Raw genomic sequence first — 144,179 nt, forward strand, 5'->3', positions numbered from 1 at the left:
AAAATAATTTCCTTTCAAGTTGAACTGGAGATTTTGTTTGACCAAAAACATGTTGTTTTGATTGTGAAGATTTTAAAATCTGTTTAAAAATAAAATTGAAGGAAAAGGAAATTATAAAGAAAAAGTAATTTCAAAATTTTAAAAATGAAATGTTTTCGTTTCAAAAGTATAAGAATGAAATGTTTCAACCTGTCTGGATTCCCCCCTTCCCCCCCAACTTCAATAGTTCAGTAAAACTGACATGAATTTGAAAAATGTTTTGGTGTCACTTAGTCTGCATTTTTCACCAAAAAAAGTTTTGGACAAAAAATTTTGTCTAATTGTAATTGTCATAACCCTCAATAGGCTAGGAGTTATGTGTGTGGGGAAGGAAGGTGGAAGGAATGGGAGTAAAGTGTATTTTATTGTAATAGAATTATTAATGTTGCCACATAATTTGATCCCATTCATTAATGGAGTATGCAGGGCCCTAACTGTATCTAGTCTAGGCTCAGGTGAGCAATTTCACTCAGAAAAGTAGTTCCATTGAACACAATGTGACTACTTGTGTGTAGGGCACTTATGTGTTTTTAAAATTGGTGCCGCAGACTATAAACTCCTCAGGGAAAGGACTGTGGCCCAGAACTTAGGTGTACCTAATCTGTGTTTGTGGCTCCCCTATTCTGGGGCTAGTTCTACATCTGCATAGTCATCAGGGATGCTCTAAACTGCAATCGACTATGGCTCCAATCAGCCATTATTCCAACTGAGAATCCCTGAACTGTAGTGTTTCTCTGGCCTCACTCCTTTCCTCGCGGTCACATCTTTTACATCAGGGGCCAAGAGTGGGTGGTGCAGGAGCCAGCTATGCCACCTATACATTCCCTTAGAATGGTGGCATCAACTGGCCAGTTTAGCCAATTTTCCCCCTCAGATCAGTGAAAGGCAGCCAAAGTCAGATTTGGCCATATGTCTTTATTCCATTCTAATGACATTCCACCACATGCTATGAGAGCACATCTCCTGCAGTGAAATATAACAGCAACAAGGCTAATGAAATTACCTCTCTAAACCCCCTGTTTAGTCAGGTCACAAGTGAATAATTGACAAGATGCTCATTCAGTCACATGTGCACAACAAAGAACATGGTATATAAGTAAGGCTAAATCCTTAACTGGAGTAAATCACTGGAGCACTCCTTGACTTTCATGGAGCTGTGCTCATTTGCACCAGCTGAGGGCCTGGCCTGTAAAGTGAAAGACCTAGAGAGTCATTTCCCACAGAGTGGGTTGTGTCCTAAAACAGAGATTGTTTGGCTACAACTTAATGTGGGGAAGGATTCCTGATTTTATGTCGCTGTTAAAAATCAAGAGAAAAAGTATAACCCATTGATTCAGGTTGCTTAGAGATTAAATTTAAAAAACCAAACTCTTCCACATTTAACACACTGATTCAGATTTTTAGTGGTGTCAATCAACATAGCTCCATTTACTTGAGTGGAGCTGCACTTATTTCCACCAGATGAAGATCCAGCCAATTTGCCTATGAAAAAATAGCTGAATAAATAAAAAGCATAGATCTTATACCATACAAATAGATATTATTTAAATAATTCATAATAGCTAGGGGGATAGAAATAAATACAACGCAAAACTGTTCCCCTTTAAAATGCTTGCTAGAACACAACTGTGTTTTGCTTTTTAAGGCCAGCCTCACTCATGTGTTCTTGCTACATATTCTTCAAGAACTTATAAAAATACATGATTCTTTAAGGTCTAACTTATTTATGAGGTGGAGCTGGCATAGTCCCATACATCTAAACATTGCTCTCATCTACTAGGGCTGACTCAAATGTGGTGATGTAGCAAAGAAATTGCACTTCATTTATTAAGTCAGAGACTAGTTCTGTTTTGTTAAACATTCAGCTTCTGTAATAATGGCTTACTGTTAAGTAGCTCAGCTCTCTTTAGCACTTTAGTAAAAGTGCAGGTAGGTTTCAGGTTGGATCACACATGTTGGCCTTGCACCTGAAATATGTGGCATTCTCTTGAGGTCTAGTAAACAATGTGCTTATCAAATGCAAAGTGGTTAGTTTTCAGAGTAACAGCCGTGTTAGTCTGTATTCACAAAAAGAAAAGGAGTACTTGTGGCACCTTAGAGACTAACCAATTTATTTGAGCATAAGCTTTCGTGAGCTACAGCTCACTTCATAGAATCATAGAATCATAGAATATCAGGGTTGGAAGGGACCTCAGGAGGTCATCTAGTCCAACCCCCGCTCAAAAGCAGGACCCATACCCAATTAAATCATCCCAGCCAGGGCTTTGTCAAGCCTGACCTTAAAAACTTCTGAGGAAGGAGATTCCACCACCTCCATAGGCAACGCATTCCAGTGTTTCACCACCCTCCTAGTGAAAAAGTTTTTCCTAAAATCCAACCTGAACCTCCCCCACTGCAACTTGAGACCATTACTCCTTGTCCTGTCCTCTTCCACCACTGAGAATAGTCTAGAACCATCCTCTCTGGAACTACCTCTCAGGTAGTTGAAAGCAGCTATCAAATCCCCCCTCATTCTTCTCTTCTGCAGACTAAACAATCCCAGTTCCCTCAGCCTCCCCTCATAAGTCATGTGTTCCAGACCCATAATCATTTTTGTTGCCCTTCGCTGGACTCTCTCCAATTTATCCACATCCTTCTTGTAGTGTGGGGCCCAAAACTGGACACAGTACTCCAGATGAGGCCTCACCAATGTCGAATAGAGGGGGATGATCACGTCCCTCGATCTGCTCGCTATGCCCCTACTTATACATCCCAAAATGCCATTGGCCTTCTTGGCAACAAGGGCACACTGCTGGCTCATATCCAGCTTCTCGTCCACTGTCACCCCTAGGTCCTTTTCCGCAGAACTGCTGCCTAGCCATTCGGTCCCTAGTCTGTAGCTGTGCATTGGGTTCTTCCGTCCTAAGTGCAGGACCCTGCACTTATCCTTATTGAACCTCATCAGATTTCTTTTGGCCCAATCCTCCAATTTGTCTAGGTGCCTCTGTATCCTATCCCTGCCCTCCAGCGTATCTACCACTCCTCCCAGTTTAGTATCATCCGCAAATTTGCTGAGAGTGCAATCCACACCATCCTCCAGATCATTTATGAAGATATTGAACAAAACCGGCCCCAGGACCAACCCCTGGGACACTCCACTTGACATCGGCTGCCAACTAGACATGGAGCCATTGATCACTACCCGTTGAGCCCGACAATCTAGCCAACTTTCTACCCACCTTATGGTGCATTCATCCAGCCCATACTTCCTTAACTTGCTGACAAGAAGTTGCATACTGTTGCATACTGTGGAAGAAGCTGACAAGAAGTTGCATCGGTTGCATACTGTGGAAAATACAGAAGATGTTTTTATACACATAGACCATGAAAAAAGGGTGTTTATCACTACAAAAGGTTTTCTCTCCCCCCACCCCACTCTCCTGCTGGTAATAGCTTATCTAAAGTGATCACTCTCCTTACAATGTGTATGATAATCAAGGTGGGCCATTTTCCAGCACAAATCCAGGTTTTCTCCCCCTCCCCCTGCCAAAACCCACTCTCCTGTTGGTAATAGCTTATCTAAAGTGATCACTCTCGTTACAATGTGTATGATAATCAAGGTGGGCCATTTCCAGCACAAATCCAGGGTTTAACAAGAATGTCTGAGGAACGGGGAGGGGGGGGAGAGAGGAATGAAATAGGTTACTTTTTATAATGAATCAACCATTCCCAGTCTCTATTCAAGCCTAAGTTAATTGTATCCAATTTGCAAATTAATTCCAATTCAGCAGTCTCTCGCTGGAGTCTGTTTTCGAAGTTTTTTTGTTGAAGGATAGTCACTTTGAGATCAGAAATCGAGTGACCAGAGAGATTGAAGTGTTCTCCGACTAGTTTATGAATGTTATAATTCTTGACATCTGATTTGTGTCCATTTATTGTTTTACGTAGAGACTGTCCAGTTTGCCCAATGTACATGGCAGAGGGGCATTGCTGGCACATGATGGCATTATCACATTGGTAGATGTGCAGGTGAACGAGCCTCTGATAGTGTGGCTGATGTTATTAGGCTCTGTGATGGTGTCCCCTGAATAGATATGGGGGCACAGTTGGCAACGGGCTTTGTTGCAAGGATAGGTTCCTGAGTTAGTGGTTCTGTTGTGTGGTATGTGGTTGCTGGTGAGTATTCGCTTCAGGTTGGGGGGCTGTTAGTGGTTTCCTGAATAGTAAAATGGAGGGAGGTCTGAGGCCAGGAATAGAGCAATCAAGCTAAGTTCTCACCCTTCTACAGAGAGAAATTGTTCAGCAAAAAAGAAAGTGATAATCTGTACTTGCTGCCATATATAGTAGAAAGAAAAGGAGTACTTGTGGCACCTTAGAGACTAACCAATTTATTTGAGCATAAGGTTTAGTGAGCTACAATTTATGGTCAAATAAATTGGTTAGACTCTAAGGTGCCACAAGTACTCCTTTTCTTTTTGAGAATACCGACTAACACAGCTGTTACTCTGAAACCTGTCATATATAGTAGGTAAGACAGAAGCCATCTGCTAGGAAAACAAAGTATTTATTTTACAAGCAAAAGGAAGTGGTGACAACATTTTGTGAATTTCACTTAAAACATTTCTATTTTGTTTTGGACAATTTTTTGCTGAAAAGTTTTGGCTGAAGTTTTGCTTTTCCATGAAATATAGCTACATAGCTATTTGCATGTTGGAAATCTGTATGAATTCACGTTTTTTGCATTTTCACTGCAGAAGTTAAAAACAAGTCCATTTTCACTCCAAGATCCAGTTTTGAGCAAATAAACTGCTGAATCTGGCAAATAAAAAAGAAGAAAAGAAAATTCCCTTACTTGTAAAGACATAATTTTAAAAAAAATCTTTAAATTCGAAATACTTCATATTTCCTTGTGAATGTTTAACACACCTCTAATTGCACTATACGTTCCAGTGATGGCTTCCCAAGTGCATGGGCTTGACTTCCATTAGAGCCAAGGGCAGAGTTTAAAGGCATTAGGGATAAGCCTACACCAGGATATCCAATCAGATTTAACAAGTGGTTCCAGAACTATATGTGGCATCCACGTTCACCAAGTGACTCTTGGGTGCTAGAGGTATGACTGGTGATCTTCTTGCTCAGTCTGGTCTCAGGATGAGTGAATTCTGATTACATGAGATTGCACTGAATAGATGAACAAGAGTAGCTGTGATCCTGTCCCATCCTTTCAAGCAGTCAGAAAAGTAAAGATGAAAGAGAAACTCTTTCTCTCCACAATGCACAAGTCAAGGTACAGGTGTTTCTTTGTTTTCTTGTGACAAGATGCCCCCACTTCTCACACAGGTACATTTTTTTAAACAAATAAAAGTGCTACAATAGAGTTCTGTGCAACCAAAGGCCCAAGTTCAAAGGTAATGTGTGAGGTGGTGTAACTTTGACTCCCATTACATGTGCATTCCTTTCCTCTCAGTTATAGTCCCTTTGTCCTTATATTCAGTCTAGCAATGTGTAAAGAAGACAAAGTTGGTGTTACATACAAACCAAGGCACACAAAGAGGACATAAGGATATGATATAAGTTAAAGTGTGGGGATTACTTTAACTTATGCCTTCTCCTAGCTCCCCGTCATGTTATCTGCAGAGATAGGGCTCTGGATCAGTTCTCTGTTTGGGAGAAATCTGGCTACTGTAAAATTAAAATGAAGGATCTTGAGACCATTAAGCCAGCACTGCTAAGTGTGATAAGAGTCTTACAATCATCTTCTTCCGGTCTCCTTTTTTTTTTTTTTTTTTTTAATTTTCTGATGTATATAGCCACAAGTTACAGAAGCAACATATTTTAAAGATAAGAGGTGAAATCCTAGTCCCACTGAAACCAGTGGCAAAATGCCTATTAACTTGAATTGGACTCTTCATCCAAGCATTTCTCGTAGGTTATCAGAGATACTCTATTAGAAGATGTACTATGAAAACAAAACAAAAAACAAAAAAACCCATCTCACTGTCACAGCTTCCACATATGATGCTTCTGAACTTGGGGTATCTCTGTTCTTGTTCTGAGAATGCTTCTTTCGTCATTACACTGAACAAGCTCACAGTGGCTTTGAGAAATTACGACCAAATGTATTGCTTATAGTTAAGATTAATTAATTACTGTAAAGACATAAGATACCTTGTTCCACTAGCTCACTTTCATTCCTCCAAAACTCACTGCCAGGCATCTCTTTCTTTGCCTGCCTCCGAACTGCTCCAGTGTGTGATCACACAAGAGCATCTGGGAAAGAGAACAGACCATTCTAGTTTTGCCAGCAGGTGGCTCTTGGAAGGATGAAACAATATTCCTTTTTAAAATGGTGTAACATCCCCTGAAAGAAAAATATTTTTACTCGTAGAGGGCAGCTATTTTTAAATGTGCATAGTATTATACAGATATTGTTACTGTCCTATGAAATAACAGAGAAGCTGAAGTACAGCTGGGCTCTGAACACATGCACACACACCAACACAGAGCTACAGTGTTAACTTCATGAAGTTACACTTTTCCCTTGGTTCCTCAAAGTGGTTTTATCACTGTATTAAAATAGAACTCCCTAGTGGAATGTTCAGCTTTAGGAGACTGGCAATGAGCAGTGCAACCTTTCATCACTAGCAGTGAGGCTCTACAAGTGCAACGCAGAACTTGTAGCCCAGAGGGAGTGGGGAAAGGTGGATTTAAGCCGCCTTTGTGCCTTCCTAATTCTGGTTTGCTCCAGAGGCCGAAGTGGCCCCCAGTATAATTTAGACAGCTCTGAGGCCCTGTCTAATTTGTGGTGGCCTCTCCTCTCCCAGCTGCTCCCTCATTCCTATCAACGTGTTGACAGATGCTGAGCTGGTATAGCTCCATTGATTTCACACTAGCGCATCTTAAAAATAACTGAGAATTATAGCATCTGGTAGTTTCATAACTTATGTGCTGGTGGACTCAGTCAAGTTCCTAGAAGACAGAACTGAATTTTACCAAAGTCACCATAAGATTGGAACCAGTTGCTACAGAGCCATCTTTACAATATATGGCAGCCCAAGAAAGACCAGGCCCTCAAGTGTCCAATATGGGGGATCTAACCCTTGATTTACCCTTTCTCTGGTTCCACTACAGTAGAGGAAGATGTGCTATTTCTAGTGACAGTACCACATTGTGTACAAGGTATGGTACTATACCGGTGATACTTGCCTCAGAGTTTTCTTTCACCAAACAGAGCTTACTTCCTTTAATTATTAAAAAGGTTTTGGCAGGGCAATATTAACTTTATGGTTCTATAATATGCTTTTCTTCTTAGCATCTAACAGATACATCCCTGTAGAAGAAGCATTTGTAAAAAAAATGACCATCAGTGGTGTTTTCCTTAGAAATATGTGTGGTTTAGAATACAGCATCACATAGCACTCGAAGGTTAGCAGAGTTCAGCATAAAGATGATAAACACACTTCTGATTCAATAGGACTTTGTCCTTAGAGAGGTAATTTCAAACTTGATTCAAAGTTCCCTGGCTTTTATTTACCTCTTCCCACTCTCAGTAGTATCCTGATCAATAGAAGCATGTCTAACTTATTTCAGCCTTTTCTGCTCCCTTTCTCTATGTTCTATAATAATATTCTGTGGTTTGTTCCTCTGTGATTACTAGAGATGAAAGGTTAAAAATATTTTACTCTCCACATACACACACACATTCTCAGAGTTAATTAAGAGCTCCTGTTTGTATTCTGTTCCTCAGGCAGCTGGACTGGAAGACATATCATTTAAAAAAGGTTACTCATTTGGGGTGAAATTCACCCCATGTAGAGAGTGAACCCGTGGCCTAAGGGCTTACGGGGGATGAGAATGGTCCTTGGGCTGGTTGTCCGCACAGGGTGAATTTCACCATTTGTTTCCAAAAAGATGGACATATTCTCCTGAGTTTCTATTGTAAGCTCTTTGGGGGCAGTGACTGTCTTTTTTTGTTCTGCTTTTGTATAGCACCTAGCACAATGGAGTCTTGAACCATGACTGAGGCTCCCACATGCTATTGCAATTCAAATAAGTAATAAATATATTGCTTTCTGGCCTACATGAAGAGTGGCATTTTTTTATTCTCAGAAGAAGAGGCCATACTTTCCACATTTCTTGTCAGAGAATAAAGTACTGTAATGGTGGTAAGTAAGGGTTCAGTTGTGGAAAATATGGGGCCTCATAATGAAGTTTGCAAATTTGCCCATGCTGAAGCAGTCGCACACATGGGCCATATTGTGGTGACAGTGACAGAGTCAGATTTGCACCTCTCATTATAATGGGTGTATGTTTCCTGTTTAAATTTACGAAATTTATATTTATTCTGACTGTGTCATCTTGCTCATGTCCATGTGTGTTTTTGTGAACAGGTTGTCAAAATGCTTTCTTTTGTTTTTAAAATATTGGAAGTGGAATAAGAGACTTTTAAAAGCATTGTTTCATCTTCAGTTTAGCGAACATGAAGGTTCATTAGAAGACTAAACCATGATTTGATAAGCGATCATGAGATATGGATTGGCAGGAAATGGCATGGCATTTTTGACATTGGGATGCAATACTGCCAAACTGCTTTGCAATCCCTTTTTCTCAAATTCTCTCTCTCAAATGAGAACATAAAATGTCAATACCAGGTCAGACCAATGGTCCATTTAGCCCAGTATCCTGTTTTTCAAAAGTAGCCAGTGCCAGATGCTTCAAAGGGAATAAACAGAACAGAGCAATTATCAAGTGATCCATCCGCTGTCGTCTAGTCCCAGCATTAGACACCCAGAGCATGGGGTTGTGTCCCTGACCATCTTGGCTAATAGCCATTGATAGACCTATCTTCTATGAACTTATCTAATTCTTTTTTGAACACAGTTATGCTGTTGGCCTTCACAACATCCCAGGCAACAAGTTCCACAGATTGACTGTGCATTGTGTGAAGAAGTCCTTCCTTTTTGTTTTAAACCTTCTTCCTTTTAATTTCATCAGGTGACCCCTAGTTCTTGTGTTATGTGAAGGAGTAAATAATAACACTTCCCTGTGCACTTTCTCCATACCTTTCACGATTTTATAGACCTCTAACATATCCCCTACTTAGTGATCTCTTTCCTAAATTCTCAGTCTTTTTAATCTCTCCTCAAATGGAAGTTGTTTGTATCTTATAGAGATGATATGTATATATAGATATGTTTCTTTCTCTAGATACAACACATACACATATGTATATTCAGTTATCCCAAATTACATGCTCCAGAATGATTTAGTCCAAATTATTTTCGCAAGGTAAAATACACAGAACAAGAAAGGATGTTTTATTCTCCTTAGGCCAACAGCACATCTTGTCCTGGTTTCTGAAATTCCCTGCCATGTCTTCATCCCCATTGCTGGTATATCTGTTTTTCAAAACTGGGTTTTAAAAATAATCTGGAAGCATTGTGACAGCCAGGTTAGGTCAGCAACTGCCACAGCTACTGAGGGAGAGAATGGAGCAGGCACATTTATGACAGCTTGACATTTCAGATAATGGAGGTCACTCCAAGTTGTTGTCCCCCTGAGATGAGTGAAATTCTGCAGGTGAATGTGGGAGAGAACTGGCACCATTCAATTGTCAATTTGTGGGAAGTAAAGCAGGTGGTTCTGGATTTGAACAGGAGAAAAATTCTTCTAATTACTGTAGCCCAAATTCTGCTTGCCTTCCTCATGTGAATAGGCCCATTGGCATAAGTGACACTACTTGTGAGTGTAAGGGAAGCAGGATTTGACTCTCTATGATAAAGTTCTATATTCTGACTGAACTGGAATTATGGATATTAGAGTATCATTATGGAATACTATAATCAAGAAAACCATAAACATGGACTGTTAAGAATTAGGAGGAAACATGGTCCTGTGTTTAGAGACTAAGACAGGGAGTTTGGCATTCTTGGTTATATTCTTAGATATACCTTGAGCAAACCCTGAAGCCTCTCTGTATCTCAGTTTCCCCATCTGTAAAATGGGGATAACAACATGCAATGTGATAATAAGGGTATAGTGAGTCTTGGTTCATTGATATTTGAAAAGTGCTTTGAGAACTGGGGTCAGAAGTGCTGTAGAAATGCAGAATAATTATTACTTGTGCAGCCATTTTAATGTAGATGTGAAAAGTTCTGTTTTATGAAGGTAAAATCACTGCATAAATTTGTTACTTGCTTTTCAAATACAAAGGAAAATAATATAATTGAACTGTGTTTTCCTTTTAATTTATGTTTTGTACTTTTCCCCCTCAAAAGCATTTTAATTACAATGTCAAGAACTAGCCAACCTACTGGTATTTAAGCATGAACTGTCATATTTCTTACATGACTATTTCTGCAGTACCAGAGTGGCAACGGCAATCAAGTAAAATTCAATTTTCTGCAGAGCTGAGGGTTTGTCTACTTGTGCTGCACGGGTTCAGTTGTGCTGTTGTAGTGTTAGTGAAGACGCTACCTACGCCGATGGGAGAGCTTCTCCCATTGGCGTAGGAACTCCACCTCTGCAAGAGGTGGTAACTGTGTCGACGGGAGAAACCCTGTGTACATAGCACTGTGTACACCAGGACTTCAGTTTGTCGAACTGCTTCGCTCAGAGGGCTCGATTTTCCACACCCCTGAGCAATGCAGATATACTGCCGTAAATTTGTAGTGTAGACCAACGATCAGAAAAATTAACTCCATATTCACTTTCTGACTGGATATCTTTTCTGGAGACAGCCTAATGTGCTAAGCTAGAAAACTGCTCCTCAGCAGCTCCTGATGTGACCCCGGTAGCCGTGGCCCACCCACTTAGCATCCAGGCCCACCCAAATCTGAGCAGGGTTGTAGGGCTACCACAGCCATCCAGAGCATCACTTGGGCACCTGAAATCCAAGATGTAGCTATGCACTTGCCCCTCAGAAAGCTACGCTCCAGCAGCTCTGCCTTGCCATTTTCTGAGCTGCCCCATGTGCGTGCTCAGCAGGTGAAGCCGTGTGCCTGGAGGCACGAGGGCTAGGAAGAGGGTGTGGTGTCCTGGGAGAAGCTGGGCTAGCACAGTCTGTCATTGCCCGTCCACCTGAAAGCGGGGGCCCCCACCCAAATTTCCACTCCTAGCTATGCCACTGCCACATAGAACATGTTATAAAGAAGCAGGAAACAAAAAAGGGGGAAAAATAAAATAAGGATGACTTTTTTAAGTTACATGAAGCATTTGCAACTTGTGTTAAACTGAACTGGGTAGAAATGGATCTGTGCCTATTAGGAGTCAATTTGAGCAGGTTCACTGGCTGGTTCCCTGAAGTTTTGAGAATACCTTTCAGCACATTTTAAAAATGATTTGGAACAGGTCAGCATAGAAATTTTGGGCCTTAGAGTGCTTGGCTTTCAAAATTTGGAATAAAAACTCAGATGGTTTCAGATTACATCTGGAGGGATTAGACTAGTCATCCCTTTATATATTCAAAGACAAAACATTTAAGCAATGTCATTAGATGTTTTAAGCATTGTAAATAATGAAACTACAGGAAAGTGAACCCTTTTATTTAACTTGCCACTTCCCTTGTGCTTGCTTTTGAGAGGGAGAGTAGTCTGGCAACTAGAGGGGAGTGAATGGGAGCCAAGACTCCTGAGTTCTGTTTCCAGGAGGCTAAAATGTCAGGTCCCTACTCTGCCTACTGGGCAACACGCCTTCTCATGGCAAGGCTTTATGAGCACATGCAGATGTACACATTACATGTTAGGTTTCAGAGTAGCAGCCGTGTTAGTCTGTATTCGGAAAAAGAAAAGGAGGACTTGTGGCACCTTAGAGACTAACAAATTTATTTGATCATAAGCTTTCGTGAGCTACAGCTCACTTCATTCGATGCATTCAGTGGACATTTACATGTTAGAGGTCTGTCTCGACTAGTTACTTTTCCCCTCCTCCACAAGGGCATGAAGGTAAAATTTCAGGGGTTCTGCACCTGCTTACACAGCCTCCATAGCTCTGCCAGGGGAAAGAGGCACTAGGGTTCTTTTATTGCTGGACTATGGTGGAACTCTTAAGGACGTACCAACAAAAAGGATAGCAGCTGACTGTTCTGAAACAGAGATGTTAGTCAGGAAAGAAGTAGTGGGATCCATCCAGATAGGGTTCCTCTTCTACCCAATGGAGGAGGATAGCAGTACATCCCAAGGCTCCTGAATACCCCATTTCTCACACACACTTATTTGTGGGGAGTTCGTTTTTCATTAACCTGCCCTGGTTGCCCCTTTCTACTTAGGCAGCCTCTCTATAGGGGTTACTGCATCCCTCTTTGTGTGACATCATGTCACTGACATGCTTAGGGAAAGAGAGTAACCAGGGGTTTAAATGGTAGAGAAGAGTGGAGAGCTGAGGAGAGACAATCTGAATGATCTTGTAAACTGGAGTAATTAGAAAATGGGATGAAATTTAATAGTGAAAAGTCATGCATTTAGGGACTAACAACACGAATTTTTGCTATAAGCGGGGGACATATCAGCTGGAAGTGACAGGAGGAGGAGAAAGACCTGGGTGTATTGATTGGTCACAGAATGACTATGAGTTGCCAATATGGTGAGGCCATGAAAAAGGCTAATGCAGTCCTTGGATGCTTCTGACAAGGTAGGGACAGGGAGATAGGGAAGTGTTAGTACAATTATACAGGACACTGGTGAGACCTCATCTAGAATACTGTGTGCAGTTTGGGTCTTCTATGTTTAAGGAAGATTAATTCAAACTGGAACAGGTGCAGAGATGGGCTACTAGGATGATCCAAGGAATGGACACCAACCTTATCAGAGGAGACTCAAAGAGTTTAGCTTGTTTAGCCTAACCAAAAGAAGGCTGAGGGAAGATATGATTGCTCTCTATAAATATGTCAAAGGGATAAATACTAGGGAGAGAGAGAGAGGAGTTATTTAAGTTAAGCACCAATGTGGACACAAGAACAAATGGATATAAACTGGCCATCAACAAGTTTAGGCTTGAAATTTCTAACCATCAGTGGAGTGAAGTTCTGGAACAGCCTTCTAAGGGGAGCAGTGGGGGCAAAAAACCTAAGTAGCTTCAAGACTGAGCTTGATAAATGTATGAAAGGGATGGTATGAGGAGACTGTCTACAATGTCATGTAGCTGATCTGCAACTGCTAGCAGCAAATACCTCCAATGGCTGGCAGTGGGACAGTAGATGGGGAGGGTTCTGAGTTACTCGAGAGAATTCTTTACCACATGTCTGGCTGGTGGGACTTGCTCACATGCTCAGTGTCTAACTAATTGCAATGTTTAGAGTTGGGAAGGAACTTTCCCCCAGGTCAGGTTGGAAGAGACGCTGGGGTTTTTGTTTTTGCCTTTCTGTGCAGCATAGGGCATGGATCACTTGCAGGTTTAAACTACTGTAAATGGTGGATTCTCTGTAACTTGAAGTCTTCAAATCATGACTGGAGGATTTCAGTAACACAGCCAGAGGTTATGGGTCTATTACAAGAGTGGGTGGGTGAGGTTCTGTCACCTACAATGTGAAGGAGGTCAGACTATATTATCATGATGGTCCCTTCTGACCTTAAAGTCTATGAGTCTAATGGATTTGGATGAGTTTCATGCCTCCCCAACACATTCTGAGGGTCCTGCTGCAGAGTTTACATGGAGCCCACCTGTGACCCCTTCCTAGCAGACTGACTCTTCTGATCCCAGGATCATTCAGGTTCTTGTGGAGCTGTCATCTATGGTGGTAATGGGTCAGTGAATATAGAACACAACCAGAATTTGTCTCTTTGGTAATAAGCACTTTCAGCAAAATGCATTTACATCTTGGTTTAATTCAATGATGGGTTAGGTCAAGATCTGCTTCATTGTTCATTGCACATAAGAGCAAACAGTTTTCAGGAGTCTCAGTTCCAGGTAAGCAAGATGTTTTACGGGAAAAGGCTGAGAATGGCAGGGATAAATCACAGGATGCAGGGAATTTTACTTCTCTTGTCTTCTAAGGCCACTCATATATCATATCACTTCACATTGCTAGATTAATGATCAGGCATGTCAGGACTTTGTTCTGGGGCTACATTCAGCAAAATCACAAGCTTTTCAATACCATAAAAGTATGAGAAATTAAATATGACCAAGATATTTAGGATGGTCTGGGAAGTAGGGGAAGGAGTGAAGATTAAAATGAATAAAACAACATTCCTATTCCAAAACAACAAAAACCCCATCTGAATATCTGCTATATGTGTGTCAATAATATGTTTTCTCTCTTTCCAACATTAAGCTATTTTTGTGCCTTCTTCAATCTGTTACTAAGATTCGTGTCTTACTCTTAAAGTAAATATTTATTGAAGGGCTTTTTTAATACACATTTTCTTCCAAAAGCTGCGTATAGCTGACATACAGTATGTGTGGATGAATGGTGATAAGGAAACACAGTTGCTAAATAAAGAAGTTCTTACTTACACAAGCAGATAATGATGATGGTACAACTGTAGTACACAGCTCTACACTCTTTCTTTGGCAGCGTTCCTGCACAGGATCCATGTGTATTTAGAGGTGGGTCTGAGCTATAAGACTGAGATGTAGACTCATATATTCTCAAATGTCTGTATCGTTTGGATTCACAGTTACAGTACCTTAGTTCATGACCCTGCAGATCTGTGTCTCAGCCCATGCATCAGATTTTGTTTCTACTTCACTGTATTTGCTCTACAATAACATCGGCCGTATCATTTCCCATTCTTTCCTCCTTTCATTTCCATCTTCCTGCCTTCTTCCCTGCTCTCCCTTATATATGGAATAAATTCCTAATCCCAGTATACCAACCCCTTTTCTTCTGCACATTTAAGTCTACCAATAAAATCTCACTTTTTCTGCAAAGTTAAACACTCTTATCAGTCAAAAGCCAGTTCCACTCCAACACTATACAACAAGAGAAGAAGGTTGGATATAATAATATATTCCCTATGTTAATACATTCCTTTGAGTCCTCTGTTGCTTCTTGTCTTATCTCTGTCTGTCTTTTTGGCCCTAGTATTACAATCAGATCTGTGCTGAGGAACCCGTGCATGATTTCAATGGGATTCCATATAAGTGTAAGGGTCTGGCCGCACAGACCTGATTGCAGGAGCTGAACTTTTGCTGGTAAGATTCTTGGATATACAACTCAATAGGAGACCCCAGGTTGATATCAACCAACTGATGATTACAGTAATTTATGTGACTGGGGGTTTGATTATGCCAAGGAGTTTATCTTTTCCATTTCACTGTAGCAGTGACTCTCGATTTGAAAAATATTGCTACTAAGAAAAAAGAGCACCAGGAGTTCTGAACCTGATACCTTGGTGGTTTTCTTTGGGCAAAGAGGGAGTTCTTTACACATGCTTAGACACATGGAAGAGGTTAGGGGGTATTGTGTGTGTGTGTGTGTCTGTTATATTCTCCTTCTTGCATTTGAAATTGCAAATTGTATCAGTATAAAAAATTAGGGTGCCGTTACCAATAGCTTATTTCTGCATTTTTTAAAAAAAGCCTCTTGTACTCTTTTCCCCTTTTATATTTTCCTTTCTATGTTTCTGTCCTTTACGTGGAATAATTCTTCTGACAAATGGGGGGAGGGAAATGGAAGGTTTACCGAGAAGGGACAAGATCAATTAAACAAGATCAGAGATTATCACACCTTAATTTAGCCACTCTCGATTATTTTAGGGCCAATATTAATTGCTGCTTATAGGCTTTTGTACTTCTTAACTATGCTTTCCACTAGAAGGACTCCAAAACCTTTTGATGCTGTTCTCATAACACAATTAAATGTACGGACATTGTGCTTAAAAACTTACTTCTGTTTTAAAAGAGTCTGCCAGCTTTTGAGATACTTCCTGTGCTTAAAGAGGGATACACTGGTAGAATCAGTAAGATCACTCACTGTTAAAAACTTTCTAAGTGCACCCACTGTTTGCTAGGTTTTCAGTTATTTCATCTGCTAATGTAGGAATGTTATTACAAAGACTTTTACTTTGAATTTTTACTGTGAAATTACAAAATGAGAGAGAAATATTATGTGTGATTTGTTACAGGATTCTTCTTAGTCTAAAAATATTGAAATATCGTGTGTTTATTTGGAGGGTAGGGAATCAGATTAGAATGTGACATATGTTGCTCTTGCTCAAAGAAACCAATACTCTATAAAGTCAGAAGTTTACACATTTAGGCCTGATCCAAAGCCCATTTGAAGTCAGTGGGAGTCTTTCCACTGACATCAGTAGACTTTGGATCCGGCTTATGTTGTATATTTTGGATTGTAATAGATTTTTATATTTTGGGGGAAAAGAGAACTTAATTGTTTTTGTAAATAAATATAAACTTATTGATTTCTGGAGTCTGTAAACTGTGTCTGTGACACATTGATATTCTAGAAGCCTATGTGATTAAACTGGAAAATTGGAAGTAAGAGCTGCACTGCAGCTCAAAATGCCAAAGGTCTGGTGCCAAGCTGTACAAGGTCAAGAGGTGGTAATTAACCTCACTTTCCTGGTGGTAGTACTGGAGTTCATTGGAAATTCCCTTAGTCATAAAAATAAAAATAAATCCAAGCCTGAAGGGAAAGCTAAACTGAATTCTTCTTAAATCTCAAGGTTTCTAGAGTTGGACTTGGTGCAGAAAGTTGACTGATTAGGAGGAACAGCAAAGAATCAGTCACAGATCTTTTGCATAGAGATTTTTGTCCAATTTTCACTGTGCTGTACTGTCTCTAATGTGAAGCAAATCATGCAGTTGATTCATTGCCCTTTTCAGTTCAGCAACAATACTAGATTCGGTTTCTCTTTCTATGTAGCCGACTGAGATCTATGGGCTTGATGAAACTTTCTTGACTTGGTCCAGGTTCTCTTTTAGGCATGTTGGAACCAGAACTGAAGGACACCCTTAGCTACAAATGAAATAACCCAACCTGAATGAATCAAGATGAGAGGAAATAATTTAAAATATAGAATTATAAGTAGAACTGGTGGGAAAACTGTCAGTGGAACCATTTTCCATCAGAAAATACAGTTCTGTCAAAATAGAAATGCTTAATGAACCTGTGTTGCTTTTGGTTAAATTTCCTTAAAACAACAGAAGATTTTTTCAATGTCACATTGAAATTTTTTGACTGAAACATTTCAATTTTTCACTTGGGAAATTACTTTTCATTTTGAATTTTTGTAAAAAAATCATATTATATATTTTAATATAGTACAAAACTTTAAAAGTCAGAATTGAAACATTTCAGTTTTATTAAAATGAAACTTTTTGGCCCACTGAAATGGAATTTTTTTTTTTTCAGAATTTTCCTTGGCAGAAAATCTTGAAATGTGTGGGTTTTGTACCAATTCAAAATGAAGCCAAGTTTTGAAATCTTGAAATCCTTCATGAAATGGAAGAGTCGTTCTCTGGCCAGCTCTGGTCATAAGAACACAGAACTCAAACTTGTAGCCTCCAACTGATACAGCCACATCTGTACTAAAATTTCATAGTGCCAGATCCACATATGGTATAAATTGGCATAGCTCCATTGACTAAAATGAGCTATACTTATTTACAACAGCTGAGGATCTGGCCAATATTTTTAAAAATACAGTATCAGTGCTGGGTATAGAACAGGTTTCCAGCCAATGGAAGCTGCATTAATAAAAGATCCCCTATTAATGTGTTGAGATAAAGAAGGCAAACATTCAATATAGATGTCACTCTTAACCAACCTGGTAATTCATCAAATTGAGGACAGACCCAAAATACCAACAGGCTCTTCATAAAAGCCTAGACATGGTGAATGGCAAATCATCATTGTAGATACCTGAATTTGAGTTTAGTGCTTAAAAGAAATCTTGCATCTCTAACATGAAGACCCTGAAAGAGAACTTTCCAGCAGTGAAAGTCAGCTATTAAAGTTTGCAGTATAAAAAAGGGCACTCTAGTACAGTAAAGATAAAAATATAACAGTGGGTGCTTAATTTAGACCCCCCTGAAATTCCCTGAATAACCCATTTCCTGTCTTCTATCCAGCCTACTAAATGAGGCGTGCTCAGTAATTACTGAATTATTCCTTTCAGCAGGGAGAGGGAAACATCAGTTCTAGGCTTTTGTTATTTTACATTCACCCACATTATCATTACTAGCTGTACCTAATAGGCTGATAAATGGAGTGTTGCTACCGTCAGTGACTAAATGGCACTTAATGTTCCATTTTGAAGTTCAAGAAATCAGAAGTAGGTGGAGGGGCATTTGATGGCCATTTGTTCAGTGACACAGTCTTATAATCAAGGAAATGTATGATGAAGGTTCAGTTACACAGAAGAGCCTATCAGAAAATGTTGCTTTGAAATCATACAATGTATGTAATAGCTGTAGGCACAAAAACCCTTAACCTTATTATCACAGCCTCTAAAAACAGTATTAAAAATAAAGCCTATTTCCCTACCTCTTGTCCCTGTAATATTATCTTGGTTTATTTAACGGAAATGTAAAGGCTGATAGGTAGAGTGGGTTTACTTTATTGCAGTATGTAATGGACCACGTTCCCTGCTGGTATAAATTGGTGAGGCTCTCTTGACTTCAGAGTGGAGCTGCATGAATTTACAGCAGTAGGGAATATGCCCCTATAATTAGAAATATTTTCAAACACATCTAATGGTTGTAATGGATTAAGTACACCTTGTGACACACCTGTGGAGAACTAGGATGGTCAATCTGCAGTTTAGTAGTGCTGAGACGCATACAATAAAAAATCCTCTCATTACCTTGTGTCCACTGTCCTTAAGTATCTTCTGTCTTTGTATAAACCACTCAAGGGTCAGCCCAGCCTTTGTGCCTCTTATGGTTATAATCACACATAACTCTGCCGACATGAGCCATGAAACAGTGTGTCTTTGGTCAGTTGGTTCATATTGTTTCATCAGTGTTGTTTCATGAGGGGAAGAAAACAAAAATAGGAAAAAAATAAAAACATCAGTGGAGATCAAAATGAGAAAAAAAGCAAATTCTCTTTTGACTGAAGAGAAGGATAGAAGAGAAGTGTAATGAAATGGCTTATAAATCTCCTCTTCCGTTGTTACCTGTGACTGCTTGTCATCACCTCTGCAACAATCACTGTGTACAGTGCTGCTTTAATTCCACCATTTCTGAAATCCTCAACCTCATATCTCTTCTGACATTTTGATTACTGTCTTTTTGGGCCCCTGAACTCCGCAGACTCCCACATGTGCAGAACACGGATGACTAGCTTCTCATGGAGATAGAATCCAGTTGCAAAGTTTAGATCTGTTTTCAATACTCTACACAATGGGATTTCAGATCTAGGGGCTTGATTCCAACTTTTTATAAAGACAGGGAACATTTGAAAGACTGAGATCTGGATTTAGGTCTGGGTTTTGAAAATCTGATTATGTAAAGTTGTTTGAATCCGGATTTTTGATTCAGGCCTTTCTCTCCTTCTCCTATGTAGAAGGAAATTAGACTACATTGTTTCATTAGTATTAAGTAATGTGGCAGGCAGGCAGGGTTTTATAAAGAGATCTTTATTAAATATGCTGAATGGCCGGTGTTAGACAGTGAGGTTCTGTGGTTTAAGAGACAGCAGCTTGGCCTTTGCTTGCTTTTCTGAGCCCTGGTGCCACACTGAATTAGACCTCTTCTTTCTCCAGTCCCATTCATTATAATATACACGTCACCCTATCAATAGACAGCTCCACATTCATTTCATGGTCCAGTTCAAAATCATCCACTTTGTTACTGACATCTTCTCTCTCCTTATGCCTCCCTGCTCCATCCAGTCCTTTAAAGTAGCCTTTTCTTTGTCCCACCACACCTATCGCACCACTGTGGCTGAGCAATCCTCCTCCTCTGCAGTTCCTGCCATCTGCACATTTCTTCTAGTCTCATTGACTCTGCAACTCATTTCATTTCCCTTCTGGTTAGCAAGGTGATGACCTGCCAGAAGTGACATTTCAGTGCCATTAGGAAAGTGGGGGTCAGGGAAGCAGGTTCTCTGGGTGCTTGGGGAAAGTGTGATGTGGAAGGCAGGTAGGGAGTACATATTGGGTCCCACCTTGTACTAGGGCAAGTATAGCCTTAGCCGCTCAAACATCAATAGCACCCAAACGATAGTACACCTGGCATGCTACCGGAGCCTGTGTCAAGACAGTACCACAGTTCTCCAGCCCCCATCAGGGCCTCAACATCAACATCTTATTCATTTGATGGATAGGCATCAACATCCTATTCATTTCTTTTTGTCTCTCTTGATACCTTTCATGTCATCTCCTTTATATGAAACATTCTCCCAGTACATTAGCCACCTTTGCCCTCCTCTTCCTCCCCCACATGCATTCAAATCTGTCCTGATCCACACTCCTTCCAGAAGGTCCACAAACAGAAAAAAGAAAAATAAACAATGATCATTTAACGAAGGGGAGAAGATTCCTCAGGTTCTTCCCATGAGTGTTGTCTTATTTGTACATCTTTTAAACTCTTGATATTTGTCTTGTATAATGCTGAGCATACTGTCAATATTTACCAAAAAATACTAACTAACAATAATCCCAAACATACCTAAACTATGGGAAGAAGAGACTCTTTGTGAATCTCTATAAAAGAAGTCTTCAAATTAATGAGGGGAATGAACACAGTTGATGATTTCATACTTATTTTGTTGACAAGAAAACTAGTGGCCTTAATTTTTCCCAGTGATTTTAATTTTTTAGTGCTGAAATTCTGGGCCCACTAAAGTCAATGGCAAAACTCCCACTGAGTTCAGTAAGGTCAAGGTGTCACCCTTGATATGTACTAACCTTTTACTACTTGATGTATCTTCATCAACCCCACAATTTCTTCCTATGCTATCATAATAATTACCATAAGGAATAACTCAGACAGTGTCTGTATAAAGTTTTTAATATATGGAAAAAGAAGGGTGTTTTGTTTTAATTGAAGTCAATGGGAGTTGTGAGATTCCTCAGCAACTTACAGGGTTTAGCCACCTAATAGTATTTGCAGTAAGTAAGCACACTAATTAAATAACAAAATAATAATGACAAAATGATCATCAAGGACTCAAATAAATAATTAATTAGAGAACTTAAGAAAATCCTCTCTCAACCTTCTCCAACCCATTCCTTTGGGAAAAAAACCTGCTTCCTACTTCAGATATGTTTCCTGATACTCTCTCTGTCTTTGCATCTGCTTGAATAGTGGTTATGTTATTTGACAGTTTATAAATTTGACTTTCCACACTCAGTTCACTTTGTGTTCTCTTAAAAGCCCTTAGAACTATTAGGAAGCAGGACTTTCTCATGAGCCTCTGCCTCTGCTCCTGCCACACCCATTTATCCCTGAATTTGCCAGAGCAACTTCAGCCTTGGGCAATTGGAAGTATGAAAATCTTGATAAAAGCACTGCTCCTGCTCCCCATTGATGGGGTTTTGATTTTTAGTCTGGTGAAAAAAGGATCAGGCCTGAGGTCTATCAGTTCGTTTTACTTCGGGTCACATTGGGAGCAGAAAAACTTGCACTGGCTTTTGGAAAGGAATGTAAGCATCTGTAAATAATGTTACCAAATCCCAAGCTTCTTGCTGAGTTTTAACTCTGTCCTCACTTATGCAAGAAATCCAGCCAAGACAACGAGAGCTCTTCCTGCTTCCAAATGGGTAAGAAATACAATAGACATTTTTCTTTGGGTATTTATTATTGTTTATTGCTATTATTACTTAATATTCAAAATGCAGGCATGCCCAAAGGTCCGAATCAGGATCAAGTGCATGTTTGGTAGGCTCGGCACAAACACGTAAAAGCTACCAGAAGAAGGATAATGCCTCTGGGTACTCCCACTGTTGTGGATCCCCTTAGTGATGCTGTCCCTCCTAAAGAGCCCCAATTCAGCAAGGTACTTAAGCACATCTATAACTTTAAGTGCCTGAGTGGTCCCTCACATGCCTAACAAGTAGATCCATTGCAGTCCATGAGACTAATCATGTGCTTAATTTAGGCACATGCTAAGTACCTTGCTGAATTGAAGCCAAAGCGAGCAGTGGCTTAAACAGCCAAAATATAGTCCAAACATCAGCAAAGCAAGAAGGCTCTTTTATAGTTCATTATCGATTCTGTTAAGGTTTATTATTTACCACCTAAGTAATATCCATCAGTGAAAATAATTTTTTAAAATAAATACATAATGAGAATGGAGCTGCAGCACTTAGAAAGGAAAGAGCTCTTTGAGTCACTGTTCAATTTGTCTTTCGTGAGTTATGAATCTTTCTTCCACTGATGGTAGAAACATTCCTACCTGGTTATATAGCCTCATTATGTATTTCTCCCCATATTTATGCATTTAACTTTCCACTTTTTGTGTCAATGATGATAAAACAAATGTTTATAAAAGCACAGGATCTAAGAATATTTTCTTGGCCTTTCATAAGTAGTTTGCAGAGTATGAGTTCAGTAGACTGATTGCTGTGATCATCAGCTATACAATATACAGTGTGTAACAGCTCTTTCTGCTCTTATCTGTAATGTTATTTTGTGGATAGGATTGTTGTAATCAGGATTGCCAGCACATAGCTGATTTCAAAGTTTTCCTTTCTCTCCTCTCATGTGTTACTTCATGTCACATTATCTCATCTAACAAGCCAGCATAATGTCTGATAACACTGTGTGTATTTAACTTATGGAAAAGCTTTTATCCTGGGCTGGAAAGCTGCTATCAACTTTGATACTATATGACTCCAAATTTGGGGCAGATGGAAGACTCTGAAACCAGTGAGAAGAAGGAAATCCTTAACACTTATAAAAAGAAAAGGAGGACTTGTGGCACCTTAGAGACTAACCAATTTATTTGAGCATAAGCTTTCGTGAGCTACAGCTCACTTCATCAGATGCTGTAGCTCACGAAAGCTTATGCTCAAATAAATTGGTTAGTCTCTAAGGTGCCACAAGTCCTCCTTTTCTTTTTGCGAATACAGACTAACACGGCTGTGACTCTGAAACCTGTCATTAACACTTATAAGCAGCCTCTGTGCTATTTGTTTCAAAAAAGAGCATACTGTACAGCTAAGGAGGAAATCATTATACTGATCTGAATAATGGAAGATTCAGAGGCATATATCCGGTACTGTGAAATCTTCAAATGGTTGAAGGGGGAAAATAAGTATTGTAGATTAAAGCATTGCGTGCAATGTGCTGAATTACCTGTGGGAGATCTGAGTACCTTCAAACAGAACCCACTTATCTCCCTAGAAACCCAGAGGAAAATATTGCATAGCAGGAATGTTAAAATGTAAAGAACATAAGTCTTTTTTTTAAAAAAAAAAAACCATAGAAGTAAGAAAAGAATAGAGTTAGTAACCAACAAACCGCAACAAAAACACAACCATTTTAACCTCAGGTCTTTGTAAACTGCAGCGTTTTGAATTTCCCAGTTGTGTCCACATGCTGCTTTCTCATGAGGATAGGTAAAAAATAAAATCCACAAGGCTATGCTATTTCAAATTATACCGCACATCATGAGGCGATGTACCATCGTGTTAAATATGTGTTGTGCCATGACACATTCTTACCCAGGACAGACTTTTTATTATTATTATGCTTTTCTGTTGCATGTGGACTTTCAAGCAGTCAGATTCACATCTCCAACCCCTTTTCATACAGTCTGTTCAGTACCTTTAACTAGATTTCTTTGAGAACAGCACTTGCCTTGTCTCCCATTGTAGCCCCTAACCATGGAGTATTAGTTTTACGGTTAATAACCATATGTGTATGTATTTTGTGACACGGTTGCTCAGGCAAAATGGTATTTTAATCAACCTTGAATAACAGAGGACAAAAGCAGAATCCATTGGGGCCTTTGACTTACAACCTTTCGGAAAGTGACTTTGCCTTATTTCCTTCAAAGTTTCTAAGCAAAGGAAAGGAAAACAGCAGGATTTTTCAGCCACACACTCGTTCATTGGCAAAGGAATACATGAAGGTCATTGGAAAGCTCAAATGGAAGGAATTCTTCTCGAGTGAAGCATCTGATTCTGTAGGAGTTTTGTCCTTGGTTGGTTTAAATGTGATGCTGCAGAGTGAGGCGAAGAGTTCAAAGCAAGACAGAGACAAAGCTGACTAAAATAGAACATCTGCAACCTCTCCTTAAGGGATTTGCTAATATTTATCTGCCTCTCTCTCTCTCTTTTGTTGTTGTCGTTTTTAATGAAAATAGTGATGTCTGTTGAGGAAAATCTATACAAGCAGATTCACATCCTTTGGGTATGCGGGGGCTTTGTTCTTTACACAGGCACCTTCAGGAGAAATCCGAATAGAATTCCAAATGCTAAGCATTTAAGTGATTATTTGAATTGTCCTCAATATCATAAGATATTTCCATAGCTTTCTTGAAGAATTGTTACACTAGCACCACAGGAAATAGCCTAAAAGGGAAATGTTACTTTGTAATACAAGAGATATTGTCTGGTATGGCTGTACTTTAAAATAAATAAATAAGCAATACTTAAAAGAAGTGAAATGATTCCAATCTGAACAAAATGTCATGGTTGTTCCCAGAAGTATCACAACATAGGACCATGGGAATGCAAGATAAAACTCTGCTGAAAATGGGTACGTCCCTTGATAGCTTTCTTCAGCTATGGCAGGAAAAACAAAGACATTTCTTGCTGTGCAATAGTAGTGTATACTGGGCAGGAATAAAGGAATACATTTAGGGAAGTCACACTGACATAATAATATAATGCAAATTTCCATTTGCTCTAGTGAAACCGTGAAAACCCTCCTGATCTACAGCAGTTTTCGTAATTCTTTTAATGGTGCTTATTGCCAGTTTGCCTGCTTTTTGATATGTAAAAGAGTGTTTTGATAGGATATTGTGATTGAAAATATATGAGCTTAGAGAATATGACCTATGGTCAGGATCTTATACCGGGGACATCTTTGGGGTGGGGGAAGGGGGGAAGTTCTGTAATAAAAGGTGGTGCAGTTTGAAATGTCTGATTCCACTTAATGGTTGTGAAGAGTAAAGTATTTCAGTAGAGAAGGAGCAGTAAGTGAACAAACTAGTAAATTCAGGTCAAACATTGTGCGATGAGCCATAATTTTTGGAATGGGTACAGTGATACCAATCTTCAGAAGAAACAACAGGACCTTTAGAATCTTTTTAATTTGTGATCATGCTACCTGCAATCCAAATGAAGTAAAGAAATCTGGCCTTTGGGCTATGAGCCCCACACTGAACTGATATAAAAACTGAAATGAAAATGAACTGAAATAAAAACATGGAACCAAACATGTCAAAACTTCAGGACAGTTTGAATCTAAATCTAGATTTGAATCCAGATCTGAGATTCGCAGTTAGTGTCTCGGTAAATTCAACCAAGTCAAAATATGGATTTGATTCTTCCACCAAATTTTGGGACAGTTTAAATCTGAATCAAAACTTTGTAGTTTAGGCTCAAACCTAAATAATAGAGAGGTGTTACGAGCTAGAGGTCTATGATCCAGGAACATCTGAATTCTAACGGCAGCTCTAGTACTAACTCCTTCTATGACCTTGGGCAAGTAACCTGACCTCTCCGGCTACCCCATCTTTTAAATTGGGATAATGATTTCTACCTTCCTTGCAGGAGGGGTTTGTGAGAATTAATCATTTAATGCTTGTAAAGTGCTTTGAGGATGAAAAATGCTAAGTGCTAAGTATTATTATTACTGTATATATCATGGATAAGTTCTTGAAATAAAGTCACATTGTCCTTTTTCCCCTGTTCTGGCAGACAATCAGAGTAGCAGTGATGGGAGAAAGAGCCAAGAAGTGCAGAAAGGGGAAAGCTGTGAGGCAGAGCAAGCACTGTGGGTTGAAGTGCATTTTCTTGGTGCTGCTAAGAGAACAAGAGGCTGGGGAGCAGCAGAGATAGAGGGAAAAGAGAGAATATTTATATTCTCACAAGAGGAGGAACTGATAGACGGATCCTTGAATCCTTCTCAAACTGATCCTCTGAGAAAGAGTAAAGACTAATGGCACAGTTGAGAAGATGGGTCCAGGTAAAAGGTTGAGGGACAGGTTCCTTGTAGACAGTTGAAGCCTGGCTGAATAAGGAGGCATGTTGAACCTGAGGGAAACCAGACTAATGAGAAGTTGCTGAGCTGGTACCAAGAGTTTAGACCTTTGTTGTGAGGACTAGACCTCCACCAGAGGGCAATATCTATGCACATCAGAAGCATCTGGCCTTACCACAATTGATCAGCCAAGGCATTGCTGGAATTTAACTATATATTTTAGATAATTTTATTACCCGCACTACTATAATACCCACATCATCCCCATTTTTCAGATGAGGAAGTGAGGCACAGGATGCCTAAATGACTTGCCCAAGGTCACACACAGGTCTGTGGCAGAACCAACACTTCTGAGTCCCAGGCTAGCACCCTAACAGCACCGATCCCCATCCATGGGCCCGGCCAAGAAGTCAAAGGCCAATAGGGGATGGTCTCCTACTTCCCACAAGGGGAAGGACAGGGCTATCTCTTACTTATTCATTTGTACAGTCTAGCTGTCTTGAAGGCTAATGTAGTGCCAATCTTTAAAAAAGGGAAGAAGGAGGATCCTGGGAACTACAGGCCAGTCAGCCTCACCTCAGTCCCCGGAAAAATCATGGAGCAGGTCCTCAAGGAATCTATCCTGAAGCACTTACACGAGAGGAAAGTGATCAGGAACAGTCAGCATAGATTCACCAAGGGAAAGTCATGCCTGACTAATCTAATCACCTTCTGTGATGAGATTACTGGTTCTGTGGATGAAGGGAAAGCAGTGGATGTATTGTTTCTTGACTTTAGCAAAGCTTTTGACATGGTCTCCCACAGTATTCTTGTCAGCAAGTTAAAGAAGTATGGGGTGGATGAATGCACTATAAGGTGGGTACAAAGTTGGCTAGATTGTCAGGCTCAACGGGTAGTGATCAATGGCTCCATGTCTAGTTGGCAGCCGGTATCAAGTGGAGTGCCCCAAGGGTCGGTCCAGGGGCCGGTTTTGTTCAATATCTTCATAAATGATCTGGAGGATGGTGTGGATTGCACTCTCAGCAAATTTGCGGATGATACTAAACTAGGAGAAGTGGTAAATATGGTGGCAGGTAGGGATAGGATACGGAGGGACCTAGACAAATTGGAGGATTGGGCCAAAAGAAATCTGATGAGGTTGAACAAGGATAAGTGCAGGGTCCTGCACTTAGGACAGAAGAATCCCATGCACCACTACAGACTAGGGACCGAATGGCTAGGCAGCAGTTCTGCGGAAAAGGACATAGGGGTGACAGTGGACGAGAAGCTGGATATGAGTCAACAGTGTGCCCTTGTTGCCAAGAAGGCCAATGGCATTTTGGGATGTATAAGTAGGGGCATAGCCAGCAGATCGAGGGACGTGATCGTTCTCCTCTATTCGACATTGGTGAGGCCTCATCTGGAGTACAGTGTCCAGTTTTGGGCCCCACACTACAAGAAGGATGTGGATAAATTGGAGAGAATCCAGCGAAGGGCAACAAAAATGATTAGGTGTCTGGAACACATGACTTATGAGGAGAGGCTGAGGTAACTGGGATTGTTTAGTCTGCAGAAGAGAAGAATGAGGGGGGATTTGATAGCTGCTTTCAACTACCTGAGAGGTGGTTCCAAAGAGGATGGTTCTAGACTATTCTCAGTGGTAGAAGATGACAGGACAAGGAGTAATGGTCTCATGTTGCAGTGGGGGAGGTTTAGGTTGGATATTAGGAAAAACTTTTTCACTGGAATGCGTTACCTAGAGAGGTGGTAGAATCTCCTTCCTTAGAAGTTTTTAAGGTCAGGCTTGACAAAGCCCTGGCTGGGATGATTTAATTGGGGATTGGTCCTGCTTTGAGCAGGGGCTTGGACTAGATGACCTCCTAAGGTCCCTTCCAATCCTGATATTCTATGATTCTATGATTCTATGAACCATGCCTGGGGCTTCTAAGTGCTACCATAGTACAAAATAATAAATAAAAGGTCCTGAATCTGATCTCATTTACACCACTTTTATCTCACTTATGACACTTTTAAGACAACAGCATTACTCCACTAGCATTGCTTAGAATCAAATCCAAGGTTTCTATCCCAAATAGCTTAGAGTCTACAGGACCATCTGCTCTGCAGAAAGAGACTGTTTCTCACTGCAGTAAGGGTACAATAAATTGCTGCAACAAATCTTCAGGAATCTGAACAAGTCAATTTCAAACTGCAGGCTTCATGTAGAACCCAAGAGAAAAGTGTGATAGGAAAACCTTAACAAATGAGAAGGTTTGGTTTAAAATGGTAGGAAAATGTTAGGGAAAATATTGTGTTCCTCTTGCAGCATCCCTACTAAGAAAAATATTGCCTTTCTCTTCACCTAAATATATATAGTTCCATTAAGGTAGTACAGTAAGTTAGCAGAGAGGGTTTATGTGAGTATGATTTAGGGTTAATGAGATTTCGTCAGGGTTTTTTAAATTGATCGTTTTGGGTTAATAGAAAAATCAATGTTTTAAACTTACCGTTTCTTAAGACGTCCGTTACCATTCAAAGACTTATTACATCTTCGCTCTTAGGTACACTGCAAACTCTTACAGGCCATTGCAAAAGCAAACACATCTAATTTATGGGCACTCTCAATTGTAATAATGTCTTGCTCGCATTCCATTTAATTTTAAAAAGACATTTAAGCATTTTTGTCCTCCAACTACACCAGGGCCATCCAAACATTGCTCATCCCTGGGTCACATTAGCAACCCTTCAGCAGCTGAAAGCTGCTCCTGTAAATGAGTGGGGCAATCTGAATGACTCAGCAACCAGAAGCGTGCTAACTCAGGGCTTGATTCTGCACGTCTTACCCTCATTGACTGGGAAGGAAGGGCTGCAGACTCAAGCCTGCACTGAGGCAATCTGAACTTCATATAAACGCTTCTCCTTTGGCTGTTGGCAGCATATCGAGAAATCTTGTGTATTTTCATGTCATGTTAACACATTATGAAGAAACTGTTCAAAGTTGGGTGACTAAAGTTACGTTCCTAAACCCATAGTGAGGCACCTAAATCAGTAGTCTGACGCTGAGGGCTGCTGCATGTTCAGCAGCTCCATTTGATTCCAAGTTTCACAGTTTTGCACTCTGCTGCCATAAATGATCAAAGAGGGGTTCCTTTTGGGACTTATAGGTCAAGATTTTTTTTAAAAAATCCCTAAAGTTAGTGTTCTTAGTGTGCATTTAGGCACCTGGGTAAGTGCTTTAATTTTTGAAGGTCCTGAGCACACAGCAGCTCTCATTAACTTTGTAAAATCAGGCTTCTTATTTAGGTGTCTAAGTGCAAACACAGACGCCCAAGTTTCAGCACTGCTGTTTAAAAATCTTGGCTGCATTCTGTAGAGTCCTCATGTCTGTCTGATCAATGAACCTGCATATAGGCCACAAAGTGCAGTAATAACTAGGACATATTTTACAGGTACTATATTACAATATGGGATTTTTGCAATATGTGAGGGATCCTCGGATTTCAACCATGCATTTGGGGAAGAATACACCCATCAGAAACTAAGATATTAGTTAAAAGAAAAGGAGTACTTGAGGCACCTTAGAGACTAACAAAATTTGTTATTTTGTTATTTGTTAGTCTCTAAGGTGCCACAAGTCCTCCTTTTCTTTTTGCGAATACAGACTAACACGGCTGTTACTCTGAAACCTAAGATATTAGTGAACGTTTGTGTGGCACTTTGAAAAAGTCCACCACTGTGTAAGTATTTATTACTGCTATGTGCCTAGGCTGCAAAGTTTGAATCTGGAACGTCCCTTGAGTTCTGGCTGTTCACTTCTGGAGGCTTGGTTTGGCACATTGTATCTTCTTCTTCTTCTTGTTAACAATAAATAATGATATCTAGCTCTCCGAGAGTGCTTTTCAACCCAATCACGTCACAATGTTAGGATCCACGTCCCAGTCAGATCTTATATCTCTTAAGACTGGAGGTGCTCACCGCCACAGTATTTGATTTAGGTCTATTTCTAATTATAAATGAAAATTTAATCACGGTGAACTGAGATTTTCAGAAGTGCTGAGTGCTGGCTTAACTGCTGCAATGAAGCCAACCACATTTTAGTATTAAATTCAATGGCAGCAAAGTGAGGCCAACATTGAGGATTTTTAATTATCAAACCCTTGAACTGCAGCTAAGGCAGAAGACTAGAAAACATAAAAATACAGTTCCCTATTATCAATTTCTACCCTACTACTATACTATAGGAAATTCACTAATATAATGTAGATACTCCATTTGGATTGCAGTTTAACATTTCCAAGGCAGATCTTGTATATGTCTTAACTTAATTACATAGAAATTCCCAAAACAGAAAACCTTGGTGTCATAAATCAATTGAAGTTGTTGAGTGACAGCAATGTATTTAGCTATCTCATCGTTTACAGAACCCAAGTGCTTAAAAGCAAGGACACGAAGACTAAAGTACATCATAAATCTTACTCTGTCCATGTAAAAACAAATGATTTTTATCAAATAATGCATATTTCATCACACAAAACCCACCTTCACTCTGTGCTGGCTTCTCTGGAATACAGGGAAACATGCCTACTTCTATATCCGTCTGTGGGATGCAGTTTACTCCCCCTGTATATTGGACCTACACCTCAAGCTAGAGCATAGGGTGAGGTGGACCCATAGCCTGCCTCCTCTCTGCTTCTCCCTGATCCCTTTGGGATGCTGTTTTCCCCAGTAGATTAGATGTGAAGCTGGCCTTGCTCTTGTCGGAGCACAAGGACTGAAATTCTTCCTGGTCCTTAGGTGGGGGCTCTCTATTCTGTCCCTGTGTTCTGTGAACACACAATCATGAGTTATACATTATCTTGCCCAATAATAGCCCTAATAAAACAAGTGCATGATTGTTTACAAAGATATTTTACCTTAACCCACTCGTAATAACAAAAGGACTCTGCAAGAAGCCTGCTAGCCACCACCGACAATCGTTAGTCTGAGCTTTTTTAGTAACAGTTCACCAAAAACTGCACTCCATATTTAGTCTTATTGGCCCCAGTCTTGCTCCCACTGAATTCAATGGCCAAACTCTCGTGGGAACAAAACTGGGGAAATTGAATTCAGTGGGATTTTTACCAGAGTGAAGACTGGGTGAGAACTGTAGACTTGGCTCAGAATGTCTGCAGGAAATTTACAGAAAAAGTTAAGCAGATACTTCTGATGAAAATCTGACTGCATATTATACCAGAAATGTCACCCAGACATGCAGTCACTTGGCATCAGATGCTGCACACCAAATAAAAATACAAGTGTTTTTGTGCAGTGGCTTGCTCAATGGGGTCTTGGTCCATGGCACTCCTAAGCACTATGATAATACAAGCAAATAATAATAACAAAAATTTGCAGAAAGTGAGGTATCAGCTGCCTCGCAACAAGTGCTTGTTGATTTCAGGCTGCCTCCAGAAGTATGCCTTTCTGCTAGACAGCAGAAGCAGCACAGTCTAGGTAGATAGGATCTATTTCTTAACATTTATGATCCTCAGTTGCAGGGCAGCTCTGTTCTTCTCCCCAGAATTTGGTATCAAATGGCAGAAACAAAGGTCCCATTTGCTTTCTTTTTAGCACACCAAATTCTGTCACCCTTACTCATAGTGAGTAGTACCTTTACTCCATTGGTATTCCATTTGTGGAATAAGGTCCTGCTGTTTGCTAGAATCCTGCCCTACATCAAGGAATTAAGAGCCGTACTCAGCATAAGTAAAAAAGGTACAGAATCAGTCCCCAGTGTACTATCTTCTGTGTATCACATTCAGACTAGGTTATGAATGTATTTGTAACATCAAGGATAATTCAGTTACATGAAATTGAATCAGTTGTCTGCGAGATTACAAACTTTGTAATGACTTAATGATCTCTTTATATCTCTGATTAATATATATGAGATTTTTGTCATCAAAATTGAACCAAACTTCATTTAAATTATATAAGTAAAATAAAACAAATTCTTCTTTCTATGATCATGTAGTAATCACCTCTATAGTTTCATATGATGGTAAAATGCAAGAAGTAGAAAGAGAAGCCGTAGAAGAGAGAAAATTCTGGGAGAAGATATTAGGCAGAAGTCATCAGATTGTAACTTGAATATATTCTTTAAAATCTGATCTCAAGCAAATTTCTGCGGACATAATACAAGGAAATGACCAGATATTAATTGGGACTCATTGGTATGGAAGCTTCCGTTATGTGTCAACTTTGTGGCCTCATTGCTGAAAAAGTGGACACTAATGGCTTGACAAAGATTGAGTGGATAAATGAGCATATGATTGTATGTAAAACAGATTGTGTATCTGAAGAAGGAAATATACTACTAAGAAGGTGGTAGTGCTGAGCAAAAATCAAACCTGGTATGAGTTGAACCGTAACAGAAGTCTCTGGACTAGATCTTTGGATGACCTAAAGTCTGGAGTAAGTTTCACGATGAGTGTAAATTGGTCAGAAAGTGGATGTAAGTGGCAGAGTAACATTATTTACCCTTACGCAGCTTTAGGTGGAGGTCACTTTCTCACTTCAGCAGAGTTGGTCCAGACTTACATCACTGTAAATAAGGATTAAATATGGTCTCATGATCCACTCACTGACTTAAATCCTGTTTATAGTGGAATCAATGTTGCTGAAGAGATGTAAATTGAGGGCAGAATTTGGCTCAGTCACTTTGCTTGGGAACCAAAGCTATCCATTCGTGTTGAACAGCAAAATAAGGCTTTAGTTCAACTGATGTGAAAATGCACAACTCATTCCTCTTTTGGATAAAGAGTATGACATTGTCGCATGATTAAAAATTGGACCCCTATCATTTCACACAATTCCTACAATCAAATAATAGCGTGTTCTCAAAGAACTACTGGACACAGCAGCTCTGTTCTTCTTCTCAGCTGCTCCACTGCTCCTGCTTTCTGCCAGTGCTCTGATACTTTGGACTGAATGACTCAGTAAAATAGGAAATCAGCAGGTATCCTTTGTTCACCATTGAACAAACTGTTCCTGGCAAACTGGGGCATTTGTAGAATAATGTAGCTGAATACACAATGGAGCTTCGTGGCTCAGAATATTACTGATGAGGTTTCATTCAATATAGATAGACACATAAATCAAAACACGAAGGCAGCTAGACAATTTATCCTAGAATATGTCTATAATTCTTTTTTAAAAGTGAGTTGTGCTTCTGTCAATGATTGATTTTTCAGCATTGTTTTTGTCTTGAAGAAAAATTATCACAGTCCACCCTTTTGCTGGGAACAGGTCAGTAATACATGTAACTGTAGAAAGCCTTGATTTTTAGTGAAGTTTGCTGGTTCACTTAAGTCTTGTTAATGTTCAGGGGGTTTTTTTGTTTGTTTTTTTTAAGATCCTAGAGTTTCCCTCAGTCTCTTTCAACTCTCACATATTATACCCACTGTTTCCAGGACTGCTGGAAGATGAGCAGTGATGTGCTGTGATCTCTGTATTTTGCTCACCTGTTTCTATCAAGCTGTTCTGTTTTGGCAAACAGACAACTTTTGGCAAGGAAGAGCAACAAGAACCTGACCAGTTTAAAAAAAAAAAGAGAGAGGGAGAAGGAGAGAGAGATTAAAACATATAAAATGTACGTCTCTCTTGTTCCACATAATTGATACTTCAGTGTGTTCATCAACAGGCTAGTGTGACTTGCAGTGCTGAAAAGGGGAGATATCCCTGTCAGCAAGTTTTTGAAGTGGCTATGTACAGTACTGTAAGCAAACAGCATTACAGAGAATGAGGATTTTCCTCCACACAAGCATATTAGGAGACCTGTGTCTTGGTCAACAGCTGATAATTGCTCACTGCCAACAATCACTGTCCAGTGAAGTTGGAATTTGCCATCAGAGTAAAAAGTCTGGGGAGCTCTATGAAGATACTGAAAATCTTCACTTGGAGATCTCTCAGGTAGCATTGATCTCAATTGGATACTTCGTACTGGGAGACTTACTCAGTAGGGATTGTTGAATATGAAGACCATCAGCTAGACTCAGGTATCCACTTATTCCCTATATTAATCAAACTGGAAAATATTCAGATATCAGATTGCCAAGAGTGCATGTCAAAATCTATCTATCGTAGGGCTTGGGGCTATGGCCCATCGTTACTGTGTCTGAACACTTCCCACGTTAATTAGATTTCCATTGCAAGGTCCCTGGTGGATGTGAATTCATGGAGTCTTCAGCTCTTTTCCATTCCCATTTTTAGAAAACTCTGCTTTGAGATAGGGCTTTTTTCTTTTTCTTTCTCCTTTTTTTAATTTTGGGATTAGGGTGGGGTGGGAGGAGAAATACCTTTAGTATATGCCACTTTGTTTTGAAGAAAAAGCTTTATCAAAGAGGAAGTTCTTGCAGTGTCATCTGTCAGACTCTTGATTAGTCTGATTTCTTGTTTGTTTTGTTTTCTTTTTATTTATTTAGGAAGTATTAATAGGTTTACAAATGGTTTGCTGTCAGAAAAAAAAATCATTACCTCAGCGTGCTTTTGTTTAAAGAGACATTGCGCAAGAATTAAGTCATAATTTAACAGTGTGTTAGCATATTGCAGAGTGAGTATAATTACATGGCATTTCTAGTGTTTTTATTAAATAGAGGGAAATCTCTTATTACATGTGTTTAACAGTCCAGGCATGTCTATCAAGTATTAATATTCAAAAAACTTGACACTATGCAGGGTTTTTTGCAGGTGAATGTACTTTGTCTGAGTATTGAATACAATATAACTAAATATCTAAATATCTTTTTGTCCTCTATCTGTTTTACCACCCATATTTTTTCTGAACCATCCAAATGATTCTTGGTTAATCCTCCAGTCCTGGTGTTTCCTAGCAGAAATGGGCACACAAAAGAAAATTAATTCTTCATTTCTCGTCTGCTAGTAGATGCATGGTCACTGGTAGCCTCTCATTGGAAAAGGACAAATAATCCAATTATAGAGGAATTGTCTGATTTCTCTCAAACGTTGATTCCACAGTCAGGCCCCTCCCTCATCCAAGAACAAGGCTGGGAGAGAGATGAACAAGTTAAAGGGATATTTCCAAGTTTCATTAAAGCACTTCAGCTAATCCGTGGCTGGATTTAAACTTTCATTCATGCAACCAATGTGTCTCAGATGCGGCAGGACTAACAAATGCACTTTCATCATCACTATTGGTGTTTAAAGGCCCATTAATCTCATTCCAAAATTGGTATTCTGTATTTCTGTGGTGCATTTTGGGGATGTCATGCCTCATGTTGAGCTAAGTGGATTTGTAAGTGGCTTGCATTTTGTTTGTTTTGGACTGAAATAAGTGCTCGCTGTTCTGTAGAATTTAAGTTTCCATTAGGGGACTGGGGTCTCATGGTTGTAATTGACAGATAACCTTGTTAATGTGAGTAGATAGGCCAAATTTGTCCCTGGTGCAAGTCTTTGACTTCAGAGGAGTTAGACCAAAAACAAAATTAGACCCGTTAGTTGCAAGATAGATGTGAATTTCCTGCATTCTTCTCAGGTAGTTCACTCTGGAGTCTAATGCTTACATATTTTGATGCTGACCATTTTAGCAGAAACATGCAGCTGGACTTAAATAAGGGTTTTGTATTGTGGGTAGAGCTTAAATAAAGTACCATTACTTTTATTTCCAGAGTGATCCCTGCTGTTGCATTTGTTATGTCAAGATCATTCAGGCATTACAGAATCTTCACAGAATACTTCCCCTAATTTGTTGTTGCATGTGTGATTTCAATTAAATAAAATCTTGATGATAATTAAGGAACTATGAACTTCCTTGATTAGAGAGCATTAGGAATTAAGTGTTGCCTTTATGCTTCCTAAGAAGGAAAGACAAATCAATCATCATAAACTTACTTACACTATATACTAGTAACTTCTTTGAGCCATCTTCTGGTCTTAGTTGTACTATTGCAAATAGGAAGCAACTCCAATAAATCCAATTGGGTTACTATGAATTTACACTGGTAAGAGCAGTGAGAGCAGCATTTGCTGGGGTTTTTAATAGCCATTGTATTGGATTTAACATTGATGAAGCAGAAGTGATGTTAAATGTATGCAGTAAATGTTACCTGCATTGATTCCCTTAGACCAGTCATTTTGACTAGACTTTGCTCTGTTCAAATGCTTGCTGTGGTAGCATATGACTTTTCCCATTGATTGGGCACATTACAAATATTTTACAATAGTTCAAACTGCTATTTGGATGTCAATAAAAATTCATGGAGCAAGACTCAACGACCAACTCAAGAGTAGATTTGAACAAAACGCTCTGTAATATGTTTTAATGGCATTGAGGGGAGATTTCCAAAGGCACAAAGGGGTGTTAAGGGTTCAACTACCATTAAAAGTCAATGATAGTTAGCCACCTCTGCGCCTTTGTAAATCTCCCCTCGACATTCTAACAAGTAACAGCGACATCAGGAATGATGAATTCAGAAGTAGATCATGTGTCCAGTCAAGGCCTATCTCCCTTTCTGCCTAGCATTCACAACTTGTTACATGATCCCCTTTTATGTGCTTGATTAATTGCATTTTAAATACGTTCAAAATTACAGCTTCCTTTTCTTTATTCATTAATGTTCCTAAATCACTTTGTGATCCTTGGATGGATGAAAGTGCTACATAAGTATTATCTCCATTTTGTCATCCTCTCTGGCAGCCTGAAAAAGGCCAGGATTTGTCGGGGCAAGAAGAATGAGCAACCTTCTCACCTCAAGACGTTCTCTCTCTAAGTTAGAGCTGAGACACCTTGGTGTAAACAGTATGAGGAGATTTGCAGTGCCCTGGCCTGTGCTGTACTTATTCTGTCGTAAAATAGAAGACTTCTGTATCCAGAGCTGTCTTTCATGAATATGAATACCTCAGTTCAGCATGGTACTTAAGCACATGCTTAACTCTAAGCTCACTTGACTTCAGTGGGTCTACTTACATTCTTAATTTTAGACACAAGCTTAAATACTGTGCTGAATCAGAGCCTAAATTCGGTACTATCCTTCCCATAATAGTAAAGGGCTAAACAGTAACTGTACAATCTTCCCTGGGTAATGGGCAACGCATAGCTGCACCATCCCTGGAGCAGAATCGTGCCAAGGACTAGTGTGATTGAATAGTTCTAGGCCTTTCAAGCATTGAAACTTAATTTCAGTCACATTTTTTCATATCTCTCTCACTTTAACATCCATATTAAATAATATTACTTCAGTAGATGTTTTATTTGAGAAAAAGTTATTCTGAAAATATAAGCAAATTATTCCTGTTAAAGGAGAAGCAACATATAGACGGCAAATTTATTTCTTGTGTAACCCAGACAGATCCAGGCTGAGTCACATGAATTTTCCTATGTTTGCAGATTTTGGCATTAAGTAGATAAAAGGATTGTTTGAACTCTATGGCCCTTTATTTTATCATCTCTCTCTCTCTCTCTCTCTTTTTTTTTTTTTTAACATACTGAACTCAATAGCCCTCTGTTTCCTTCTGAGAATTGGGAACTTTTCTATCAGTGGCCCAATCCATTACGTTTCACAACAGTATATATATTTTCTATAGTCCCAATCACCTTTTTTGCAGAATGGAATTATTATTTCAAAACTGTAAATGTCAAAATCATACCTTTCCAATTTAGAAATTGATAAATTTCAGAACTGGAATTTTTCAATTTTGAAAAAACAAACAAACAAACAAAAAAACCTCACACAGCTCTAACAATGATTGCCAAATAGTGGAAAAATTCCTCAATTTATTTCTTGATATTCTTTAATTTTTGTTTATTTAGATTTAACACGATAAAAAGATGCCTAGCCAAGTCTCTAAGTGCCCTAACACATTAATTAATGATATAGTACAGTGAAACCTGAGCAACATTAAAATAATAATTCCAACAAGAACTCGGCCAGCCAGACACCTACAGAATTATTTTCAACAATCATCGTTATGGGAAGTATACTCCTAGCCTTCTCAGAAAATATTACAAAATTGTCAACACTTGACTTATATATTGAAAACAAATAGCCAATGAAAATCCTTAGGCTCCCATCCCATACTGGGAGATACTAGTATACACCCCTGCCCCCATATGGCTCAGTGATCTACACAAGTAGAATCTAATGCCAAGTCAGCAACATGGTGCCGAGTCTTACAACCTTTAAGTATGTACACAGTTTTGTTCACAAGAATAAAACTATGCACATGCTTAAGTGTTTGCAGGATTGGAGGATTAGTTTGTATAATTCATGCTATGCAGTGCAGTACCACTATTGATTAGAGATATTAGGCAATTACTACCTCACAGGTAAGAGCATCATGCTGGATCTGCTTATAGTTATAAAATGATTCGTCATTGAGATAAAGTGTAAAAAATAATATAGTGAATGAGCTGTTTAAAATTAAAAGAGAAGAGAACCAAAATATTAATGGAAAGATAAAACAGGGATGAGTGCTATATAATCTGGCCTTTTTTCAATGACATTTGACAAGTTCTTCTAAATCAGAATATGACCCATATATTTTAATGCTCTCAAGGTCAAGCTGACCAGTGCTGGTTATGCAATTTAAAAAATGCCCAGGGCCAGTTTTAAATCATACACCAATTTTTTTCCAAGTTTTCAAAAATTTCCAAAGATATGCATGTATCTGACCAGTCAGAGCCTCATGTTCTCATGCCCTTTTAGGCATGCTACCCAAGATGCATGCCAAATCTTAGGGTTCAGAAAGCTGACTAAATGATTTGAGGAAGGGGAGCTCTCATGTATTTACCTTTTTACATTTCAACGACATGAAAACATGAGTAATGGCTTCAAGTTGCAGTGGGGGAGGTTTAGATTGGATATTAGGAAAAACTTTTTCACTAAGAGGGTGGTGAAACACTGGAATGCGTTGCCTAGGGAGGTGGTGGAATCTCCTTCCTTGGAAGTTTTTAAGGTCAGGCTTGACAAAGCCCTGGCTGGGATGATTTAACTGGGAATTGGTCCTGCTTCGAGCAGGGGGTTGGACTAGATGACCTTCAGGGGTCCCTTCCAACCCTGATATTCTATGATTCTATGATTCTATGATTCTATGAGGTTTGTGGAGTCCTGTGTGTTTTGTATTCACAGTTGTAATATTCTAGTAGACTTCTGGGGGAGTCAAGGTTTGGTTTGAAAAAAGTACAGAACCAAACACAGCAGAGTGTAAATTTGGACAAACTGAAATTCACAAAAAAATAATTCTGTGTAATCTCTCTCTCTCACACTTAAAGCTGTCTGTTCCAGTCAGCCCTTCTTTGCTTGTTAATATAAGTAGCATCTTTCTTCCCAGACAGTTTTTGCTCACTCTCTCTGTGTGTTCCTTTGACCTCTTTGGCTAACCTTTTTTTTTAGTCTGTCCTTGTTTGCTGCTCTCTTTATTTGGCAGGATGTCAGAAAAGCTCAATCTTTATTTATCTCTTTTGGGGGGGAGGTCACACTTTGCTATGGCTTTGATTGCTTGTGTATATGCCAGATGAAAGACTATCAAGAAATAAAACAAAGATCTGTTATTATGCTACCTTTGAACAAAGAGGTACCAACATATTTCTAATGAGAAAAAAATTTGTGGCTTCCTTGATCAGATAGAAAAAACTGATTGCAGTCTAAAGTTTCCACTGACCTTGAATAACTCAGTGACTGGGGAGTAAGGAAGGGAATATGAAAAAAATGAGGCTTACACTCAGAGCTGATTAGATCAGAACTTCAAACGTGTCTTGGACACTAGCATCCAAATTTATTTTCTGCTGTTGCTGATTTGTTTTCTGTTTGTTGTTTATTTCGCACAGTCTTTGTATTGTGACCCTGAATACCGTAACATCCTTAATGATCCTGCATCTTAGGATATTAGCACTACAAGACAATTCTGCTATTCTCACCAATCAAAAGTAGATTTAAACATTCAAATTTACACATTTGCGTACCCTTCGAGAAATATCCCTCATGCTTCGTGCAAAATCGTCAAGTTGTCATGAAGTTCAGTAAACAACCATGTGCAGTGAGAGTTTCTACTTGGAATCCCACCCTCCATCCTCACTACAGTTAAAGACAAGCATGTCTGATGTCAGAAACTGTGCAAATTCTTTTGGACTTGGCTAATAACAAGCCTACAGCATAAGAATGAGAAAGCAATTAATCTGTTGCTCGAATGAAAACAAAAGAGACAGTTGAAAAGGAAAATGTGACTTCCCAGCTTGTGTTTTCATTATTCATGTGTTCTTTTGGTATTAATAATAAATTGCAGTACAGTGTAAAACAAAACATTTCATAGGGTGCCTTATTACCAAGTATCCCCAGGTGCCTTAGAATAACATCAAAAAGGAACCAATGGACAGTAACTCATCCATAAGATACCTTTACACATGTTCTTTTAAATGAGAAAAGGTGTGGTCCCATCAGTTTTAAAAAGTCATGTATTTAGGGCTATCATTATCCCTTTCTTTTCTGTTTTGCTTTTTTCTGTGCATGTTTACTGTTAACAGGGGGCTGAGTGCCAGATGGGAAAAGCCCGTGCTCTCTCCAAAATCCAGTCTGGGCATCTGTACAGGAAGTGGAATCCGACTAAGAGTGTTTGCAGATTCTTACAGGAACATTTTTAATGAGGCGTCTATGATGATGTGCTGGGTATCTGTACATTTTGGGGAATAACACCTTGTTTCTCATTGTTTGTAAGTTGAGCATTAGCAGACATTACAGAGTGAGTTTCATACAGGAAAAAGAGCTCACCATTTGGAGCCTGAAAGCCCTCAGTCACTGCTGAGGAATGCAAGCAGGGTGATGGGAGAGATGGAACAAGAAATCTTCCCATTTTGCACTCCAGCACAAAGGACTGGGTGTAATTCAACTGGGGAACATGGGCACAGGTCCCAGCTAGTGCCATTGCAGAGCTAGCCAACCAAATAGGCAGAGAAGAGGAGCCATAAACCCTGTTACAAGAGTCCTATATAAATCTCTGTATATCTAAAGAAACCTGTCTTTTGGGCATTTTAGAATATGTTCATACTTTTGTGGGTTCAATAAAGGGGCAAATGGCTTCCCGAGTCTTAAACTCCACCCACACATTTCGACAAGCAGGATTGTGGGGAGAACCTGGATCAGTGCTGACAACTCTCAAAAATTTCATGTTAAGTCTTACGGTATTTGATTTTCATATTAAAGCCCCAGCTCCTGGAGTCAGGCGGTTATGTGAGATGCTCAGCTTTCGTTAAAAGGGGGGTGGGGGTGGGGAGCTTCTAGTTTATTTCATGGTTGCAGAAAAAAAGCTTAAAAACATGACCTGAGTGCACTCTAAAATCTCAGAGACCAGAAGGGAAATTGAAAGAGCCCCAAGCATGTTGTTTTGTTCAAATCTCATTTTAAGTCAGACTCATGATTTCTGAAACATGGAGTTGACAATTATGTATCCTATTTTCATTGCAACGGTGCTGCAGCATCCCCTGTTTTATCCAAATTCTTCTTGAAGATCATGCTGAAATATGACCTTTACAGTATGCCACTGGGCTAACTACCCTACTCTGTGGTGCTGCTATTCTAGCAACAAGAGACAAGGAACCTTTCATGACAACTGCAAGTGATTAGGACCTTGGTTTTTCATATCACCTCTGGCCACCCATAGCCATTGACTCTACAGTAACTCAAAGAAAATAAGCGTCACAGAGCCTAACACATAAGTGGAGACCATTTCTGAACAAAATGTTTTCAAGGAGTGCATGAGGCATCAGCAAGTTATTAATAGACTTAGGATAGAATCCCATGATGCTATGTCCTTTCTGATTGGATGAAGCAGATAGAGAACATAAAGAGCTCTTTGTAGAGCACAGACATTTACTTATATAATTATTTACCTGGATATTTTGATGAACCTTGGAACGAGATCAAATGTTTTAGCAAGCGTTTCTCAACTAACCAATACACACTAGTAAAAAAAATGCCTTAGACGCGATATATCAATCTCATTTACTACTTTTTTTAGTCTGTGTACGACAATGGACACTTCAGTTAAATGATTCATAAAAGTCTCCTAATGACAAGTGTGAAGGCTGACATTGTCGGTTTGAACGTGGTTAAGATCCCTGGATTGTACTTCATGCATTTTCCCACCCAGCATTTCAAATGCTGATGAGATACCAAGAGAGGACATACTGTATAACTGAATATAGCAATGAATTAGTCAGAATGAAGGGAGACAAGAGAATTTTTCTCATATATTGATGCCTACTAGTTCTTTTATCGCTAAGGACCTGTCAGTCATTTTTATTACAACCCCTATTTCAGGGGCTTATAATACTAACACCTCACTCTTGGTAAAACCTTTTTCTTTTTAATTTAACATAGACTATTTGACAATTTAAACTTTAGGCATGTAAAAGCAAAACAGAAGTTTTGGGACCAGCTACCGTTTTGTACTCCTATAAACTGAAAATCTGGCTTGCTTATAAAATTCCAAGGCCATCAGACTACACGGTGGACCAGACAAATTGCAATTTAAAAATAAAATATCTCATCTGGTTTATGATAAGAGAAGGAGGTAAGGGAGAGAGTGTTCTCTATTGGTTACAGCAAAAGGACAAGAAGTCAAGACTACCAGGATTCTCCTCCCAAACCTGCTGACTTTCTGTGTGACCTCAGGTGGGTGATGTAACTTCTGTCCTTCACAGTATTCATCTGTAAAATGGATATAATACTTTCCAGTGGCACCTTCCCAGGAATCTTAAGTTCTTTGTGGTTTCCTGGGGAAAAGCACTATAGAAAGGTGGAAGGTTATATATTAAATATCATTTTGAATTTTCTATTTTATTATACATCTGATTGTTAGATTTTAGCTCTGCATCATTTTACACAAAAGTGGCCAGACTGAGTCTGACCAATGGTCCATCTAGTCCAATATCCTGTCTTCTGACAGTGGCCAATGCCAGATGCTTTGGAAGGAATGAACAGAGCACATCATCCGCAAGTGATCCATCCCATGTCGCCCATTCCCAGCTTTTGGCAAACAGAAGCTAGGGACACTTCAGAGCATGGTTTTGCATCCCTGTCCATCCTGGCTAATAGTCATTGATGGACCTATCCTCCATTAACTTATCTAGTTCTTTTCTGAATGCTGTTAGAGTCCTGGCCTTCACAACATCCTCTGGCAAAGAGTTCCACAGGTTGACTATGCATTGTGTGGAGAAATACTTCCTTTTGTTTGTTTGGAACCTACTGTTTATTAATTTCATTTGATGACCCCTAGTTCTTGTGTTATGAGAAGGAGTAAATAATACTTCCTTATTTACTTTCTCCACACCAGACATGATTTTATAGACCTCTGTCATATCCCCCTTAGTCGTTTATTTTGCAAGCTGAAAAATCCCAGTCTTATTAATCTCTCCTCATATGGAAGCTGTTCCATACCCCTAATCATTGTTGTTGCCTTTTTCTGTGCCTTTTCCAACTCCAGTACGTCTTTTTCTGCATGCAGCATAGAAGATGTTGGCATAGCATGGATTTATGTAGAGGCAATATGACCTATTCCCTCTTATTGTCTACCCCTTCCATAATGATTGCCAACATTCTGTTGCCTTTTTTGACTACTGCCACACATTGAGTGGATGTTTTCAGAGAATGATGCACAACGACTCCGAGGTCTCTTTCTTGAGTGGTAACAGCTGATTTAGACCTCATCATTCTATACGTATAGTTGGGATTTTGTTTAATAAGGTAATGATATAGGAATGCCAAAAATGTTGGAACTAGAAGGAGGTTTTGATATACCTTTCAAATAGCTATGTGTTTAAAATGGAGGCTGAAAAGTAACAGACATTTTCATTTGAGCACAAGTACTGCACAGTGGTAACATATGTTAATGGCATTATCAGCAGTTAACACCATGCCATTTCTGTAATGAAGACTCCCTAAAACAGGCAACCTTGTTTAGAGTCAGTTGTAAATTGATTCAGAGCAGGTTGTTTCATGTCAACTTTGTCTATGATCTTCTCCTGTACTTACATATTTCACCTCAAGTTCCAGAAAACAAGGGTTATTGTTTTCTATGGAAATGATTCACAATAATATAGTCCATCAAGAGATCTCACAAGAAACCTGGATACATGTGATGAATAGCCATATTTGAATAGGTGATGTTTAGTTTGGTATTAAACTTCTAAATCTATATAATTTCTATATTAATATATTGTACTATTGGCCTTAGGCAACCAGCTCACAAGTTTTGCTTAGCTAATTTGTTCAGCCATTCCTTCCATAAGATGGTGGATGGGGAGTTGCTTAGTTGAAAAAAACATCAGCAATGATTCTGCATACAATTTTGGAAAGTGATGCTTAGAGAGATGGCTTCGAATCCATTTACATTCTGCCAGGCTGGAATGGGTAAAGCACGTGAATCAGAAGAAAACGCTTTTGAGAAGGTGACATAATGGATAATCTGTTGCCTTGTTTATGAAATGGATAGGCTTTGGGGGAAGACAAAGAGAGTGTGTTTTCCATTACTAGAGAAACACCCTGGACCAGACATACTTCCTTGAGCCATGCTGGACTTGAGAGACTGCTATAGGTAATATACAAACTTTGTTCCGACCTAGCAGAGCTTTTTACAGTGCCCAACTAAATGTGTTTATAGTCAGCTATCTTTTATTTTCTGAGTTTCCCTTCATAATGCAGTAATTTGTCAATAAAGTTGGCTTTTATTTAAGACAAGCTGAGCTGAATGGCCTTTAAGTTGGGGAGACTGAGTAAGCGACAGCTATTGTTGGGGTAGCTTGGAAAGAAAGAAGCTGGCTTCTTATCTCAGATAATGCTGAATCAGAGTGAGGTAACAGCCTGAATTGAAGGTTAGGGGGTGTAATTCCACCAAAGCAGTGCCAAACAAGACCTTGGCAAGCTGTGGACACAAGTGGAGCCAAATGCCCTGGATGGTGTCAGGCTAGTTACAATGCAAAATGAACAGGGGTTGCCATGTTATGTTTGTTATTCTGAAGCCTTTCTTTCCCATGAAAACAAGAGACTGTTGCACAAATTGCCTAATGAGGAGGATGACTATACATTCCCTTCTGCATTTCAATGGGCTTCCAATGTAGATTAGTTATCTAAACACCACTGTTCTCTCAACAGCAAATGAGCGGGGAGAAGGATAAATGTGAAAAGTTCAGATCTTTATTGAGGCTCTGCATTTAATCCAAAAATTTAGGCTGAAGACAAAGAACCAAGAGACAATTTTCTATTGAGCAGGAAAAGACAATAGCCCATTACTAATTACTGCCATTCAAAACAGTATTGCTTTATCCGACAACCTTTTTGCAGCAAAAAGGCTGCTCCTTGATTTTCTGTTAGCCTGCTGGTGGATCAACTTTTCAATGTTATTATTATAGAAATCATTTACATTTCATATTATAACCCTAGCTGAAGGTAGGTTTCATTTTGTAGTCTTACAGCCTCCATCCTAACTGGAGTATTACCAGTGCTCCATGCAAACGATTTGACTCTGCCTTTCAGCTTCTTTCACAGCTCCAGCAACCCTCTCCTCCCCACACAGGACTCAAGCAGTGCTCTCCTTTGAAGTGTTTACTCTCACACCACAAGTGAGTAACACCCTGTTATTTTCTTCAGGCCCCTTTGATTCATTGTTTGGTTCTGCTGAAAACCAAAAACTGTCTATTTTCACTTCACTGTAGGTGTTGTTTTGAGCCTGCTGTGCCACAAGTAAAAATTAAAGACTACACTCAGCCTTTAACTCTGCGGTACTACGTGACAGTATAACTACAAAAGGGCCCAAATCCCTGCAGCACACTGTGAGCTAAATTGGTGATTTGGAGTTCCCCTTTAATGTTAAGCACCAAAATTCGAAAAGTGACTACAGACTATGTTGTGTGTGTTTCTCGGAACAGCTTCTTAATTTCTGCATCACTGATTCAACACATTTTTTATCAATTATTCCTTTCCTTTAAGTCAATAACACAATGAAATAGTTGAAATAATTCAATAGCATGGAACCACTTTACCTTGAGTGGCACTAATTACACTATGACTACTGATTAATTGAGGAGTCCCTTGCTGTCTTTGCATAGTTGCATGGCCTTATACATTATCTCCTAGAGCTTGTTCCAAGTGATCAGTTATTTCACATTGAGTCATCCCATTGCAAGATTTAATATGAACAAATGTATGTGTAATTTCCCACTGTCACTATGTTGAAATGATTGTGTAATTCGGTGTAACTGCATAAAAATGACAATATAGCTGCTTCCCAATTACATAACTGTTACAGGGTAGTCAGTTTTTAGTGTAAAATGTAATTGATTCCTAATTATTCCACTTTGGGAGAAAGATCACAGTCCATAACTTCATTGCAGTGATAAGAAATAACTCTTCAAAAGCAAAGATTCAGCAGCATGTACGTGTCTTGGCTTTCCATTTGTTGAATGTCCCTGTTTCCTGAGCATCACTGCAAGATGTGGAATCGTGTCGTCTCTCTGCATTATATTGGCAACAGGGTGCCCACCAGAAAAAAGTCTAAGGGACAACTACTTTATGTGCTTGTTGTGCATTTAGTTATTGTCCCCAGCTGCCCTAGAAGCAATTAGAAGACAAAGCAATGCCATCCAGGCAACAGGCTTTTCCAGGGAAATAATATAAAATGAAAACAAATAGGAGGCTTTTCCAGCTGGATTTCAACTTTAATAATAATAATTTCAGTCAACAAGCAAAAGAAGGAATATCCATGCTCCCTGCTTCAGATCTTGCACCCCATCAATCAATCCTCTAGGTGTCTCTAGCCTTTAAGCCCTCTCCTTCTGTCTCATCAACAGTAGCTTTTGGAATCATATCCACCACATGGGGCTTGATTTCCTACTGTGTCTGAGCTCCGGCTGCTCTGACAGAGTGGAGTGGGTGATGGAAGGGATCCAGTTGCAGCTTCCAGATTCAGGGCCACCCTGCCCTGTTAGGAACCTTACACCTGCAGAGCCTTTAAACCAGTGGAGGATCAGATGAAATAGAGCTCTGCAGGAGGAAGCAGAGCTACCTGTCCACTAGTGTGATGTTAGTGGAGCAGGAGTGTTTTCCTGCAGGAGGAAATGCTCTCCTGGCCTTCTCCAACCATGTTAAGACACATGTGGGTTGCAAACTGGCCTTGACAGAGTGCAGAACCCAGCCTTATGGGCACAATTAAAGCTCCTTTTGAAATCAATAGGAATCTTGCCATTAACTTCAAGAGATGTCGGATTGGGCCTAAAGCCTCATATTCTTTCCTTTTCGTTCCTTTCACAGTTACTAAAATGAACTCATTTTTCCCTTGTCTATGCTTGCACTAAAGTGTGGTCACACTGGTTCAGCTCCACCCTTTGCTGTCACCCACTGTCACCCATTATGAGCACTCATTGTCAGCAATGGATATATTTTCTGTGTAAAAAAGACCCAAACTTTTGCAGCTGTAGGTCCTCTGAGTAGCTAGGTACCCCATCCCGGACTATTAACTCTGTGTGTCAGAAAAGCAATAACGTAAGAAGGGGCCCAATCCTTAAAGCACTCAATAATGGTTACTAATGGGTAGTAATGAGGCTACTCATAGGGACTGGTTGTATGCATAAGGGTTTGCAGGATTGGGCCCTAAGGCACCAGTAATTCCTATCCTCACCTTTGCCTGACCACCTGATGTTCAGAGTCTATTTTCCCTTCACCACAATCTCATCATAATGCAGGCATGATGGCTGTGTTTTGATAGTATATAACACTATATGAAATCCCTTACTACCATAAGTGTGATGTGAAAACAGGTGCATTTACAGTGTTGTGTATATATTTCTGATTTTTAACTATTAAGTTTCTCTGCACTGCTACCGGCAGAGACTGGCAGCCATTTTCTGTTCATCACCTGCAGACTGTTAGAGAAAACACACACTCACGTGAGTTGTTCTGTCATTGAGACTTTCCTTTATTCATGTTTTGTTAAGCTAAACTAAGTCACTCTTCCAAAGGTGTCTGTTTGCACTTTGTGTATGCAGAAAGGTAACAGTCATTGTTGAGTTTGGTGAGACACTATAACTTCATCACACAGCACCCAGGGGCAATGTTCCTCTATCGTCACAAAAGTGAATATAGAATCAGTATTTTTAGTGCCTTTAAAAAAAAAAGACACTGAAGTTGATTTCAGGTGTGTTCTGGTTGTGCAAGGTCATTACGTTAATTCTACAACCAGAAAGAAATAATAGTAAAGTGAGAGGAGAAAACTCCGCCATTCCCCTAAAACAGGTCTTAACATTGAAACTTTATTTTCAGGGACATGACCTTCCATTTCCACGGAAAAAGCTGACAGAGTTGTTGAATCTGATTATCCTTTTGGTGCTTGGGGGAGAAAGACCAGAGTAGGAGACATACTCCAACTCCTAACTTTGTGTTGCTTCCCTCTTGCTTATCAAAGCCAGGCCTTGATCTTCTTCTGCTGGTGCCCTCACATGTTTACAGTCTTACTCCTGAGTCCTACCTGTTCCTTTTGCTGCTTCTTCCTGGATCCAAGAGCTGACCCTAATTGCTCTCAAACATATAGTAGCAATAACAGTAGTAAATGTACTGCTTGTCATAGCACGGGCAGTGATAATGTTGTAGGGTGACCAACCCTCCAGGATTGTAATGGAGTCTCCAGGAATTACAGATTCATCTTAATTAAAGATTCTGTCCTGTGATGAAACCTCGAGGAATATGTTCAGCCAAAATTGGCAACCCTATAACGTTGGCTTCCCTTGAAGGACACCCCGGGTACCTCAAACCTCATCTGGAAAAACATCTCTCTAGAGAGGAGAGATGAGTTGTTTGTTTCACCCCCATTCAATCTCTAGCCTCACTGTGAAACTGCCAGGGATTACCAGTTGTGATCATGACGTGTGGATTCTCATCTATTCAGCATTGGACTGAGATCACCAGTTATCACAGGGCACCCAAGGGCTACCAGATAGTAACGACTTTTGGTCAGCATTATTTTCCTGGTCTGGATTGGACCAGGTGGTTATTCCCTCAAGCTATCCAGTCTTCCAACCTCAAGTTCTGGTGGGCCTTCTCCAACCTCCCCCAGCTATGACGTATAGAAAGGAACAACAAGATTATTATTGTAAAGTTCTAAATTCCTACTTTAAGATAAAGAAGTTAAAGTGAACTAGGTACCTTTTAGTTTACACATGGGGCAGTTAGATGGCAACACTATGATGCACTCTGCAGTTTGCACCTCCATAGTCTTCACTGCAGTACAGTGTACCATAGTCTTAGCTGCACTACTCTGTAGTTTAAATACAGTTTATTGTCTAGATGCAGGAACCACTGGGTAAAATTCTATGGCCTGTCGTACGCAGGTCGTCAGACTAGGGTAGCCAAACTGTGGCTTGAGAGACGCTTGCGGCTCTTTTACAGTTAAAGTGTGGCTTGCAACGCCCCCCATACCCCCCACCATTCTCCACCTATCAGACTGCTGGGGGAAAGGAAGAGGGAAGCTCAGGACCTCTGCTTTTCAGCAGGGTGGTGGCGTGGGGGCTTCTGCCCAGTAAGTGGGTGGTCTCGGGGCTTCAGCCCTCTGCTTTTCATGCCTGCTGGGGCTTGGGGCTTCAGCAGGAGCAGTGCTAAAACCCTCAGTCCAGGCAGGCACCTCCCAAAGGGGTGATGCCCCAATTCCCAGCAGGTGTGCCCGGCTCTTGAACTTCTGAGGATTGTTGTATGTGGCTTGATGGGTCAGTAAGTTTGGACACCCCTGGACTAGATGATTGTAATGGGTCCTACTGGTCTTAACATTTATGAACCATGTATAGGATGATGAATTATGTTTATTCCAGAGCATAATGAATGCGAAGTGGATGTAAAATGCCACTGTTGGGATCTGGTAGGGTTTTACAGCGACTTTGCACTCATGTTTCACTGGGGTAAATGAATTGCTCCTTCTATTTTCATAAATTTTGAGAAATTAAAAAAGATAAACATTCCAGATATTACAGTGACAAGGAAGACATTTTATTCGCCATGGATCACTGTCCATCCTCTGGCCCACATACTGTACACAATGAGCACAGAAACAAGTCAATAATTGGACATTAAAATGCCGAGAGTGTATCTCACTTGAGATATTGTCCACAAATTTGAGGCCAGGCTTTAAAATAATCCCTTTTCGGTTTCCAACAATGTGGAGAGCTTGTAAAATCTGAAGCAGTAATGAGCTGTTCCTACTCAGCTGTCTGCTGCTCCACTACTCCAATTCCCATCTGCTGGCAGTTAAAAGCCTCCCTCAAAGTTCCTGCATCTGATGTACATACTGTTCTCTAAAAGAAAAGGAGGACTTGTGGCACCTTAGAGACTAACCAATTTATTTGAGCATGAGCTTTCGTGAGCTACAGCTCATTTCATCGGATGCATACCGTGGAAACTGCAGAAGACATTATATACACAGAGACCATGAACCAATACCTCCTCCCACCCCACTCTCCTGCTGGTAATAGCTTATCTAAAGTGATCATCAAGTTGGGCCATTTCCAGCACAAATCCAGGTTTTCTCACCCTCCGCCCCCCCCCCACCCCCCCGCACACACAAACTCACTCTCCTGCTGGTAATAGCCCATCCAAAGTGACCACTCTCTTTAAAATCTGTATGATAATCAAGGTGGGCCATTTCCAGCACAAATCCAGGTTTTCTCACCCCCCCACCCCCCTCCAAAAACCACACACACAAACTCACTCTCCTGCTGGTAACAGCTTATCCAAAGTGACCACTCTCCTCACAATGTGTATGAAAATCAAGGTGGGCCATTTCCAGCACAAATACAGGTTTTCTCACCCCCCCACCCCCCCCCCCCTTTTTTTTTTTTTTTCAAAAAAACACACACACAAAAACTCACTCTCCTGCTGGTAATAGCTTATCCAAAGCGACCACTCTCCCTACAATGTGCATGATAATCAAGGTGGGCCATTTCCAGCACAAATACAGGTTTTCTCACCCCCCACCCCCATACACACACAAACTCACTCTCCTGCTGGTAATAGCTCATCCAAAGTGACCACTCTCCCTACAATGTGCATGATAATCAAGGTGGGCCATTTCCAGCACAAATCCAGGTTTTCTCACCCCCCCCCACACACACAAACTCACTCTCCTGCTGGCAATAGCTCATCCAAACTGACCACTCTCCTTACAATGTGCATGATAATCAAGGTGGGCCACTTCCAGCATAAATCCAAGTTTAACCAGAACGTCGGGGGGAGGGGTGGTAGAAAAAAACAAGGGGAAATAGGCTACCTTGCATAGTGACTTAGCCACTCCCAGTCTCTATTTAAGCCTAAATTAATAGTATCCAATTTGCAAATGAATTCCAATTCAGCAGTTTCTCGCTGGAGTCTGGATTTGACGTTTTTTTGTTGTAAGATAGCGACCTTCATGTCTGTGATTGCGTGACCAGAGAGACTGAAGTGTTCTCCGACTGGTTTATGAATGTTATAATTCTTGACATCTGATTTGTGTCCATTTATTCTTTTACGTAGAGACTGTCCAGTTTGACCAATGTACATGGCAGAGGGGCATTGCTGGCACATGATGGTATATATCACATTGGTGGATGTGCAGGTGAATGAGCCTCTGATAGTGTGGCTGATGTTATTAGGCCTTTGATGGTGTCCCCTGAATAGATATGTGGGCACAGTTGGCAACGGCTTTGTTGCAAAGATAGGTTCCTGGGTTAGTGGATTTATGCTGGAAATGGCCCACCTTGATTATCATGCACATTGTAAGGAGAGTGGTCAGTTTGGATGAGCTATTGCCAGCAGGAGAGTGAGTGTGTGTGTGTGTGGGGGGGGGTGAGAAAACCTGGATTTGTGCTGGAAATGGCCCACCTTGATTATCATGCACATTGTAGGGAGAGTGGTCACTTTGGATGAGCTATTACCAGCAGGAGAGTGAGTTTGTGTGTGTATGGGGGTGGGGGGGTGAGAAAACCTGGATTTGTGCTGGAAATGGCCCACCTTGATTATCATGCACATTGTAGGGAGAGTGGTCGCTTTGGATAAGCTGTTACCAGCAGGAGAGTGAGTTTGTGTGTGTGGTTTTTGGAGGGGGGTGGGGGGGTGAGAAAACCTGGATTTGTGCTGGAAATGGCCCACCTTGATTATCATACAGATTTTAAAGAGAGTGTTCACTTTGGATGGGCTGTTACCAGCAGGAGAGTGAGTTTGTGTGTGCGGGGGGGTGGGGGGGGGCGGAGGGTGAGAAAACCTGGATTTGTGCTGGAAATGGCCCAACTTGATGATCACTTTAGATAAGCTATTACCAGCAGGAGAGTGGGGTGGGAGGAGGTATTGTTTCATGGTCTCTGTGTATATAATGTCTTCTGCAGTTTCCACAGTATGCATCTGATGAAGTGAGCTGTAGCTCACGAAAGCTCATGCTCAAATAAATTGGTTAGTCTCTAAGGTGCCACAAGTACTCCTTTTCTTTTTGCGAATACAGACTAACACGGCTGTTACTCTGAAACCTGTCATACTGTTCTCTGTGACACATGAGATGTAGGGCATGCTCAGCAACCAGCTTAAGTGCTTTTACAGTATCATTTATTTGACAGCTGAAACTGGAAGGGTTCTGTGCAGCTCTCACTAAGAGGCATAGGTTCCTAGCATTCAGACAGAACTGCTACCCAGGGAGAGAGAAAGTCAGCTAGCCACATGGAGTCATTTTTATCTTTTTAGCTTCCAATCATTACAGTCTTCCAATCATTACAAGATAGTGACAGGGCATTGGCAAAGGACAACATTATTTATCTGACTCTTGTCCCATGGATTATCCAAACAGTGCATTGATGTATTTGTATTGTCATAGCACCTAGGAGCCCCAAAACGCCATTGTACCCAGCAATGTGCAAACACAAACCAAAGAGACCTTTCCTCCCCCCTAAAGTTCACAATTTAAGTATAATAGAAGAGAGAACAGATGGATGCAGACAGACAGGGGGCTACACGGAAACAATGAGACAATATTGGTCAGCATGTTAGGCAGTGGTCACAGCACTCCAGCTCTCCCTGCTTTTGGTTACATTCCTAATGTAGTGATCTATTGTGCTTTCAACCATCCACAAAGAAGCACAAGACAAAAAGTGCTTGGAAAGCTCAGTCATGGCTTAAAACAAGAGCTGAAGTTAGTGACCACTATCCTAACAAGTGAATGCAGAACTGAGACAGGAAACACAAGGTGATGGCGAATCAGCCCTGTGGTCAACAAAAATCTTAATTATGAACCTCACTCTTTGATTTAAGAACCTCCCCGTAAGCAAGGAGCAAACATACATTTGTATACTTTCATATTTTAAATTAACTGTCATCCACTGACAAGGTTCTAGCCACAGGAAGCTAGGGACACATTCCAGTAAATACCTTCTTCTTTTCTCTGAGGGAACGCTTAATCATAGCATGATCTGCTTCATTGTCAGTCTTCTTGTTTTGTCTTTTTGTGGACTGTCAATCAACTCAGAAGCACACTGAAAGCTAAGATGCAGGTCTCTGAAGGTGATGTCTCAATATCAGTTCTCTAGAGCTGTGCCCTGCACTGAGGGAAAATGTCAAAGGGTGGACTTCCATTGTGCATTCACACAGTGAAATCCCGCCCTGTGCAGAGGACCCACACAGTCTGCCCATGTAAGCCCTCAAAATACAGCTAAAGCAGGATTTGAGTGCTGCATGGGCATTGTGCTGCCCTCTGTGTTGGATGAATTACACCTTCATTTTGCAGGGGTAAATTACTGTTGATAGTGCACATGTTGGTGGGCACAGGAATGCAGGAACAGTTTTGCACACACAAGAGGAGACTAGGTCGAGAGTAGATGGAACATTTGTAGCGGTGCTAATTCCTTGATTTATCTCATTCAGGATAGTATCTATCCCCGGTTCTGTGGTAGGACAGGTGGCCAGTTCAGGTAATCTTTGATTCAGTTACTGCATTTAGCTCATAAATCTTGATCCTAGTCGCTCGTTATTGGTACTATTATTTTGGCTTACTGATGTATTTTAGAGGGAGTCATTCAGAACTTGCTGAAGACAGCAGATGAGGCCGTGGGAGTGGTAATTCTTTTCTAGCTATGTTTCTTCTTTTGGTTTAGCCAACTTGTCTATGGCATATAGGACATTTGTCTAGATGTAGTATGTAGAGATTGCATTTCATTATTGCAAGCTGCCAATACAACCTGTCATGTCATTCAGAAGTTTTTTTCATGTTCTCTGTCTCAATGAAGTCTCATCCCTCCAGCACTTTGCTATAGGTTACTGATCTGAAAATTGCACCAGTAACTACATAGTATTGCCTTCCAAATCTTTCTGATCTTGAGCAGGGCAGACAAATACGTAAATAAACTCAAGCCAGACCCCACCTTGCCAGATTATATAGGCTAGATCCAAATCTGTGGGCAAATCACTCGTTGCAGCCTCAAAATGAGGGGCACAAATGTGGCTTTAAACCACCTGGCATCCCCTCAGTTCTGGGGCTCCCCTGATGCTGACCTGGTTCCCAGAAGGATTATGCCAGTTGCCAAAAGACTCAAGGGGCCGTTCTGGCATCTGGGGATCAGCTAGCTGTTAGCGAGTCCCAGCCATGCCCCTTTTGCTAACAGCCAGGTGATGGATACAAGGAGTTATAGCAGTTCTATGCCATCTAAGGATCCCCCTTTGCTGGAAGAGGCTTCCAGTGGCTGGCTGATTAACCTTAGGATAACTTTGAACCAGTGGGGCAGGCCAAAACTGTCCCAGTGTACTACAGAATGGGGTTGTATAGGTACAGTATATATAGTGATCTATTTGAAGAACAAACTGTGGTGTATGCCAGCCATTTAAGATGAGCTAGAGGAAGGACATAGACACAGAGGGTATGTCTACACCACATTCAAAACCTGCGGCTTGCCTGTGCCAGTTGACTTGGGCTTGCTGATCTTGGGATAAGGGGCTGTTTAACGGCAGTGTAGGTGTTAAGGTTCGGGCTGGAGTCCAGGCTCTAGGACCCTGCAAGTTGGGAGGGTCCCAGAGCTCAGGTGGTAGCCTGAGCCCAAAATCTACACAGCAATGAAACAGTCCTGCAGCCCAAGTCCCGTGAGCCCCTGAACCAGATGTGGGTGTCTGATTGCAGTGTAGACATACTCTAAGAGAGAAGTCTCCAATCCGTTTTTTCCCCCTTTTTCTGTTGTCTGATTTTCCAGCTCCTTCTCATGAATCAGTATCGTGCTCCAATGGTGCTGAATGCTGATGAACCAGGACTTGGCACAATCCCAGCGAGTAATCTCCAGGCATTAATTTGTGTTCTGTACACCTGACCTGAATTTTTTGCAGGTAATTTGCAGGTCAGGGAACATATCAGAAGCAAGCAATTTTAGAAGGTACCAATAAATACAAGCGAATAATGGTTATTTTGACTCTGGCTTCCTTCAGTCTCTTTCTCTCTCTCTCCTGTCATTAGTGTTTCGTTACTATTACAGTACTTTGCATATAATTACCAAGAGCTTTAGGTTATAATTACATTGCCATTTAGTACATTTGTAATGAGGAAAGAATGAAAAAAGCAGTGAATTAAATATGTAATGACTGTTGATTTTTGTGCCTTTTGCTTTCTTAACTCCTTCATTAATATTTTGCAATGTTTATGAGGCGCTACCTGGGAAAATAACCCATGCATTTACTTAAACATGTCACAACTGAGCTAGGAACTGAGAGAAGAGAGCAAGGTGAACAGATAGTAGTCAGGATTTTTTTTTAAACATGCTGTTTAAATAACAAAATTTTGCAAGTGTATATTTCACACGGGACATACAGAAGTCTTCAGGATTGGACCAACTCTGCACCCATTGAAGTAAATGGTAAAACTCCCATTGACTTCAGTGAGGGCAGAGCTCAGCCAACACTAAGCACTAATGAAAGTGCCATAGTATATTTTATGCTAAACTTTCCAAGTATTTTACGAACCATGAATGGCCTGAGTCCTTGCCCCAGCCATAGCAGGGCGCACAGATCCTGAAATAGTGTCCAACCCTCAGCTGTCTCCCGCAGCTTGGAGATCAGTATGGTTTCCCTCCAGGGACCACTTCAGCCTTTGCTCTCTACTGCCCTTTCTTTAGAGATCGACTCTCACATCCCTTGAATGTCAGAGGGAATTAATTAGCCACATCTGCCAAAAACTCAGCATAACTTTAGCAGCTCCTAGCAAGGTTGTAACAACCGATAAAAGAGTAAATCCATCGCAAGGCCCTGCTACCCTGGGACACAAACAGTAATTAATGAAAACATCTCTCACACACACTAGTGAAACTGGCATTGCTATCTTTTTTCTTCTTAATAGATGGAGGCACTGAAAGTTTAAGTGACCCGTCCAAGATGTCACAGCATGTTAGTGTCAAAGACTGCAATGAACCCAGGAGTCTTGACTCAAAACTCCAGCAGGAAGACTGTCCTATGATTTGAGCAAGGGTCTGCAGATACTATGAGTAGAGCTGTGCAAATTGATTTTTCAGTTAGCCAGCCATACCAAAAGTTGGGGAGGGGGGTGGGAAATTCCTGTGGGGTCAACCAAAACCAAATTGTTAGCAAACCAAAAAAAAATTCAAAACATTTTTTTTAGTTTGAGCTTTTTGAGCATTGTTTTTAATAAAATTGAAGTAAATTTCAAAATGAAAAGTAATTACAAATCAAAATGTTTCATTTGTCATAAGAAAACATTTTGAGGTTTTCAGAAGCGTTTTTTTCCCCCTACCAAAACAATTCAGCCAAATTCAACCCAAATTTGCAAAATGTTTTGGTCAACCTGAATCTGCCTTTTTTGACAAAAAATAATTTTGCCCAACTCTAACCATACATGTGAGAGCTGTGGGTAGAATGGAAGAACCCCTTCATTCTTAATCCATTTTACCATGCTGCCTCTCATGCTGGTGACCTGCCCCTGCTTACAGCCAGAGATCACACCCACTGTTCAACAAGGCAACCAGTTCAGCTGCAGACTGAGAAAGAGCTTGCTGTGACATCAGTGCTAGCCAGGGCAGCACTGCTCCAAAATCAGCATCCTGATCTGGGATCCTTTGAAAAATCAAGGGTCCGAACCATGAGTATGTTTTTCAACAGTCAAAAGGCCTGTTTTAGGTGGCTGTAGATAAGTAACCTGTGAGCATTAAGAAAAAAAAAAACATGACCAGCTTTCAGCCCTTGCAATTTGATCATCAGATTGGTTTTCTTTTTTCAAGGTTAGCTTTGCAAGGAGGCGCAGGGGAACTCAGAGTCTCCTTCACATTCCTAGGTCCTCCCTGGCTGTAGGATTCATGGTGCCAAGGAGGGTGCTGAATACCTATAAAGCACCTCATCCCCACACCACTCCCATACAGATATCAAACTTAGTCTCCAGGACATAAGGTATGAATGATTCCATGAGTCTGTAACAATAAATACTTTGTTTTATAGTGACAGGTTTCAGAGTAGCAGCCGTGTTAGTCTGTATCCGCAAAAAGAACAGGAGTACTTGTGACACCTTCGAGACTAACCAATTTATTAGAGCATAGAGAGGCCAGAGAGTTTGAAGTGTTGAAAAACCCGTAGGAGAACAATTCAACCTCTCTGGCCACTCAGTAAAAGACTTAAGGGTGGCAATTTTGCAACAGAAAAGCTTCAAAAACAGTCTCCAAGGAGAAAATGCTGAGCTTGAATTAATATGCAAACTAGATACCATTAACTTGGGTTTGAATTGAGACTGGGAGTGGCTGGGTCATTACACATTTTGAATCTATTTCCCTATGTTAAGTTTCAGAGTAACAGCCGTGTTAGTCTGTATTCGCAAAAAGAAAAAGGAGTCCTTGTGGCACCTTAGAGACTAACCAATTTATTTGAGCATGAGCTTTCGTGAGCTACAGCTCACTTCATCAGATGCAGTATGCAGTATGCATCTGATGAAGTGAGCTGTAGCTCACGAAAGCTCATGCTCAAATAAATTGGTTAGTCTCTAAGGTGCCACAAGGACTCCTTTTCTTTTTCCCTATGTTAAGTATCCTCACACCTTCTTGTCAACTGTCTAAATGGGCCATCTTGATTATCACTACAAAAGTTTTTTTTTCTCCTGCTGATAATAGCTGATCTTAATTAATTAGCCTGTTACAGTTTGTATGGCAACTTCCACCTTTTCTCTGTATATATATATATATCTTCTTACTGTATGTTCCATTCTATGCATCCGATGAAGTGGGCTGTAACCCACGAAAGCTTATGCTCTAATAAATATGTTCGTCCAAAGGTGCCACAAGTACTCCTGTTCTTTTTGTTTTATAATAGATTTCTTCAGATAAACAATAATGTCTCAAGGTCTATTTTAGTCCCAGGTCTATGTATCTATTTCTGATCTGTGGTTAGTGAGAACTGGCAGTAAACTGTTACTGAAGCATGTGAAGAAGCATTGTAAAGCTAAAATATCTCCACTCAGTTGAGAACATCAGCTATAAACTCTCAATGCCTTACATGTGTGTGTGAAATATACTTTTCCTGACAATTCATTGAGCTTGTAGTTATCAATAAACATGATGCATATGTAGTAAAATGACTGGTGGTGTAACATATTTCAAGTTGATATGAGGGGTTAGGATTTGACAAAGAGAGGCTGATATTTCTGAAGATTGAACTTTCTAGAAATTTTTGTCTATAGATAAGACGGTCAGACTTGTCCATACAGTATAATCCTAGATTCTGTGAGTTATCTTTGAGTGATTTATAAGTAGCAAGCAATTGCGGCAGAGACAAGAGTCATTCTGCTGTTTAGGAAGCAACTTTGACGGTAACCACATAACTAATTACTAATGGCTAATTCAGAGATGATCATTTGAACATACAGCAGCTTGAAGTTGTCGTATTAAGTACTTTGCATTTTAGGGTTCTGAGCCTGCAACCCTTTGCATGGCCCACAACAAGAGCTGCTAAACTGCTGCACTCCCACATAAGTGTGAGCAGTAGGGTCCACTGACATTTTTCAAATATCAACATTTCAATGACATTTCTTTTTTAAAAATTTGAAAAAAGAATACAATTAAAGAAACTCACATATTTTGCCTTTTTTCCCCTAACCATCTCTAAAGAACAGAGAATACACGTATGCATCAATATAGTTAAGCACTAGTTCTAGTCCTCGGTCCTGAGTGAAAGTGTCAATACCCTTGTGACAAAAAAGCTGATATGTGCAAAAATAAATAAATAAATTAACATCTTTTTTTTTTTTAAGTTGCAAAGTTGCGCACTGACGTACAGAAGTGCCAGTGTTAAACTCACCTGTGGAGCTTCTCAATGAAACAGTTGCAAGAATGTTTTATTGTGCATCAAACAATGTATTTTTCCCTAACTCTGAAATTTAAAAAAAAAAAAAAAAAAGTCAGCTAGAGGCAGACACAAAGGCATGGGAAATTTGAGCCCAAATGCCTCAAGTTTGGCAATGTTATAAGCAACTGAAAAAAAAACCTTATAATGACAAATCTTATTATGGCATCTAAAAGCCTATGATCCAGACTTTTAATGGTATTTAGGCATTGCTGCGCTCAGCATTGTAATGCCTAACTGATTTAGGAGTCTAAATCTCATTTTCAAAAAGGATTTAGGCACCTAGGAGCCAAAATCCCATTGACAGCTGGCACCTAAATACTTTTAAAAATCTGGGCCTAAGTTTCTTTTGAAAATAGGACTTAGGTTTCTAAGTCACTCTACAGGTTTCAGAGTGGTAGCTGGGTAAGTCTGTATCAGCAAAAAGAACGAGGAGCACTTGTGGCACCTTAGAGACTAACATTTATTTGAGCATAAGCTTTCGTGGGCTAAAACCCACTTCATCGGATGTATGGAGTGGAACATACAGTCGGAAAATACACATTTTTTCATGTTTGTGTATATATTTATTGCCATACACACTATAATGAGAGTGATCAATTAAGGTGAGCTATTATCAGCAGGAGAAAAAAACCTTTTGTAGTGATAATCAGGATGGCCCATTTCCAACAGTTGACAAGAAGGTGGGAGTAACAGTGGGGATGGGGGGGGGGAATAAGCATGGGGAAATTGTTTTACTTTGTGTAATGACCCATCCACTCACTCTAAGCATTTTTGAAAGTGTTTACTCATTACCTATAGGCTTCACTACTAATTGTGGCTATAAATATAATATAATAACATTTTAGTGATGATGTGCTGGTAATGAGAGTACTATAACCTGCATTTCTCCACAGAGATGCACTGGACCTAACCATGTTCAGTTTTCACTCAGTCCTTATTCAGGTAAAGGTTATTATTTAACGTAATAGGAGTTTTACCCAAGGAAAGACTGAATAAAAAGGGAGTAAGGATTTTAGGATTTCTTCCCTACCCCATGACACTTCTTTGTAGTCATCACAAAGCCAATAGGAAAAATTGGATTGACCCAGTTGGATTTCCATAGAAAACTTTTACACTTGTTTAAATCTCAAAGGAAGAATCATACCAACTTAAAATGACCATCTTACTTTACTTTCTTAATTCTATTAAAATAAAATTACATACCCCCTCTGAAAATTGATATTAGAGATTAGGTTAAACTCACAAAAGTCAGATGAGTATATGGAGCTATAGAGGTTTAAGAATATTATTTAATCATATGTTGCTTCAGGTATACTGTAAAAGCTTTCAAGAGCTAAATATAGAGTAAGAAAATGTAAATCTGAATAGCCTGGTTCAGATTCACGGGGTGGGATTTTCAGAAGTGCCTTAGTAATTTAGGATCACATGTATTGGATTTTCAATTGAACTCATGCTGCTAAGTCACTTATGCGTGTTTAAAACCCTATCAACAATGCTGTTAATGAAATAAAATATGACGTATACAACAGTGGACTGCTTTAGAAAAATGCTGATTCAATATCTGCTCCTAGAAAATATACTGCCCGCCTTATTGTAGTTAATATTTTAACTTTCATTTAATTATTTCCTCTGCAAACAAAATCAATGTTCAGATTAGCAACATTCTAGTGCTAGTTGAAACAAGAATGAGTTTTTGTCCTCAGAATTCAGTACAAAACTTGATGTTTGTAAAATAGAAGTTTGAGGGGTTTGGCAAAGGGTAGAGTCGGGGGCAGATATTTCATGTCACCAAAGCTCTCTTGAATTTATACCACATTGGCATTAGTTAGTGACTGAAATATTTTGTTGGACTCATGGATTTACCTTTTGAAAATCCCAGGTATATTTTACACTTGTATCATGGAAAACATTTCCCACCAATACACAATAATTAGAACTCACCTCTGTGTAAAGGACTAGCATAAGTCCAAGGAACTGCTTAAGTCCCATTTAAATTCTAATTTCATCTATAGTAAAATAAGCTGTTTTCATTTTTTGTAGTGTTTTGTTGTTGTTGTTGCTGTGGGGTGTTTTTCTCCTCCGTTTTTTTTTTTTTTTTGGCAAGAAAGACATAATCAGACCCAAGTTTTTATTGTACTGCAATCATTACCTGAAAACAAACTTGGCAAAAACCTTTGTTTGTGATCACTGTATGTCAAATTACAGACATACGATGTGAGTTCTCATTTTTCAAACTTTTACATATAAGGTTTAAAATTCTTTGACAGCAGCAATATCCTTCAAGCATGATCTTCGTAAACAAGTCTTCAGAAAGCTCTGAGGTATAAAGAACCTTTGATAGATAAATGAATAACATCAGAACTAATGCTCTGCTTAATGGATGTACAACTTTACCGGCATCCATTAATTTGTGTATGAATGCACCATAAGTGTAGGTGGACTTCCAGTCAATTATACTTCAGCTAAGCATGACGCAAAGAGCACACAGCAAAACAGCCTTCTCGAAGAAGCAGTAATGGAAAACAACAGGACAGATAATCATGAGGAATTATTGCACTGGCTCATAAATCCACACCAATGCTGACAAGAATTCAACTCTGAAAATGACAAATCTCTTTCTCGTGTGATGGTGGGTTTTGGGATGCTCGGCTAATGGACTCATTTTGCTAAGCCTTTATCTGTACCACTGCTTGATGTGGGTTTTATTTATTTATTTATTGTTTTCACTTAACCTACCTGGTGACATTTCTTTGGCTTTAATCCAAGTGACAAAAGTTACTCTCTAAACTCTCGCCCTATAGTGAAATTTTTAATCAACATTTTTCTTTAAACATTGTTTTATATTTATAGTAAATTACAAAGAACAAGGGTAAACAGTAAGTGCCAAATTCTGCTCTGGGTTACACTCCATGCAGAAGCACCAGTCATGTATTTGATCAGGATGTTTAAATTGGTTCAAATAAAATAAGAAGTGACCTCAATGAAACCCAAACCACCTCTGAAGTTTTAAAAAGTCTTATTAATGGTCTGTTTGCTTTTTTAAAATTCATGCTTAATTTAACTCTGAACTTTCTGGCTTTGACCAGGATTAGAAATAGAAATGACAAGAGATGCTTTTTTCCAGCTGGTCAGAACTTGGTACCTAGGTACATAGTAATTGCTATACTGGATCTGCAAAATGATCTGTCTACTACAGTGCCCTATCAGGTACAGTGTCAAGTATAAGACACTGCAGAAGAAGTTGCAAGAAACCCCTTAATGGCCAGTTATATAATATTCTGGCCCTACAGGAAGTTTCTTCCCAACACCAGGTATTTAGCAATTGGTTTATGCCCAGAAGTAGGAGGGTTTTCCACTTCTTAATTTTCATCTTGTCTTTTGCATCTTATTATCCGTATAAACTTCTAAACCTGTCTTGAATCCTACTCAGTTATTGGTGCCAATAGTATCTCGTGGCAGAGAATTTCACAATTATGTTGTGTAAAAAAAAGTATTTCCTTTTATTTTTAAATCTGTTCCCTTTCATTTTCCTTGGCAACCCCATTGCTTTATTACAAGAAGGGTACACAAGTGCACCCAACTGACCTTCTTTATAGTGTTCTTTACATCTCCTTTGTAACATTCGTTATACCCTGATAGTGTCCCCCTCATTCACTTCCTCTTAGCTCAACTAAACAATCCGAAGAAGTGGGTTTTTTACCCATGAAAGCTTATGCCCAAATAAATCTGTAAGTCTTTAAGTTGCCACCGGACTCCTCGTTGTTTTTGTGGATACTGACTAACACGGCTACCCCTCTAATCCTAAATTTGTCACTCTCTCCTCATATGGAAGTCTTTCCATGCCTCTGATCTTTCCATGCACTTCTCTAGACCTTCTCCATGTCTGATTTATCCATTTTAAATTGGGTGACAATAACTGAATATGGTATTAAAGGTGAGAGAGTACCTTGATACCCCATCTTTTTAATTAATGTCTACAGTGAATTCATAATCCATCAATGTGACTAATTTGTGTCAGTTGTTCCTTCCCATGTTTATTACCCCGCTTTTATCAACAGTGCATTTAATTTGTCGCTGTGCTGCCTAGCTGTGTTAGATCCCTCTGGAGCTCCTCAGTCTGCTCTGGCTTTGATTACTCTAAATTATTTTGTATCATCTGCAAATTTTGCCACTTCATTTTTGAATCTATTAATAAATATTAAAAGTGTATAAATAATGTTTTTTTTTGGTTCATTGTCTGAACCAAAAAAAGTAAAAAAAAAATCAATTTTTTGTCATACAAAACACTGTGTTCAACCCAAAATGAAATATTTTGTTGTTCTCAAGGTTTTTTACCTTCTTAAAATTGAAGTAACATTTGAACCAAAAAGTCATTTCAAGCTGCAAAGTCAAAATGTTTCATTTTAAAATGTTGAAATGGAACAATGAGTATATCAGAATTTATATTTTTTTTATCAATTTAATGACACACATTTGTTAAATGTTCCAGTCAGCCCAAGTCTGCATTTTTCAGCAAAAGAAAAAAGTTGTGGCCAAAACCTCTCTGCCATAATATATATATTTAAAAAAAAAAAATCTGTCCAAGAATGGATATTTGGGCCACTCCACTATTAATCACTTTCCCTGCTGAAAATTTAACATCTATTTTTACTCTTTTCTGTCTTTTAACTAAAACTAGAGATTTCCTGAACGACTGATATTTTCAGCCTAATTTCTAAATATGTTAAGATAAGCATCTGAAATTTCAGACATTTATCCCACTTCAGACCTTTTTATTCATTGCCATCAAAGAATTGTCCAACAAGAAGTAATTGTCCTGCATGGTGGTGATTATAGTCCCAGCCACTCCCAATACAGTGGTCAATATTCAAAGTTTAGTGGGCCAACTGCAGGTGTATACATTTGTGAGCAACTGTGGATGTATACTATGGTGGATCAATATTATAACAAAAGAAGGTCTTCCATAGCTCCTCTTTCTAAACTGCTGTGACCCAGATTTTCAGAACTGCATACTCATGATTTCTGCAGGCAATTTCTGTGATTGTCTGTGGCACAGATTTTTAAGGTTATATAGGTGTTGCTCTTTTTAGGATTGCAAGACCTAAGGGATTTAAATGGCTAATTCTCATTTTCAAAAGTGACTTAGGCACTTAGGAGCCTAAGTACCGTTGACTTTCAGTGAGACTTGGCCCTGGTCTACACTAGGACTTTAGGTCAAAATTAGCAGCGTTAAATCAATGTAAACCTGCACCCGTCCACACGATGAAGCCCTTTTTTTTGACTTAAAGGGCTCTTAAAATCAGTTTCCTTACTCCACCCCAACAAGTGGATTAGCGCTTAAATCAGCCTTGCCGGGTCAAATTTGGGGTACTGTGGACACAATTCGAGGGTATTGGCCTCCGGGAGCTATCCCAGAGTGCTCCATTGTGACCGCTCTGGACAGCACTCTCAACTCAGATGCACTGGCCAGGTAGACAGGAAAAGAACCGCAAACTTTTGAATCTCATTTCCGGAGACTGCGGGAACTGTGGGATAGCTACCCACAGTGCAACACTCCAGAAGTCGACGCTAGCCTCGGTACTGTGGAAGCACTCTGCCGAGTCAATGCACTTAATGCACTTAGAGCATTTTCTGTGGGGACACACACACTCGAATATATAAAACCGATTTCTAAAAAACCGACTTCTATAAATTCGACCTAATTTTGTAGTGTAGACATACCCTTAGGATCCTAAGTGCTTAAGTCACTTTTGAAAATAGGACATGGCTAACTAAGGGCTTGTCTACACAGTGTGTTAGTCTGCACTAGAAGGATGTACATTCTACTGCACAGTGGTGTGTTGTGCACAATAGACCAGCCTGGGCCCTGCTGGCATGCACTAAAAGTTCCCTTATGCATATTAATATAATCTTGTTTTAAACAGTCCTACATTAATGCACACTAGGGAACTTTTAGTGCATGTCAGCAGGGTCCACGTGGGTCAGTTAGTGAATGACATGCTAGTGCGCACTAGAACTTGCACCAATCTAGTGTGGGCTAATGCACCATATAGACAAGCCCTTAGTCATTTAGGCCTTGCAATGCTGAGTGGAGCAACACCTAATGTCTTTTTAAAAAGCTGGGCCTACATGTTTAAAAGGTCAAGTTGATGCCCTTTAAAATTCTGCACTTCTATATGCATCTCTTCTAGAACACCGGCAATAGGCAGATTCTATATAGCCATCAACTTTTTAAAAGTCCGTGGATATTTGTCACTCTTCTGGCTGGTAAAAAGCTTTGCTAATGTAGGTATTGTGTAAGCGCTTGCTTTTTAAAACAGTGATCAATAAAAGGCATTAAGTACAACATTCTGCCCTCAGTTATACCTGTCTAATCCCACTCCTTATTTACCCCATTATCTCTTTCCTTAATATAAGTGAGGTTGCCGGGGTGAAACTGAGTGGTAGTCTGGGCCTCACAGACCTTCATTTAGACAAATCTGATTAATCATGGGCCTATGTGTGCATTTATGACTGAGCAATTAGCCCTTTGTGAAATTACACAACTTTTTTTTTTTAATTTTCTTAAGCGCATTAAAAATGCAGTGTTGAAAATTGTTACACAGAGTGATGTTCAGTTATATTATAATAAATACCACAGGACAAATCCTGCAGTTCTTACTCACTTTTAATTCAGTCCTTGTTGAATCAATGCTCTTATTATCTTCAGAGTGAATATTGTCTGAGAAAGTAGTAAAGAGAAAAGGGAAAACTTCAGGTTTTATTCCTATATATTGGCACCACTTTGGTGTCAATGGAACTTTTCTGATTTACACCAGCCAAGGGTCTAATAGTAAATATTTTCTTGCTGCTACTGGTTCTAAAACTTTGTGGTATTAGTTTTCTTCCCTCATGACTCCTGCTCCAAACCATTTATTCAATACCAAGGTCCAAAACCTGCTCCTGCAAAAAGGAGACACCAGGACTACATTGCTCACAAGCATATAACAATTAGTCTCTCCAGAAGATACAAAACAGTGCACTCGAATGCATGAGAAATTGGAGAAATGATTGTATATAAGCCACCAGGAAAGAGGTGAGTATTTGTGAAAATTATTTGATAAGCTGGATTTCAAAAAATATTTTGAGGCTGAAGTGTGAACTGTCTTGTTTCAAGGATCTGGTAAGGGGTCTGTCAGAAGAGACTGGTAATGCATGCATGCTACACCTTGCATTTGTTGCTCACTTTTGCATCGAGTGAGGTAAGATGATATCAAAAGGAATCTGGGAAGGTAGACAGCTCAGTTGTTATACTGCAACCTCATTTCTGTTACATTTGCATACAAATTGATCTGGAAATCCATCAGCTGACTTTGTTAATGAGGTCAAGAAAAACATGCAGAGTTAATCAAGCCCAGCTATAGCTGTCGTTGGTTAACTGTCTCCAGAGAAGGAAACTCAGGAACACCATTTTTTTCTGTGCTTGCCAAAACACCTTCCCACAGTAGAAGTATCAGAATTAAATTTCATTTAAGAGCTCCCTCCTTTTGCACCCATGCATGTCATTTTAATTGAACTTATAGACTTGACTGGCATATAATGGAATTTACTCTGACAGTTTAACAATAATAAATTATTGCTCAAAATCTGGTAAAGAAACCTGTGGCTTAGCAAAGAAGAATATTGAGGAATTGGGGAAGAGGAAGGAGGAAATTTCATAAGCTATATAGTTACCTCCCAGTCACCACCACCACACTAACATTTTATCCATTTATTCTTGTCATTTTTGCCTGTCTATTGATACTTAATTATTCCAGGCATGATGCCCATCATATTCCAAGCTACAGCTATTCATCAGGTGGCTCAATCTTTTCCAGTCTTCCTGTTAGACACTGGAATGTACTTTATTACTTTTACAACTCCTCTGACTTTTTCCTTCCACTTCGCTACTACTTTGACATTCATTGTAGAAATAAGATTTATCCACCTAAATCCATGAAGGATATTAGGGGAAATTAATTTTAACTTTGAATATGGTTTTCCCTCACAGATTAGTTGATATTGCTATTTGTGACCCTGTGCACTGAACAAGAGCCATCATGAGAGATGTTTAAGTTCATAACATTTCAGAGCAAAGCTCTTGGTATATAGTATACAGTAGTGACAAGCAATAGAACATTGTTTTCACTAACATTTGTGGGCCATGTTCTGTATTCTTTACTTCACAAGCACGAGGATCCAGTCCTGCTCTGGAATGGTGACAGTGGTCAGTTAAAATTTTAAAAAGCAACCAAGTCCCATTTTGAAAGTGTCAGGAGCTAATTTTCATTGAAAGTGAATGAGGTGTTGGTTCCTAAATCACTTAGTTTAAGTGCTTTGGAAAATCCTACCCACTGAATTCAGGGATTGTAGGATTGAGCCCTGAGAAAAGACGATGGTGAAATGAATGACAAAACTCCCATTGGTTTTATTATTTGTATTACAATAGTAGCTAGGAGCACTAATCAAGGACCAGAACCCCATTGTGCTGGGCACTGTACAAAGACAAAACAAAAAGATGGTAAGGAACTTACAGTCTAAGTGTAAGACAAGAAACAACAGATGGAGATGGGTAGATGCGGGGTGTCCAAGGAACCAATGAGATAATATTGATCAGCATGATAGCCAGTGGTCTCAGCACACAAGTATCCTAGCCATTGTCAAGTTGGTTGGTTGCTTTTTGTTCTATGTAGGCATTACAGCAGAGGAGAATATTAAGAAGGATAATGAGATGGCTTTGCGGATGTTTACAGGGAGCTCCTCCCAAGTGTGAGGGGCAACATGGGAGAAAGCACAGAGGTGCTTCTTTGAAGATTAAACAAAAGGCAATGGAGGCTGGTGTCATGCAGCAATGGGAGGCAGGAGCTAACATTTCGATGGCGAATGAGAGATAACAGTCCTTGAAAGTGAATACAAGCAACTTATGTTTCATGTTATAAAGGAGGGGGAGCCAGTAGAGGGATGCAAAGAGAGGGGCGACAGGCTAGGAGAATGATCTTCGCAGCAGCATTCTGAATGGATATGATTGCCTTTGTCTAGGCCAGAGAAAAGGATGCTGCAGTAATGGAGACCTGATATGAGAACAGATTAGACAAGAGTTCTAGCTGTGTGGATGGACTCATCTTAGAGAGGTCATGCAGAAAGAATCTGCAAGATTTAGACATAAAATGGATGTGAGGACCTGAGTCAGGATGACACCCAAGTTATGGGTCTGACTGATAGGCAAGATGACGATGTTGTCCACAATGATTGAGAAAGGAAGTGGCGAGAGCAGTTGTGAGAGGGGAAGAAATTAAGTGTTCTGTTTTAATGATGTTGAGCTTCATCTGATGGCTAAATATCCACAAGATGTCAGCGAGACAGGCCAAGATTTGGCTTGAGACAGAAGGACTCAGGTCTGGAGCAGAGAAGTAAATCTGAGTTGTCAACACAAAGATGGTAGATGAATTTGTTTCATGAGAAGAGGCCTTTGCCCTTCAGGCCTGGGGAATGGCATACTCTTCTAGTGGAGTTTAGATTGTAATTAGTTGACAAAGACAGTATCCTAAATTTAAATTAGGGTACAGAGCACTATGTAAACTCAAAATGCAAAGAGATGAGAATGCATGAAAAAGAAGACAATAGAAGGCCTGATTTGCCTCATATATTGGTATAAAACAAAAGTAACTCCACTGAAGTCAATGGAGTTACACTAGTGTATATATCTGTTGTGAGAGGAAAATCAGGACCCATCGACTTCTTCAAAAGAACACACATTTCAGCATAGTAGGTACAAAGATATAATTTCTTTGTTTCATATGTCATAATTAGAAACAAAAGTCTCTGATAATGTGATAAGTGGTCCGAACGGGGGTTGCAGGTAATCATGTCTAACTAATTATCTACTGTATAATCAAAAAACACAAGAGAAATAGACACCTGCATAATACAGGCCTGTAGAACAGATGTGCCCCTATTAATAGACATGATATTAAAACTCTGCAGTGACATGGAATGTTATCCTCTGATAGTGAGGACTGCCCTCACTAACCTTCAGTTCCTATGCAAGTATTAGCAAGAAAAATGCAGAAGTGCTATGATTTGTCCCTTCTTTGCATTATTCTGCAACCATGGACATTTAGCTCTCAAAGGTTTTCAGGGTAAAACACTGTGTTCGCTCTTCCCTGGTGGAATTTTACAGAATATATCATTTCTAAAGATGCAACAAAAAGAACAGTCGATAGAAATATTTTGTTGGTAGAGAAATCCACTATGTTAAAGTATTCTGTGTTCATTAGAAATGTTACAGATGTACTGTGCTGATAATTATGGATGTAATAAATAATGTAATGTGGACATTTTTTTTAAGATACAAAATACAGACTTTGAACTACATGACTATGGTTGTAATAAAAATGAGCTACTTAGAAATAGACAATGGGGAACAATAAATTAATGCATTTATTCATGAGGATAATATTTTAGATTTTAATAATTCTTTGCAACATCCACATGTTTCACAATAGATGCACAATAAGACATTAAACCTCCATAGACTTGGGTACTATTTAACTTTACACAAGTGAATCATCCTGTTGGCTTCAATGGTTTTACTCACATGCTTCAAGTTAAGCATGTGCATAAATCTTTGCAACATTGGGGTCCTAAATGTTAAATGCCATCCATAGCTATTAGAAATACATTTAAAATATTCTCCTAGTTTTTAAATGCTTGCTGGAATGATTATTTTTTAAATAAATCATAAACTGAAATCAAACAAACAAACCTCCTCCATTGTCTTTCCTCCCCGTCAGTTATGAATAATAGTTAATTCTTTATGAGACATACATACATTTCTAATCTTCATGGTTGTAAAGAAAAGCTTGACATTGTGACCAGAATATAACCAGTGTTGAGACATCTGCCTGAGTTTGCAGACAGATTGAAACAATAGCTGTAATAAGTGGGAGCTGCCTCATGCATTTCGAAAGGAGAGTTAACTCCAAGTCCCGACTGCTCTGTGAGGGCCGCATTAACACCACCTTAAGAGAGGCCTTCATGTGTTGCAGAAGGTGAAGAGTGCAGTGGGCTCAGCCCAGGAAATGCACCTGGATGCTGGGGTAACTAATGTCAAGGATACCCTGCTGCTGTTCCTGCTCGAGAAAGTGGTGGAGGAAAGGCGAATCCTGACACCATCCCAGTTGTTCTCAGGGACCCTGCTACTTAGTGGGGAGAATGGAACTCCCTGCCATCACCATTGCAAATGAGGGGTGGAGGCCCAGGGATCCTTGCGTCAAGGTGTGGCTATGTCCCTGGATTGCCTTAACCTAGTCCAGTACTTCTCATCCTTTCACTATTCATAGCAGGAAAATAACCTGTCCCCCTGTAGCCCGGCCACCACCCTCTCTGCTATTGCTCTGGGAAAACATGCTGCATAATGTTCTCTAATCTTCAGTAAAACAGCCTGCCCCGCAGGTATTCACAGGGATTCTCTTCAAGTGGCTTTTTGTTCTCTCCTTACCAGCGTACGGGGTACGGTGAGTCCAGCTAGAGTAAACACTGATCTGGTGAGACTATCAATTGAATTACTAGTTAAACGTTGTCCAGTGGAAACCTTCTGCAGCAAAGTTATGCTATTACAACACACGTTTGACAGTGCCAGGCTACTACAATGAATCCCAAAGGTGACTGAGGTTTAGACTTTTTCCTTGTCTAAAACAGCTTACACTGTGCTAAGCAAAGATTCGTTTAAAGGTCAAACTGAATGTGATGCTATGTATTGTAGCAGATGGTTTATAAAAGCTCATTAATGTGTGTGTGTGTGTGTGTGTGTGTGTGTGTGTGTGTGTGTGTGTTGCATACTTTGTAGTATGCTGGTGGCTGCATTAAGGACCTATAGATTTAACAGAAGATAGTAAAAATGCATCATATAATTTCTACACAGCTACCATAGACTAATGTCTCCTCTTCTAAGTAGAAGAGAAAAGTATAGTCATCTCATATATTACTGTGTCGTAAACACCAGCAAATGCTGACTTTTTAAATGATCACCATTCTCGGCCCCGAAACACAGATTAGATTTAGGTTTTTTGTATATATTTGAATATATTTGTATTCATCACACAGAGTATATATATATATATATATATATATATATATATATATGTGTCTGTGTGTTTAATCTATGTGTTTAGGGGCACTCATAGCAATTTGCAGCTGGCAAATTACAACATGCTCCACGAAGCTCAGCTGTGCAAGCAGGTTTGTTGGGGATGGAATCAAGGGCCTGCCCCTCCCTGATCACCTGTTGTGGAGATGAGGAATAGCAGGTGCACAGTGCCTGCTTACACCTGCATACTCAGAACACAGGTCAGGGAGCCCAAGCAAGGATACAAGTGGGGTTCTTCCTCCCCTTATGCTTCTGCATGGCACGGCCAAAACCACTATCTAGCCCAGAGAGTTTAGCAACATACATTTTTTTGTGGCCTGTGTTTCACTGTGTTTGTTGCTATTGCCCTCCTGGTCACATACACTCACATAGATTTGTCGTCTGGCTCACCTTCATCATCATTGTGTTTCACATTACAATTGACACAACTGTGATGAAAATCCAGGGTGACGCTTTCCCAGGGTGTGAGCCATACTTAGCATGTACCATCTGTATTATCCTTGTGATTCATTTTGTTCCAATCCATTTTTAACCTGGAAGAATGAACAGTATGTCCTAACTGTGGGCCCTCTCCAGCTGTAAGGATCTTTGCCTACCTGCATCATGGAAAATCCTTATCAGAAGGTTAGTCCATTCAACAAATGTCTCAGCTGACAGAAGTAGCCCTTTCTTTCAGGTAAAGGAGTGGAGCTAATAAACTCCACAGGAAAAGGTGTAATTCAGGTTGATGAGCTCTCTCTCAGCACTGGTATGATGCTCCTCATTCTAGGAGACACCAGCAGTATCAAAACGTTTTATTTACGAGGCAGTGTGGCTTTATAGATGGGATTCAAGAGATCTGGGTTCTATTCCTAAATCTTTTACTCGCCTGCTGGGTGACCTTCACCACTCTGAGACTCAATTTCCCGATCTGTAAAATGGAGATAATGATATCAATCTCCTTTATAAAGCATTTTCAGATCTACTGATGCAGAGTCCTATATAAAAGCTAAGTGCTATTATTATGATGTAGTTCCCCCTATCCACATAATACACCAACAAAAACAATTATGTACATAAATCTCCCTATGCTACCAGAGCTAAGAGCTTCAGCCCTTAAAAGACAATGTATTCTCGATAACTGGAGAGAGGGCGTCGGGGAGGCAGTCTTTGGTTTATATTTGTTCTTGGGTAATGCATTTCAGGCAGTTCTACTTTGCACTGTAGCTGTCTAAATGCCTGTCAGATTTACTACCCCATTCTTATAAAACTTATGTCATAGGGCTGTCTTAAGCATGCTCCTTCTAATGTATTCACTAATGCTATATGTGGCTTGGGGAGGCAGGCAGAGCTGAAGGAGACTCAGGGAGCTTGTCTTGTTTAGCCTAACTAAAAGAAGGTTGAGGGGAGATATGATTGCTCTCCATAAATATATTAAAGGGATAAATACCGGAGAGGGAGAGGAATTATTTAAGCTCAGTACCAATGTGGACACAAGAACAAATGGATATAAACTGGCCACCAGGAAATTTAGACTAGAAATTAGACGAAGGTTTCTAACCATCAGAGGAGTGAAGTTTTGGAACAGCCTTCCAAGGGAAGCAGTGGGGGCAAAAGATCTATCTGGCTTTAAGATTAAACTCGATAAGTTTATGGAAGAGATGGTATGATGGGATAACATGGTTTTGGTAATTAAATATTCATGGTAAATAGGCCCAATGGCCTGTGATGGAATATTAGATGGGGTGGGGTGGGATCTGAGTTACTCAGGAAAGAATTTTCTATAGTATCTGGCTGATGAATCTTGCCCATATGTTCAGGGTTTAGCTGATCGCCATATTTGGGGTCGGGAAGGAATTTTCCTCCAGGGCAGATTGGAAAAGGCCCTAGAGGTTTTTCGCCTTCCTCTGTAGCATGGGGCATGGGTCACTTGCTAGAGGATTCTCTGCTCCTTGAAGTCTTTAAACCACGATTTGAGGACTTCAATAGCTCAGACATAGGTGAGAGGTTTTTTGCAGGAGTGGTGGGTGAAATTCTGTGGCCTGCGTTGTGCAGGAGGTCAGACTAGATGATCATAATGGTCCTTTCTGACCTAAATATCTATGAATCTATGAAGTTGGAGCAGAAAGTTTAGCCAACCAGGTTCTATAGATATAGATGATGGAATTTGGGAGAATTTTCTACGTCAAGAATCATAGTTTTGCTGTGTAGACCTGTGCAAATCCTTGGGCTCTTGTCAGTATTTATTTGCATGCATACACAAAACTTATGTTTGAAAGGATTCTTTGTGGTCAGATTTCATTGTGAACCTACAGGCAAGGTTTGGATTCTAAACAGGAAATTGAATTAGTAGCCATAATATAAAATACCGGATGACTTTCTCTACGTTAATTTTCCCAAGCAAACTAGAAGAAGCACCCACAAAGTGACATTGTGGATCTTAATGGTGAATAGTTAGAAATTTGGCTGACAAACAAAATTCATGCAAACCACTGGTTCATTAAATATAGGTTTAAATTGAATCAGGGCCGATTTTGAGTGCCTTTTGGTCATATGCTTTTATTGGGCAACACAGCACAGGTTTTCAGTTACATGAGGGTAATTTAATATAGTAAATTGTTTTAAATAGGATACCTTGGTAAATGACCTTTCATACCAATGAAGGAGTCATCCCAAGAGATATGATTGCAGTTGTAATGCTGCTCCAGGGAGATGCAGAGCTGCAGGAAGCATGTCCTATGACCATCCCCGTGGAGTTGCTGAGAGGCCTTGTTGATCAGTCTAAAATGTCTGAGGCATAGTGTAAGCCATAGCAGGATATATACTAAGCTAAATCATAGACAAAACTAGAGCCAGCGACACTTCAATACCACTGTAATTGGTAGATTGGACAGAAAAACCAAGCATGGCAGCAGCAATCCAGTGAGGTTTGTTAATATGGAAGAATCAAGCCAGTAGGAAGAAACAGGGAGAGATGAAGGGCAATCGAATAAAAAAATAAGGTTCTTGCTGAAATTTCAGCGGGATTCAAAGGGAGGCATTGCAAACTGTTAACAGTTTCCTATTCAGGCTGACTGCACGCCTGCTAAGTGGTTCTGGTATCCTGAATGGGGAATTCCCCTTCAGAGGTGGCCATGTAGACACACATCACTGCAACAACCCATGCCCTGCCTCTAAGACAGAGACATGGGATCCATCCCTTGGGCCCTTGAGGATGATATTAGTTGATAATTATCCCATGTGTACAGTGCCTCCCTGACACTGGAGAATGCAGATTGTCACTACTTACTGCTAGTCACCCACCACGGAGATGCATAAAGATGCATCATGTGCCAGCAATGCCCCTCTGCCATGTGCATTGGCCAAACCGGACAGTCTCTACGTAAAAGAATAAATGGACACAGATCAGATGTCAAGAATTATAACATTCAAAAACCAGTTGGAGAACACTTCAATCTCTCTGGTCACTCGATTACAGACCTAAACGTCGCAATTCTTCAACAAAAAAACTTCAAAAACAGACTCCAATGAGAGACTGCTGAATTGGAATTAATTTTCAAAATGGACACCATTAACTTAGGCTTGAATAAAGACTGGGAGTAGATGTGTCATTACACAAAGTAAAACTATTTCCCCATGTTTATTCCCCTCTCCCCCCACCCCCACTGTTCCTCACACGTTGTTGTCAACTGCTGGAAATGGCCCACCTTGATTATCACTACAAAAGGTTGTGTTTTTTTTTTCTCTCCTGCTGGTAATAGCTCACCTTACCTGAGCTATTACCAGCAGTGTGTAATGGTAACACTTGTTACAGTGTTACAGTGTGTATGGTAACACTCATTGTTTCATGTTCTCTGTGTACATAAAATCTCCCTACTGTATTTTCCACTGCATGCATCCGATGAAGTGAGCTGTAGCTCACAAAAGCTTATGTTCAGATAACTTTGTTAGTCTCTAAGGTGCCACAAGTACTCCTTTTCTTTTTGCGGATACACACTAAGATGGCTGCTACTCTGAAACCTGTCATAAAGAGACCAAGCATCCCTCAAATCAGTGGTTCCCAAACTTGTTCCACCGCTTGTGCAGGGAAAGTCCCTGGCAGGCCGGGCCGGTTTGTTTACCTGCCACATCCTCAGGTTCGGCCGATCGCGGCTCCCACTGGCCGCGGTTCACTGCTCCAGGCCAATGGGAGCTGCTGGAAGCAGCGCGGGCCAAGGGACATACTGGCTGCCGCTTCCAGCAGCTCCCATTGGCCTGGAGCAGCGAACCGCAGCCAGTGGAAGCCGCGATCAGCCGAACCTGTGGACGCGGCAGGTAAACAAACTGGCCCGGCCCGCCAGGGGCTTTCCCTGCACAAGCGGTGTAACAATTTGTGGTTTGGGAACCACAGCCTTAAATAATGCAAATATCTAACTGCTCTTCTGTCAGCCAGAACACAAGCAAAGCCCATCAGGCAAAGAATCATTGGGGTGTGGGGGAGGTCAAGCTGCACAACAACCCCCTCACCCCAAATCCCCAAGAAGTAAAACGCTTTCTTTGGGAGGACACCAGTTCTGGTACCTGGCTACTTCCCCTCCTCTCATCTTCTGCACAGAAGAGAGAGAAGTAGGATGTGTGGAGTGTTCAGGAACTCACTGACATAAAACTTTCACGTTCACCAATAATAGTTCTGTATTTGTAAACGGCATTATTGTGATTGCATGTGCAAAATAGGTAACTGTGTCAGAAACTAAGTAGTGAGGAAATAGCCATTTGCTTGTGTATTTTCTCAGTTTCCGTGTGCAGTTGCAGTAGGTCTATGTGAAAATGGGGATAAACTTTTTAACCTGCATTTTTTGTGTGTAGACCTTACACCTCCATTTTTTAAAAAAGATTGATCCAAAGTGACCTGCCAACGGTTGCACAAGCAACACAGAATTAAAAAAGTCTTAGGAATTTTAGAGCAATATAGCAATCTGTATTGCCCACTTCTAGAAAGTCCTATCAGTTCTTAGATCTCCAGATTAAACTCAACTCAAAATACTGCAGGAGCAGACTATTATCTCTGTTATATCAGTGTCAGAAGCATGCTAGGTGCTGTATAAACATATAGGAAGACAGAGTCCCTACTTCTCACAATTTAGACTAGAAAATTTTGCTTAATTGTCATCTCCTTTTACACTTCGCCCAAGCACTTCTCACCTGTAAAAGTACAATAGCATAAGTGGAATCCATTTCAGCCCATACTTAGATGTTGTGCATGCATTTTGAAACTCTTTAACCCTTTCATTTCTGGATTGAAATTTGTGCAAAGCACCAAAGTATGTAGCAAATAAATGACAGCATACACTTTCACTGCAACAAATCAAATCACACACCGTGAGACATGTAATATGCCCTTCTGTGATACAGGAATGAACCTGTTAAAAGAACCAATACAATTCTCAAGGCGGAAAAGGTACATTGCAATAGGCTTGCCACAAGAATTGAATGCACCTGTTAAAAATAAATCTAATAGAGATCTCATTAAAAAAAAAACCCTGCTAAATGAGGATCTTTTTAGTGCACCAAAGTTATGTCATTCCCAAGTTTCATTTGCTTTTGCAGTTTTCCGTAAGTAACATTTGGATTACTTGTTACTACAAAGTTTTTCAAATAGAAATAGAACAGATATTCACCACTAGCAGCCCTGTACTTTTATGACTTTATTTTCTTCATTATTTCAATCTCATCATTTCAATCTAAATACTGGTTCACTTGTTGTTCTAGGTTATTATTCCTATCAAAAATAGAGGTTACTCCTCTCATTTCCACTTGCACTAGAGAAAGAAGTCACTGACTAATTGTACTTTTACATTGGTGATGTTAGTGTAGTTTCTGATTATTTATATTATTTATAAATATAAATACTATAAAAGATTAAACCACTGTCATAACTGATTACACTAAAGGGTATTGGATGAAATGGAAGCAATACAACAAAAAGGGTAGTTTCTGCTTGGAGGCACTATTCTTAGTATCATATATGGGTCTCATGGTGTTCCTAATGTTTTACCTTTTGGGGTCAGAGCAATGACAGCAATTGTCCATAGAACTAATATCTGTAGGCACTTTCTAATTTCAATATACATAGATTTAAAATGTTGCAGTATCATCTGTGCGCATAGGAAGACCTTGCACTTTACCTGAAGGCAAAAAATTAAATCATTGCATGAATCTTTCATGACATTGTTTATTTTAACATTTCAATATGGAATGTCATCATAAGGTGCAGCTGATGGCCTCATATCTTTAAAGAGACAGAACAGAAAACACACACCCTCCCCCAAATCCTGTGTTTTATGAAAATAACACACTAATTGTAATGGTAGTATGCCATTAACCCCAAATGGGAGGATAATGTCTACTTATCTATCACCGGAGTGCATTACAGTGATTCCCACTTAATTAGATATCTATATCCAAATTATACTTTGAGATGAAAACCATGGTTATATATCATACAACCTGAGTTCTATGGTTGAGCGCTCCATAAATCAATGTCCGTAGCATAACAGATATGTGATTAAAGACAACTGTGCTGCTGAAACAGGATTTTTCCCCATAATGGACCTGATCCTGTAGCCTAACTCAGACAGAATTCCCATTGACTTGAATGGGCGGGACTTTTTAAGTTTGTTTAAACTTACGTTTATTTTTAAAAAGTATCAGTGATATAAAGGGGATCATGCATATTTTGCGCAGAAGAAACTTACACAATGAAATGAGGGAAATGATAACAAAAGATGTGAAATCAGTGAAATTCCAAGGGATATGCTTCCCCTCCTCCCCCATTAAAATAAATGTGGTGGAGTATATAGGGCCTGATTCTCTTCTCACACTGGTGTAAACTTTATTGAACCCAGTCTAAAATGGGCCTGAGAGTCACGCCATAATACATAAATTTTGTCCTTATCTCACTACATATCTCTTAGCCATCGTAGATTGACTGATATTGCTCTGCTTTGCCATGCAGACATAGTCTCACTGAAGGACCAAATTGTCAGAACCAGCGCACAGTCTGAATTAGCACCCTGAGTCCTGGAGATTCTGTAGATGCTCCAGGTTGGTTAGGGATGTAGGGGTGGGAAAAAGCCCCTCCCATGACAGCAGTGCAGTGGCGGAGCTGGTCTGTGATCTGCACTGCAGCCTCAGAGCATTAGTAGCGCCTGTAGTGTACATGAACCCAGCCCTTGCATGGAGGATGGCAGGTGTAGGCATAGTGATGGATTTGGAAACCCTGCCCTCCGACCACTCCACACTAGAGAAATTATTCTTTCTTCAAACCCTCAGCATGAGTTCCTCAATCCTGCCCCGACTTTGCGTAGTGAAACTATGCAACTCTGTGTGTGTGTGTGTGTGTGTTACCTAAAGTGAAGTTCATGTTTTTTCAGTCTGCATCATTCATTGGGGGTTTTAAACACAGAACTCACAGGATGCAGCCAAGTAACCCTCCTCAGAACATGTAAGTGGGGCAATACTCCTTCCTGCTTCTCCTTATTTACTTGAGCAGTGTGGTAATTTCACAACAATGTTATGCCTTGCAATTTAAAGTACTCAGCATTCAATGAGTGTTTTGCAACACTTGGGGTGTTCTGAATTTCCTAGGATCTTTGGGACTAAAGTTGGTTGAAAAAAATTGAAAAAAACTACTACTTTCTGTGGAAAAATGCCAGTTTGTCACAATGAATATGTTTTGTGGGAAAGTATTGGTTTTAACAAAAAAAAAAGTCATTGGGAAGGAGGAGCATATGCGTGACTGTGATGGAGTGCTCTACTCAAGGCTGTAATGATGCCTCCTCCTGACCAGGCTGGGGATTGTCTCTGGGAGGTAGACGCCCCATCCTGCGATGGCACACCATCTTTCTGTCTTTCACTCTCAGTCCACAGCCCCTCTCTCGCTCCAGGAGATGCTGCCACCTCTTTGTGACTCGGCCCTCTGTCCAGGTCACTCAGCATTCCCCCTTTCTGGGATATAGTCCTTCAAAAGCTCTGACATGTTCACAGTGATTTAAGTAGTCTTCCAGTTCACTGCTCCACCAGTGCCACTTCCCCAGTGTCAGGTAGGGGAACCCGGGCCTACCTTCTGCTGTGGGTTCCAGGCCAGGGATTCTACAACACACAGCCAAGATCCGGTAAGACCCCAGCCTTGCTCCTTGGCCTTCTTCCTACCCCTTCTCTTCTTCATCCTGCTCTCTTCAGGATATGCCCTTCCCTCTAGGCAAGGCTCCCAGGGTCCTATTCTTTCCCTGGGTTCCCTCCTCTTCCTGGGTTTATACTAGCCCAGCCCAACTCTGTTCAGGTGAGTTTCCTCCTAATTAGGGCTTTCTTCCCACCCTTAATTCCCCCAATTTGCAGTCTAATTAGCTGATTGGGCCCGCCTGGTCTACCTCAGCCATCTCAGAACCCATATAGGGAGTACACTGCACCACAGTGGCTAATAACCCAGTAGATAGGGCATTCACCTCGAATGTGGAAATTCAGTTCAAGTACATCCTGTGTCTCATTCACTGGGCTCTTGGCTATTCTGGGGTTGGTGTCTCTAGTGTTTTTTAAAGCCCAGTCACACCATACAACAAAAACGAAAGGTTTCTGTTTTGTTCAATGAAAACAAGTGTTGAAACCTAGGAATTTTTTGCAAAATAGAACTGTTGTTTTCCAGCCAACCCTACTTGGGACTCTTTTAATTTGTGACATGTTCTGATCTTTCAAGTGGAGTAGAAAATGTGCACGATGTTGGTGGTGTAGCTTGCACAGAAGAGCCTGGGTACATTTTTCAGAAGTGCCTATTGAGATGATGCCACTTTTAAAAGTGACTCAAGCACATATGAGACAAAATTACCTTTGAAATTGGGACATAGGCTCATAAATCACTTGGGCTGTTTTGAAAATGTTACCCTATATCCCACTTATTCACCACTCAAAAGCAGTGGACAAATGTAAGGAATCCAGAAGTGCATCTGTTAAAGATGACCCCAGGAAACTGACATGCTATAGTGACCATCTTCTTCCACTGACCCAATCCAAACCCACTGATGTCCATTAAAAGAGTTCCATTTGCTCACTGAGCTTTGGAACAAGTTAATTGTGCTTCACTTGGATTTCCCATACAAATCAGTGGGAGTTTCTGAAAGACCAATAGCAGGATATGTGGAACTAATACATCCTATGCTCTAAAGAGTTCTAACCCTGTGATCACTGCCTGTACAGAGAGAGAGAGAAAACTGTGGTTATTTGTTCTTCTTCATATCACTGGGAACAACGTAGTTTACACAATTATTCCACAGTGAAACCTTTTGTACAGTGTGTGCTTTAAAGCAAAATCATTAAAATTAGTGAAGTGTAGCCATTTCCAGGAAATTTCATGTATATGTTGGATCCTGTCCTGATACTTTGAACAGGAACCATCTTTATGTCCAATTCAACAATGATAGAACATGTGTGTAATGGCAAATAATGAGCTGCTGCCAAATATAACATTTGCTATATAACAGATAGATTGTACGTATTTTAAAAGCAATCTGCTTGTATGACCAGGATCTTCTATCAGTAGATTTCTGTTTATACCTTGACCTGTAGGTGTCATGAAGTGGAAAGAGACACAAATGATTTGACTGGTATATATATTTTATTTGATCTATATTGTGAATTGGCAGTTAGAGTTGCAGTTTTGAGGAATTTAGCTTGGGATTTTCAAAAGCAAATGAAGGAATTAGGAACCTAATTCTCACAGATGTTGGACCTGATTCTCCTCTCACCAACACTACTGCAAATCAGGAGTAACTGAAGTGAAGCCAGTGGAGTTATACCTTTGTAGACCAGGTGTAAATAAGAATCAGGCGCATCATGTCTAATGACATGAGTATTTCTGATTCCAGCACCCGGAAGTGTAATTTGATAAGAAAACATAGTTGGGCTTTGGCCATGTTGAGCTCAATCCCCAGCTGTTGGAACTGTGCTTAGTGCTGGACTCTTGATGGGGAAAGGAAAGGTGATGGTAAGCCATATTTTTGCTCCTCTAATTGTGAGACTACCTGGGGGCCACAATGGCCTCTGCAAAATTTAGAGTAGCCTATGGGCTGCTCTAAGAGTGGCAGGAAAGCTTACTTGGGGATTGCTTTATTGGCTGTGGATTGTTGTACCATAATATAATCTAGTTCTGTACCCTCTCACCCTGACCACAGCCTAGAACAACGCGGTCAGTAGGGGCTGGGGGCATGGCATAGAACTGGCTAAAATGGCTTTATGACAGCTGAGGATTCCCCTAGTTCACAATAGCTTTCTGGATGCTTTGCACTGCCTGCTGCAGAGCCAGAGCAGTGCAAATGACGTGGAAAAGGGTCCAAGTATCTGGCTTGGGGGTTTTTTTTGTGCACTATGTTAATATTCAAAGTGAAGGTCCATGTTGCCCCAAAGATTGCCCTACACTCTTGTGGCACTGTTGCATTATCCCGTGGTGAGGGTCTAATTACCTTGTACTATAACTATATAGTGTAACTAGTCTATGTAGTACTCATATAACTTATTTTGGTTATATATCTTGAATACCAAATAAATCACAGACAGGTTTGGAAGGAACTGTATTCCAACTGCCAAATTAATAAATCCAGATACTTTAAATTTGATTTGGTGTAAGCAAGTGATCCTTATTAAATGCTGTTCCTAATGAGCTATATTTTTACCTTACAGCTGTTCCTTGAACTTGTGCAAATAGAGAAAAACTTTGTAACAAATTGTCTCTGCTTTTGTTTATGATATGGTATGACATTGCCTTTTGCAATTCACCACTTTTGAAGCAAAAATGAAATTGGTGTGTATATCTTTCATGAAATATGCACTGACTATGAGCTTTCAGATGCTGCTAAACTGAAGATACCATACCTCCAAAATATAGCATCATTGGTTTTGTTTTAAATCTTGCATCTTTCCATTTATAGTTTGAAATTGCTGGGTTTACATTCCTAAGACTTCCCCATTTTTAACAGCTATAGTTCTAGTGAGAATGCACTAAATATAATTTGTCTGTCCCTTCTGATACCATAGCAACTGAGATCATCTAAGTGCCTTGACATCAATGGGAGGTGGCTGGCAACAAGGCATGCTCAATTAAATTACTTATTGCCTTGATTTTTGAGATGAAATTTGGTGACCTTCACGACAGATACTCTGCTAGTTGCCCTGAAAGGTATTTTAGAAGTTCTGTCTTCATAGGATCATAGAAGATTAGGGTTGGAAGAGACCTCAGGAAGTCAACTAGTCCAACCCCCTGCTCAAAGCAGGACCAACCCCAACTAAATCATCCCAGCCGGGGCTTTGTCAAGCCGGGCCTTAAAAACCTCTAAGGATGGAGATTCCACCACCTCCCCAGGTAACCCCTTCCAGTGCTTCATCACCCTCCTAGTGAAATAGTTTTTTCCTAATATCCAACCTAGACCTCCCCCCATTGCAACTTGAGACCATTGCTCCTTGTTCAGTCGTCTGCCACCACTGACAACAGCCTAGCTCCATCCTCTTTGGAACCCCCCTTCAGGTAGTTGAAGGCTGTTATCAAATCCCCCCACCCCTTCTCTTTTGTGAACTAAATAAGCCCAGTTCCCTCAGCCTCTCCTCGTAAGTCATGTGCCCCAGCCCCCTAATCATTTTCATTGCCCTCTGCTGAACTGTCTCCAATTTGTCCAGTTGTCTTGTAGGATTTAAGTACTATTGACCAGATTTTATCAGTGCATTTTGTATTTGTTTAGCTGTTTTCTCTGCACCGTAGCACAAGTGTGAAAGGCATATCCAAAATGTAAATTCATTAAATAATACAGATTATTTGAGCTGGTAGGAGCGGGAGGAGAGGATTTTGAAGGCCAAAATACTCTAATAACAGCAGGAAGAACATCAGAAATAATAGAAGCAGAGTTGTGTGTAAGTGCTTAGCCGAAAGGAAGATTAGTATATAATATGGAAAAGCTAAACAGACTGTTTCTAACTCTGAAGTCACAAATCCCATATGAACTCTGCCCACCTGTAAAATTTATAAAGGACCTGTGAGCTAGTAGGCAAAGGCTTACAATTTCAACCTTCCAGAAATTCAGTTGAAGGACCAGACTCTCATGAAAATAGGCATGGCTCCATCCATTTCAATGGAATTGTGCTGCTTTATAGCAGCTGATGTCTGGCCCTAAGTATTTGTTTCCTATCTTGGTACAGTTTAGCACAGCATAAACAATAGCCATAGGACAGCTCCTGAATTTTCACGCATCCAATTTAACATGCCCAAACTCTTTTAATTTGGTCTGTGTGTACTGTAGGTAATTAAAGGTTATAAACCTTGTTATCCTTTTATTTTAAGGACTCCATAGAATCATAGAATCGTAGGACTGGAAGGGATCTCGAGAGATCATCTAGTCCAGTCTCCTTCACTCATGGCAGGACTAAGATTAGACCATCCCTGACAGATGTTTATGTAACCTGCTCTTAAAAATCTCCAATGGTGGATATTCCACAACCTCCCTCGGGAATTTATTCCAATGCTTAACTACCCTGAAAGGAAGTTTTTCCTAATGTCCAATCTAAACCACCCTTGCTGCAATTTATGCCCATTGCTTCTAGTCCTATCCTCAAAGATTAAGGAGAACAAATTTTCTCCCTCCTCCTTGTAACAACCTTTTATGTACTTTGAAAACTGCTATGTCCCCTCTCAATCTTCACTTCCCCAGACTAAACAAACACAGGTTTTTTCAGTCTTCTCTCATAGGTCATGTTTTCTAGACCTGTAATCACTTTTGTTGCTCTTCTCTGGACTTTCTCCAATTTGTCTACATCTTTCCTGAGATGTGGTGCCCCGAACTGGACACAATATTCCAACTGAGGCCTACTCAGCAGTGCAGTGGAGTGGAAGAATCACTTCTCATCTTTTGCTTACAACACTCCTTCTTATACATCCCAGAATGATGTTTGCATTTTTTGCAACAGTGTTACAAAACAACAACACACTCATAATTAGCTTGTGATCCACAATGACCCCCAGATCCCTTTCTGAAGTACTCCTTCCTAGGCAGTCATGTCCCATTCCGTATGTGTGCAACTGATTGTTCCTTCCGAAGTGGAGTACTTTGCATATGTCCTTACTGAATTTTATCCTACTTACGTCATCCTATATTTCTCCAGTTTGTCCAGACCATGTAGCTGGAGAGCCAACTGAGGCACTGGTTTATAAATTCCATAACAAATTATTACAATTTCAGTTCTTAGAAATGTCAGAGAATTATTTTGTGACCCACCTTCACATACTATCAAGGTCAATGTTTTAAAACCACAAGATTGTAGCTATTTCTCAAAGTGCCCTAGGTAGGGCCCTATCTTTTTATGAGGACCAATGACTTATAAAATCCATCATACTGGACCCAGAAATATACTATGTCATGTGATTTATGATCCCAGATTACGCTTCCAGCCATTTACACTAGATTAATTGATTAAAATAGCTTTTAAGAGCTGGCCATATAATGAGATGGAAGTATCTTGTAATGGTCAAAGTATCAGATTGAAATTTGTATAGGAGAAAATGCCATAATGAGGGTTATGGAGGTGGTGGGGAGGCGCTAACCAAGAATATATGCACTAGAAAGAGAGTTTTTTAGTATTTTGTATAAAAATGTTAAGGTGTAAACATTGTGATTCTGGATTTCAAAAGGAAGGCTATAAGCTGCCTTTCCTTTGTAAACTAATTGTATGGCTTTCTTTTCCTTCTTAAAGCTTGGAGGCATTTGGGTACACTTTAAGGGTACTGAAAAGTAGAAGGAGTTGAAGTCAGGATGTTAATAAGGTTTGATCATAAAAAAAGGAGAAATATAATAACGTTTTGAATTTGAATAACATGATAGCTAACAGCAATGGAAAGAAACATCAATTCAGAGAGAAGGAAAGCGGCTAAAATCACATTATGGCATATGAATCACGGAATACCAGGGGGAGCAAAATGAGTGAGTAAGGGGGGGAAAGGACTGGGCACATTATAAAGAACCTGCCACAGAACAAGTTGTCTATTCCTATCGCTTTTCTAACCACTTCATGTCACTCAGATCTGCCAGAATAGAAAAACAACTCAGTAGAAATGAGGACTTTTAAGAACCATAGGGCTGGACTGGGACTTTGCCACCAGTCCTGAGTATACAGAGAAATGTGGAGCAGTACTGGGAAAGATTTCCACTGTGCTTCCACCTTGCTCCTGGGGAGTTGTAGGAAGGGAGTCATTTGTTGCTACTCCATATTAACTGCAAATATATCCCCTCCACCCTGGTTCAGCTTTTCGGGATGGCATACTTAGGTGGTAGAGCCAAGGTTCCTCGCACATGTCATCTGTCCCTGCTCATGCCTCATGTACCTGCTCAGTAGAAGGAGAGTAACAGCTGCTGTGGCCCATCTACCACTGTGCAGCTGGATTTGAGGTTTGGGTAGCCTATGCAGGCACATAAAGGGATTCTCACTCCTGCTTACTGCCCTACACTAGCATGTAGTCCAAAGGATAATCAAGCCCATAGGAATCAGAGCTGGACAAGCCCTATTAGGTCATCTAGTCCATTTCGCTGGCAGTGCAAAATAGTTTGCTGCAATATATTTTCTAGTTACTTTCCCAATCTAGTTTGAAGTGTCCCAATCAACCATTTCCCCAAAACCCCTGTTGATCTGATTAGCTGTGAAAACTCAGAGAGCTGAGAATGCCCCGGCAGTGGAGTTTGTTCATATTTTAAAAACACCGAGGGCAACGAAAGCTGCTGGGTGCTCAGCAATTCTGAAAATCTGTCTTCTTCTCTTAGGTGCCTAAATGGGAGTTGAGTTCTTTTGAAAATCTGTCTCTTCAGTCTCTCAAATCCATACTGTCTCTATTTGCAAATGTGCAGCCAGTACTCTGTGTATCTTCCTTAGCATATTCTGGGACTCTAGTCTTTTTGTTGTTTTGTTGTTCAGAGGAAGCATGCGTTTTGACCTGAAAAGTTAATAAAGTTACACAAATAGTAGCAGGAGTAAGCAAAATAATTTGAGGTTTTTCAACAGATTCTAATTGAAGGTAAATATTTACTTGAGTCTGTTTTTCTATTAACTGACTATTCTGTGAGGATATTTTACTTTTAACCCCTTCGTGCCTAACTTTTGTTTTCTCTCTTTGGAATGATTAGAAATGAAGGGGAGAGTAGTTGGGTAGTTGTTCTGAAGGAGGATGGTTGGTTGTAGGAGTTGGGAGGAAGGTGGGGAAGAAGGGCCTTGTCACAAGCAACTCCTCTCCTCTTGTAGGGCAATAGAGGTAGCCGCAGGACTCTTCTTTCTCACATGGGTGTGAGAGGGCAGTGGGCCCCTTTAAGAGCATTGTAAACCCTTTGGAATGGCCCCAGCATGCTACTAAAGGGGCTTATTAAAATCAAGGGGTTAACCTGGAGTGCAAGTCTTGCAGGGTATGTGCATTGGGTGGTAGAGAGGAACTTGGCTCAATCCTTTTATTCTCTCAATTAGTGTGTTAAAAATAGTGTTTGTCTTAATGTTATTAATGTTGTTAATTCACGCATTGTCCTCCAATCTCTATGCGGGAAGTTAGTCTCCCATAATCACATAATTCCCAGTAGAATTTATTTAATTAAAATCATTGAGGAAGTCTCTATCCATATCCAAATCGGAACTTGGGGTTCTGTAACACACCTGAAGCACTAGCCCAGGGGAACCTCTAGTAGCTTTCTTTCCCACAGCAATGTTGGTCCAAACACGCTGTCTTATCTATTCCATCCCTTCTAATTTCTTTACAGTCTATCTCATCATTAATATGCAATGCTACTTCACCACCTTTGCCTGTATTTCTGTCTTTCCTGAACAGCAGCTCCCTTTCAATACCTGTACTCCAGTCACAGCTACTGTTCCACCATGTTTCTGTTATCCGTATAATATCTGTTTTCACCTCCCACACTAGTAGTTCTAGTTCCTTCATTCTGTTACCCAGGCTTCTTGCCTTGGTGTACAAATAGCTTAATTGTTGCTGCTTGGCTTCACCCACTTTCCTAATCCAATTGAGTCCAGTCGTTCTACTCTCAGTATTGCCTTCCTGACTGTTAGCTTCATTGGTATCGACACTATCTTTCCTTTTAATGTCCATTCTCCTATCCATTGCTGCATCCTTTCTTACTGGATTTTCTTCCCTCTCAATGTTAAAATCAGGTGTGGAGATTATATGAGCATCTCCCTTGAGTTTCTAGCTTAAAGCTCCTTTAATCAGTTGTGTTGTGCCAACCTCCATCTCAAAAGTCTATTTCCCTCCCTTCTCAGGTGGAGTCCATCCCATGAGAATAGTTTTCTGTCCATGAGTGTCTCCTAGGGGTCAACCATCCCAAAGCCCTCATAGCACCACCGAGCCATCTGTTGAAGCAGTGCCCCTGTGGAACAGACAGTGTAGCATCCTGTAGGTAAAGACTGTATCATAACGCATACACAAAAGAAAGCTGAATTAATGAATTTCCTAACTTTTGAGTGCTTGACTTTGCAACCTTAAAGTTCTTTTTATATCATTTCCCATACATAAATATGTAGGCTTTTAAAGAAAAACTGGGGGGGGGGAAACAAATTCTATCATGTGGAATCATATTTACATCCCCCTTCCCTCTGCATATAAATACACAACACAGTCTCTACCTTAAGCTAAAGGCATAACTAGTTTCAGTAGCACTCTTATCTTCCATGTGATAAAGACTAGCCACTAGAGAGGGATGTGACATGCACACTGCTGGTGCCTATTTGCTAGACAACAGAAGAATGTTAGGAATTAAGAGGCATGGGTTCTATTTCTTATTCGGGACAGGAGTGGAGTGTGGTCTTGTGGTTATGGACAACACAGCCAAGCAAATACATCTGGCACATTCATATTGGAAGTTAGGGAGGCTGAGTGGATGCTGGAAGTCTTATGCTGCCAATATGAAAACATCCTCAGAACTTCTGAATATTATAGATGACAATTTCCTAATTAAAATGTGGTGTGTCCAACTCAAGGGAATTCTATATTAAACCTCAACTGGATAGATAAAGAGGAATAGAGTACAGAACTATAAATTACTGTTAGCTTCGATACATGACTTGATCATATTTGTAATGTGCAAACTGAATAAAGTCCATACTGGTAAAATTTCTCTCTCTCTCGATAGATAAACACACACACACACACACACACACACGGTGTTTTAAAAGGACCATTTTCACAAAGCTGGAAACAATAATGAGCTAAAACAGTTGAGAGAAAGAATTCAAACAGAAAAATGTGACTGATAATTAGGGATTGTTTAAGAACATTTTAATAGATGCCCCAAAATCCATAATAAAGAAAGAAGGTCATACTGGTTAAAAAAAAACAACCTGATTTAGAGGAGATGCAACTGATTTCATATAAAAAAATAATAAGACAATATATAACAATGGAAAAGGGAAATTTCTGATAATATAAATCAGAAGCATGGAATTATAGAAAAGCAATAAAGGAAACAAAAGGGCATAAGGAGAAATATATGATCGGCAAAGTTAAAAACAATAAGGAGTTTTTTAGAATGTATTAGGAACAAAAAGAATGTTAGCAATGGTATCGGTCCATTACTAGAAATGGTAGAATTGTCAATAATAATGCAGAAAATATAGAAGTGTTCAATAAATATTTCTGTTCTGTCTTTGGAAAATGAGAGATGATGTAGTTGCATCACATGATGATGATGAAACACTTTCTATTCCAGGTGTAACTCAGGAGGATGTTAAACAACAGCTACTAAAACTAGATATTTTAAAATCAGCAAGTCCAGATAACTTGCATCCAGCAGTTCTAAAAGAGGTGGCTGAGGAGTTCTCTGGAATACGAATTGGTTTTCAATAAGTCTTGGAACACTGGGGAAATTTCAGAAGACTGGATGCCTCCTAGAGGGATCTCTGCAGACATAACGTATCTTTGAGACATCCTGCTAAACGAAGTAGTAGCATGGAGATTTCGGAGTTCAGTCTCAGCTTGCTGTCAGCACAATTGCTGCTGTATCTAGCTAGGATCAGAGCCTCAAAAAGGAACAAAACTCCTTTGAGGACACAGAACAGGAAACATTTTCCTGACTAGAAGCCAGGACAGAGAGCTCCAGAGACATAAGAGCTGCCCTGTTTATGTTATTCTCTGTGGTTTGGTTTGAAATTTCCAGCTTGCTAAGCTTCATGAAGGCCAGAGATGCTACTGGTGTGTATGATTTGTATCAGGAAAGAAAAAACAAAAAACAAAACAAGCAAGTTTAAAAAAAAAAAAAAGCCCAAGAACTGTAAATTAACCTAAAACCCAAGCAGGGTTTTGCTAACTAATTTAGGATTTCTACTGAGTTTCTATCCAGCAGTGTGGAATCTGGTCTCACCACAAACCCCAAGACATTTTTTATAAGAGTAGGAGCTTTCCCAAAGAAACTTACAAATAAAGTCATCATCTCAACTTCCCCCCACCTCCAGCCCAGAATATTTTCCTTAAGCAGGGAGAGAGTGCCTCAGCTCCTCATGTAAGTGCAGGGCTGCAACCTAGATATGTCTGCTTGAGCTGGAAATTATACCTTCCAGCTCCAGTGTGGACATACACTCAGTGTGTGAGTAATCCAGTTGAAGTCAAGGTGACTGCTCATGGGTTTAAAGTCAGCACCATACTGAATACTGGTGGAATCTCCATCCTTAGAGGTTTTTAAGGCCAAGCTTGACAAAGCCCTGGCTGGGATGATTTAGTTGGGGTTGGTCCAGCTTTGAGCAGGGGGTTGGACTAGATGACTTCCCGAGGTCTCTTCCAACCCTAATCTTCTATGATTCTATGAATAGGGGCCTGATCTCTGGTCCTTTATGTTCATCATGATTTCCAGAGAAGGGGTCTACAAACACAGGCCCAGGTTCAGACATGCTGAGTAACACTTGACTCCACAAACATTCCCATTGACTTCAGTGGGACTATTTGAGATGCAAGGTACTACCCAACATGAGTAAGGGTGTCAGAATTGGGCTAACAATATTTAATAAGCATATAAATTTCAAACTGAGATGTTTAGCTCTTACAGCACTGAAATATTAAATTTGGAATCAATCAATCTCCCTGTCCGTAAGTACAGTTCATAATAACATTGAAATCACAAGCCACATGATATTGCTTTTCAGTTTCACACCATTATTAGTCATTAAGGGATAATAGTAACTGCTCACTGGTTTATGAGACAATAATCCTATCCCCAAAGGGATAAACTACAAGGCCAAAGGGAACCAGATTATCAGCAAGAAAAACAGAGGACATTGTTCTCACTATTACACAAAGAAATAATTAAGTCTAATATTTTTGAAGGCTGTTCCTTACGTTTTAAGATCACTTCCACCCTGTTAAGAAGAAAAAATGCCCATTTTTGCTGTTGATTTGCTCTAGCTGCTGGTGCTTTCAGAGCTGAATAACCATATTAAGCTTCAAGGTAAAATTTGATTTGTTTAATAAATTGCTTACCTGGGAAGTCTGGAATCCTCTTTACTAGGGAACTTATTTTTCAAAAATCTAGTACATCTCGGAGCATAAAATGGTGATTTAGCTTCTAAAACTGTGGCTGAACTAGAACCAAATCAAAAGCAAGACTAATTTTCTTCATGCTGATGTAGGCATGGCTTTTACAACCTGAAGATTTCAAACTCAATTTTCAAATTGCTTTTAGTTATTTTGATTTCGATGAAGTCACTTAAAATTAATGATTTACATGAAGTCAAGAGAAAATGTATGGGGGAGCTTTGATGTTCTCTCCACTCATCATTAACTAAGCAAATGCTCTATCAGTGTTAGTGACAAAATCAGCCTAGAGGCTACCAAACTCAGCATTATTTAACAAAGAAATTAGAAAGGCAAGTAAAAGAGGACCTGAGTACATGCTGCTCAAAATAAACTGAATTCTTCCCAAAGAATGTCTTGCTGCAATGAGAAAACTTAATATAATCTACAATGATGGAAAATCACACTGAGTAAATGAAAAAGACAAAGGAACATATTCCCTTCCAGATGGACATGCAGAAGTGAAAACAAAGGTCACAAACGAAACCATGCATGCTAATGAGAAATAAATCCCCAGTAATCACAACAAACATTTTCTCCTGCTACTAGAGTAACCAATACCTCACAACTGACACTTTGTAACCAACGTACACTAACATATTGGAAGCCTTCTGCTTATTCAGGGCACAAAAGCTATTTGAGCGGCTACAAGAAAGCATCCCTTGTTTACGTAGCTGAATGGATCTGCCTGAGTTATTGTCCTCCAGTCACTATGGGCATATTTGTGGCTGTGGGTTCTAATGCAAAGTTCTCCCCCATTGGCATGCACAAATACATTTACAAACAAGTAAATATTTGAACACACAAATGGGTATCTGTTGCCTCCAAGCTGAGAATAGGGAATTACATTGGTATGAAATGTTGGGGGCTGGGTCATCCTCCACCCGTAAGGAGGTCTTCATCACTAGATGAAATAAATGCTTTACTTACAAAAATGCTTGGAGGCAATTACAAAGCCAGGGCACATTACTTCCAAGCCTGGGGAAAGTGTGCAACTGAAGGAAGAACCCCAGTCAGAAAGAGGTGGAGCCCTCAAGGAATGTTTTATATTCTGGCATTGGGGGGTCCTCCTTGACATGGCCAAGGGAAGTATAGACATAGTAGTTAGAAGAAATTGTAGCTTGATGGAGAAACAACGCTCTCTGTCTGAAACCAGCAGCAAAACTCTACCTAGGACAACTAGCACTCAAGTCAACCCAATTTAAGGCATATTATGCCCAGTTTGAACTGATTAGTTGGCTGAACCAATGAACTGAATGAAGTTGACAGGGCTTTCTTCCTCTTTGCAGATCTCATGGGAGCAATGTTACCAGGCTTATTGAACTTACTGGCAGGAGACCAGGGCAGTTTTACATGGCTGTAGCCACCAAGTCAGCTTGGCATGACAAATCATTAGAGTGCAGTGATCTCAGTTGTATCTTGGAGTTTAGAAAGCAAAGGAGTCACTCTCAGAATTAGTAGTAGACATCATTCAGGTGGTCAGACAAGCAAACTCCAATGTCCCTTGCTGGAGTCCAGAAGGAAAAAAGCTGAGACCACTTTTTGGAGGCTAAAGAATCCAACAAGGTACAAAGACATCTTCAGCTACATCACCCCAGCAGCTGCAGATCCTACTGCAGAATTTAGGCTGAAGGAGGAGCCACTTAGCAGCTCCACTGTCATTCCAGAGCCTGGGAAGATGGATGTCTTCCTCCTTATACCACCCTAATGCTGTATGACTCAGGCTGTGTGTGCAGGGAAGAGAATTAGGTCCTGAATGAATAACCACAGAGCACTGCTCTCTGCCAAGATTGTACACATGTTAGTCAGGACCCTGCTGCTGTTATATAATTCATTCAGTTGCAAGGCCTTTGTCTGTTGCTTTAACTACCTGATTTCTACCTGCTTGGTGTTTTAGTTTATTTGTATTTTATTTTAATCTCAGTTTTATAAATACTTGTAATACCAGGCCAGGCAGCTGTAGAAAATGTGAATTAATGTAATCTATCTCCTTATCCACTCTGTACTATAGTAAATATTCATGTAGAGTCAATTATAGAAGTAGAGGGGAAAGAATTAAATCCTAATGAAAGTTAATCAAAGAGAAGAACTTCCTTCAGGCTGGCCATGCATGTCTGTAGTTTGTCTGTCATTTATAATGCTGCAGCCTCTGGTTCATAGTCAAGCTGTAATTCTGCCAGTTAATGTATCCAATTAACCCCACTAATGAGCTAATCAACAGTGTAAAATCTGTGTAAAATCATTGAGGGTGTATGATGAATGGGAAATGCACTGAACTCTCCCTGTATAAAAAGTGCTTTATTGCACTTGTTAAAGTGGCACTGTCTTCTTCCTCTCTAAAGGGTAATTTATCGCTAGGGTCCATAACAGTGCCATGCCCTGATAAGGGAGAGGTGGCAATAAACCCATCATAAAATGATTACTCAGGAATGTAGAGCAATTAAAATGTCTCTGTGTATCAGAGTCATAGGCTGGAGAGCAAAAGTGGTGTTCTGTTGGTGCATGGGTGCTAATAAAAGACCAGCAGTCACTTGAAGGTGATCCACAACTTGAGAAGCAATTATCTATCTAATAAAATATTTCCAGTTTCCATATAAATATGCTGTGCCATTGTTGACAGTGATTTAGCGGCATCTCACTCTTGGGGACACAATACCTAGAATCATTTGGGGCCAGATTCTGCTACCCTTACTCATACTGAGTAGTATCTTACTACATTGGTAATGCAATTGATTTTAGTGAGGCTACTTGCAGAGCACAGGGCACAACGTGAGTAAGGGTGGCAGAATCTGGGCCCTTGTTTAAATACAAAATTCTGCACCTTTTACTTCTCTAAAATAACTGGATAGCAAAGGCCTTTTTCAGAAAAAGGCACCAGTCATTAATTGACTGTTTTGGTTATCTTATTTGTATCTGCTTCCCTAGTCCTTCCTTTCGAGAGATACAGTTCAGAGGACAGCAACAAAAATGGTAACAGATTTGGAAATTGGACCTCTCAAGAAAGATTGAGAAGGAACCATTTTCCAGCTGGAGAAAAGAGTAATGAGAGGAAGATGTGAAAACTGTCTACAATGACATAAAAGGGTGATAAGGAGAGGAGAAGGATGAATTATTCTCCTTAATCTATAAGGGCAGAACAAGAAATAATGGGGCTATGCTACAGGAGGGAATATTTTGATTAAATATTAGGAAAAACATGTAACTATTAGTACAGTAAAGAAATAGAACAAAGTACCCAGGGAGGTTGAGAAATCACCTTCAATAGAAGTATGAAAGTTAGAGCCAAAAATCAGGGATTATTTATAGATAGTGAAATTTGCTCTAACCTGATGCGGGGAATGGATTAGGTGACCCACTAGAGATCTCTTTTAATCTTAATTATTCTATGGATAAAATCAAAACCATTACTTTTTCTCCATGAAAAGTACAGTCAAACTACTAACAAAATTTCCCTTCAGATTAATTTCAGCTCATACAAGGTGGACTGATTACATTAATAAAATGAAGAAAAAACAAAGATTTAGGGACACCTGAAGTTTTAGCTCTACAAATCCCATTACAAGTAATGGCAACTATACTGCTATAGACAGAGCTGAAAACTTACTCTTTACCACTCCGTTTTTAACAAGTAAAGGTAAAATGAGTCTTTGGAACAAGGATTATACAAAATGTACAGTAATCAAGATTTAGACAGGACGATACTTGTCAAACTCTTTCTGCAAAGAAAGCTAAACTACCCCTTAATTATGGTCTGTGGGTTGTCATAGAGCTAGAGTTTAAGGTCGGAAGGGATGGCTAGATCTGGACTCCAAAGTCAGGGTCTTGTACTACTCTTATACACAGCAGTTCTCCTCCCACTGGTAAAAATGGTACATGGCACGAACACTGGGGATAGAATGTGTCCCTTGTGCATGGGCATAATTATGTAGAATGACAGGGGGACATCTCCCCAAAACTTTGATTGCGGGAACAACATTACATTTCTCCCTCCTTCAGGTTTTCAGCTGCACGCTTGGAGGGGAAGGAGGTTGCAAAGTGAGTGACAGGGTGGGGTCTCTGAGGCTGCTTAAAGCAGCGCTTAGCACACTCTCCCCATCCACCAGCTGTTGAGCTGATCATGCAAGGGAGGAGGCAGCTGCAGCCTCCTTGATACTAGAGGCCACTGATCTCCAAAGTCACAGCTCTTTCCCTGCCTGCCCTACCCCTTCTCAAACTGAAGAGCAAGTTGGCTGAGTGGTTACATAAGGCTCTCCAAAAACAGTAGTAACTCCAGGTCCTCCTTTCCACTCACTCCCTGCCCCCAGTTTAAGGAAGTTCAGGTCTGAGGTAATGGACTGGAGCTAGGTAGGTAGAGAGAGACTTCTTGGAGGGGATGCAGGCTTAAAAGGGACTTTAGTGTGGGGCTCAGGACTAAGGTGAGATCCTGTGAATGGGAACTATGAGGAAAGACAGACTCAAGGAAAGTCACAGTCTTCTGGGAATAGGAATATGCTATTCCCACAGAAAGGTTGGGGACCACTGCTCTATATGCTTTGAGTTATACTCATTTGGAAGCTTTTCATCGCAGCCATAAGCTCTGGAAATGATCATATCAGAGTGGTATCAGAAATACCACAATATCCTTTCTACTTAGAATAGGAAATATTGTTATATGGTAATCACTGGCAAATTTTGACTTTTCATGGCAGCCATTGTATAATGGGAAATAGGTTTCATGTCAGGTGGGCAAAATAATCCCTAACAAGACTTCCTAATGAATATAATAGATAAAATCAGGAAATACTTCTGTACATGATTCTGGACTCAAACAACCAAACTTTGGCGAAGATTACTCTTGATCCAGCCTGGACTCATGAAATCACTTGCTTGCAAAGTTTGCTCAGACACCAGACAAACACAATATTAAACTACTTGCTTAGAGCCCAATTCAGCCCTTCGTTACAATGGGAGCCATATCAACAGAATGGAGGGCAGAAATAGGTTCTTAGTCATATTGAGAGAAAAAGCTAGAGGTCTCTCTTCTTCTGAATTGGACTCTGGGGGACAAATTCTGCTCTCATTGATACAGCTGCAACGGCACTGAGTTGAATGGGGTTCCACCCATATGATTAAGAGCAGAGTAGCACCCTAGAAGTTCCTCTGATGCTTTACAAAAACAATCTGATCTGTGAAGTAGAGTGTTGTGACCACAATTTCAAAGTGGATCAGAGTCAAAGATGGAGAAATGTTTGCTGCGTTGCCAAATGAAGCAAATCCATAAGACACTGTGGAGTCTGTGTTCCTTTTCATTTACAGTAAGTTTGACTTTCTGCCAGGATGTTTATAGGAACTGTCACTCTGCTGAATGAAAATAAAGCTGTTACCCATATTTTTCAAAGTGATTGTTTATGACTTTATATTTTGTAGAAGTTTTAAGTGTATTTTCCTCTAGTATGTTATTTTTTCCTCCATAATTCTTAGTTTATACAATGCTTTCACTACAACCATCACTAGTAAGAGTTCAGCAAACAAGCCACAGCCTTCTCCATTGGTGAAGATACAAATACTAGGCTCAATAAAGGAGGATAAATATATTGATTTATATACGTTTTAATTTTCTATCTTCCTGTGGCCAACAAATCTCCTCCTAGCTGAGTAAAAAATAGGCCCAAAGTAAAACTCTGGATCTGATTTTCTGTTTCCCTGCATCTTGCATAGTCATTTATGTCAGGACAAAGTGTGTATAAACTGTGATTAAATTACTATCTATTGTGCAGGGCACTAAAGAATCACCCCACAACCCCCAACCCTCAGCATAGTATTTCTATAATGGTCAGAACCAAACCCCATATCCAAATACTCCTGAATCGTGGGATTCAATAGCTAGACCAAATCAGAATTTTCTCTAACTTCAAGTTCCTTAAATTAAGTGGAATTGGATTATTTCTGCACACTTTCAACAGTATATCCAGGGCCTGATTCTGCTTCACTGGAGTTTTCTCCTTTAACTGAGTGCAGAATTTGACACTCAGAATCCCATCTCTATTTCTGAGATGACACAATTTGATTCAGGCATATGTGCATCCAAAATTATCCCCAAAGTTTTTCCTTAAAGGGAAAGAAAAGTGTTTATACTACAATTGTAGCCATGCTGCAAAATGTGTATGTTTCCAGAGTTGAGCCTCCTTGCCACATCTCAGGATTTGGCCTAAGCTTTGGGGGTGTTCTGACAGTGTTTTGGGTCATCCCTCGAAAGGATTGTGGGTCAGACACAAAATTCAGATCCTAATTGATCCCATTTGGAATTCCAAATGCCACCCCACAAAGTTCAAGATGATCATTCTCTTTAGGTTTGTTTACGCCTTTCACTAAGTCCTAATTAAATGTACTTTTATGTAGGTGCGTGGGAAATTTTGATCTAGATTAAAGTAATTGTGTAATGGCAGTATTTTTCCCTTTATTTTCCTCTAACTGTGAGATCCTTTTAGTTAGATGCTAGTGTGCCAATCAACCAAACGGGGCGGGGGGGGAGGGAGAGAAGTTAAACAGTATGAAATTATACGTAAGTTATTAATGACTCTCTAATAGGAGAAAGGGGCCTAACAGAGAGAGTGAATTAAATGACTATAATTATCACAAAGGGATACATAACTTGGAATTTATTTCAGCACGCTTCTGATAATTTGTAATTAGAGTCCACTTTTAACTTTGCGAGAACGCATATTTTTCCTCATTAACAGTATTTCTTGGTGAATGAAACTTCCCTTATTTCAAGTTCATACAACGATGCCAACACTACATTATGAACACAATTTTTACTAAAATTCTAGTAACTGTTTCCATTGAACTACAGTTCCTCAAGTGCACCACAGAATGTCTGTGTTTATTTGTAGACCTTTATCCCTCCCTGAAGACCATCATTTTGTCTAATTTCCAAGAACTGGTTTCACAAGCCTTATTTTGTACAAATATTATTACAGTAGTGTGTAGTATGTGAATACATGGGGTGCCTATGGTCACACAGCTTAAAATGTTTTAAAGGAAATCATATTATTATGAATTGCTAACTCTTCTCAGACAGAATATACCAGATATATAGTATACCTGTAAAAGCACATGCTGGCCCTTTAAAGACTAGGCCCATGTGTATCATGGCTTTGTTCCTGGTTTCAGTCCTAGACATTGAAATTCTGGGAGCTGTAGACTCTTGGGCTTATGGGAGCCATAGGCCTCATAGCAAGGAGTGCTTGGAAGGGAGGCTATAATGTAAGAGATTCCTTTTGCTCATTGCAGTGAAAGACAATGTGGCTGGGTTGGTTTCTCCAGTTCAAGGACCTAGGAAAAGCCTGCAAGGGGCTTTTGAAGAAGTCCATGAAAAATGTCCCACAAGAAGCTTAAACAAGATGGCTGGACAAGGTATCCTGAGGAAGGGGCATTATTTTGGCTGAAAAGCCGAGCCCCCTGAGAGGGGAATTAAGGGACTGACACAGTGAAGAAAGAACCCTTGATGGAAGAGAAGTGGAGAGAATTGAGGATCAGACCTGATACCTATTTCATTTTGAAGAACCCCAAGGCTGCAGATTATAGAAGAAAGGCAAGGGCATACATTTGCTGTTGGTTCTGATGTACCTGAGGTGGGTGTTGCTGTTATGCCCTGGTGGGAGGAGGGGAATTAAGCTTGATAGGCTCTTGATGGAAAGCTGTGACCCGGGAGAAAAGCATGAGTGAAAGTTGTGGACTTCCATTTGGGCTTTTGCTTTATTTTGGATTTTTGTTATACCCCAGTTTAGATGGAGGTGTAAACTCTCTTGCAAGAAATAGGGAAACTGAGACATACATGAATCCATGTGATTAGAGACTAGAGCACTGTTATGAACCTGATCGACTTCTCTCCTGTAACTTCAGGACACTGGCAGTTGTCGGGATTTTTACTGCAAGCTTACCTACAAAGTTAATAAAATGGGTTATAAATGTCTTTAAAATAAGAAATTAAATATTAAAGATTCCTATTCCTGGTTAAATTAGAAAGTCATGGTATAATGGATTGGAAAATACATTTTTTGCATTTTATATTTAGAATCTTTTTCAAGCCTAATCTGTCTGACCGCATTCAGTTAACAGCAATGGAAGTCTACCTATGTTTCTTAATATTTCCATGCTCTTTGCTGTCCTGAATTATAGATGCTCTTTCCAGTAAAATCAGTCCTTCATATATTTCTTTTAAAATTTATTTTTGTAGGATTTGTTTTTAAAAGGCAGATTAATATAAAAGAAAAACAGAAACAACCAAATAGTAACACAGTTAATGGGGCTGTTATAAGAGGTGTATTATAGCATCAAATTACCAACCATAGTTCATTATTAAAACTTACTAAATTCAGAATGTAATTTCTCATTATTCAAATGTAAGAATATATGTATTTATAGTCAACACAGTGTTTTCACTTTCCATGACCAATAGATGCCTATAAGATGCTGCTTCCTGAGGCAAGAACTTAAAATTCTCATCAAAATCAAGGAAAATTTCATGTTCTTCAGAATCACCCTTGATTTAACAAGAAGGGAAATTACCATTGTAGCTTTTACTTTGGAAAAATTCTCTTGAAAATTTGCAAAAAGAAAAGGAGTCCTTGTGGCATCTTAGAGACTAACCAAAAATATTCTGTCTGTATCTGTGCAAGTTTTTTCATGCAGTTGATAGATTTCCACTCCATACGGCTAAATGCAGTGCCTTGCATAATGACAGGTTTCAGAGTAACAGCCGTGTTAGTCTGTATTCGCAAAAAGAAAGTCCACAAGGACTCCTTTTCTTTTTGCGAATACAGACTAACACGGCTGTTACTCTGAAATCTTGAAAATTTAACCTCCTGATATGAAGTGTTCTGGTAAGGTTGAGCCACATCAAAATATCTTTATCCTGAATCATTTTTTGTGTTTCCTCACTATTCTCAAAGCAATCACAATCTTTGTCTGAGCCAAACTATCAGAAGGCTTCTACATCCTTTGGCTTCTTTATCTGGTAGGCAGGCACAATAACTTTTCAGTGCAAATCATTCAGAACTTATATTCAGGGCTTCTTTCCCAAGTACAGAAGGCAAAACAGAAACTGCATCAGGTCTGTTGGTTCACATTTGTAAAAGGAGTGAATCTGTTGGTATTCCTTCGAGTGACAGGAAAGCTTGCCCTTTACAGCCATTTTGTTAGTCCAGTTAGTCTAGGATTCATTACTTCAGCAGATTATTAACTATATCATATATCTATATGTTGCCTTAGATTGAGCTATAAACTAATTTGACTGAATCATAAACTCATAAGTAACACTGCTTAATACTGTTATATTAATATCAGAAACTAGACAGCATGTTATAGGCTGGTAGCACCACCTTTTATTAAGGTTGCCTGACAATTCCCATTATAAGACCCTCTTTTCAGCTGCTTATAACTTTGCCAAACTTGAACCATTTGGGCTGAAATTTACTATGCCAGGTGTCTGTCTCAGCGTGTTTTTGTTTTGGTTTGGTTTGAAAATTTCAGCCAAAAGAGGGAAAGAAGATAGTCAAAAATACATTGCTTTGCCATGTTAAAAAATGCTGATGTCCTATTCCAGAGGTTCTCAAACTAGGGGGTCAGGACCTCTCAGGGGGTCACAAGGTTATTACAAGGGGGGGTCACGAGCTGTCAGCCTCCACCCCAAACCGCACTTTGCCTCCAGCATTTATAATGGTGTTAAATATATTTTAAAAGTGTTTTTAATTGATACGGGGGGGTCGCACTCAGAGGCTTGCTATGTGAAAGGGGTCACCAGTACAAAAGTTTGAGAACCGCTGTCTTATTCTTTGAAAAGCGCTAGCTCCCCTATGCTTTGGAACAGTGACTTTAAATTGGCAGAGGAATGGCCTTTCTGTCAGAAATATGCATTTTGCCATGCCCAGGAAAAGCTGCCAAAATCTGCAGCTAAAAATTCCAATCATTCCATCTGCACTGGGTGTGTTATAGTCTGGACATGAGCAGGACTTTCCCTGCAATTGAAGCTCTGGGCTGCTGTGTGCCTGTGGTGGGTCAGATTCCCACCCCAATCAGGAAGGAGTTAAAGAGCTCTTCTGTACACAACCAGCCCCAACCCAGTGTCTATCAAGTAGAGGGGGCAGGGAAGGGGTGGGAAGAGGCGGGGCAGGGCCGGGGCCTCCTGGAAGGGATGGAGTGGGGGAGGGGCAGCGTGGGGTGGTGTCCGTGATGCAGCCCTCGGGCCAATGCACTAGCCCTCATGTGGCCTTCGTGCTCATTTGAATTTGAGACCCCTGGTCAAGCCCAAAGATGGGAACCATTGTGGGCAGATGAAAAGAGTTAATGGGGGAGGACACAGATTGCACAAGAGGTCAGGGTGAAGAGGAAGAACTGCAGAAGAGACTTACTAGGGAAAGAGATTGGGACAAAGAGCTGGGGAGTAGGGAGGAGATTAGACAAGGACACCATGGAGGTAATCTGGGCCTGGGAGCCAGTGGGGATGGGGAATATAGGTTGGAGGGCACAGTTGGCTGGATGCGGGGAGTGGGGGGAAAGACAGACTGAATGGAGCTGGGAGAGAACTGGAACTGAACAGGCAAGGAGGGTGGTGACACGGAATGAGTGGGCTGGGAAACACTTCAGCAGAAGGGGTCAATTTGGGGTGGGGTGGGGAATAAGCAGAAAAGTTTTTGCCCACTAAAACACACTCAGAACCTGGAATGGAGCCCAGGATTCCTGAGTCTCCTCATTTCTCTGCTGTCAGCAAATAGCTGTGGAACCCAATGGCAAAGTGTCCTATCCACCCCCCTGCCACACCCTGCAAGACAGTCCGCTCTTGCTATCAGTTACTTGAGCTCAAGTGGCAGAGGTCTGAGTGGTGGATCTAATGGTTCCAACCCTACTGATGACCCATGTGGGTGTCAATATGCTGCATGATGGAATTTCTGGGAGCATTTTTGTCTCCTTTTTAATAAAAAAAATGTAGGCAATTATACACAAAATTATGTTAAAGGAACTTCATTAAGTCTAGCACTCAAAAGTGAAGAGTTGCCAGAATTAAGGTTACCTGTGCAGCCTTAATTTGGTTTCCTTTCATATATGCAGTATGATACAGTCTTTAATTACATGCTCACATGCTATTTTGTTCTACAGTGCCTTAAGACACGTAAGGAAAAGCTATAACAGGTTTAACAGATCCTGGTTTTCATAATGCAAAGAAAGGTTTCTAAATATTATGATGATCACTGTCATGAAAGGAAATGTTGTACAGTCTTTGTGGTTCATTAATCCATAAATAAATTAAAGAGGATTTCTGGAAAGAATCCCAAAATTCAGACAAAAGTGTGTTATGAATTGTATGTGCTCTACTTAATGTAATCTTTTATCTCTCCTGAGGTCTATTATTTTTACAACTTAAAATGACTCATTAACATTTATCTCTACTACCTACCAGGAATCCTATATAACAGACACAAATAAGGCTACATTTCTGGCATAATAAATATGAAACTTCATTTTTACCATTTGGTTGTGTGTGTCTAGAATTTATAGTGACAAAGAACCTTAATCTTTTTGGAAAAATAGCAATAAAATCTGTAGTGACAGTGTGAGAAATAATGTGATTTGGATTGGTAAAATGATTATTGGAACTATATATTTGTTTAATCTAGACTTCTAAGGAAAAGGTTATTTTGTGATACATGTTTTACTGATTTTTCATAAAGAAACAGGCAATGGAAAGTACAAACAGTAAATAACTTACTGCTTATATATGTTTCTAAGTACCAGACGCCTGATGGGATCTCCAACAACATTATGCAATTTTACATCGTGTCAAAGATGCAAGATCAGACAATACTACACCCACATGACATGTTAGGGTAGGAGTAACTGTAATAGCATAGAAGATATCCATGAATAGGGGAAAGGGGGAAAGGACAGATTAGGTGGAATGGAGGTCTGGCATTCTTTGAAACATCTCAGCATTTTCTTATCCCACTATATCTGGAAACGGGGCCCAAATGTCTCTGAATTCATGTAATTGCTGGAAAATGTTATTTTAATTTACTACAATCAGTTCTTCATGCAGAACAGATTCTTTCCTCTCCTTGGCACAAATACAGCCTCTACTTCCCTCTCTTTTCTCGCATTCAAATCCCTGTGTTGTAGATATAATCATTCCAGCTGAGGAAGACTGGATTGGACTCCATTTAGAATTCATAAAAGTCATTCTTAAATGGCTGAGAGGTTAATTGTTCAATGATGTGAAGCATTTTCTCTCCTGGGAATGAAACATGTTGCCTTCATTTGTTCTCAGCATCTGATATTCTGGGAAGTGAGAGACCAGGGACTCAAAAAAACAAAAAACAAAAAAAACCCAACCCCAACCTAGATCCTCTTTTGGCATGGGACATCACTACATGTGGGGTACTGGGCTGACCAGTTTACCACATTCTTGATCTTCAAGTCATATATTTGTTTTGCTGAATGTTTTAATAGTGAACTTGGTGTAAACAAAAGGTGACTGAAGAATTTATTTTATCCACAAAATTTGTACAGCACGGATAGCAGCAGAGCTGGCTTCTTACCAACATGCTTCAACCCTGAGTTTTAAGGTCTGGGATGGAGATTTACAGTACTCCATGTCCATTTAATCTGTGTCCTATCTAGTATGACTGCTATTAAGGCAGTAGCTTTTGTGGAGTGAAGATTGCATCATTTTGGTGGGGGTGGGTGGGTTGTTTTTTTACTTGAATCCTTCACCTCCTTGAACTGTACTGAGATTACCAACTCATAGACCACCAGCCACAGAGTAACTTTGTTGATCATACAAGATAAATGTTTGTGTGTCAGACTCAGTATTTCCATATTGTTCAACACAGTCTCCTTCAGTGTGTAGCGTACAAGTCAAGGTTTAATGTTATGTGTGGTTGTGGTCATTATTCAGACAATTCTGATATTTGTAACACTACAGTCACCATATCTCTCTGTATTGAGACTGTTGTATATTCTTGGGCAAGTCAAGAAGCTCACTTTAGATTTTCATAGATCAAGCCTGAAAATTAAAATCCACTGTATAAAATGGATGTAAACTGCTACCCTACCAAAAAGTCAGTGTTTTTACACTCACTTTGCATAGGTATAAATGATTTCATAAGGTGCAAGGCAATGAAGGATCAGGATGTAAGAATATATCGCTGGCATCTGCTCCATGCACTGAGAAAGACAGACATGTAAATTCATTCCATCATAACAGCAGGGATAGGGGAAAATGCAAATATATGTGGAGAAAGGGATTCTTTGTGTCTTTTTTTTTTTTTTGAATAAAGGTGGATCTTTACTTTTGTGTTAGGTGTGTATATCTAACACTCATTTACCTCACGTGCCTTGTCTCCCTAACTCTTCTCCACCACATTCCTCTTTCATATCAGAAGAGCCCACTTGCTGACAATTACGACTCTATATGTGTTAGGTAAAAGTCTTATTGCATAATTTTTTCATGTACCTTGGATAAAAATTGACCCCTCATTGTGTTTAAGTAGGTCCAACACAGAGTTCTGAGAATCTAAAGTCTAGTGACATACAGTGTGTGCTGGCAAGGCAAGTTTTTCTGTTGCACCTTAGATAGGAAAAACAATAAGGAGTCCTTGTGGCACCTTAGAGACTAACAAATTTATTTGGCATAAGCTTTCGTGGGCTAGAACCCACTTCATCAGATGCATGGAGTGAAAATACAGGAGCAGGTATAAATACATGAAAGGATGGGGGGTTGCTTTACCAAGTGCGAGGTCAGTTTAACGAGTTAAATCAATTAACATCAGGATACCAAGGGAGGACAAATAACTTTTGAAGTGGTAAGAGAGTGGCCCATTACAGTTGACAAGAAGGTGTTAGAAACAGTAGGGAGAAATTAGTATTGGGGAAATTAAGTTTAAATTTTGTAATGACCCAACCACTCCCAGTCTCTATTCAGGCCTAATCTGATGGTGTCCAGTTTGCAAATTAATTCCAATTCTGCAGCTTCACATTGGAGTCTGTTTTTGAAGATTTTTTTGTTGAAGAATTCCCACTTTTAGGTCTGTTATTGAGTGACCAGGGAGGTTGAAGTGTCCTCCTACTGGTTTTTGAATGTTATGATTCCTGATGTTAGATTTGTGCCTATTTATTCTTTTGCGTAGAGACTGTCCGGTTTGGCCAATGTACATGGCAGGGGGCCATTGCTGGCACACATCACATTGGTATCCTGCTGTTAACTGATTTAACTCATTAGAGTGACCTCACACTTGGTAAAGCAACCCCCCCATGCTTTCATGTATTTATACCTGCTCCTGTATTTTCACTCCATGCATCCGATGAAGTGGGTTCTAGCCCACGAAAGCTTATGCCCAAATACATTTGTTAGTCTCTAAGGTGCCACAAGGACTCCTCGTTGTTTTTGCTGATTCAGACTAACACAGCTACCACTCTGAAACCCTAGATAGGGTATCACATTGATGGTTTCAGTAGCACACATATTCATGCATTTTCAAATGTGCACTGCATTCAGATACTCCAGAACAAGGGTGGCCAACCTGTGGCTCCAGAGCCACATGCGGCTCTTCAGAAGTCAATATGCTGCTCCTTGTATAGGCACTGACTCCGGGGCTGGAGCTACAGATGCCAACTTTCCAGTGTGCTGGAGGGTGCTCACTGCTCAACCCCTGGCGCTGCCACGGGCTCTGCCCCCACTCCACCCCTTCCTGCCCTCTCCCCTGAGCCTGCAGTGCCCTCTCTCCTTCCCCCTCCCCACCAGAGCCTCCTGCACGCCACAAAACAGCTGATCGGGAGGTGCGGAGAAGGAGTGGGAGGTGCTGATCAGTGGGGCTACCAGTGGGTGGGAGGCCCTGGGAGCTGGGTGCAGGAGCTGATGGGGGGCTGCTGACGTATTACTGTGGCTCTTTGACAATGTATATTGGTAAATTCTGGCTCCTTCTCAGGCTCAGGTTGGCCACCCCTGCTCCAGAAAGTAACAAGAATTTTCAAAATATCATAACTTCCCCATACATGTTAAAGAATATTACTTATTAGCTTAAAATATGCACAAACTCATTTTCTACAAGAGGGTATGTGATAACCGATGAAAATGTTGACATAATAAAATAAGTAAAAAAAATAATTGGTTAACTTAAAGTACTGTAGGATAATCAACATAATGAATATTCATAGCTCCCTGATATTTCGATAACATCTTTGAGCTAACTCACTGCTCTGCTCATTTTAATATATATACACACATTTTTATATCGTAAGATGAATATGTTAATTAGACCGTCTCATCAGTTTAAACTAAAGAGAGACAACTAATGCCAAAAACCTTCCACAATAAATTCAGACAGCATTTACCTCATCATCATCTCCAGAAGGAGGAGCAGTATGATTTTATAGTGACTTGCATGAGCAATAACATATATACCCACTGTCAGGTACAGTGGTTTTTTTCTGCAAGTTTTTTTCTGGAAAACAAGGACTTCTGTTTTTAACAAGGTGCATGTTCTAAATGAGTGTTCAGATCTGAACAATAAAGCACAGTAGGTTGTGATGTTCTTCTGTAATTGTATTCATAGGGTGAATTCAACCAGCTCAGAACTGTAACTACCTCACAAATGTCTCTGTTCTCAAGCACCTGACGGTGGATTTAAAATGTTTGTATTTAAAAATAAGAGATTAAATCTTTTTTAGGGTGGGATTTTCAAAAGTGCCTAAAAGTTTATGAGCAAAAGTCAATGGGACTTGTGCTCCCAAATCCTTTGGTGCTATTGATCTTAATGAATGTATAACTGTGTTACAGAATATACTGTTCCCTTTAAATTACAATTTTAAAAATATTGTTTTTTCTGGAATTCTTGGATGTAAATCATCAATTCCTGAGGCACTAAAGAGTAACAATTTATCTGTTTTAAAAGAGGAACTGCAAGATAATCCTTCTTTCTCTGACAGTGCCTCATTATTATCCAGGATGAAGGGGGAAGCAGTTCTGGGGTAAGACCCCAATATTCTCATGTGCAAAGGAAGAATTTAGCTTCTCAGCCAGTGCTGCTCCTGAATCTCCTAGCCAATGTATTCCTTTCTTGCCTCCTTTATGATCTCTCCAAGACCCAACTCTCCAGATTTCATTTTTTTCCAAATTTGGTGGCTCATCTTCTTTCACACCTGAAAATGGGGCACATCTCCTCATCCTCTGCACTACTTCAGAATGCAAAAGAAAATGTCAACCCCCTATTCTTCAAAGTTTTCCGTGGATATGCTCTTTGTTTGTTTCCCCCATGTCTGACTTTCATCATTTCCTGTTTTCCAGCCCATTCTATACCTGCATCAAATGTACTAACATCATTCTGTGCTCTCTCATTGATACTCTTTAGGGAGTAGCTAGATCAATTTCCCATGCTCCTTCCACTATCTGTGGCAGCATTTTATACCTAATTGACTCCCTGACTCTTTTCAAAACCCATCCTTTCTGCTTGGCCCATGACTCTTCACACTCTCTACAATAAAAGTGTCTAATTCTAGGGGAGTGGATGATTCAGGAGATTGGTAATGGGTTACAGAATAGAGCCTTTTAATTCTAGGTCACTAGTTCAAACCCAGCCTAGAGCAACAGTGACTGAAATTTGTTAACATGTGATGGCTGTTTAGTTGTTCTTTAGTCTCTTCAGGTACTTTGGTATGTCTTGTCCTTCCCCAGTACATCTGCCCAGTTGAGTAGTTAACACCTATACTGTAGGTCATAAATGCTGTATTTCAAGATTACCTTCTTATAGTGAAGTGAAATTTAACGGATGGCTTGTTTACTGTGGTATAAATAAAGTTGCAACCCACTCACCCTGGTGTAGGCATAGTTCTACCAGTATAAAAGTTTTTATACTGGTATAGCTTATTCTGGTTTGGGAAGCAAAATAACTTATAACAGTATAAGGGCTGGCTACATGCTTTGAAAGCAGAATAATTATTCCCCATGTAGACAATCCTTAATGCACTTTTATACTGGTAGAACTGTGTCCACACTAGGGCTTATAGCAATATAACTACACCAGTAAAAATAACCCCCCAGCCAACATTATTATACCAATAAAATTCCTTTAGTATAGTGTCTAGACTAGTTTGTGGTCCTGTTTTAATTGGAGTTAATCTGATTGTTTATTAATTTGAGTTAATTTGAATTAAAACAGGAACACATACTCTAGTCTAGACCTACCATACAAGAGGAGTGAGGCTTCAATTATAAACCAAATTATGCAGTCCTGATTACTCAGATTCCACTACAAATCTGAATAAAGACTTCAGGATTTGGTCCCATTTATAGTTTCTCCAAATCCAAGTTCACCATAAATGGGTTCCACTGTATGGTATTTGTAATCTAGCTTTTGTGCACTGTACTCCACTTTGAAACACTGCAATACTTTTCTATGAGTGATACTATAAACTAATATAAAGTGTTACATTCAAGGCCATAGTGCCTTTAACGTTTAATTGAGGAGCTTTTATGCTCTTAATTTAGCTTGTCAGAGAAACAATGAAAGTTAAAATCTGTGCTCCTTGAAAACTAGAAGCTGTACTAACAATTTCATTTGCTCTTGCATGAGACTGGCTACAATTTTGTGCATGTTCTGCTTCAATAATGTCTCATGGACAAAATATTACATCTGAAAATTGGTGAGTCACTCATTTTCCCTTTCCATATTTGACTTTTTCTGAGAGGCTTTTTAAAACATGGGTTCCATGATCAAATGATTATCCGTCTAATGTTAAGGCAACGGGGTTACTTATGTCTTACCCATGTGATCACTGTTCTGTAGCTGCAAGCTATCAAGCCATAACTGCCATTCAGATCATTTAATTTTCAAGCCTTGTTTCACAATGAACTTCAGTGGGTATTGAAACAAGACTACATCAAAAGTAGTTGGAAAACAGACAGCTTTACGGTAGTACATCACGCTTCTGTTTCTATTCCAACCCACCTTTCAAATACAGGAAGCAATTCCACTTCCTAAATTTCTTGCTTCCGAATCTTTCGGAAAGTCAAGTTGAGCATGGGATTGGGCATACGATCGTACTTCACCCCATGGTAAGCATGATCAGTTTGTTTCTAGAGAAAATAGTGGGAACTGGGAGCCTCTTCTAAAGCACTTCTATATCTGCAGGGAGAAAAAAAATAGAATCCAATTCCTTTGCTTCTGGTGGTAAATTCAACTCACAAATTACCCTCATCAATTGAAATTAAATATTCAGATTCCCAATTAGTGCCAAAAAAATTGACCAGCTTTGGCTGGACCACATATAATCACCACCTCATTGTCCCACACCACTGGCAGGACTGGATGAAGATGAAATAGAACTATTAGAAAAAAAGGACAAAAGGAAGCCAGTGACCTCTAATGGATGTACTTTATGAGACACGGTTCAGTAATGCTGCACCTTTGCAGACAAATGGAACACTGTTGTGTTAGGCCCATATGCTGCCTTAGACCCTCCCGCTGTGCCCAGTTATTGATGACATTCGTAACCTGAAGGTACCATCCTTGCTACTTTCTGCAACTGACACAGAAGTATAGTGTGAATGCTAGTCAGTTCGGGGGTGTACTGTGCAGAGAATGACACGGATGGGACAAAATAGGAATGAGCAAAGTTTCTTTCTAAATATTAGGTCTGGGTTTTAAGCTTGATAATGACCAATAAAACTATGTTTTCCCCACAAGTATACTCAGATTTTCATGACAGAATGTGCTTTGATGTTTACATTCTATCCCAGAATTGCTTCTTGATCGGAGCTTTTTTAGTTTGCTTAATCCTGGTTTTAAAACTGAAAACATCACCAATTTCATACACAGTATTCAGTATGCTTTGCTGTACAAAATTCAGTGCTCCTGCCACAAAGCTAAGCATGGACATAAACAGGAAGAGAAAATCATTTTGCAGAACATGCCCTCCAAGCAGCTTTGGGACTTCAGACTTTCTCACCCCACACTCCCAGAGAAGAGCTTTGGCCTTACTTGATTCTTTACTTGCAGGGTTTTCTCTTGGTAGGATCAGTGGATTCTATATCTTCAGCAACAAAGGGCAGATTTTAAAAGTACAAGGAAAGTGCCTCAGCAGGATGAATAGCAAAATTAGAATTAAACATCCTACGAGATATTATAGGGATAACAGAAACATGGTGGAGTAGTAGTCATGACTGGACTACAGGTATTGAAGGGTATGTGCTGTTTAGGAAAGACAGAAATAAAGGTAAAGGCGGTGGAGTAGCATTGTATATCAATGATGAGGTAGAATGTAAAGAAATAAGAAGTGATGGAATGGATAAGTCAGAGTCCGTCTGGGCAAAAATCACATTGGGGAAGAAAACTACTAGAGCCCCCCTATGATAGTGCTTGGGGTGTGCTATAGACCACCGGGATCTAATTTGGATATGGATGGAGCCCTCTTTAATGTTTCTAATGAAGTAAATATTAAGGAAAACTGTGTGATCATGGGAGACCTTTAACTTTCCAGATATAGACTGGAGGACAAGTGCTAGTAATAATAATAGGGCTCAGAATTTCCTAGATGCGATAGCAGATGGATTCCTTCATCAAGTAGTTGCTGAACTGACAAGAGGGGATGCCATTTTAGATTTGGTTTGGATGAGTAGTGAGGACCTCATGGAAGAAATGGTTGTAGGGGACAACCTTGGTTCAAGTGATCATGAGCTAATTCAGTTCAAACTGAGTGGAAGGATTAACAAAAATAAATCTGCAACTAGGGTTTTTTATTTCAAAAGGGCTGACTTTCAAAAATTAAGGAAATTAGTTAGGGAAGTGGATTGGACTGAAGAACTTATGGATCTAAAGGCGAAGGAGGCCTGGGATTACTTCAAGCCAAAGCTGCAGAAGCTATCGGAAGCCTGCATCCCAACAAAGGGGAAAAAATTCATAGGCAGGAGTTGTAGACCAAGCTGGATGAGCAAGCATCTCAGAGAGGTGATTAAGAAAAAGCAGAAAGCATATAGGGAGTGGAAGATGGGAGGGATCAGCAGAGAAATCTACCTTATTGAGGTCAGAACATGTAGGGACAAAGTGAGAGAGGCTAAAAGTCAAGTAGAGTTGAACCTTGCGAAGGGTATTAAAACCAATAGTAAAAGGTTCTACAGCCATATAAATAAGAAGAGAACAAAGAAAGAAGAAGTGGGACCGCTTAACACTGAAGATGGAGTGGAGGTTAAGGATAATCTAGGCATGGCCCCATATCTAAACAAATACTTTGCCTTAGTCTTTAATGAGGCTAATGAGGAGCTTAGGGATAATGATAGGACGACAAATGGGAATGAGGATATGGATTACCTTATCTGAGGTAGAAGTGAAACTCGAACAGCTTAATGGGACTAAATCGGGGGCCCCAGATAATCTTCATCCAAGAATATTAAAGGAATTGGCACATGAAATTGCAAGCCCATTAGCAAGAATTTTTAATGAATCTGTAAACTCAGGGGTTGTACCGTATGACTGGAGAATTGCTAACATAGTTTCTATTTTTAAGAAAGGGGGAAAAATGTGATCCAGGTAACTACAGGCCTGTTAGTTTGACATATATAGTAAGCAAGGTCTTGGAAAAATTTTGAAGGAGAGAGTAGTTAAGGACATTGAGGTCAATGGTAAATGGGACAAAATACAACATGGTTTTACAAAAGGTAGATCATGCCAAACCAACCTGATCTCCTTCTTTGAGAAAGTAGCAGATTTTTTAGACAAAGGAAACGCAGTGGATCTAATTTGCCTAGATTTCAGTAAGGCGTTTGATACCGTGCCACATGAGGAATTATTAGTTAAACTGGAAAAGATGGGGATCAATATGAAAACTGAAAGGTGGATAAGGAATTGGTTAAACGGGAGACTGCCACGGGTCATACTGAAAGGTAAACTGTCAGGCTGGAGGGAGGTTACCAATGAAGCTCCTCAGGGATCGGTTTTGGGACCAATCTTATTTAATCTTTTTATTACTGACCTCGGCACAAAAAGTGGGAGTTTGCTAATAAAGTTTGAGGATGATGCAAAGCTGGGAGGTATTGCCAATGTAGAGAAGGACTGGGAGATCATACAAGAGGATCTGGATGACCTTGTAAGCTGGAGTAATAGTAATAGGATGAAATTTAATAGTGAGAAGTGTAAGGTTATGCATTTAGGGATTAATAACAAGAATTTTAGTGAGAAGCTGGGGACACATCAATTAGAAGTAACGGAGGAGGAGAAGGACCTCGGAGTATTGGTTGACCACAGGATGACTATGAGTCGCCAATGTGATATGGCTGTGAAAAAAGCTAATGCGGTCTTGGGATGCATCAGGCGAGGTATTTCCAGTAGAGATAAGGAGGTGCTAGTACCATTATACAAGGCACTGGTGAGACCTCACCTGGAATACTGTGTGCAGTTCTGATCGTCCATGCTTTAGAAGGATGAATTCAAACTGGAACAGGTACTAGGATGATCCAAGGAATGGCAAACCTGTCTTATGAAAGGAGATTCAAGGAGCTTGGCTTGTTTAGCCTAACCAAAAGAAGGCTGAGGGGAAATATGATTGCTCCCTACAAATATATCAGAGGGATAAATACTGGAGAGGGAGAGGAATTATATAAGCTCAGTACCAATGTGGACACAGGAACAAATGGATATAAACTGGACATCGGGAAGTTTAGACTTGAAATTAGACAAAGCTTTCTAACCATCAGAGGAGTGAAGTTCTGAAACAGCCTTCCAAGAGAAGCAGTGGGGGCAAAAGACCTATCTGGCTTCAAGATTAAACTCGATAAGTTTATGAAGGAGAAGGTATGATGGGATAACATGATTTTGGCAATTAATTGATCTTTAACTATTCATGGTAAATAGGTCCAATGGCCTGTGATGGAATGTTAGATGGGGTGGGATCTGAGTTACTACAGAGAATTCTTTCCTGGGTATCTGGCTGGTGAATCTTGCCCACATGCTCAGGGTTCAGCTGATCGCCATATCTGGGGTCGGGAAGGAATTTTCCTCCAGGGCAGAATGGAAGAGACCCTGGGGTTTTTTCACCTTCCTCTGCAGCATGGGACATGGGTCACTTGCTGGAGGATTCTTTGCACCCTGAAGTCTTTAAACCATGATTTGAAGACTTCAGTAACTCAGACATAGGTGAGATGTTTATTGCAGGAGTTGGGGTGAGGGGGGAGATTTGGTGGCCTGCCTTGTGCAGGAGGTCAGACTAGATGATCATAGTGGTCCCTTCTGACCTTAATATCTATGAATCTATTGAAGAACTCCAAGTTAAGGAGTGCTTGTAGCTGTAAAGGCACATCCCTCTGTTGGGGACAATGCAGAACTGCACTTAAGATCACCTTTGTCTGTGCAACAAATCTGGCCAAAAGATGCAACACTTCTTTCCCCTGCTCCACACATGCAAAATATAAAGTGAGAAGGCTAAGCCGAGGAGGAGACATATATGGGAGCTAACAAGAATCTTTTAAATGTGGAAATCCTGCTCAAGCAACACAGATCAGAATTAGGGATATGGGAGCCCTGCAGGTTTGGAGGTTTGATGGTCTTGGGAATTTAACCCTGCAGTTCAGTTTGAAGGGATTGGAGCAAACCACTCTTTACATATTTGCTTGGATGTCTGTGTTAGAATGAGAATTCTCCCAGACAATCCTCATCTTACTTCCCAAACTGAGGGCCCACTCATTCTCCTCCAGTTGTTCCCCAGCAAAATGAGCCTAGGGACCTTGTTACTCACTGTTGCTGTCTCCAGGAAGGACCCAGTGACCTCCTTACCCCTCCTACTCTCTCTTGGTGTCAGGTGGGGCTTTCCTTTGACTTCGAGGGGTCACTGAGTAGTTCTCCTACATTTTCTCTCTTCTGATGGGCTGTCATATAGGGCCACTGTTCCACCTTCTCTCTCAAATTCCATCAAAGCTGATGGTCTTTTGGGAAGGGGTGGAGCCAAGAGTGGCCTGACAACAGAGTAACAGGGCAGCAGCAGGAGAGATTACGTGCAGATAGAGCTTAGCATGGTAACAACCACATGCTAGGAATTATTGGGTGTCATCATCTGGTATGATTACTAAGGAATCCCTATGGGTTATCTAGCTACCAAGGTGAACCTCATGGGGTGATATCTGCTCCAGGGCTTAATACAGCAGCAACTGCAGAGAGAGGCTGGGAGTGTTTTCATCTCCAGATACTCTGTGTGGAGAGAAGTCAGGCTGCTTCAGGGGAGCTGGAGGTAAGTAGTGCTGACTGGAAGCTTCCATCCAAGGGCACAAGTCATGGATGGCAGTCCCATCCAGGGCCCCTGGTAAAGCAAAAGTAAATGGGAAAACCAATGGTTTAGTAGAAGAAGGCAGGGGTGACTTTTGTGGACAGTGGGAGGAAGACTAGCGGTGGGGAGGATATTAAGGCAGATTTCAGGGACTTTTCAGTTTTGCTTACACCCTTCTTCCCTTAGTTTTATGAAAGATATTGGACTTCAAATGGTGATTAGAAGGGCAAGATCTATTAGGTCATCTGGGCTTGTGATTACCCAACGTGGATTATGTGTGGTCTGTGGAGCACTTCCAGGCATTTTGTGTCACTCCTTCACTCACAATCAAGGAGGATCTGGCAGTCTTCAAAGAGTGATACCTTCTGATACTTGAAGCAAAGATTTTCAAAAGTGCTGGACACTCAACAGGTCCCACTGACTTCAAAAGGAGCTGTTGGGCCCTCAGTACTTTGAAAATTAGTTTACTTTTTTAAGGAGCCTCCCTATTTTTAAAAAGCTTTGTCTATGGGCCATAGGGCTTGCAGGAGCTTTTCTGACCAATCAATCTTAAAAGAAAAAGCAAAGCCAAGAACCTCTCTGAAAGCTGGATAGCTATGTCATGTCCATCTTTGGCATGATTTAAACCCTGATCGGAGTTTCTGACTATTCATAAACGAAGGCAGAACCAAACTTTACTGAACAGATTAAAGAAATTGGGCTGCAGGGAATGAGGATGTTTGGTAATAATAATATTAAGCTCTTAAGTGCTTTTTATCTCTAGATTTCAGAGCAATTTTCAAAGGAAGGTGAGTATCATTCCCATTTTACTGATGGGGAAACTGAAGCACATAGCTATGAAGTGACTGTCCAAGGTTACACAGTAGGCCAGTGGCAGACACATGAACCAAATCTATTCTACACCCAGGGAGAGGAAACAGGTCAGATACTAAATAGGGGACTATAAACAAGCAGATATACCTATTGCATTAGAGTGAGTTTATTTTTCATTTTGTTGTTTTAATACGTTCCTCAGAAAACTAAGAACTAGATCATTAGTTGCGGCAAACAAAGTATAGAATGTGGTTTGGTAACTTAGGAGGGGAGGGACAGTCCCCAAAATGTTCTCTAGTTCAGGATAAGGTCCGCAATATGGAAAAGCTTTAGAACCTTTTATCTAGGCTATCCCTCTGCTAATTCAGAATTGTCCCCTGCAGTATATTTTACCAGTGCTTTGTCCAGTCTCGATATAAATGTCTCTGACAATGAGGTTTCCATCAGCAAATTAGGCCACAGTCTAATAAATGTGTCAGGAAGATTTTTCTGAGATTCAGCCTTTATTTTCCTTGTCTTAATTTGGAATGTCATGGAGCAACTCATGAAATGCAAGTTCAATAAATCATTTGGACCAGATGGCATTCATGGGGGGTGTGTGTGTGTGTGTGGGGGGGGGTTCTGAAGGAAATAAAGTGTGAAACAGTGCATATAAATCATTAAAAATAGCAGCTGTTCCCTAAAAATTGGAAAATCCAACCTGGTGCCGGTATTTAAAAAGGGGGAGGGGGTGTTGAGGAGAACAGCGATTTCAGGAATTACAGCCTGATGAGCCTTATCTCAGCTCCAAGGAAATTTACAGAGAATCTGTGTATAGGACAACACTTAGATAAATACATTAGAGCCAAATCAACACAGCTCCTGCAAGGGTAAATAATGGCTCCCTAAGCTATGAGAGATCTCTGGAAAAAAATGTGACTACAAAATAGCAATATAGCTAAATCTGATTGGGGTGGTAATAACTTGTTTGGAAAGTTGTTTTTAGATCTTGTTTTTAGAAATCCTTTGGAAAGGAAATGGCCTATGGGATATCCTACTGAGGACGAATAAGGGGTCCATTGGGAGAGGAAGTTCAGGACTACAGAGCAGGACAGTGTCAGGAGATGAGGCATAGAGGAGACAGGAGCTGATTAGTGGGGAGGGAGCTGGGCAGGGGTTTATGGCACCAGAGTGTGAACTGTAGGTGAGTGTCTAATGGAGAGGGAGGAAGAAAGCACTCTGGGAAATGGGAAGGAACAGGTCATCAGGATGGATCTGGTGGGCAGGAAGAAGATACTGGTCTTTGTGGGAGGAGTGGTGGTGAGGGGACTGTCTGGCAGCTTTTGTGGGGTTTGGAGAGGACAGAACTGAGGGAGGAAATAGGGACAGTTTCCAAGTCTGTAGTGGAAGTAACAGTCAAGGACTGGTGCAAATCTCTCAATCAGGTTACAAACCTCACCCACCACAAGCCTGGCTTTGCCTAACTTTCAGTGACTTTCCCTTTTTCTGTCCATAAAATGGTTGGTGGCAAAAAACTGAGGGTGAAATCCTGGCCCCATTCCACTGAGTGACAAAACTCCCGTTGCCTTCAGTAGGGCCAAAATTTCACTCTGAGAGAGCATTTTTGTGCTTACATATATTTGCAGATCACGTGGTAAAGATTATTGGGTATGGAAGCCCAACCATGAAACTGGGGATCATGTGTATTTGGGAGATGGTTGTCAGCATTTGATTTTTGTCTTCCAATAATTAAAAAAACACAGTGTGTCCAATATTTCAGTACCATGAAAATGATGTGAGTATTGAACTCGAAAACTCAGTGGATTCCTTGTGAATCTGATGTTTCTTGCTCTGGTTTGGATGATTTTCCCAGGGTAACTTATCAATGAAATTAAAATAAAAAAAGAGAGAAACCCGCACTGTGTAGCTAGTGTGTGACAAATTTAATTCTCTCCAGGCCAGGGCAGCAATGTTTCTGTGTTCTGGAAAAGTCCATGTTGACCCAACAAGGAGGGAAAAAGAGACTTCAGTTTTCTCTCATAGGGATGGAGAATGATCATTGTTTTTGTTTAGAACCCATCTCAAATTGTCTGTGAAGCTTAGCTGGAATTCCTAGGGCTTGATGCACCTGTTGAGAAAAACGTCTCACTGATGAGGGATGTGTGGGCTAGGGATAAAAGCAGAATGTGAGCTGAGACAGTGAAAGCTGCAATAGGAAGGGAAAAGTGCATTGGGTGACAACTGCTGGGAGCTGTGCACATGAAAGTGGAGAAACAGACAGCTCTAAAAGAAATATTCATTCATCCACAAAAGAAATCCTATACATCAAAGAATTACAATGTGCACACGAAGTATCTGCTTTTATTTTGGTGCTTCTGGGCATTGTACTATTTAGTAAACTGGGGAAGGCTGTAAGTCAGTTTTTGTTCTTTCCATTTATCTAATGTGCAAGGACATTTGCTGAGGATGCGACAGGATTTGTAAAGAAAGCCCGACTCTTTAGCAGAGAGCATATTTGTCATCATTGTACTCGCAAAATTATAACACAGGCTTTCTCTGGAGTAAACAAGATAGAGCTTATTTTTTTATTCATTGTATTGTGTCGGTTCCTGCTTGCATCACTGCAGGGGTTCTTTGGCCTCATCCAGAGATCACTGAAGTCTTTAGAAAGACTTCCATTGACTTCAGAGGGCTTTGGATCAGGGCTTTACTGTTTTCATGAGAAATTCTCCCTTTAGAAGATTTTAGAAGTAACATTTAGTATTAAATATTTGTGTAGGTTCCTCAGCCCAGGAATCTTTTTTTTTTATTTTTACTCAATTAGGACCAGATTCTGATATCTTTACTCAAGCTGAGCAGCACCTTGCTCCATGGTAGCTGACTGGTCCTTGCCATTAGATACAGCAACTATCAGGCTGCTCTATCTTACACCCTGCCGCCCAAAGGGAGCATCTGGAAATCTTCCAGATGAAGCAACTCCCTAGATCGGGCTGTTAGCTAGTGTCAAGGTTCCTCCCCCACTCTGAACTCTAGGGTACAGATGTGGGGACCTGCATGAAAAACCTCCTAAGCTTATCTTTACCAGCTTAGGTCAAAACTTCCCCAAGGTACAAAATATTCCACCCGTTGTCCTTGGACTGGCCGCTACCACCACCCAAACTAATACTGGTTACTGGGGAAGAGCTGTTTGGACGCGTCCTTCCCCCCAAAATACTTCCCAAAACCTTGCACCCCACTTCCTGGACAAGGTTTGGTAAAAAGCCTCACCAATTTGCCTAGGTGACTACAGACCCAGACCCTTGGATCTTAAGAACAATGAACAATCCTCCCAACACTTGCACCCCCCTTTCCTGGGAAATGTTGGATAAAAAGCCTCACCAATTTGCATAGGTGACCACAGACCCAAACCCTTGGATCTGAGAACAATGAAAAAGCATTCAGTTTCTTACAAGAAGACTTTTAATAAAAACAGAAGTAAATAGAAATAAAGAAATCCCCCCTGTAAAATCAGGATGGTAGATATCTTACAGGGTAATTAGATTAAAAAACATAGAGAACCCCTCTAGGCAAAACCTTAAGTTACAAAAAAGATACACAGACAGAAATAGTTATTCTATTCAGCACAATCCTTTTCTCAGCCATTTAAAGAAATCATAATCTAACACATACCTAGCTAGATTACTTACTAAAAGTTCTAAGACTCCATTCCTGGTTTATCCACGGCAAAGACAGAATATAGAAAAGGAGTACTTGTGGCACCTTAGAGACTAACCAGATGCATCTGATGAAGTGAGCTGTAGCTCACGAAAGCTCATGCTCAAATAAATTGGTTAGTCTCTAAGGTGCCACAAGTACTCCTTTTCTTTTTGCAAATACAGACTAACACGGCTGTTACTCTGAAACAGAATATAGACAGACCCACAGACCCTTTGTTTCTCTCCCCCTCCCAGCTTTTGAAAGTATCTTGTCTCCTCATTGGTCATTTTGGTCAGGTGCCAGCGAGGTTACCTTTAGCTTCTTAACCCTTTACAGGTGAGAGGAGCTTTCCCCTGGCCAGGAAGGATTTCAAAGGGGTTTACCCTTCCCTTTATATTTATGACAGCTAGTCACAGCCTTCCTGTGCCAGAAAGGAGGGACATAGGAACAGCTACTATGCCCTATACAATCCTAAGATTCTCCTACACAAGAAGAATTAACCTTTTCCTGATACTTTTTCACTGCCCCAAAGTAAAGCTGCTGTAGTGGGGAACAGAATCTGGACCTCCATCCAATTTCATCCCGTAAAGTCCTGTACACAAACTGTGAGTATTGTTCTCTGTACTACATGAGAATTAAATGTGGGGGGTGGGGGTGGGGAGGGAGTAGGAACCTAACCCTATGTGAATACAAAATTTAAGTTGCAGTTAAAATATTTCCATTGCATTATTTTATTATTTAATTTATTTTGTATCATCTGCTTGTTGTTTTTAAATAATAAAACGAGAGGCCAGTGAGAAAAAAATTGCCTAGGTTCAATAATAGCATTTAAATGGCCCCAGTTGGGCTTGGAAGTTCACACCTCACTGAGCTGAAAGGGGTGAAAGAGAAAATGTATTCTCATCTTTCCAGACCAGAAATAGCAGCAACAGACAATTTTTGCAACTGGTTTATACTGTGATGTCTGAATCTTCAGACTAGTAGGAGAAACTAGGGCTTATTTTCCTCCATAGCAATGGTACACGAGTGTAACTCCACTTGGCCCTGATTTCCATCTCCTGTTGGTTTTGCAGTGGTATAACTCTATTGACATTAACATAGTGATACCTTATTTAGAGACTCCTCGGAAAGTATGAGAATAATAAGAATAATATGATAATGATGTCACACAGTAGCATGGCTCACCCTCATTTATCTAAATGTAGATCAGAGTATAAGACCCTAAATTCTTAGGACTTTAAGTTATAATATACAAATGTGGTGAAGACATCACCATTTTCAAAGGTTTAAAATCTTTGGTTTAAAAAAAAGAGAGAGGAAGACTTCCAATATAGGGATTATTTCATGTGAAAAGAAAACACTGTGCTTTTTCACCCTGGTTTGTAGATAATACATTAGTGGATAAAATAGGGGATCATATTCCTCTTTTGAAAAACTTACTACTCAGAGATTTGAAGAAAAATCAATGTGACATTTGAATATACTTTGAAGTTAGTTCTCAGCTTGAAACTTCACAACTTTTGTCGCTCTCTTTTTTTTTTTATCAACTGTATTCATTACATTTCCATATAAAGCAGTCTGCTTGTTAAATACCATCTCTGCCTTTCTCTTTTTCTCGCTGTCACTTTGCTCTCCATGAGAATTGAACACTTTCTCTCAAAGGTAGCAACGCACCATTCAATTCAAGGCCCAGCCTTTGTAAAGACCTATAATAACTTTGATTGCTGCATTTGTATAATTAAGGGACAGGCCTCTGGTTTAAAGGGGCTCCTGTTTTGCCTTTGAAATTGGGAGAGCAGGAGTTTTCTGTGGCAAGCTCGCTGTAGGAAAGTCCCCGTCCCCTTTGGTGTCACATCTATCTGCGTCCCCCAGACTGCTCGTCCGCTGTCCCAATGACAATGATTAGTCGGACCCCCCACTGGCTGCAGATGGAATGAGGCAGAGAGATAAGGCAAGCTGCCTTTCTCTTATGCCTCAGATCAGCGGAGGGAGAGCTCTTCTTCACAGGAAGCCCAAGTGTAAGCCGTTTAAACAAGCGTGCAGGAAATATTGGGGTAATTACCAAGCGCAGGGAGGGGGTCTGTGGCTATCAACAGCACTGAGAATGGATTCTAACATTCACTCAGCAGATTAATTGATCCTCTCTCTGCTGCTTATCTTTGGAAATAATTCTCATGGCTGAAAGTTGGGAGAGTAAAGTGTATTGAGGAGAGGCATTCTCATTATAGCTCTGCATATTTACTAATATCTGAAGCTCACTTTCTTCTCCTAGAGAAGCATTAAGAATTGTAGCAATAATTCATGCTTGGCAAACTTGTTTTCTGTAATAAGATCAAACCCACAAAGGGAGAAGAAAAAGCCTTGCTGTCTACGCTTTCTTATCTGAGGTGACGATGGTTAAGTGCTCCAATAACGAGAAGCGAGTCTGAGACACTCACATTTAATTCAGTTTAGTTAAAACAGAGTTTGCTGCGATTTTAATTTTTAGCTTTGCAAAAGCAAAACATGTTGCCAGCTTAGTGGAGCAGGAAGGATTAGTAGGGCCCTGTTGGGGATGGACTGGTTCCTCTCAGTCCCGGCAGACCACTGAAGAGGAACATTAAAGAAGTGACAGGTTTGTTGCTGGGGAGATGAGAACCAGCCTCTTCTGTCTCCTTCTTCTCCTTTGCACCTCCTCTCCCCAGCTGGCGAAGGAAGAAAACCAACCTCGTGGTTATAGTTACTTCTCGGATATGCCAGGCGCAGGCTAGGTGTCAAGAAGGAAATGACAGACGGCACTTCCACACCTCTGCCTATGTGTTTTGCCTGTTTGTGTATGCCCCGGTATTTTATATGTGAACCAGCAGATTGTGGGGAGAAGTTAATGGATGCAAGAGCAAAACAGTTTTGTTTTCTCTACTGGCTAATTTGATTGCTCATTTAAAATAATTTAAAAATAATGAGCAAAGAATTGTTTCTGATTTATATGCTGTACTTTGTGGAATGTTTCAAACCCCCTTATTAGCGTTAACCTAGCAACTTGAGATAAAGCGAGTGACAAAAATGTCCTGATTTAATGTAGAACTCCTTATTTTTGCACAGAATGATCCACTATCTTTCAAATTCTGTCAGGACACTCATTGGTTTAGGCTGTTTTTAGGCACTGTGGAAAGTAAATTGCTATCCCACTGAAACGTAGCGAACGTAAGGGTTGCAATCTAGATCTGCTTTGACTGCCAGCTTTTTAATACAGTAGGAGAAAAACTATTATAGGATGATTCTTAAAGACAAAAGCTTAGAAAGAGCAGTACCTGCCCCCTTTCTCCAATTTCATTCTGTCACCCTCTTCTCTATTGTTGGTACATTTGTGGGTATTGCATCCCTCACTCCTAATGAACTAAGGGCCAGACTTTGGCAATTAAATTGCACACATTTGCATGAATGCAACTGTGTGCCCACATTATGTGGGAGCACAAGACTGGGAATTTGCATGCACACGTAGCTAGATAGATGTCTGTTCAGCCCTGAATTTCACAGGCAGGCACGTTATACTTTCAACAGCTATTATTACTAGTGTGATGTTAAGAAGTTTAGAAATGGAAGATAAGTGAAGAGGTGCAGGTATTCAAGAAAATAGCTGATTACTCCTATTATTCCTGAGGGCATCCTGCACCCAAATTAAAAGTTCTGCGCCAGAAAAAATTAAAATTCTGGGCACAATATTTTAAAATTCTGCAAATGTTGTTTGTCAAATAAATGTGGAGGCTCCAGCCTGTTACTGGGGAGTACAGGCCACTGGCTGCACAAAGGTGGGAGATCACTGTGCAGCTCTCCCCACCCCCGGGACATGGACTCTGCAGTGAGGCTGCACCCAACCCTGACACAGTGCAGGGACCGGGCCTGCCCCAGAAACACTCCAAAGCCCTGCCCCTCCATGCCAGGCGCACCAGGTGTGGGAGGCAGGCTCAACAAGGCAGGATCCAAAGGTGGAGGGGCTTAGTGTGGGGGAATCCAGGTGTGGATTGAGAGGGTTTTGTGTGGGGCAATCTGGGTGCAGGCAGCTCAGTGGGGGATCCAGGCGTGGAGGAGATCTGGATACACAGGATCTTGTTGTGGGGTTCTGGGTGCAATGGTAATGGGACTCGGCAGGGGGTCCAGGTGAAGGTGGTTGGTGCTCAACAGGGATTGGTCTGGGTGTTGGGGGTGATTGAGCTCATCAGGGGGGTCTAGGTGTGGGGAGATCAGTGGGGGGTCCAGATGCTGGGGTAATGGGATTCAGTGGGGTGGGGATCCAGATGCAACTGGTTGGGGCTCAGTGGGGTGGGTATGTGGGTGCGGGTGGCTCATCAGGGTGGTCCAGGTGTAGGAAGAGTGGGCTTATTGGGGAGGAGGAGTTCTGTGTGCAGGGGGATGAGGCTGCTCCTCTCATCTTTCTGTAAATCTTCCTGTAACCTGACGGGCTCACTTCATAGGGTCTTGTGCAAATATTCTCACTAGTTTTGAGTTGTCAGGGTTCATACTCCCTGAGTGTTGGTTGAGTATTGCCTCTGCATGAGCCCCAAATTTGATTTAATACCATGAGTTTCACCTGGTTTGGCACTGAAATAGAAGTATTGCATGGTTTTCAAAACAAAATGACAGGCTGAAATTTGCCTGATTTGAGAGACATGCAACTCTTTTGAGCCTCACACATCTGGATTTTGAGTATGTAACGATGCATGAATCATTAGTTTTGGGTTCCACTGGTAGCATTTCTCACAACCCTACTATGCTGTAAGATTGTTCCTAGAACAAAATCCTTCCAGAAGCTGAACATCAGGAAATTTCATTTGAGTGCCACTTAAGTGCTGCCTTACCCACAATTTCTGCTGGGGTGCACATAGAGATGGAAGCAATTGATATGCTTCTGCACCACTTCTCTTGAGATAATTCAGTGAAACATGATTAGTAGATGAGGTGCTTGATCCTACAAAGGACTGAGCATCCGGCAACTCCCTTTAGCTTCAGTGTACATAGCACTGCACAGAAGGCCTGAGTCTCCATTGTCCTGTGTGACAGCCGCCTTCTTTGCTAACACACTGGGAATTGAACTGGGAACCTCGAGAAGTAACTTCATGATGAACTGCTATATCTCAAACTAAAGAACTCTGGCTAGGCTGTGACAGACGCATTCTCCGTGAATAGGAGCAGAGGGGGAATCTGTAACACACACTTACCGAGGGATTACGAGATTACAGCTACATCTTGTTTAGACATGTACACCAGTGCAAAGTCGTTGTACAATTAGAAGAGGAGGGATTTACACCCCTTTACACTTGTTATTTAAATGACTACACAAGGTGCAAGGCAACAGTGAAAGGCCTAAATGTGTTTATCCTTTTAAATGGAGAAAAACGAATACCGGAATATAAGTAAGTATCCTCTCTGTTTCATGATCAGAATACAACACATTTGAAAGTCATTCTAGTAGAAGCATATAGAATATCTGTACCCTACACTTTACCATACCATACCTGAAAATAATATCTTATTATTGGGATAATTATAAAGGAGAAAGAAAAAGCAGAACACCTACTTGAAGTTCAAATTAATCCCTAGTTTCTGCAATGGCCCAGTTCCGAGGAGTGGGAATAAGGTTTGAAAGTACTCCAAAGAACCACATTGACACCACAGCTGCTGTTTTTAATATCCTGCCATGTAGGGTAGCTTCCTGAAAGAGACTAAAAGCCTCCGTCCATCTACTCGTGTCAGATCCAAAGCAGGTGGCTGTCTCTTTTCTGAGCCATTTCCAGGGTTTCTTTTGGGATCCATCATAGAGTCAAGTGTTTTCTCCAGTGGGACTTACACCAATTGTTCTCTCTATTTATATCCAGTTAATTAAGTGATAATCCAAAAGTATCAGAGCATGTGTGAAATAACAACAACAACTCAGGCATACAGAACACAGATCAAGGAGTTTGAGCAAATGGGATTTTGTACCTAATGATACATTCTCCTTTATACAGGCAATAAAAATTGGAAGAAAATGAACTAAATTCATCGCTGGTGTAACTCCACTGACAAAAGTGGAGTTACATCAAAGATTAAGTTGGCCCCTACATGCAAATTCAGATCTAATTTCAGTGGGTGCAAATATCCCAGAAGTCTCTGGGTCAACAGGGACATAAAGAGTGATGTAAGCCAATGTCATGGCAGCTGTAGGCTGGTCAGAAAATGGGGCTAAGGAGCAAAAAGTAATTTGCACTGATGTTAGATTTGATTCTCCTTTACATTAAGGCCCCTCTATACTGCCAGAGTTGTGTGAGGGATCTTTGTGTAAAGGAGATGAGGCCTTTGGTATTCAGTAGTAGTGGAAAACAAGTATCACTTACCTGAGCCCAATAAGGGCCCAATTTTCCTCTGCCTCGGGTAGTCAGTTACATCTGCTGCTGCCTCTGCCAGTCCCAAAAATTCAAGAATCATGACTCAGGCCCGAAGGTGAGCAGGAAAAGTGACTAACAGGAAGGTAGTACTCTCCTTTCTCCTCTCATCTTTCCTCTTTCTTTGCCTCCTCCTTTCCTATTCTTTGCTCTGATCTTTTCATTTTTCTTCTTTTCCTTTACTTTCTCAATAAAGTACAATATAATGGAGATTTAATTGAAAACTGAATTGTTGGAGTGCTTTGGTTGCACTGTAGCCCTCTTGTAGGGGAAACTGGCCTCTGTAACTTAAGCATATGATGGAGTTTAGCTTTAAATTATAAATGAAAAAAAACCCCTCTTGCAACTCCTTTGATTTGTAATAAATCTTTTAAGAAACAAAGTGTCAGAAGAGAAAGTTACTTTTCTTTCCTAATTGACCCCATGCAGTGAATTTGAATCTGAGGTTCTCTAGAAGGCAATGTGTATAATTTTCCTTATTATTTCTTTTCCCTTTTATGTTTGAATTATTTATTTGTTGAAGTTACGATGTGTTAGAGCTAAAGGCAACTCTTCTCAAGCCAACTAGGACAACGATCTGTTGAGTCTAATTGCTTTGGCTATACTGCCATTAAAATCGCCCTACCCTATACTCAGTGGCAACTGATTTAGAGCTAAGATCCATTCTGATAAAGAGCAGACAGAAAGAACTGCATGATGACTTGGGTGAGTGGAACTGCAGCATATCTTTGAGTCATTGTAAAACTGGGTGTTGAACCCATTTGTGGCAGCGGGCCAAGAATGCCTTCCACTAGACTTGGGTCTTGATCCTACAAACAAGTATGGCTATAACTTCACACAAGTGACTAGTGCCTTTGAGTTGAACAGAACTATTCACACTGGTATAATTACACAAGTGTTTAAGTGTTTTCTGTGTTGGGGTCTTAGCTCATAGGCAATGCAGGAAATCTTTGCTTCCGAAAATCCAGACTTCATTCTGACGTAACAGGGCTAAAGAGAGGACACAAATCTTCGACGCTTCATCACAGCAAAGGTTAAAAAAATGGGGGGGGGAGGGAGTGGATACAGTAAAAAAAGCAAAAACAAAAAGACCCAGAAAAATGGCCACAATATTTCCTTTTTCAGTTAGTTCATGAAGAAATATTTGTTTTTTAAATCTGTAGTGAGTCATTTTTTCGATGAGCATGTTCGCTTTGCTTGTTGAGTCATGCCATAGAAACATAATATTTGAGATGTAAAATAACTTATCAGCTTGATTCTTTTTAACTGACTAATATAAAAAGTTCCATTTGTTTTAGTTATTTTTTTAAGTAGTAAGGCATTTTGTTTGTTTGCTTGTTTAAAAAATCCTTTAGTGAAGATTAAGAGCTTATATTTTGAAGGGTCCTTGGGACAGGACTGAAAGCAATACCCTCAACAGGTTGAGACACCCTCTGCCACTGTCCCATTTCACTTTGTGTGCACAGCACACTACTCTCTGTTCACTTTCAAGCCAGGTCTACACAGCAAATTACTGTGCATCAAGCCAGTGTGTGTATCTACAGCTCACCAGCTTGCCACATCAGACAATCCCATGTGGACACTACTACAGAGGACTGAAAGCCCTGAAGTGCAGCTTATTTTAATACTACTTCAGCCAAGACTTACACTGCTCTGTAGAAGTGTCTACATGGCACATTGCTGTGCAGCAAGCTGTTGTACTGTAGATTCAGACCCTGGTTTGCTGCGCAGTAACTCAGCATGTAGACAAGCCCTCAGTTTCAATTTCAGCTCTCCTGCAGCTGTTCCAGTTAAGCGCTATTTTCCAGAGCACTATTCAACAAAACTGTAAAACTAGCTGTACACAAATTACAGTTTAATGCAGAGAAGAAAAGTCTGGAAAAGGTGTGTGTGTGTGAATCCCTGATCTCTTTTCTGTGATAGTAGCCTTACAGGTTACTCATAACAATAGTAGGTAGAAAATTTTCAGATGGAAATATGTAGTCATTAGTGGTGTCTCTTTAAAATATAACATTTGTTCATACAATAGGGTGTAGAAGTCATTTTCAACTGAATGAAACACAGTGCACATGGTTACAAACAAGCAGAGAGAATGTCCTACCCTCCGACAAAAAAAAGCCAGGGGTGGGACAGTTAAAACTCAGCAAGGTATTCTACACAAAGGGCCAAATTCCGTCAGCCTCACTTACATGGAGTAGCCCCTTACTCTCTGAGTAGTCCCATTGAAATTTACTACTGGCAGCATCTGGCTCTAGGTTTTCACTGCAACCTTTCAACAGGCAGTAGGTGCCTCTAACCTTGCAGAGGTGTCAGGGAGTATAACCTGGAGATGCCACAGAACTCCATCTCTGCAGATCCTATGTCCTTCTGAAATACTCCCCTGGTCTCTCACCATTTACAGCTCAGAAGCTGGCTGCCTTCAGTTGTCTCCCAAGAATATATATCCACCACACCTTAGACGTTGGTGAAAGGCAATTAAACGGGCAAATACTACACTTGGGAGAAGTGGCGGGAGGCCAAATGGCTGCTTCCCTGCAGCTCCATCTCACCCCAGCAACAAAGATACAATTCCTGGGTTTATGGCAGAGAGGCCTCTGTGGGAGTGGAAGCCTACAGTGGAGCTGCTGCTAACCTCCATGTGCAATTTCACTCAAGAAAGGCAGTTTCTCTTCTCCTCCATCTGCAAAGCTGAGGTGAGCATTGATCCTATCCTTTCAGCAATGAACTACATGAAGCAGTGGTTAAAAGCATGCTGTACTAAAAGCCAAGGGGGAGACTGATGGCTGTGCCATCACTATGACCAGACCTGGGACCGAGAGGCAGTGGTTTGGGCCTCCCTTATTTGGGGCCTGTGGTGGCCAAATCATCCCCTGGTGCAAGATAGGGCAGCCAGAGGACTTCCCTAAACTGTGCTGCTGACTGCTACAGCCCTTCTCAGGCTTACAGCAGTGGAAGATTAATAGATCAGAAGAAACATCCTGGCCATGCTGCCTTGCATCCTTAATCTTCCCTGGCCTGCTTCTGGCCTGCCTTCTCTCTGCCCCAGAATGCCCGTTGCAGCAAAGGATCAGAGGGTAGCTGCCTATGCAGTATGAGCAGAGACCCCTGTACCAGTGCTAGTCACTGAGGGAGGGAGGGAGAAAGGGAAGGGGCAGTCTTACGCTAGTATGCTGATGCCAGGGGCTTATAGGGCAACTGAATCTGGCCCCAAATGGACACTTTTGTCCAATGGTTTACACAGACACCACAGTAAACAGTGGCATTCTCCAAGTGTAAAAGTAAATAGAAGGTTTAGAAGATACTTAGAAATAAGACCCTTCCATTCTGCCAGCACAACCAAACATTCAATCCATTGGGATCCTAATATGCTGCATTCGAGTTTAGTTAGACCCAATTTATTCATTTTTGTCTATGACTTGTACACTTTACATAAACACTTGATAATTTTTCAGCAAACAGTGCATTCACCCCTTGCCAGTACCTACAACGACCCCCCAGTCCCCAAAAATACGTTCAAAAATTACATGTTCTCATTTTGGAGAAGAAAATATTGTGTGCCTGATTAATGAAGATATGCACGAGCAAGCAGAATAAACCAGTAAAATGTAATTAAGCCTTTTAGCGCTCCAGAAAAAAACGGGAACACATAAAAAAGTAATGCAAACCACAGGGGTGCAGTCAGCTATGAGACCCAGTATCTCAGTGGGACTTAAAGGGACACTGTCAAGCCATTACAGCCTCATTTCATGAATAATAATTAAAAAGAAATTGATAGAAGACAAGAAGGTTTTTGTTTTTTAAAAAACTAAGAGACCCCTGTTACATTGTCTCAAGCAGGGGAAGGTCTGAAACAGATATCTGCCCAGTCTCCTTCCCCGTCTCCTCTCAGCTACAAACACCCACTAGAATCGTCTCACACCCCCTCCCATGCCAAGTTCTTGCATTATGTTTCACTGTTGCCCTGATCTCCCTAAGCTAGCCGAAAAATTAAACTGAGTAAAAAAAAAAAGAAAGAAAGTCCCGCACTCTCAGGTGCTCTATGTTGCTGCTTCAGATATTCAGGTTTTGGTCACTCTGCTCCAGGCACATATATGAAACTAGAGACAGAGGGAGAGAGTTAATATATGTTCATTTTAGAACATAAATAGACTCTCCGGCACAAAGGGCAGATCAGCAACAAAAGTTCTTTGCAGAGAACATGCATTGAAAATTGCTGTTGCCCTCCAATAATTGTTAAGGTGGATTTGTCATTCCGGGTAAAGCCACTCTGAATGTCAGCATCTAGGGAGGGAGGGGAGCAAAAAGCAACAACATAACATACTGGGTAGAGATCTGTGTGGCTGTGCTGAAGGTTCAGACTGTTGTTGGCCTGGTTGGGAGTCACTACAAGAGTGTGCAGAGGAGGGGAGGAGAGGAGCCATGCATGAATTCATGCAGGAAACTTATGGGGCTGTTATGTTGCTGTGGTATGGTGCCATGACAAATTAATGGGTAGGGTCTTAGAGAAGACTAGGTGCATAGTAATGATCTCAGGGTATGCATGCATGATAAGGGTTAAAAATACAATGAGGCTTTATAATACAGGGGCTGTAATTATACTATAGTTACGTGGAAATTAGAATATAAATTGTAACCTAGGTAGTTGACCTTTTAGTTACAGGACAGTGTACAAGGTGCATGTATCAAAGTACAGCTTGAGAGTAATTATATTGGTGAGTATTTAAATATGAAACCAAGGGGGTAGTGGTAAGAAGTAGTTAAATTATATAGTTAAACTTCCAATTATATGAATTAGTGCTAATTATGGTATAATAGAGTATAACCCCAGTGTAAGTATAGTGTAATCACAGTCATCACAGTGCAGTACCTGTAATTACACTCTGGTTTATTATTAAGTGTAATGACAAAAGAAATAAAATTCTGGGAAATTCCTATGCCTCCAAATTCGTCCATCTGTTATTCTGTATTGGCATGATGCTCACCAACATGCGTAATATACGTCCCACCTATCTTTCTGCATCTCTCGTTGCAACATTTTTAATGCTGTTGCACCTAGTATTTTAAAATTGAGATCGGGGTGAAAGTAAGTCTAGGGACTTACCGATACGGGGCTGGGCTGAGGCCGGCTCTGGCCCCCGGAAGTGGCGGGGCCTTGGGCAGAAGGGGCGGGGCTGGGGAAGGTCAGAGCCAGCCCTGGCCCACCCTGTACCAGCAAGTGCCTCCTTCCCCCTCCCTGGGGTAACAGCGGCAGCCAGGGCCTCTGGCAGCGGTTTAAAGGGCCCTGGGCCCTTTAAATCGTCCCCGGAGCCTGCCGGAGCCCTGGGGAAGTGGGGACGATTTAAAGGGCCCAGGACTCGGCCGCCGCTACCGCCCCGGGCCCTTTAAATCACCGCCCCAGCCCCGCCGCCGCTACCCCAGGGCTCCAGCAGCAGGGCTCTGGCAGCCATTTAAAGGGCCGGGGGCTCCAGCCGCTGCTGGGAGCCCCAGGCCCTTTAAATTGTGCCTGGGGAAGCCGATCCACCCTGGTATGGCGCACTGGCTCTTGGCGGTACACCGTACCAGGGCGTACCAGTTTACTTTCACCTCTGGATGAGATTAATACACTTTTTTGTCATTTGGGTTAAATACCAATAAATCTCCATCTGTACCATCAAATCTAACAAGACACAGGTGTCCCCCCGCCAGAAGAGGCAGGCATTTGAACCTTTGGGCACTTCCCATTTCTCTGTCTGAGCTGTATGTATCTGTCCACATTGAAGGAAATTCCATTCCATAACATTCTTCCTACTTCCAATCCCTGGTATCTCCCTTACTCCTCTCTCAAGCATCTAACATTCCTTTGTGGCAGAGAGGGGGAACTCCTGCCTTTTGGTTTGGGCGGGTCTGCGGAGGGACAGAGACCAGCACTGGTGTGAGTAATGTGACTTCCAGAGCATATGAAGATCGAGACCCCATCCTGGGATCAGGCCTACTCACCCCAGCTGTCTTCTCCCAACCACTTCCAATTATTTGTTGGCATCTCATTTTAAAACTGCATGAGATTATAAGTGAAACGTTTGCAGTCTCTTGTCTTTGTATGCCTAAGAAAGGGTTGGGGAAATTAGATAAACCAAGCAATGTCTTTCCTCAGAGCTTTCCCATGTAGCCAGTGTGGTGTGATGTGTGCTGGGAGACAGGACAAGCAATGAGAACAAGCTGTACCTCCTGCTAGTGGTGGTGCCCTTAAAATCCCAGTTTGCTTTGCAGGTGACAGATCCCTCCCCAGCTCCCAGTTAACTTCCAGCCCCAAGTTCCTTTCGGAGGTGAGCACCTCCCACCCCAAAACTTTTTCCATTGCATGTTATTGATTCCCCATCCAAACTCCATGCCTTTATATACCAATTGTCGGTATATGGCACTTGATGTATTTTACAGATACCATGGCAATAAATATTCACTACAGCATGCAGTTATTTTGGATACTTATTCTCACAGTGATTTGAAACATGGTGGGTTATGGCCACATAGGATTATGTTCCTTTGTCCCAGTGGTATGCCCAAAGGTTAGTCCTGACTGGATGCTGCATGTAATTTGGGGTTCACTGGGAGAAGAAGGTTGAAAATGATTGCATTACAGTATTGTGTGCGTGCATGAAGAATTGGAACTAAGCACTTCACAGTAAAAAATAAACTGTAATTTATTCAAAAACAAATGTGAGTCGAGTAATTTCACTTAGAGAATTTCTCTCTCTCTCTTTGCAGTGGTACATAATCCAAGTTTGACTAGTTTCAGAGACGATCGAAGAGAAATGTGAGTGAATTAATGCCCGTGAGTGTCTACAGCTCAATATATGTAAAATTAAAATAGACATCTTAATTACATTAAAATGAAAAGGAGGACTTGTGGCACCTTAGAGACTAACCAATTTATTTGAGCATGAGCTTTCGTGAGCTACAGCTCACTTCATCGGATGCATACCGTGGAAACTGCAGCAGACTTTATATATACACAGAGAATATGAAACAATACCTCCTCTTACCCCACTGTCCTGCTGGTAATAGCTTATCTAAAGTGATCATCAGGTTAGGCCGTGGAGGGTGAGAAAACCTGGATTTGTGCTGGGGGGGGTGGAGGGTGAGAAAACCTGGATTTGTGCTGGGGGGGTGGAGGGTGAGAAAACCTGGATTTGTGCTGGAAATGGCCTAACCTGATGATCACTTTAGATAAGCTATTACCAGCAGGACAGTGGGGTGGGAGGAGGTATTGTTTCATATTCTCTGTGTATATATAAAGTCTGCTGCAGTTTCCACGGTATGCATCCGATGAAGTGAGCTGTAGCTCACGAAAGCTCATGCTCAAATAAATTGGTTAGTCTCTAAGGTGCCACAAGTACTCCTTTTCTTTTTGCGAACACAGACTAACATGGCTGTTACTCTGAAACCTTAATTACATTGGATTTTTTAAGGCTTGCTATTTTCTTTCCTTAATATGTGTTGTTCCTTAATGTGTTGGCCTTACAAGACTGAATCACAATGTGCATTTCACTTCTAATGTTTCTCACACCTTTTGCTTATACACCATTTTACTTTATCAAATATAAAAAGACAGTATTATGAAGCAAAAAATTCATAGAAAGATTGTCTTCACAGTCCACTCATTTTAACGGAATTATGTATACTATTATCACCATAATACTACTAATGCTTACAGTACTAGTGCTTTTAAGCTCTAGATCTAAAAAGATCTTTGCAAGAGTGGAGAATCATAATTATTCCCATTTTATGGATGGGGAAATTGAGGCACAGTGAGTCAAAGCCCAAAACTTTCAAACTTGGGTATCAAAAGTTAAGCAACTTCATTCATATTTAGGCACTTTAAAATGGCCTGATTTCCAGATGTGCTGGGCATCCAAGGCTCCCAAGGAAATGCACCCACAATTTGCATAAGTGTTTGCAGCACTGTCCATGAGAACACTTGCCATATCATGACATTCATTAAGATGCTTGGGAAAGGAAATCTAGTGCAAATTTCTGATTACATTCTCACAGAAAATGATTACTAATTACTTTTGCATCATCATCATTATTATTTATTTATTATTTATTTTATTATTATTATTATTGTATATTACATTTTATATTTGTCCTATATTATAGCACCCAGAGGCCCCTGTCGGTATCAGGGCCTCTTTGCTAGGTGTTATACAAACACATGGGAAAAAACTCGGTCCCTGCCTTGAGCACAGCATTCTGCATACAAGTTGCACAGGGTTACTGTGGCCAGGCCAAGTAACATAACAGCATTGCTCATGTTTAGGACAGAAATGATAGGAATGCCTGCTGTGAAAAATAATTGAAAAGGAAGCTACATTTAAAAGTAATCAAATTACTTCTTAGGGTTAAATTTTTAGAGCCAATTTCTAGCCCTGCTTACTCTGCAGCACAGAGTCCTGCCAAAACTTCATGGCTTGGCCATGCTCCATGCCTGTGGAGTACTACTGGAATTTTGAGTAGAGCTGGATTCTCATAGAATCCTAGAATATCAGGGTTGGAAGGGACCTCAGGAGGTCATCTAGTCCAACCCCCTGCTCAAAGCAGGACCAATCCCCAATTTTTGCCCCAGATCCCAAATGGCCCCCTCAAGGATTAAACTGACAACCCTGGCCGTAGCAGCCCAATGCTCAAACCACTGAGCTATCCCTCCCCCCCGAGGAGGAGGAGGAGGGGGGGGGGATCACTTTTACATTGATATAACTCCATTGACTTCAGTGGAGTTCCTCCTGATTCTCACCTGTGTTAGTGAGAGGAGAAGCAGACTCAGGATGGCTCCGTGGCTGCTCAGTCCTGACTCCTATACAGGGAGTGCAATCTGTAGCTCTGTTCCTAGGGTGCTTTGTTATGTCATTGGGGGAGGAAGTTGCCTTGTTCTGTACTTCCACTGCTCTAAGGAGGGTGTTGGAATGGGAGGCTGACTCACAGCTGCAGGGATCCAAAACGGGGTTCACATCTGGAACTATCAGCTAAGAGAGGCACAGGGTTTATTAGGGCAAAGAGTCCCTTCTCAGGGAGCAGTAGGAGAAGAAAGACCACCTTTCCTCACCCCACCACAAACAGCTCGTAAGTGGTTTGGGTTTGGCTTTTGTTGTTGTGTTTTAAAGATCTTACTATTGAGCCTCTCTCTGCTGTGCCAGCTCCACTGAGGTTACTGCACCAAGACTGTAGTAAACTCTACAGACCCTGTACGGAGAAAGAGGAGGAGGCTCTGAGGGAGGAAGCAGAGAGCCCATTTGCATGACCTCCATCCCCACTCCATCTCCCAAGTGGTTTTGCAGTTCCATCCCCTAGACAGACTGTGCACCCCCTGCACTAGCCCTGAATTGATCATGACTGGTGGGAGTTGCATAGAGCTGGATGACATGAGACAGAGGGATTTTCTGCACCATGTATCCCTGCAGAATGGTAGGCCAGCATTTGGCCCCCCAAAAGTAAGAACGTGATTGTGCTGAGTAGGCCCAACCTGTAGCAAGGGGGCAGTGCTGAGCTGCACTGCCCAGAGGGAAAGCGTCGGGAGATAGCAGAACGTTCCTGGGTGTGCTCAGCTGCACTTCCACTGCTACACCTTTTTGTGGCTGGTGCCTATGGCAGGCAGAAGCACAGCCCTGACTCCTCCCCTCCCTCGCCACCCTGTGTTGGGGGCACTGGGCACCCCAAAGGGAGTAGGGAAAAAGAGCTAGCTTCAATTCCCAGAGTGCAGGGACTTATGTGGGCTGCACAAAGAAGCTTCTTACGTTGTTGCCCCCACCTCACCATGCACTTGTGCAAAGAATCCCTGTGACAGCTGTTTACTTTAAAAAGTGAGCTGATTTCATGTATCAAGCTTTTGCAATGAGGTATTTTTAAACACAGTGTCAGTGCAGATTCCTTATGGTGTCACTAGGAGCTGTTCTTAAAAAACAAGTTAAAAATGTTGACATTGACGTTAAAAACAAAGCGGAAATGTTCACATAAATTAAGAGTTTGAGTTTCAGCAAAACAAAGAAAAAGACTCGTAAGAGGTACAGCTAGGCACCTTATAATCAGATATGAGAAACGTTCCAACCTTAACGCCTGGGGTACCGAGGTGCTGCATTCTGGCATACCTACCTATCGAACTTCCTATGCTGAGACCATTACCGAGATAGATGAGTGCTTTTGTGTCATGTATCCCATGCTGGCAGTATCTAGGCACAGCAGAGTGAGTTAACAATGGAGTGACACTTCCAAGCGGGTCCCTGGCTGCTACTTTAAAATTGTTTCAAGTGAATAATATCGTCAGAGTGGCCATTTCTGTTTCAGACAACAGAGCCACACACCCCCACAGCTGACAGCTACATCTCTCCCACTATAGAATACATTAAAATGTTGACATTCACTGTGCAGAGTTGTTAAAGTTATCATGGTATTTCCCATCAAAGTATAGAGAATGCCACAAATAAAGTGATAAAGGTAAATACCACAAAGTGGTAAATGTCAAGATTTTAATGGCACCCACTGTAGAAGCTGTTTTAAACAGCTATTTTCCAATGAAAAATTTCACTGTTTACTCTTCTGGTTCTTGAAAGTTGATAGGCAGTGTTTACTGAAATTAATTGTACAAAGCCACCAGCTGAGAGGCATCACATAGAGCAGCCCTTATATACCCCCCTCTTCCCCGACAAACAAATCTTTACATTTATCCTGATCGCAAAAGAACAGGCTATCATGGCTGATATATATTCATAGATTCTAAGGCCAGAAGGCACCTGTGATCATCTTGTCTGACCTCTTGCATAAGACAGGCTATAGAGTTTCCCCCAAATAACTCCAGGTATGCAGGAGCTCAGCTAATGGAAATAGGTGTGCTAGCTCCTTTGGGGCCTGATCCAATGGTCATTGAAGTCAAGAGGATGTTATCAATTAAATCCAAAGGAGCTTTGGATCGGGTCCATATACTGTCCCTTGATTAATGGTACTTTTGACCCTTGTTTCCTTAGAGGTGGAGCTATAATACTCAGTTTAAAGACTGTTCTAGAATGGAGGGAAAACTACGACAAATGGAATAGTTAAATACTGATAAATAATTTTCCCTTTTTGGATCCTGCCTTATGGCTAAATTGAAGTGCATAGGGGCACAGGAATATAGGATTTTCCACACTGGATTAGTTCAGTCCAGTATCTTAACTCTGACTGTGGCCAGGTGATTTCGAACATGGTGCAAGAGACTTTGCAGTGGATAAATATGGAATAACCTGCTCACAGAGCAAGCTTCTTCTTGGCCCTATGTCAGTTAGAGGGTTGCTCGTGCCCTGAAGCATGTAGGGTTTTTTTTTTCAATATTCTTTACCCTTTGTAATGTAAATGTGGATAGTCTCATAATCCATAGACATATAAAGTATCTTATGCTCAATCCTGACCAGTTCTCTAAGAGGGTAACACAACTACAGGGCTCAGGCCTGCTCTCAGTGAAGTCAATGACAAAACTCTCATTGTCTTTAGCTGTGAAGGATTGGGGCCATAATGTAAGCACTGCAGCGTCTGAAGTTGCTTACCAACACTGTCTCTCGCTGACCGCTAATTAAGCACAACCTTATCAGAGGACACCCATTCGCAAAGGAAGGGAACGTCCCACCATTTAAAGGGACAGTGGTCATTAAATGTAAATGAGAAGATAACAGGAAGGCTGTGTTCTATTAGCATGCATCATATCCCATGGTGATCTTTTTTTAATTATAAAACATTAAACTGATTGCATGCTGCTTTCCTGTGTACTAATCACAAAGGCTACCCTTGGATAGTGAAGTGTAATTACAGGGAACCATATGTATCTGTTCATTCAATGTCAATGATTTCACCGTAGTTAGACATTGGAAATACAGTGCTTTACAAAGGTAATATTTAACATTGATTTAATTGATCCAACTGTCCTCAGTTGTTTTAATTATGGAGCAGTGTTTGATTACTTAGACTTGTTTCTGCTAGTGCAGGCTCTAAAAAGGTAGAAATGTGAAGCATACTGTACAATCATCCATTCAGTGTTCTGTGCCCTGTAACCATTCCTTCATGGAGTTGAAGTTCTATAGGATAATTCTCAATACTCATTTTCTTGAACTTCTCTGCATCTGAATCTTCAAAACTGGACAAATTGTGGGGAATTAATTCTAAATTAACCATCTCAAACCTGTTTTTTTTTAACACTCTGCCAGAAGATTAATGAAAAATTCATGAACTACTAATAATGATTATCAGCATATTTTTAACACTGGATGACTCTGATACCTGCCCTCAGTGCTACTATAAAGATCCTACTGTAGTTGCTGGATGCTTTCTCCCTCCTGCTTACTCTTACACCCATGTGACAGAGTGTACAAACCCCACCCTGGGGAACAGAGGGTTAAAGATCAGCTCTGCGCCCAGGAGGCTCTCTCTGCCCAGCCACATCTGCTGGGTGTACTCACAGTGGAGGTGGAACTGAAAAGGATCAGCAGAGCTCAGTCACAGCAGTCAGTTCAAGGGAGCAGAACTGCACTGGTTTCTTCTTCAGGACTACAGCAGGAGCCCAATGCTGCTAGGACCAGACCTCAATGAGAGCTGCAGGCTGCCCCTGGAGAGACAGCAGAGTGCCTACTTGTGAGTGAGGGAGAGGAGCCTCTGGACCCCTTTCAGTTCAAGTCAGTTGTCGGCTCCCCACTCCATTGGGCCTCTGGAAAGGTAGGAGGTGAACTAGGAAGTCACCAAGAGTGCTGGCTTGGTGAGACCCTTGCCAAGGCTGCACACCTGAACAGCCATCCCCAGGGCCCTAGGTTGGAATCCAGTGGAGCAGAAGGTCCCGGGTTCCCCTACTGCCAACCCACAGACTTGAGCCACTAAGCACTTCTGCCGACTTACAGACTTGAACCACAACAGGGGATAGTCAGCTACTCCTCTGACCGCTATGGGACCACCCACATCACAGCCCTCCAGGTCCAGTACATGAGGATTTGTGCTACTCCCTCCCTTTCAGACTTCCTTTTGGCTCTCTCAGCTTCTGGCTCCCACTCATAGGGAAGAGCATTCCAGACCCTAAGGCTCCCACCTGCGAGTGTGGCTCTTGCACATGGCTTCTGGTGGGTGTGGCAGGGAGGGAGAGTCTTCCCTCTGCCTCTGAACTATAAAAAATGTAAATACAGGGAATGAAATTTAAAAACTACCTTCTTCAGGAACTGAACCCACATGCCAAGACTTTCTATACACAAGCACACTGGAGTTGAAATGGAGATGCAAGTCCATTCATATGCATGCAACTTTGTACACACAATCATTTGTGCATTCTGTAGCACACTGCCACTTATGCATAGTAATGATAGAACCTACAAATGGAAACCCCATTTATGCTTGATTTGAGCTTGAAAATTAGGGTTTGTACTTATTAATTCTGTCATCTGGGCACATGTGACAGTACACAAACTGTGTGACAATGACGGCACTCACAAATGTGCATGCATTCAGAAGGACACCACACCTTCAAGATGTGTCCTGTTATGTCTCAGGAGAGGTAACAATGACCTCTTCATACTTGATTGGAGGTGCAGCAGTATTTTATGAGTTAAGCCTTCTATCTTACTCTGCACTATTGCAGCTTGACAGAACCATATACAGGCATGTTAACACCAACCATAACTTTCCAATAGAATAAAATGAGCCAATGGAACTGAGCATTTTCTGATTTCCATCTTGGTGTAATAATCCTTCATCTTGGTCTTTTTATTATGGAAAGAACCTTTGCATGAAAAAATGAATTTGTACAATGCCCAAAGCAAACTAATACAGATGAAAGAAGTGACTGTGCATTCCTCGAAATAGCTGAATTACTGGACAACATAGGTTCAGTTTCATTTAATCTCTTTATCCTTCCAAGAGTTCATTGTAATGTACTCCATCAGCAATATTGATGGTTACGGGCTGTTCAGCGTGAAAGAGCTCATAGAGAATAGGGTGGCTAAGTTGAAGGACAAGATGGTCTGGTTTACAAATAGGTGCAACTGTGTGTAGGTAGTTTACTATTGAAGGTGATTCCCCCTTCAAGCAGAACTGCGTGAACTTTAAAATTCCTGCTTCAGTGTTGTCTCTGCAGGACTTTGACAGCAAAGAATGTCAATAAATTCTCAGCTGACAATGGAGTGAATATCATGTTTTTCTTGATCATCATCATCATCATTTATAATTCTCTTACTGATTCTGAAAACAAGGGTATATGGGCCAGATTGTGACTGGTTCTTGAACAGACATGTGGGTGAGGAGACGCGCAAGAATCCACTTACCTTCTTATGTGGCTTGCAGAAGAGTCAATCACGAGGATAACCCTTGCTCCCTCCAGGGTTCCAATCACCCAGAAATCACCATGGTCCTGCCTTATCCTGAGCTGTGATCTATAGAATAGGGGCCTTGCACTGCGGGACCAATAAATGTGGCATTCTTACAGAATATGAGCCCTGCATGCACAATGAACAGCCCCAGAAGAGACTATGCCCAGGGATGTTGCAGAATTGTACCATCCCCTACATGAGGCGCTGTGCAAATGGCACAATCTAGCCCTATATCTGGAAACCCAGGGGTAGATTCTGATTTTACTCTGGGGTAAATGAAAAGTAACAGCACTGAGGTCAGTGGGCCAAATTCTGCCCTGACTTGCGCATTACGTAAACCCACTGAATTTTGTTGGGCTTGCCCCATGTGTAAGCCTGGACAGAATTTGGCCAGTATGAGTGAGATCAAGATCAGGCCCTTAGTATTTATGGAAGGAAATGTATTTGTTATTGTTTGAGCTTTTTTCAACTTAAGTCAGGGATAAATCTGTCCATTAACAACTTCACTCAATTGCCTGAAGTGGCAACCGTGCTGCCATAAACCTCAATTCATGTCTGTGACTGGCTGCCAGCCAGTTCTGACGTCATTATGTTAATGGTCATGAAATATCAAGAATCACTTGCACCTTGAAAAATGTTTGGGGGAAAAAAAAGAATGACTAAACCAGGCTTTGGGATTATGGATGTATAGGTGACTCAATTTAAAATCCAGAACTTATAACTGAAATGAAGGTTAATTATGCAGCATATCCTGTGCATATACAGAATACTACATAATCTCTATTAGGAATTTAGGTACATGTTTGTTATAAGCAGGGAATATGTGATCATTTATGTCTGTAAAGAACTGTATACATTTATCGTGCTATATACCTGATTTTTATTCATTCATAATAAATAATGATAATACAAAATAGCACGGTAGGTACTGAAGAGATGTGAGATAGGTTTAAATATCTATTAAGGAAAGAGACCATGCTTAAATACAATGGTTTAGAGGTCACAAAAGATCTCAGATAGTTTGTTATTCATTTCATCCGAGTGCAACTATTATCAGATTTCCTGGGTAAAGCTGCCATTTGCTGAAATTTCTCAATCCCTGGTGCTTACCATTACTCATTTGAATATACATAATTTAATGCAGGTTTTCTGTTATTTGTGTCTAAACATTCTTGTGGAATTAGGCTAAAAGGGTCTTTGAACATTAAAAAGTGCCCTGGATCATGTATTTAATTGCTTCTCGGTTATCTTCTGTTTTGAAAATATTATAAATGCAAGGAAGAGCAACACTTGGTGTGAGAGATCAGAAAGAGTGCAAAAAGTATTGCAGAGTGGCAGAACAATAACAACACTCTTAAGCTGCTAATAATCTCAGAACTGCTAGCAATGCTTTCCGCATTCCATGTTCCAAAAAAACCCTCAATACACTATTAATGATAGTTTCTATCCTCAGGATCTACAGTGGTGTCATCATTATAAGGGTGTCAGAAGCTGAATTCTCCACATGCTTCGAAAAGCTGTTTGGGACTCGATTTTGGAAATGCAGGGCTTAACTGAGTACTCTTAGCCCTGGCGCCCATGCGGGTGAGGCAAAGGTGCACTGCCCCAACCCAGACTCCAGGAGGCCTAATGTGAGGGAGTGCACCTGTTGCTATGTGCCTTAAGGGAGTGCTGTCAGCTCTCCTTTCCACAGCCTACCTATCTGGGGAGGAGTGAGAGCAGGGCCTGTGACCTTGCTTCTTCCCTGCCTCTCCTCACTCATTTTTTGGGAGGGATGCTTGGCTACTAGCCCTAGCAGTGGCAGTCAGATCCAGTGCTTGTGCTCAGGCGAGGGCAAGGTTTGCAGAGGAGTGTAAGGAAGAGAAGCTTCTTGTATGGTCAGAGCCTGGTCCTGAAATGCTACAAAAAAAGTTGGTAAGTTACTTTTAATGAGAAAGTCAGCGCTGAGAACTGGGTATGATAGCAATTTCCATAAAGAGAAGGAAAAGCAGTTTACTCGCAGTCTATCTTACATTTTACATAGTAATGACTCTCCAAACTAGGACAGATTATTATCCACATTTTGCAAATGTGGAAATTGAAGCACAGACTTGCCCAAGGTCACACAGTGAGTGAGTGTCAAAGAAGAGAATAGAATCTAAATTTCTTGACTCATAGGTCATGTTTCATTCACAAAGCATCCTATACATTCACCCACTAGGATGATAGCAAATCATGGTTGTAAAACGGCTACAGTATATCACAGGCAAAAAAAATCAAACCTTTGGGGCTTGATTCACCACTGCCTTAATGCCACTTTCCCTCCAGTGGAGTTATACCAATGCAACACTGGAGGGAATCAGTATTTAATTAGAGGTTTCAGAGTAGCAGCTGTGTTAGTCTGTATCCGCAAAAAGAACGGGAGTACTTGTGGCACCTGAGAGACTAACAAATTTATTAGAGCATAAGTTTTCATGGGCTACAGCCCACGTCTTCGGATGCATAGAATGGAACATATAGTAAGAAGATATATAGATATATATATATATATACATACAGAGAAGGTGGAAGTTGCCATACAAACTGTAAGAGGCTAATTAATTAAGATGAGCTGTTCTCAGCAGGAGAAAAAACTTTTGTAGTGATAATCAAGATGGCCCATTTAGAGAGTTGACAAGAAGGTGTGAGGAAACTTAACATGGAGAAATAGATTCAATATGTGTAATGACCCAGCCACTCCCAGTCTCTATTCAAACCCAAGTTAATGGTATCTAGTTTGTATATTAATTCAAGCTCAACAGTTTCTCATTGGAGTTTGTTTTTCAAGCTTTTCTGTTGCAGAATTGCCACCCTTAAGTCTTTTACTGAGTGGCCAGAGAGCTTGAAGTGTTCTCCTACCGGTTTTTGAATGTTGTTATTCCTGATGTCAGATTTATGTCCATTTATTCTTTTGTGCAGAGACTGTCCGGTTTGGCCAATGTACATGGCAGAGGGGCATTGCTGGCACATGATGGCATAGATCACATTGGTAGATGTGCAGGTGAATGAGCCCCTGATGGCGTGTTTAATGTGATAAGGTCCTATGATGATGTCACTTGAATAAATATGTGGATAGAATTGGCATTGGACTTTGTTGCAAGGATAGGTTCCTGGATTAGTGTTTTTGTTGTGTGGTTGCTGGAGAGTATTTGCTTCAGGTTGGGGGGCTGTCTGTAAGCGAGGACTGGTCCCCAACTTTTACCTTCTGTAAATCAGTTAGTAAGCGAGAAATCCCACCCAACTCTCCAATCCTCCACTGCTTGTTTTTCCAAGTGTTTCATTCTGTGAACCATCATGAAGGTTCTGCAGACTTCTCATGATCCGCAGAGCAGTTTGAGAATCACTATGTTAAAGAGCCCTTTCTCTAGTATTTTGCAAGCTATTCACTACTAATAAAATCAGGTGAAGTGTGTGAGGAATCAGGACAGTAATCAGAATCATATGATTTTAATATCTGATATTTCATGACCCACCAGCACCAGAAATACTTTGGCTGACCAGCAGAGACACATTCAGGACCAGTTAACTTTCCAAGTGCTGGTCCAAGAGCACTGATTGGAATGAAAAATACCACTCCTTTTCTTTCCCCTTCCGTGTTGCAGGCTTGTTTACTTTAACTTGCAAGTTCTTACTGGAGAAGGTGTTGGAGTAGATCAGAAACAACTTTGGAAATAATTACGGGATCATTTGGAAATCAGTGCAGGATGACGTTTATTGACATTAGAACCTCTCCTTCATTCCGAAACATTAACAAGAGGTACATGCAGCATTTTTCAAAGGACAAGAAGAGTTCCCACTTTGCTGGTATCACATTTCTGAGGCGCTACCTCTTACATCTAACTCTTACAGCTTAGTCTAGCCCTTGTAGAGAGGACAGGCACCCATCCAGGGCCCTGGCTCCAGAAGACACATAAAGACATCAGCATCTGGGGTTTTATTAAAAATATATGTTTCTAGGCCTCATAGTTGCCAAGGAAAACTTGAAAACGTGCCCCAAGATCACCAATGCACTGATGCCTCCATAGAACCAGAAACAACCTTTTAAAAAGGTGTGGACTGCCCTGTTCATCTCAGTGTCCCGTTAACTTTGTAACCTGCTGCCACCAGCTCTTCATGATTCTTCTGGGGTGGTGTCAGCAGGGTCCTCAACACATTACCTTCTGTTCAACTGAATAGGGAGCCCTCTTTCCTCCAGGACAGACCCCTAATGCAGTGAGCACTGCTCCAGAGGAGGGAGTCCCAGCCTGCCTAAGAATGAGGGCGGGAGGCCTCCCATCAGCCCAACAAATGATTCTTTTGTGGGTGGCCCCTGTCATAGCATTCCCAAGCAGAGGTGGAGTCCTGGCACACGGGTGAAGCCAGAACCACCCACAGTTATGCCTACAGCCCCAGATTTCCTTACTCCTGCCTGGTTTTCTACAAGTGACTCCATACTGCCCTTTCATGTGCATGCACAAATTGTATATTTTAAAATAAGCTATAGCACCTGAG

This window comes from Eretmochelys imbricata, chromosome 4 (genome assembly GCF_965152235.1).
Source record: "Eretmochelys imbricata isolate rEreImb1 chromosome 4, rEreImb1.hap1, whole genome shotgun sequence".
Taxonomy (NCBI): Eukaryota; Metazoa; Chordata; order Testudines; family Cheloniidae; genus Eretmochelys; species Eretmochelys imbricata.